The sequence below is a fragment of the Brachyhypopomus gauderio genome, chromosome 11 (assembly GCF_052324685.1).
Source record: "Brachyhypopomus gauderio isolate BG-103 chromosome 11, BGAUD_0.2, whole genome shotgun sequence".
Lineage (NCBI taxonomy): Eukaryota > Metazoa > Chordata > Actinopteri > Gymnotiformes > Hypopomidae > Brachyhypopomus > Brachyhypopomus gauderio.
Window position 1 is genome coordinate 18082312 of NC_135221.1, and position 118264 is coordinate 18200575.

At 39.9% G+C, this 118264-nt stretch overlaps 5 protein-coding genes and 2 long non-coding RNA genes across 17 annotated transcripts; 4 read left to right on the forward strand and 3 right to left on the reverse strand.

Moving 5' to 3' along the window:
* Positions 1-295: 295 nt before the first annotated feature.
* Positions 296-13306, reverse strand: hspa9 (heat shock protein 9). The gene is made up of 17 exons (XM_077022518.1): positions 13029-13306; positions 11467-11525; positions 11278-11365; positions 9629-9810; positions 8134-8258; positions 7674-7747; positions 7326-7432; positions 7057-7219; positions 6073-6165; positions 5495-5704; positions 4917-5144; positions 4217-4321; positions 3600-3717; positions 3417-3511; positions 2780-2872; positions 2556-2696; positions 296-2197 (listed from the first exon to the last, which is right to left on the reverse strand). The coding sequence occupies exons 1-17, from the start codon at positions 13110-13112 to the stop codon at positions 2120-2122; spliced, it is 2043 nt and encodes a 680-aa protein (XP_076878633.1). The 5' UTR covers positions 13113-13306; the 3' UTR covers positions 296-2119.
* On the forward strand, positions 13265-14172 carry LOC143527357 (uncharacterized). The gene is made up of 3 exons (XR_013134088.1): positions 13265-13397; positions 13531-13620; positions 13775-14172. It is a non-coding gene; the product is annotated as an uncharacterized LOC143527357 (long non-coding RNA).
* Positions 14173-16952: 2780 nt separating this feature from the next.
* Positions 16953-30510, forward strand: fbxo38 (F-box protein 38). Of its 2 annotated transcripts, none has more exons than XM_077022520.1 (21): positions 16953-17064; positions 17973-18231; positions 18520-18653; positions 18921-19084; positions 19212-19377; positions 19492-19767; positions 20421-20514; positions 20592-20722; positions 21799-21969; positions 22375-22517; positions 22890-23073; positions 23165-23299; positions 23382-23555; positions 23652-24218; positions 25027-25127; positions 25204-25306; positions 26001-26167; positions 26797-26942; positions 27964-28067; positions 28555-28668; positions 28900-30510. In XM_077022520.1, the coding sequence occupies exons 2-21, from the start codon at positions 18095-18097 to the stop codon at positions 29076-29078; spliced, it is 3390 nt and encodes a 1129-aa protein (XP_076878635.1). In that variant the 5' UTR covers positions 16953-17064; positions 17973-18094; the 3' UTR covers positions 29079-30510. The 2 variants fall into 2 exon arrangements, with proteins under 2 accessions (XP_076878635.1, XP_076878634.1); XM_077022519.1 differs by having other exon boundaries at positions 16977-17064; positions 17988-18231.
* A 7671-nt stretch (positions 30511-38181) lies between these two features.
* LOC143527361 (uncharacterized) lies at positions 38182-45799 on the forward strand. 2 transcript variants are annotated; one of them, XR_013134090.1, is made up of 3 exons: positions 38227-38476; positions 42050-42116; positions 44556-45799. It is a non-coding gene; the product is annotated as an uncharacterized LOC143527361 (long non-coding RNA). The 2 variants fall into 2 exon arrangements; XR_013134089.1 differs by having other exon boundaries at positions 38182-38476; positions 42050-45799.
* A 2467-nt stretch (positions 45800-48266) lies between these two features.
* csnk1a1 (casein kinase 1, alpha 1) lies at positions 48267-80441 on the reverse strand. 8 transcript variants are annotated; one of them, XM_077022526.1, is made up of 11 exons: positions 79700-80440; positions 79186-79292; positions 71262-71388; positions 71054-71152; positions 68738-68821; positions 56715-56854; positions 56389-56467; positions 55516-55590; positions 55185-55291; positions 54844-54956; positions 48267-50054 (listed from the first exon to the last, which is right to left on the reverse strand). In XM_077022526.1, exons 1-11 carry the CDS (start codon positions 79820-79822, stop codon positions 50047-50049), a joined length of 1062 nt encoding a protein of 353 aa, XP_076878641.1. In that variant the 5' UTR covers positions 79823-80440; the 3' UTR covers positions 48267-50046. The 8 variants fall into 8 exon arrangements, with proteins under 8 accessions (XP_076878641.1, XP_076878637.1, XP_076878643.1 ...); XM_077022522.1 differs by having other exon boundaries at positions 54808-54956; XM_077022529.1 differs by lacking the exon at positions 48267-50054 and adding an exon at positions 52849-53617 and having other exon boundaries at positions 54808-54956; positions 80390-80414.
* Positions 80442-87426: 6985 nt separating this feature from the next.
* On the forward strand, positions 87427-88990 carry LOC143527364 (trypsin inhibitor ClTI-1-like). Its single transcript, XM_077022532.1, has 4 exons — positions 87427-87566; positions 88265-88320; positions 88508-88620; positions 88793-88990. Exons 1-4 carry the CDS (start codon positions 87518-87520, stop codon positions 88842-88844), a joined length of 270 nt encoding a protein of 89 aa, XP_076878647.1. The 5' UTR covers positions 87427-87517; the 3' UTR covers positions 88845-88990.
* A 108-nt stretch (positions 88991-89098) lies between these two features.
* LOC143527362 (uncharacterized) lies at positions 89099-108353 on the reverse strand. 2 transcript variants are annotated; one of them, XM_077022531.1, is made up of 2 exons: positions 107104-108353; positions 89099-89541 (listed from the first exon to the last, which is right to left on the reverse strand). In XM_077022531.1, the coding sequence occupies exons 1-2, from the start codon at positions 107669-107671 to the stop codon at positions 89528-89530; spliced, it is 582 nt and encodes a 193-aa protein (XP_076878646.1). In that variant the 5' UTR covers positions 107672-108353; the 3' UTR covers positions 89099-89527. The 2 variants fall into 2 exon arrangements, with proteins under 2 accessions (XP_076878646.1, XP_076878645.1); XM_077022530.1 differs by lacking the exon at positions 89099-89541 and adding an exon at positions 102286-102825.
* Positions 108354-118264: the final 9911 nt, after the last annotated feature.

A 118264-nucleotide genomic window follows, 5' to 3' on the forward strand; every position in this document is an offset into this window, starting at 1 on the left:
AAATTAAGATGTTCGTTGTTAAGCTTTTTATGTAATCTAAACTTGCCATTGAGAGCTCAGTTATATCATTATTTCTCGTTTTGAGTGCTTCATAAGACACATTTTCCACAAGCAAAACCTCCTAGTTAAACACATTTAATTTTCATAAATTTTCAAAAACAGATTTCGTCATTGGCAAGCTGTAATTCTATGTGATGTTATAACACATTAAGAATAAATGCTTATGTATTAATTTTATACTATATTTGGATTGTATTACTTTATTTTGAATTATTTTATGAAAAATTAAAACATTCTACTTTTCTGTGTTACACTCTGGTTGCAAGGCAGGTAAATGTAACCCTATAAGGCAGGAGTTTGTAGCATATGCAACATGGTACAAATCCTGACACAAGCTGGCAGTGGAAATCTTACTGCTGTTAAACTTTACCAGGACTAAAGACTAAAACAAAGTGGACTGGCCTTGCAACCGTGAACATTCAATTCACATGTGCCTAACTATTTATTGAATGGTCTGTTCAAACATATTTACAAATGTTAAAAAAATAAATGTGAAAATGAAACTGAGGTAAAATTATTACAGCTGGCAAAGTAACTCAAAGGCATGACTCCAGCTCACCTTTAACACACTTTACACAAGTAGGACATCATGTTACTGAAATTTGAGTAAAATTTCAGTTCAAACAGTAAGACAATCCACCTTCCTAAATGCGTTGTGGATAGTGCATTGTTCTTGTCCCAGATTGTGAACACCCTGACTTGAACTCATCTGCAAGGTAAGCTATGTGCTAGGTATATGCATGGAACAAACTCCGAAGTGGATAGGCCACTCTTTCGGGCTTTCTGGGTCATTCGTCCTGCAAGATCTCGTTCGGGAAGACCACAGTGCTCAGAATATTTTTGTACATTCTTGTTCTTTTATGCCAATTTGTACCACACCACTGTACAGGTTATGACAAATTTCAAAGTCTAAGATATGACCAACTTTAAAGAAACTCTGTATTATCGCAATTTCTAGTTGGAAAAACATTTAATGTGCATCCTGATCACCTCACTTGGTGTTGACAGAAGTACTGACCTCTCACCTTCTTTATATATAGCTCAAACATTTTTTCAGAGGACTGCTCTTGGTCATTTTAAATACAAATTAAGTGTACAGTACTTGTTTACTTTAAGTAGCTCATTTGGGTCTTTTGTATCAGCAGGAATAGTGAATCCCATCCAGATAAATGAGAAAACAAAAACATGCAATGCTACATTAGATTAATACATCTGATTAAATTTGGAAAGGAATGCAACATGAGTAATATTTTCACATGAAATGTTTGCTGGCTCGTCAACTCTGAGTCACCGGTTTCAAACACTCAAAACAGTGTTGGAAGATAAAGTTTCAGATGCAACGGCTTTTTTTTCCCTGTCCAAACGAAGGGCGTTAATTGCAGACACAAGGAAAAAGCAGTAAGATATTTTCAGTGAACGTTTGGTAACCGCACTCTCACACTCTCGCCAGTCACACTCGTTCAAGACCTTGAAAAAGCTAGAACACAATGTACATTTCTTTACCTCCATCTTAAGAACACATTTCTTGTGAATTCTCTCAAATCCCACAACTAAAAATGTCGAAGTACTCAATCTCCCTTGTCTGAAGTGTAAATAATTTGTTTATGAATAGCGTGTTTTTTCCATTCAGATGTTTTAATTAACAAGGACCCAGGACACCTTTGAGAAGTCTCAAATTCAGTATGATCAGCACATATTACAAATATTCAAAGAAAAAGGAAAAAAAAATGGCCAGCAAGTACCTCTCAAAGGAGCATCCAGTAGATGAAGCCACTCGTAGTTTAGAAGTGTGAATGGACTCATTTACAAATTTAATACAAAGCTAAATGTAAATAGTGAAGGCGTATTGAGACGTACTAAATCACAGACAACACAATTAGTCATTGACAGAAAATGACTTACAATGGATGATTATGAAAACATTGGGGGGATTGCAATAAAATGACAATAGTATACCATACTGCGAAAACACAGTACGTGATAATCACTTGAATGCAACTCTTGCTCAAGTCTACATTCCTAAGCATTTCAGTCCCGTGAGAACCACAACAGTCATTCTCTACTGCTGTCCTTCCTTTTTCTCTCCCGTCTCCGTTTCACTGGAACTGCCACTGCTGCCTTCTCTCTCCGACGCCATCTAGGAACACCACATACATGACGGGGATTAAAAACTTGACTTGAAAAAAGGGGGGAAAAAAAAAACCCCCAAGGTGGATTATGCGATCAGAGTTCCTGTTTTATTTTTTGCAGTGTAACTATTTCTGCATTGCATTTTCCTTATATAACAATATGCTCAACCCTGTGTAACTATATTCTCAATCCACCATGATGGAGATTATATGACAAGTATTAAGTATCATTAACACATTTGAGACATTAATTAACACATGTCTGAAAGTATAATGCATTCCATAGTTCCACGTAAATGTTGCATACATAATCTGTGTGAGTACATAAACTTATAATTTGTTCAGTTTTGCCAATCTGAATATTACCTTCTTGTAAGCCATCTCAAAGAGCTTCAGAGACGCCTGCTGTAGGCTTGAGGAGGCCTGCTTGATGTTTTCACCAGTCTCCGTGTCCTTTCGTGACAGAAGCTCTCGTACTTTGGCGATCTCTTCCTTCAGCTTATTGCACTGGAGTCAGTAAAGCAGAGGAAATGGTGTCTTACATCACTGTGTGATGTGCATGCACTCATTTCATTGCGCGTCCCACCTACCTCCTCTGCTGGTAGCTGATCCTTGAACTCCTCCATTTTTGACTCTGTATCATGGACAATGCCTTCAGCCATATTGACAGCTTCAACACGCTCCTAAAAACATTAAAATTGCATTAAATTTTATTAAAATGTATTTTAAAAAAAAGAAGAAGAAAAAGAAACCCATTGCAGGAGTTGGTGCTTTATTAAGACTCTATGACTAAATCCGTTACATGCTGGAAAGACATGGGAGCAGAAGTTACATTTCTGATCTTTGATTTCATGTTCTGTAAGATTTCTTATGCAGCTTTGAACTTTATTACATATGGCATGGTAACTACACTTAAGGACTCTTGCCAACACCTGGTTGTGATTAATTTTTATTCAGTTTTATTAGCCAATATAATACATTTGCTTTTTAATGTAAAGCACTTTCAAAGATTGGAATGTATGCTGAATTTTCTTAATTATTATACTGGTTTTAGAGCCATACTGGCTCACTCTCCCAAAAAAAAAAATAGGGGGGGGGCAGCACTACATATTTGTGATATTTGTGGTATAACACTGATACAGATAAGCTGAAGTTTTAAACACTAAGTAATGTTATATAATCTCACTAGAATCTGTTTACTGCAGAGTAAAGTGGACGCTGCCCTACCTTCCTCCTCCTGTCCTCTTCTGCGTACTTCTCCGCGTTCTTGATCATGTTCTCAATGTCATCCTTGCTGAGGCCACCAGAAGACTGGATGACAACTGCAGAAAGATTGACAAACAACTGCAATTGTATACTTGATCCGAGGGGAAACCCCTCAAGGAGAATGACAAAGTCCTTCACTCTTACTCTGCTGTTCGCGCCCAGTGCCTTTGTCTTTGGCAGAAACATGCACGATTCCATTGGCGTCGATATCAAAGGTGACCTCAATCTGTGGTACGCCGCGTGGAGCAGGTGGGATGCCAACCTATTAAAAGCTACATATTAGTTCACAAAATAATACCTGTTCGTTTTTAAGATCCAAGGTTCTAAAAAAATAAAAAAAGTCCATTCCCTCTCCCGTAAAAAAGCGTTACCTATTGGACCTTTTTTGTTTAAAGAAAAAAGGCAGCAGAAAGATTTTTTTTTTTGCCTTACAAAAAGATTCTAAACTAGATTTAAACATACCAAAATTAAGCCTAGAGTTTATCTCCATCTTAGGTTTCAGAAGGAGACAGATGCTTCTTGGAAATACCTTATATGGGTCATAATTGAAAACCGCTGATGGTATGAAATAGGAAACTGCACAGTGGGCAATATGAGGAAGAACCACCACAAACAGAAAGACAAACAGTATTTACAAAGTATTTTAAATAAACATGAAAGTGAAGAAATACAACCACACCCTTGCCTAAAAGATGAAAATACTGGCATTCCACAATTTTTATGATTTATTCTGTGTTTAGAATTGAGACACAGTTACTCACCAGAGTAAACTGTCCTAGAATCTTGTTGTCTGTTGCCATTTCACGCTCCCCCTGGCAAACTTTAATTTCTACTTGAGTTTGACCATCAGCAGCTGTGGAGAACACCTAAACAACAAAGTCCAAATGAAACACAATTATGCAGATCAATACCTCAGAGAACTCAATGCAGCATTTATTTCAAGTTGCCAAGAAACTGGATATAACAGATTTCATCTTTAATTGCGGTGGATCAAGCCATCTTCAAAATCACTGTTGTAAATACTAGGCACAACACATATAAAAGAGAAAAGGTGTGGTAGTGATTACTCATTATTTCACACTTTGCGTTACCACTTATGGAAAGTTCATGTTCTTGGCTGTGTATTAGAGGTATGAGTAACCAGTTTGTAACCGTTGTAAATGTTGTACCAGTTAACCTCCAAGTGTCCAACTGGTTAAGTATTTATTCTCTGACAGCAGCCATGGCAAAGCCTTTAAAAGGTTTATGTCTGAAGCACCTTCTTTGGAAATGGCTTATGCTGAACAAATACATGCATATTGGCCATGAGCACTACTAAGTTACTAAGACTTTGTGCTTCTTGATCAAAGCTAAAAGAACACCAATGTCCACAACACAACGGAGGGGAAACCCCTACCCCAGCAATCACTTCACTCTCCAAATCCCTATTAATGTTAAACTAGAAAGGACATCTTCACCCACCTGGCTTTTCTTGGTAGGAATGGTTGTATTCCGGTTAATGAGCTTGGTGAAGACGCCCCCCAGGGTCTCAATGCCCAGAGACAGTGGCGTGACGTCCAGCAGGAGCACGTCGGTCACGTCTCCAGCTAGAACCCCTCCCTGAATGGCTGCCCCAATAGCCACGGCTTCATCTGGATTCACAGACTTGCTGGGTGCACGGCCGAACAGATCCTGCACAGTCTGCTGGACCTAAGTAGTGGGGGTTGAAGAGAGGTCTGTGGTAAGATTAAACCGTATTACAATGATACTGTCAATAAATGTAAAAAGCATTAAATGCTGGTCATTCGTTAGCCAAATGCATAATAGTCTCAATGCAAATGCTACCAGTATTGTAGTTCACAATAAAGTCTGATAGTTATAATGAGAATGGGCTACAGAAATACAACCAAGCTCCAAAATTAATGTATTTAAAAAATGAATTCCATGCAGGGAATTCCATAGACAATTCTGATTCCATGTTCTGTTTACTTTCCCAGTAATGTTTTATGAAGACAAGCAAAGTGGGCTGAAAACGAACGCAGCATCATATCTGACTTTACCTTCGGCATACGAGTCATTCCTCCAACCAGTAGCACTTCTCCAATGTCACTCTTGGAAACCTCAGCATCTTGCATGGCCTTCTGACAAGGGGCTATAGTCCTGCGGATGAGATCGGCCACTATGCCCTCAAACTGGGCACGGGTAAGCTTCATGTTCAAGTGTTTGGGACCAGAGCTGTCCATCGTCAGGTAAGGCAGATTGATGTCGGTCTGTGTGGCAAGAGCAAACAAAATTGCACAACTGATGGAAGGACATCCGTAATAATCTCCTGTTTCTTTTGGAACAGTGTACTACATTGATATCTTTACCTATTCTAGTAAATACATTAATACATTCCAATATTTATTACAAATGTATTATAAAACAGATTATAATGTAAAAACAACATTTGGTATGCTTAATATACTTTTTACTTAAACAGACCTGTTCCATAAATGAGTCACTTTTGGCACATTGAGCTTTATATGCAGTGTCAGCTTTCTGAGGATGGTAATATGTGTCTTATAGATCAGACGTGGTGCAGAGGTGGCAGACACTCTTATAGATCAGACGTGGTGCAGAGGTGGCAGACACGTACCTGCAGAGAGGAGGAAAGCTCACACTTGGCCTTCTCCGCTGCCTCCCTCACTCTTTGCAACGCCATGTTGTCTTTGGTCAGATCGACACCAGACTGGAAGAAAACAGATTGGATTCAGCATTTACTGTGTAGGTGAGGACATAAGCTGAACTCATCACAAAGATGACTTAATCGACAAGGGCAATTCTGGCCAATGGCAGGTGTCAATTCACACACGCAGAATAGAGCAGTGGTTGCAAAGCCACTGTAGATGTGAACATGTCCTTGAAAAGCCAGAAGCATGAAGAATGTTTAAAAAGTCTGTGTCTAACTTATCAGCACAAACACCTACACTGTAATTAAACAAAGTGAATAACCAAGTAAATAATTTAAAAAGAATAATAGAGTGGGGCGGTGTCAACCTAACATTTGACGATATCTACATGGAAACATCACAAGGGAGGCCTATCAGAGCATAGCTGTTTCTACACACTTTAATCCATTTATGACACATTGTTTAATATATATTAATTGACTCCCTTGCAATAGAAATTCTAGGCTAAAGCCATTGCCATCTTCATTTGGCAGCCAATGCAAACCTTTTGGATTTAGGATCACTATCTAAAATGCTAGCTGTTTAAAATCAGGCATCTTATAAGCATGTATATTTGCTCTGGAATCTAGGATGACTTGCAACTGTATAAAAACAAAGCTAAACACCCAAACTGAGCGTTTTCCCATTTAATCTGGGCATTCTTAAATATATCAGGCTCAATGAAGCGAGCGAGAGAATACCCGCAACGATACAGGCACTGCTTTGGGGTGTGTTAACACACTCAAGTCAGCAAACACATTCCAAGTGTTCAGATAACTGCAGATTGATTACATCAATAAAACTACATAATGCACCCATTTTACTCTTACCAAAAGAAATACTTTTCTGCCAAGGTCCAAAGCCTAACAATCATTAATAAAAGTACTTAAGTAAAAAGGATTTACACAAACCTCTCTCTTGAAGTCTTTTACTATATGTGTAAGCAGGTGCTGATCAAAATCTTCTCCCCCCAAGAACGTGTCACCGTTGGTAGATTTCACTTCAAAAACTCCCTTCTGAATCTCCAGGATTGAGATATCAAAAGTGCCACCACCCAGATCATATACTGCAATACTGCAATGTGAGCGGAAAAAGACGTAGATGTTGAAGGGTAACAGAACAGATCGTTACCACAACAGGCATCGTTGCTTGAACTGTAATTGACGAGTCTAGCTCTTACATCTTGTCCTGAGTCTTATCAAGTCCATATGCCAGGGCGGCTGCTGTAGGTTCGTTGATGACTCTGAGCACATTTAAACCTGCAATTTGGCCCGCATCCTTGGTTGCCTGTTACAAATGCATAACTGAATAAATAAACGACCATAACTGCCATCAGTGATTCATTATAATTTCATGTAATATCTTGCTCTCTCTAGCACATTCAGTAGGTCTTACCAATACAAAGTATAGGTACTTATTTGTCCTCAAACTCAGCCACAAGTACCATGTATGACAACTACCCAGTGAAGAAGAATTTTCATAAATTTTCTAAATCTGTGATCAACTTGACGTGGAACTGGGTATTTACCTGTCTCTGAGAATCGTTAAAATAGGCTGGCACCGTTACTACTGCATTCTTGACTGAATGGCCCATGTAGCTCTCTGAAACACAAGGTTAACAAAATAAGAGGATTTAGAGGACGGAGGGAGTGTGTGAGTGAAATAAGTGACCATACTTCAAGCCAATGGTCAAACTCCCTTGTTTTTCTGACTTTGAGTGACTAAAAAGCTGGTTTTCATGTTATTATTTCAATTTCCATGACCTATAACAAATGTTAAATCAAGCTGACTGAACTGGGAATGTAAATATCCCACTAACCACAACCTCCACCACATGTTGACGAATAGCTACTAAATTGTAAAGATGCTAGACATAAACAATTCCCTGAATTTGCATTCCTAGATCAGATTTTTTTTCAATTCCATGATATACCAGAAGGAACCCTAGAATACACAAGATTTGCTCCACGCGCCCAAGCTATTTTTACCTGCGGTCTCTTTCATCTTCATCAGAACAAAGGCACCGGCCTGACTGGGGGAGTAGAGCTTGCCATGGGCTTCGATCCAGGCATCACCGTTGGACGCCCGCACTATCTTGTATGGGACATTCTTCCTGCAAGCAGAGAATCATGCAGCTTACCCTCTGTTTAATGTACACAAGGAGCTTCAGTCATTAGCGCAGACCAGCCTTTCACCCTATATTCCCTCAGTCCTTTTAGTTCAGACTGACAGAGTCAGTCAACTTATGGAAACATGTCTTACTCTCCATAGTTGAGCCAAATGTCCAGTGGCCTCTTTTTCACACACATACACACACACACACAATGTATACGTATACACACACACTCTGAGGAGTGTTCCAAGTACCTTGTTCTGTACCTAATAAAGTGTACCTAAATCTGTACCTCAAAGTGGCCGGTGAATGTAATATATATTAGGGATGTCCCAATCCAGCTTTTTGAACTTCCGATCCGATACCGATACTTATTTACACTTCCGATCCGATACAGATATCTGCAGATACCGATACCGGCCTATCCGAGCATGTATTAAAGTTTAATGTTATTTAGCCAATTTACTTTGTTGTCAAACTCATGTTGAAAAACGTTTTACTTTTGATAACAAGTAGACAGCTGAATTAGGTGTGTTTGAATAATACACAATGGTTGGTAAGGAGAAACTGACCTGTTTATTTAGCAATTAATAAACTCAAAATATACAAAATAATAAATAAACAGAAATGGCATCAGTAAACCAAGGCTTTAAAAGCCATAAGTGCAAATAATATTGTAAATTGTATTTTAAAAAGTGGCAGTTTGTCACACTTCGCAAAAGTTTCTGCCAGTGTTAGTTGTGTAGGACCTTTCTTTTTGTCTTCGGTTTTCTTGATTATGCTTGATTAGATTGGTTGTATTAAAAGTTCTTACAGCTTTACCACAACGCTTGACTTTACTGTGGCATATGTTGCACTCTACCTCTTTGTTGTCCTTTAAGGTAAAATATTCCCACACAACTGACATTTTTACAGATAACTTCAAATTTACATGGCCGTCTTAATGGTTAGGAGATGCCACTGAGCTAAATTGGGGAGATGTTATGCTCGTGTGCTGAAAGTGTGCTGGAAAATGCGGACCGGAATTTTACTCTCACTGGCGAAAACACAGCAAAAACTGGAATGGATTATCTAAATGGGATCCGAAAACCCGGATCGGACTTTTAAGAACTGGATCGGAGTCCGGATCGGCATTTTCTCGTGCCTGCCGATCAGATACACATTTTTTGTAAATATCAGCGGCTGATCTGACCCAAATATCGGATCGGGACAAGCGTGTGTATAATATTATTATATATATATATATATATATATATATATATATATATATATACACACACACACATACATACAACTGACTGTAAACTGGCATTCAAAATGACTCACTCAGTGAAGACCATCTGTATGCACTGTGAAAGTGTTAAACTCACAAGTCCTTCTGAACTTCCGGGTCATCAAAGCGCCTCCCAATCAGTCTCTTGGTGGCGTAGAGCGTGTTGTTGGGGTTAGTGACAGCCTGCCTTTTGGCTGGCATGCCCACCAGCCGCTCACCATCAGCCGTGAAGGCGATAACCGAAGGAGTCGTCCTGGCTCCCTCTGCATTTTCAAGGACCTGTTGGGATTATCAAGCATTACAACATTTTGGACAGTTTTATCAATGTTATTTAAAATTTTCAATAGATGGTATAAACGAATTCATTGTGTGAAGGGATAAGGTTGCATACTTTCTAGCACAAGACCAAAACTGTGTACTGAGAGGATTACAACCACAGACCCACAGTGTCCTTACTGCCACCAAATAAACAAAATGGACGGACATGAACCAACACGGAGCTTTGACTTTCTCAATGGACTACAAATGGAAGCATGGTAGAAGGCAGACAAGTCTGGAGTCTCTGAACAGAAAAATAAAGCAAACAGGGTGCCCTCTATTGGTAGTTAGTTGTATCAAGCTTATCTGGAAATTACTATACTTTGCTGATAAATCTATTTATCTTAATCTGCAGAGCACCAAGTGTAGGGAACACATGGCAGTATAGCACAACTGCATAGGAAAAAACGTGGAGAAAGTGTTATTTAAAAAATCCTAAACAGACTATAGTAATGGAAGAGCCATTTAAAAAAAAAACCACAGGCTGCATCAACCAAGCACTTCTGGGCACGTTCAGATGTTGACATGGATGCTGAAGCATTATTTTTCACACCCGAAATCTGACAAAATCATAGTATGCTAGAATAACAAACAGGTGAAATGTAACAATGGAATTTAAGATGCAATGCAAGTGTGCCACCATCAGTACACAATACCTGTTGAAGGATGCAGTTCTAGCAACATGGTAATGCTAACATTATGGCCAGTTTTGAAATTTGAAATAAAACTGTTAGACATTGAAATGTGCTTTTGAGAATTTACATCAGGAAATTCATGCTGATCATTCATGACCTGTGTGCATGTGTTTGACTTTGGTGATTTGATATCAGATGAAGAAAAGTTGTTTACTACATGGACAGCAAATACTGTCAAATCAAAAGCACATTTCAGTATTTTTCAAGATGACTAAGGATTCAGATAGATTTCCTGTTAACATTTGTACACTTAAATGCTCGACCACTTGTATTCCTACTGAGAGTAAAACCACCTTCACCGTTCTGTATCCCCAGTCCTTCAGACCATGTGCCCCTGGGAGCATGCCACACCCACCTCATTTACCCTGTGCTCTTAGCCTTGTCCCACTTAAGAACAGACACTATGCTCAGTCCAACCAAAATGTCTTTGATACCAGTTTAAATCAAACTACCACTGAATAATCCTGAGGTCTAAGCTCGGCGTTCCAAATAACTCATCTTAATTTCACTGCAATGTCTATAGACACTTAAGCAGCCTACAGCTCCCATTAAGTCAAAATAGTCTCTGAATACATACGAAAATGCTAATTACTCAACAATGACACATTTGTGATAAAACACCACAGGTTATCTAATAGGGTTTTTGTGTAAATGGCAAAAAGCTTTGATTAAATACTGATCTCATTTAACAACACTCAAATCAGCACTAACAAAAAACTGCAGAGCATCTGACCTTTGCCTGTTTGCCCTCCATGACAGCCACACAAGAATTTGTGGTCCCCAGGTCAATGCCAATCACAGCTCCCTTGATCGCCTCTGAACTGCAAGACAAATTCAGCACCACACAGAGTCAGTGAAACCAAGGACAACACACTGTCGCAATTCTAACAGGCATTTTAAATGGCTGATGTATGATACTCACGCATATTCCCGTCTGGCTGCAGTGCGGAGGGCATTATCCATCAACCGATTCCAGCAAGCCTAGAGAAATTTATGAGCATTTCAGTTTTTTGAGGCTTATTTTCTAAGAGGCAGCAAATTAATCAATAGTTTCCCCCTTCTCATAATATCCCATATAAAGACCAATTTAATGAATCTCTTGAGGCTTGATTGTAAAAATATCCCAAAATATTGGTGGTCCAATGGCTATTTAAACCAAGATGCTTTCAGTACTCTGTTATCCTACAAATTAGGAGGCAGCAGTCTGCTGTATATGTGTATATTGTAGATATGGTATATGCATCACATGTGTATATTGTAGATATGGTATATGCATCACATGTGCATATTGTAGATATGGTATATGCATCACATGTGCATGTTGTAGATACGGTATATGCATCACATGTGCATATTGTAGATACGGTATATGCATCACATGTGTATATTGTAGATATGGTATATGCAGCCACCTCCAACAATGACACAACTCAATGTGCAGCAAGGCTGTGAAAGGAGATCTCACGTGGAGTCATGTGACTAATGGAAACAGGATAAGTGAATTATGTAGTACATTTCGTATTTGTTTGCCATGAATTGAAAATCTGGGGAAAAACTTGATATGCCCACTACATGGAGCCACTCAAAACACTGACAAGGGAAGACCTCAGAGAGGGTGAAGAATCACGAAGTACAATGTCAAGATCACTGCTATTTACAGTTTCACAGAATAAACATGGATGGAAAAAAAAACAACACCACAACTATTAGACCTTGTTGCTTAACAAGAAATCTGAATCACTAAACTACAACATTTCGGGACTCACTACTTGTACGTAGTCACGGATGCAGCCAACATGAACTACACTGATGCTTCAACCATTTAAAGCCCCCAATGTCCTAAGTTACCACACACTATTTAATTCATATTTCAACTGACTTACATAATTGTAAAACTAATTACTGACTGGCCAGTGACGGTTTCCAGTTTGATTAAATATTTTCATTTAAAAAAAGAAAACGCCAGTTAACTGACCAGTGCAACTCCAGTACAGCAGCTGCACCAGTACAGATGACCAGTATGATTTAACAGGGAACCTAACCGAGTCACTCGCCACACTCAGAATGAAGGTTGATGGTCAGATGAAGATTTGAGAGCTAAATATTTAAGATATCCGCAGATCTGATCAGATATGCACTAAAATAACGTGTCCGTCTACCGTTATAGAAACAGGTTGGATCCATTAGCACATGTAGCTAGCGGACCTAGCTAACCAACTGGCTAATGAGCGACCCCACCACCCGTTAGTACCGGGACCATCAACACACAACGTGGATGTATTAACAAATTAACCAACTACACGCTACAAAACACCCGTGATAACGCGGGCGGGTGAAGGCCGAGTGTCCGGGGACGTTACCGCCGCGTTAGCTGCCAGCATCGTGACATTGAGCCAACGGAAGCGGCGTTTAGATCCGTAACTACAGAGTTAGAGCCGTACCGGAGCCCCGGTCCAAACACACGTCTCCCCGCTGTAGGTTTACCTGTGTCCGCGAGCAGGAGGCACCTTGACCGCGGCTCAAGGAGCCAGAGATGGTTCTGGAAACTGTCCTCGCCACACTCAACATCTTGGCGCAGTCTGTAGACGGTGTGATGTATAGACTAACGAGATTAACAAACAGAGTTAATCTGGACCCGCTGTGATCTTTTATCTAACCCTGGACCCGCTGTGATCTTTTCTTCAATCCTGGACCCGCTGTGATCTTTTCTTCAATCCTGGACCAGCTGTGATCTCTCCACCGGTCGACTTGGTGCTCCAGAATCTTCTAGAACCGTCCACCACACCACATGGCCTGATGACACCGCGGGGCAACGTTTCTCAGGCCCCGTAGAAGCGAAGAGGAACCGCCTGAGTAAAATCCAAGCTTAAACAAAAAAATAAAAAAATTATAGAAAAAACATTATTACACTAGATATGTAGTTATGTTTAGCGATAAATTGAGACTTATATGCGATGGTAAGTGAGGTACTCAATTTTTGTTTTAGGATTTAATGCCATCAGGCATATCATTAGACTTCAAACATCATGATCGTGTAAGGATGACTTGATGTTGCAAGGCAGGCTGTCTGATAAAGGTCAGATGATAAAGGACAATAGTAGACATTGGAACATTGGGAGATTGGACAGATTTTAAAATGTGTCTTTATCTCCAAGAGACACTTTGCATTGGACACGAACTTAAATCCACACATGTACTGATTGTAGATTGACATATTTTGTCTCCTCTAGGTTGGACCATTGCAATGCCCTCCTCACTGGGATCTCTAGTAAGAATCTACAGAAGTTGAAGCAGATCCAAAACTGTGCTGTAAGGATCCTGATGAAGAGACACAAATATGACCACATCACACCAACCCTGCAAACATTACATTGGCTACCCATCAACTACAAGATTCAATACAAACTCGGTCTGCTCACTCATCACTGTCTTCACCATAACGCCCCACTCTATCATAAAGAGATCCTCATCCCACACAATACACCAAGACTACTCCGTTCAACAAACACACACTGTGTTCAGCAAACTCCACACCATGGGAGACCGGACTCAGGACTTGCATATTTGCTGATAGTGTTTCATTTCTGTTTTATTACTTGACTTTTATTGTTCTAATTTTATTATTTAATTATTGTATTATGTATGTCCTAAATTTTATTTGTAAACTGTAGCACTTTGAGATTTCAATGAAATATAAAGTGCATTGTAAATAAAATTTAATATTATTATTATTATTAATAAAAATGTAACCTAATCTCATATGTATCTTTAACCACACTACTGAAATATGACATAATTAAAAAAATTATATTAATAACTATTATATAATAATCACATATTTGAAAAGTTCCAATCAGGTTTTAGGCCTAATCACAGTACTGAAACAGCATTAGTCAAAGTAACAAATGATCTCCTCCTTGCTTCAGATCAAGGCTATGTATCACTGTTAGTGCTTCTTGATCTTAGTGCAGCTTTTGACACAATTGATCATAGGATCTTGCTAAAGCGGTTAGAATGCTGGGTTGGAATCTCAGGCACAGACCTTTCATGGTTTTACTCTTATTTAACAAATCGCTATCAGTTTGTAGAGCTCAATAATATTCCATCCAAATGTACAAAAGTTAAATATGGGGTCCCGCAAGGCTCCATTTTAGGACCACTATTATTTACATTATATATGCTACCATTGGACACAAACATAGTGTCAATTTTCACTGCTATGCAGATGACACTCAAATTTACATATCAGCCAAACCTGATGACAAACTCAGTTTAGGAAAAATTGAGGCCTGTGTAAGAGATATTAAATGCTGGATGTCTCTAAACTTCCTCCAACTTAATGAGGACAAAACAGAAGTTCTCCTCCTGGGCCCTAAGGCCTCAAGACAGAAAATTCCAGATCTAATGCTTAATCTTGCAGACTACCCCATTACACCTGGCACAGTAGCCAAAAACCTAGGCGTCATACTCGACTCCGACCTATCATTTGATAAATACATAGATAATACTACTAGGATAGCTTTTCTACATCTCCACAACGTTGCCAAGTTAAGAAATGCATTATCACAGCATGATGCAGAAAAATTGGTGCACACCATTCTTAGCTCCAGATTAGACTACTGTAACTCATTACTGTCAGGATGCTCAAATAAGAATCTAAATAAACTTCAAATAGTTCAAAATGCTGCAGCCAGAGTTCTGACCAGAACTAGAAAATTTCAGCATATCAGACCAGTCCTATCAGCCCTGCATTGGCTCCCAGTTAAATTCCGTATTGATTTAAAAATTCTTCTATTAACTTATAAAGCACTGCATGGGCTTGCTCCTGATTACCTCCAGGAACTTATTTCCTATTATGAACCCCCACGTCCACTAAGATCACAGGGTGCTGGCCTCTTATTAGTTCCAAAAATTAATAGGGTAACAGCAGGGGGAAGAGCCTTTTCTTGTAAGGCCCCCCAGCTTTGGAACAACCTTCCAAAATACATCCGGGACTCTGACACAGTCTCAATCTTTAAGTCTAGGTTGAAAACCCACCTATTTGGTTTAGCATTTGATAATTAATATTCCCCCTTAGATAATGGTACAGATCCAGGGGTTCATAGACGAAGGGTTTTATGGTAGACTGGGGCACTGGTGCTGTCATCCTGTCACTGCTCGTGGTCACTCAAGTTTGTTGACAGTGCAGTGGATGAATGCCATTGTCTCAGAATGCCCCCAAGTCTATGTTACCTTCTGGTTCTGGCTTTTTTAGCTAGGCTGTAATAATTTAACTTAATGCCGGAGTTGCTGCCACACTCCAGAAATGTTTATAATTTCACCTGTCCTATATATGTCCTCATACAGGGTTAATTTTCCCTGTTTCATTTCTCCACATGGCTGCCCGCCTGCTTCAGGAATAATGAGATGAGGAGAGACAAGCGATCCATCCTGGGCCGGCCACCTCCTAACCGGATGCCTACACCAAGATGGACATTATTACATCTTTTTCCTTTTCTATATTTCCTTCTGTCTAAATTGTTGTTGTAGTCATGGTGACCGGTGTCGGCCAGAGGAGGATGGGTTCCCCCCCTGAGTCTTGGTTCCTCTCAAGGTTTCTTCCTCATGCAAAAAAACTAGGGAGTTTTTCCTTGCCACTGTCGCCCTTGGCTTGCTCACTGGGGGCTAGGACTCGGCACTTGTAAAGCTGCTTTGTGACAACTGTTGTAAAAAGCACTGTATAAATAAATGTTGATTGATTGATTGATATTTTTTTAGCTGTTTTAGCTGTCATTTTAAAATATTTTAATATTCTTTTCAGTGTCTGTTTACCTTCAAGCCTTTCTGTTTGGGGGTTAAAAAGGATTTTTAACAATAATTGCATCCACTGATCTCTAATAAGGAACACAAGTATGCATTCTGTTATAAAAAGCTAGAAATTGACTAAAGGACATTTAAATTGTTGTCTTCTTTCATAAACTGACGTGTGTAAAAATATTTTGTATTTTGACGAAACCATCCGCCGATCCGCATAAAAAGCGACATCTACTGGCAGTTGCGTGATTATTAAATGACAGCGATTTGGTTGTTTAACCACAGATTGAAATAATTTAATTTAAACAACAATGTGACGACTTCTGATATAAAAACTTCTCATTAATTTTTAATCGCATCTAATGACATATTAGCAATAGTGAGTTAAATTGTGTGTTGTGGCGCAGAAAAAAATTTCAAGGCTGCAGAACTCAGTGAGCAAGGATTCCTAAACACAGCTGATTGTTTGTTTTAAATTTACAATTAAAAACAATGACCCATTACATTGATTACACTATGTAAATATTCAGTTTCATTCAACCTATATTATTATTATTATTATTATTATTATTATTATTATTATTATTATTATTATTGCATTGGAGTGGTTTACACGTTTGGAGTCTTTTATTTTGAAATCAGCCTCCCTGTCTGTGGTGCGATGCTCGCCAGTGCTGCTGTCTTTATACAGCTGACTGAACGGAGGTCTGAGTCTGTCCGAAAACAAGTAAGCTTTTACTGTTCCACACTTGTCCTTAAGGTCCGCATTTCACTGTTTTTGGATAAGGGTTTAGTTTGAATTAAAAGTAAATGTCAACGACTGAAGCGAACTGGCTTGCTTGCTGGCTTAGCTGCCCAAATACTGAAAATCTAGCCAGCTAGCATCCAGAGTGGAACAGCTAGCTGGCTAAGCGTTGTGTCCTAGCTAGCGTTGACTAGCAAACACAACTCAGTGAAGTCTGAACGTTGTGCTATTGTCGTCCATGTTATCAGCAACTAAACGAAGTGACTCAGATAAATTAGTTTAGAACTCTTGGTATACACAACCTGACTATGTGATTAAATGTCTGTTGTTTGTTACTTTTTGCTAGCTAGCAAGCCAGCTAACAAAATAAGTAGCTGCCTGTGTGTATAAAACGTAGGCAGCTTTCTGGCTGGTTGGGTCAGGTTAGTCACCAAGCTGAGGTTAATGATAGCTGATGACAAATATAAGGATTTTGCCATTTGATAATCTACAAGTAATATTTAGCTTTTCCCAGTTGACGTTATCTTTTCAGACACAAAAACGAAACCAGGTTGGTCTTTTGCATAGGTTCTTATGTTGATATTATATGTTTATATAATATTTTATCATTTTGAAGACTTTCCTCATACAGTTTCATTACCGGGCTTTTGGGATATCGGGCTGAGCACATCAAATACTTCTGGATGTTGTGCAGGTTTTGTGATCAGTCATGCTGGCACTACCACTAGGCTGTCTAATTAGGCTGTCTTTGACATTGTGTATGTGTGTGGTTTTTGTGGTAATGACGCTGCTGCAGACCTTTACAGCGTCCAGTCAGCATTGTGTAGATGAATCTGCATCTCTTTGCCTTGTTTAGTTGTTTTGTAGTAATGTGTTTCATTGTCTCATAGAAACTATTTCTTCAGACAGACGTGACACAAGATTGTATGTAGGTCTGGATGTCCGAAAGGGGCCCAGGAGGGAGGGAGTGAGTAACTGGCCTTCCTTGGGTGAATATCCCACTTCCCTGGACATGATGGCCCCTAGACGGAAATCCACCAAGACACGGAGTATGGGAGGGGGAATGGGAAGTTTAAACTCTTTACAAGAAGGGGATCCCAAAGATTACATAAATGAACTTTCACATGAGGTGCTCTGTCACATATTTCGGTGAGTATCGTTTGCAAATTGCAATACATTAGCAGTTGGATATACAGCTTGTTACAGGTTCTATTTAAAGGACATTGGAATTGTAAGGAACTGTATCATGAAATATCTACTGCTAAAGCATTAATGCCAAATGCCATGTTAAAGATATAACTTTTATTTGCAAAACATGTATAGTAAAGTGTTCAGGGATTGAGTGATGTCCTTTTTAGCACTTTTATGATGTTAAGATAACAGAACTAGGATATTTGTGGATTCTAGTCTACTGTCTAAAGGTTCTGCTCACTACAGGTACCTGCCTATGCAGGACATTATGTGCATGGAGTGTCTGTCACGGAAGCTACAGGAAGCAGTTACTCTCTACTTGAGGGTGGTGAAAGTGGTGGACTTGTGTGCAAGTCGGTGGTGGGAATACATGCCTTCAGGTTGGTGGACTATAGCATATATGTGCTTTCTAATGCACACTTACAGTTAAGGTAGTTATTATGATATGCTGTCAGTGCTACAAGAGATTGCCTCAAAATACATCATTGAATATCACAGTGCAGCAATATGTGCATTGGTGTAAACCAGTGTTTTGCTAAATGCTAGTGCAACATCTGGACATGTGCAAGACCACATTGTCCTACCCTGTCACGTTGTCATTAAAGGGTGGCAGACTGTTGTTTTAATTGCATCTTCTTTCAATGTAGGATTCACAGACTCAAGTTTCCTCACACTCCTGAAGAAGATGCCTGATTTAGAGCAGTTGTATGGTTTGCATCCACGTTACTTAGAGCGCAGAAGGGTGAGGGGATATGAAGCTTTCAGTATTCCTGGTGTTCTGGAGGCTCTTCAGGCCTGCCCCAACCTTCTGGTGAGTGCAGGATGTACAAGGGAAGAAGTTGTTGGAGTAGCTAGCCTGGTGTCCTGGATTTCAAATAGCATTTAGGTATGTGTTTTGTTGGATGCATGTATTAACTCATTTATTTGTTCATTCAAAGGGTGTGGAAACATCTCATTTAGAGCTTGTGGAAGCAATTTGGAACTACATGCCTCAGGTTCACATCCTTGGAAAGTTCAGGAACCGCAATGGAGCCTTTCCTATCCCCCCTGAGAACAAACTCACTATTCCAGCTGCAGCTAAAATCCAGACCCTCCACCTTGTTGGTAGGCTTAAAGCTGTTGCAGTTTGGCTATTTAAGATTTTTGTGGTTTTGTATCATTGATGTTTTGGTCTATGTGATGTTCTGTAAATTCTGTCTAAAATTCTCCATTCCTCAGGAGTCAATGTACCAGAAATCCCTTGTGTGTCTATGCTTAGACATTTGTATATGAAGTGGGTGCGCCTTACAAAGCCTCAGCCCTTCAAAGACTTTCTGTGTGTGAGCCTGCGTACGTTTGTCATGAGAAACTGTGCCGGTCCCACTAACTCCTTGAAGTATGTGCCACTGGTGACGGGCTTGGCCTCCGCACGCAACCTGGAGCAGCTGGAGCTCGTGAGGGTCCCTTTTTTAGGGGGACTGATACAGCATGTAGTGGAGGACAGCTGGAGGTCAGGTGAGGGCAAACCGCTGATTTAATCCACTCTGTTTAAAGTAATATAAAGTGATATTATCCACAACTTGGGGCAGTGAAGGCTATTTTTAAAAAGGCACAAGTGCACCTGTGGCACCAGCATCACAGTCTGCCCTATATGTGCATGTCTATTGGATATATATATTTTTTATAATCTTTGAAAAAAGCTTGCCACACCGGGCATCACCACAGAGAATATGCCACATTTCTCTGAAAAGAAGCTTGTTTCGTGTTGCATGTGTTGAACTGGACTTGAACTATGCACTTATTTAGTCTGTTATTTAGTCTGTCTTTGTACTGACAAAAACATTCCCACAAGAGTGCATGTTTTCTGATTTATCATTGGCTAATATAGTTTTGTGGCTGATTCTTGACATGACATGCTATTATTCAGGATGTGATTACATTTCACCAATACATTTGGATTTCTCAATACATTGCTAATGGCTTAATTTATGATAGCCATATTTGATTAGATGCATAATTTGCTTATCAAAATGTCATTTTTTACATTTACTTACATATAAATGTAATTTCTACATTTGTTATATAATAATATAGAATATAAGTAACATACTGGCATGACAAAGGCATTGTGAACTTTCTGCCATTTTGACAATATTTTTATGTCCTAGGGGGGTTTCGAAATTTGCACACTATTGTATTTGGTGCATGTAAGAATGCACTTGAAGTTGACTTGGGCTACCTCATCATTACTGCTGCACGCAGGTGAGGGAGGACTTTTTGTCTTGAAAATACTGTTTTTGAGATTTATTTTAAGTTAATATAATTTCAATGCATCACAGGCTGCACGAAGTTCGAATCCAGCCTTCCTTAACCAAAGATGGCGTGTTCTCAGCACTAAAGATGGCTGAACTTGAGTTTCCTCAGTTCGAGACTTTGCACCTTGGATATGTTGATGAGTTCTTACTACAGTGTGAGTATATTACAGTCAAACCATGTTCTGAAAATTAACACCAGTTCTAGGCCCGTGGATGTTTGGCCCTGATATTTTTTAGCTTGGCTTCCTAATGTAAAGGAGCAAATGAGTTTTCTTTTTCCTTTTCTTTCTCTTCTTTCTGTATAAATTGTTGTTGTTGTCATGGTGACCGGTGTCGGCCAGAGGAGGATGGGTTCCCCCCCTGAGTCTTGGTTCCTCTCAAGGTTTCTTCCTCATGCAAAAAACTAGGGAGTTTTTCCTTGCCACTGTCGCCCTTGGCTTGCTCACTGGGGGCTAGGACTCGGCACTTGTAAAGCTGCTTTGTGACAACAACTGTTGTAAAAAGCACTGTATAAATAAAATGTGATTGATTGATTGATTGATTGATTGATTGAGCAAATACATTACATAATTCTGATTCTGAAATGCTTGTGAAAGTACTTCTAAAACTTTGCTGTTATTAATTTAATTAATTTGACAAATTACGGTATGATTTGTTTTGGTAAAGAAATAATTTGGCTTTAGATAATTTAGCAGTTTTCACTATGGAAAGGCAACAATTTTAGTGATTTTGTTATTCATAAAAAATAATGTATTTTTGTTAAAGGTAGCATCTATGGTCAAAATAGTGTGTGATATATAGACATACAAAGTTTAAAAGCAAAGCCTGGAAACCAACAGTTTCGGTGGTTCAATTGATTTAGACTTGAATCTAAGGTTTTAGTTGTATTTTTATATCCTATACCAGGCTACTTTTTTCTAGCTATTGGCCTGGCCTGGGAAATGTACTAAACTAAAGTAACATAGATGAATGATGACCAGAAATTGTACTTTTTTATAACAAGAAAGTATGCTAATAAGAGCACAGGCACTTAAGGCAACAGACGCGTAACCAATTTGCCACTTGTTAATTATTTTATTCACCCAGTTTTCTTTGACTTGAAGGCATTTTGCTGTATGGTCCGTGCTCCATTAAACCTCATATGCTGATTCATGTGTTGGCAGTATTTCGAATTGTGAGTGCTTAGTGAGTTGCTCTTTATTTTTGCCTGTTTGTATTATTTCTGTTCTAGGTAAATTGAGTCATACAGAGTTAGTGAAATATGGCCTTGCTGATGTCATAGAGAATCCAGGGATCATCACCGATATCGGAATGAAAGCTGTTAATGAAGTGTTTGCCTCAATCAAATATTTAGTCATTTACAACTGCCCACATCTTCACAACCCACATAACTGGATCACAGGTATTTATAACCATTTCTTGTTTCTCTCTGACCTGAAGATTTATAGCTTTAATCTAAGCGTTTTTTAAATGGCATTACGTATAAACATCCGGAGGAATCACTGTGTAATCGAGGCTGTTTAATCTTATGGCCGTAAACTGTACTTTTGTTACATCTAAAATTAAAAGGCTGGAGTGAAAAAGCAAAAGAAACAAAACCAAACAAAGGTGACATTGTGCTCTATATATTTAGTTATTGTTCATTTCAGATCCAGTGTGGAGTGCTGAGCTAAAGTGCCAATTTGATCCCATATAAATTGTGTAAAATCTGAACCACATCTCCTTTTAATTTAAAGTGGTAAACAGTCGTGTCTGCCATATCTAATTTATATCTAATGTATGCATGCTGTCTGAACTTCTCTATTAGATCATTCTCGTTGGAGCCGATTGGTGGATCTCACTCTAGTGCGCTGCCATGCCATTAAGCTTGAATCTTTTAGTCAGTTTATCGAAATGCTGCCCAATCTGGAGTTCATCTCCCTAGACCAGATGTTTCGTGAGCCCCCCAAGGTGAGCATGGCATGGTCAACACACATTGAACAGACTCATTCAAATATTGGCACAGTTCTTGCTTAGATGAAGCCAAGAATAATGGAAAACACTTCTATTAAACATAGACCTGTTCTGTGCTAAGAGGCTGATTCCTCCTCATGTTCTCCTAAATTGTTGTGCATGGACGTTTTTGAAGTTGTGCCAGAATGTTGTGTGTGTATATTTGGATATAAAGAAGCAATTGTAAATGGTCTGTTTTGAAATGCTGTGATTTAACAAACTACAAAGAAGATAAAGTTTTATTTTCTGAGACTAACTGTAATGGGGGAACCACCCAGTCATGCCTCAGTAGGTGTGGGATCCCAACACTGTTGCTGTGTCTTTTTCGAGGGTTGTGCTCGGGTCGGTTTGAGTGCAGGCACGGGTATTGGTGTATCCTCCGCTCTGGTTAGTAACCAGAACCCCAACAACGGCAACGACAACAACAACAATCACCAGAACAACAACGCTGCCAACATTCCTCCGCGTAATCGTGACAACCATGCTGTTGACATGCCACCACACAGAGTTGAAGGTATGGTGTCCTTGTACTAGAGGGAATAAAAACCCATTTATTTACTTATTTATTTTTGTTAGTGTTGAACTGGTGTACTCTTTTTGTGCAGAGATCCCTGATGTAGAGGGCATGGTGGTGGAGAACATTGAGGCAGAGCCTCAGGCTACAGCTGCCAGTCAAGGGGAAGCTCCTCAAGGTCTGTGTCCAGCACAAAACCCTGCACTAGAAGATGAAGAGCAAGCAGGTATAAGGTGCCTCACAACCACATCATGGTTAAAATCATAGTTAAATGTGCCGCCGATGTAGTTGCTGTTTCTTTCCTTTAGGGCCCAGTGGTGTGCAGCCTGCCATGAAGAAGATTCCAGTTGTGGTGTCTGATTCTGACAGTGAGGACGAGGAGGGTCCAGTCAAGACCCAGGACAACTTTCACTCGCAGCAGCCGTACGACGAGGCAGATACGCAGAAGAAGCCCGGGGCTGCAGAAGATCCAGCTTCGAGAGGTTTGTCATATAGGTTCATATCTCCATGAATGACGGTTCAAACGTGGAGCCGGAGGTGTTCTAAACGCCGCTGTATTTTTTATTTTTTTTTGACAGGAAAAGGGAAAACCCCGCTGCGCCGACGTGGTTCGCAGTGTCCCAGCTGCGAGAAGGGCTGTCAGGTGACCAGCGAGCAGATCAAAGCAGACATGAAGGCAGCCAGCGAATCGACGGAGGACGGCTCCCGAGACCGAACTGGTGGGGCCGCTGGCCACAACACCGGCGGGTGTGTCTGCTCCATCCGCTGGAGGGAGGAGTCCGCGAACCCCGAGGGACGAGGAAGGGCGGGCGCCAGGGAGGAAGGCCCCATGAGAACACGCTGCTCTTGCGTCCGGGCTCACGCCGGCGCCGAGACCGGCGCTCGCACCACCCTCAGCCAGCCAGCAGGGGGAGAGAGCAGAGCGGGTCACCACGGCCCTGAGCAGACGGTCAAGGCAGAGCAGTCTGAGGCCAGGCACAGAAATGCCCCTCCCAGGACTCCGAGCTCTGCCGAGGGTCACGGTGCGGCAGGGCTCCAAGGAGAGGCTGGTCCTCCACATAGAACTTCCAGAGACATGTTTTCCAGGCGGCCAGTCACGCGTGCATGCAGCAGGCTGTGCTCCGTCCCCCTAGTGTCGGAGTCGGGTAAGTGCAGGAGAATCGCAGGGTGTGAGAGGAAGTGGGCCGAGTCACCAGTTTATTATCTACACTTATAAACTGAACCATGTCCTGTGTCAAGGGCCTGCAGTGTGTGGTAGACTAGAATCACGGGTCTGCCTGGTTTCTATGTTGGTGTGTAACTGAGCTTGGAATGGCCAGAATGACCAGCATTTGGCATGTGAATTATAATAAGTCTGTGGCGTCATCCTGTTGGGTGTAAACAGTAATGTGATGTTTTCCTGCCATATTTTGAAACCTATGATATCCACCGAAGACCGACAGCGTGGCATATCTAACCATAGTTGTCGTCCAAGTGTATCCATTTATGACAATCCCAGTATGATGCACCATATTGCAAGACACATTTGAAAACATTCTTGAAAAATGATTCATTGCTTACGTGGCCTGCCCAGTTCTCAGAGCTCTAACCCATATTCAGCATGTTTAAACAGGGCTAAAGGGCTGTTTGAAGCAAGACTGCAAACAGCTCACAGCAGCTGTGCCACTCGGTTATATCCGCACGGTACACCACACACATTGCATTCAAAGGACATTTGCCCAGGCAAATCTCTGCCGCGTGACAGGTGTATCTAATAAACTGGTAGCTATACTTTTACTTCATTATTGGGTAGTAAGATTTTATTTGCAAGCCTGGGAGTAATGAATTGGCCACCCCTAAGACAGTATGAGTAAACACTGCATAAATCTAGATGTAAACATTCAAAGTTTAAGAAAGTGTAAATGTTGCATGGTTTTAAAAATATGACCGGACTGTTCACAACCGTTCATGTAGAACTCTCCAAGACCAAACCTCGCGTTACAGTGAAAAGGAAACGCACAGCAGACAAGTCCACCAGCACTAGTGACCCAGTGACCGAGGACGACCACATACAGGTGGGTATGGACAGTCCTACAGGAACAGACATTTACTGTATTTACTGTTAAATGTATGTTTATTTTTTCTTCCTAGGTGCTCTCACTAAAATCGAAAAACCTAGTGGGAATTACTCTCACTAATTGTGGCATTACAGACCTGGTGCTGAAACACTGCCCTAAAATGATGTTTATTCACGGTGAGTCCATTTAGGCTGTGGAGAATAGTACAATGACTATAAACGATCAGGACGCAGTAGAGGCTATAGCTAGTTACTCCAGCAATGCTAACGTTTTCTGTAGAGTGTATTAAAAAAGCTGTATATAGTTAATAATGGAAGGAAATGCGTAACAAATCGGGTAAAGCACAAGACAGGTGGGTGTGTGATGCATGCCCACTTTGTGACAATAAAAAATGTAGTATAAAAAGTGTAGTATGTGTTTTATGTTTTGCCTTAAAGACAAAGGATGGGAGCTCTAATGCTTAGCAGCAGGCGTTTCACAACCTCAGCTACTGCAAAGGAGTGCTCACCCTTTAGCTTAGTGGAGTGAGAGGGAGTGCTCACTTTGTGAGGAACCCTGAGGCTTGGAGAAGAGGCAGGGCAGATTATTAACATCAATCCACTCAGCCAATCCAAAAACGCTTTAAATGGTTTAGCAAAAACCCACAATTTGAGTTCACAAGTTTTTACCATAATAGTGGAACATAATGTAATGCCTGTAAATGTCAATTGTAGTTGTATATTTACAACACAGTTTATAAATGTTTGATTTTTACCCCCCCCCCCCCCCCCCCCAGTTATGGCAAAATCGTTTGCATCCACCCACACACACACATTTCCCCCCACACAAGCGACAGTAGCCGCTAACTGACCCGCTGCTCCGTGTGTTCAGCCACTCGCTGCAGGGTGCTGAAGCACCTGAAGGTGGAGAGTGCCCCCATAGTGAACCGCTTTGATTACGCCCAGTGCAAGAAGCTGGACCTCGAGCAGGTCCTGGACCAGGTCTTGCGCATCCCGCCGGAGAGGAACCGCATCGTCTACATGCGTCCGATGCAGCAGGTCAGGGTTTACAGATCAGGATAGAATTAGTCAAACCCCAAATATTTTTATTACGACACCCTGGTCATCACAAGCCTTTTATAACCAATACAGATTTCAGTGGTATAGGAAGTCATGATTTACTGGTCATTTTAGAAATTTCTTTTGCAGTTCTTTCTCATGGTGTCCACTGTGTCTGTGAGGAAGTTATCATTAAAAACTATTTTTGTGCTTTCTCTAGTTTTGTGATGACACCCTGGTCATCACAAGCCTTTTATAACCAATACAGATAACCAATACAGATTTCAGTGGTATAGGAAGTCATGATTTACTGGTCATTTTAGAAATTTCTTTTGCAGTTCTTTCTCATGGTGTCCACTGTGTCTGTGAGGAAGTTATCATTAAAAACTATTTTTGTGCTTTCTCTAGTTTTGCTGAGAATGGTCCTACAGAGTTTCATAGCTCATACAGTGCTTCAACAGTGTTGGTTTAAATGCGTGCTCCAGCAGTGTTGTAAAGTGTTGGTTTAAATGCGTGCTCCAGCAGTGTTGTAAAGTGTTGGTTTAAATGCGTGCTCCAGCAGTGTTGTAAAGTGTTGGATTTGTTTGATCGTAATTTGGCTCTACAGTAGTGTGGCTTGTTCCCTCCAGATTGACTCGTTGGCCTTAGAGAAGAAGCTGTTCAGTGGACCCTACCCATACCACATAGCAGTTATCCACGAGTTCAGCAACCCCCCCAACGTCAGGAACAAGGTGCGCGTTCGAAGTTGGATGGATACTGTCGCCAACATCAGTCAGTATGTATATCTGTTTACACTTTTAAGCATAGTGTTACTGAATTGATGGACACACTGAAGAGTCTTGCATTGTTTATTTCTTTGTACTATTCAGTAATGATTCAGTTTGAAAAGCAGTATTGTTTTGGTGGAAATGATTCAGACTGGTTTCATTTAACATTGTTTATGTGCATACTGTAGTATGCACAGTGCGCACACAGTCTAACGCCTATCCTCACATGCTTTCTGCTGCACTAAGAGAGCCCGAATTATCAATTGTACTGCACCTATGTATGTATGAAATGTTTGTGGATGAGTCACCTAGCACACTTATACACACAGGAAACGTGTGTGGACGAGTCACCTAGCACACTTACACACACAGGAAACGTGTGTGGACGAGTCACCTAGCACACTTACACACACAGGAAACGTGTGTGGACGAGTCACCTAGCACACTTACACACACAGGGATGTCCACTAGAGGGCAGCATCCAAACCAGAATGGACAAAAACAAGAACAATTGCTTTGTAAAGAATGACTGAGAAAGTATATCAAGCCTCTTTTGTATAATAATGTTAAGAGTAAGGAGAGTGGGGTAAGGCGAGCCTGCCCTTTTTTTGTATACTTATTAATCTAGACTTTATGTAAATGTAAAAATCATTCACACGTGGACATTTTTACATGTCTGTGCGATTCTCTCCCAACAAGCAAAAACATCTCAGCACTGCAATGTCGATCTTTTCACCTAAGCATGTAATTCAGCCTTCATTAAGAGGAGGCTAGCAGGCAGCGGGTGATGTTAACATGTTTGTACAGTGACTGGTTTACTTATTTGCAATGTTAGCCTCACACTGTCAATGTGCTTCTAAAACAAAAGAAGCAAAGTAAAAATCCCAGTAATCCATTGCTGGCCAATCCCCTAAATATGGACTAAAATAAGTTATAAAAATTTGATTTAAAAAATTTTGCTGGTGTGTGCTTTTATTGTTCTGCCGTTTTCTCCCATTTCACCCATTATTTTTTCCACCTGTCCAACAGGGAACTAATCAAGTACGAATTCTTCCCGGAGGCAACAAGAACAGAGGAGGATGTAAAAAAGTATCCCAACTACCCCTGGGGCCGAGACATCTATACCTTAGAGGGTGAGAGGGAGCTTAATACCATCACTGTGTCAGCAGTGGTGGCAGATTAAAGCCTGATGTGTTTCCTGCTTAGATTGACCACAACCTCATTAGCTGAGCTGAGTAGTATTTGATTAAGTCTAGTTCAAGGCCTTTTGTTTATCTGAGTCTTTCAGTATAAAACAAAACTCACTTTCTTTGTTGTGCCACTAAAATGTTTACATTCTGTTTACATTCGAAAGGTACAAGATGGCTTATAAATGAACTGGAGTGGAATTTTCTAACCTCAGCCCAGCACGCCTGAGCACTGTTTTCGTTGTTTACTACTGCATGGCATGTGTCCTGGGTTAGAGTGAAAACAGGGTCTGGCGTAGGGTCCCTGTGATGGGAAGGATGTGGAGGCTACATCTACGCTGTATCATCTTGTTGTGCCTTTTCTCCCCCTTATTCTTATCGTCTTGCGTCAGTCAGTTTCTTGCGCTCATGCCCACCGTCTTCTCTGCTGCAGGAGTGGTAGATGGAGCCCCGTACTCGATGGTCTCTGATTTCCCATGGCTACGCTCACTGCGCACCGCAGTACCCAACAGTTACGCTCGTTATGACTTTGAGGATGATGAAAGCAGTAAGTTTTTGCACAGAGCACTGTGGTGTTACCAATACTGAATTGGTGAAACCTGCTCCAATAGTATTCTGTATAATCGTTGTGTTTGCATTGCCTGAGTAGTGATCAGCTTTTTGAACGCATCTGCCAAATGAATGAACATAACTGATGAGTGAGTGTATGACAGGTAGAAGGGCTTACAACTGCATTTCTTTGGTCCAAACGTTTGAATTTTACCTTCCTTTCTCTCAGCCACCATCTACGCACCCCGGCGTAAGGGCCAACTTTCTGCTGACATCTGCATGGAGACCATCGGTGAGGAGATCTCGGAGAGGCGGCAGATGCGTCTGGGTGTGTTCCAGCGCGTGGTTGTCGTCTTTATCCACTACTGTGATATGCACGGAGAACCTGTAGATGATGACTACATTTAATGGCGGAGTGCAGGACAATCCAAGATGCACAAATTTAATGTAGAAGACTTCTTTCCTTCATCGTTTTGGATGACCATCATTCTTACATTCTGGGCCCAATGATGCCTGTTGGGAAGAGATGAAATGGCTTTTTCAGTTGCTTTTATTTCAGAACCGTTGAGGTGATCTTATGGAAAGTGACTGCTTTGGGCATGCTGTTGTGCGGTATTCATCCTCCAATAAGAAATCGGCTGACAGTTCCCTCAGGCTGTTTCCGCTTGTGTGATCCACATGGCTAGAGGATGTTGGTCTGTCGGTGACATCGCTTACCTGGAAAGGTGCATGCAAGGATTGGCAGAGTTAACTGCACTTGTGAGGGTTTTGGGAAAAGAGAAACAAACCCGCACTTGTGAGGGTTTTGTGGGTTTAGAGAAACAAATGAAAAAGCTTTGCCAACTTTCCCCATTGTGCTATTTCAAACGTCATTCCTCAGCAAGTCACTGCGTCCGGTTTGTCAGAGTTGAAGCAGCGGTGTGTCAAAGCTCTCGGCTACACCGCCCACATCTGGTGTTGAGAAAGATGCGAGATTTGCTAGGCATCCATCTGCACACTAGAGGTGCATTCCTAAAAAAATATCACGTTTCTCATTTTGCTTAAGGCGTTTCTTTTTAATTTATTATTATTTTTTAGTACTCCCTGTGTTTTAATGTCTTTCCTCTCATCTATCCTCATCTTGGTTATTAGCATTGAGAATGTATATGCCCTTTTGCACATATTTAAAGAAATCACATTATAAGACGTTTTTGAGTGTCGTCTTTCCCCCCCTAGATATGAAGCACTGTAATGGTTAAAAAAAAAAAAAATCATAAAGTTTTTTCTCAATCATACCAACTTTTTTTAATAGTTGGTGTTACAAAAACTGTTCCTGTTTATTTGTAGGTGAAAATATGTACTGTAAGAAAAAGGTGAAACCATCCAGAACAGGTTGATGGTCATACATACAGAGGATGAGATACAGTAATTGTTAGTAAACTCCCAGTATTGTGTGTCTTTATGGGGGGAATTCCCCTTGTGTCATTTTTTTTCCCCACATCTAGTTTTGGCTCTTGCGTAGAAGATGGAACGATACTACAGCCGCTGCTATGTGGAGCAAAGGAAAACACGTCATAATCTATGATGTGATGCTGAGCAGATAAACATATGAACAAACCATTTTTGTGTCTAGTCTTAAGAAGGTACCTTATAGAGCCGAAAAGCCATTTCAGGTCTGGTTCTATGACTTTGTTCGGTGGCACCCTTTACTAATGTTTCTGGGTTGAATCTAAACCCACGCTAAACACTGCAGGAACCTGTGTATGAAGTTTATGTACAGAAAAACACCTTTATTAAAAATCCGAGATTTGTTTTATATGTTTATATAAAATAATTTCACATAATAAAAAGGGATAACTTCTGGTTTGTGCTTTTTTTTTTTTTTGAGGTAATATTTTAGCTTTACAGAAAGCTAAGTCAGTGCTAGACTGATGTCTTTAAGTGCTGAACCTTATACTAAAGTACCCTTAGGCACACTTGGCATTGCAGAGAGCATCTTCTAAATTACAGTTCACGTGTTATGGCACATCCATAGCTACGTCTCGAAACTCCATTCTACACTCTGAAACATACTGAATAATCCCAGAAGGAAAAAGAACTTGAGCTTGAGTAAATCTTGTCACATCGTTTACAATGCTTCACAGACACTAATTTGTGTTTAAAGTTTCAGGTCACTTGTAGCTTAACACTGTGTAAGCAGGAAGAGAAGAGATTTGTGACTGAAGCAGAATTCTCAGTGTTTGGTTCCTCTCACTGTCCAAACCTGCAACATGTCAGGATGACGGCTAAACCTGCCAATTTCACTAACACGGTAAGAGCAATTAGTCTGACATGCAATGGTTTCTTCTTAGGACAATGTGTTGAGGTACTATTCCTCAGTCAGACCTACTACTGTTGAGTAAATGAATATGGTACGTATACACTGTACAAAGATCTGTGCATGGCTCAAAAGGAGGAAGCCATTATCAGTTTGCATAGTTTTTTTTTTATTTACATTATTTGTAAGAACATTGACACGTTTCTCATATTGTACAGTGTCAAATGAAAACAAAATGTTCACAGCATTCTAAATGTGTATGTGAACTCATTTTGTGATTAGAGGGATCTTTATTCACCGTAACCATAACCAAGCACTTCCTGTAGCTGTACCGTTATCCTTTCCTTTGTACAAAATTTTGAATCCATGTTTATTTTCGGGAATGTCTTGCCCATCCGTAGGCTTGCCTTGAGTTACTCCTGTTTTGGATTGTTGTTGCATGTCCCAACCTCTTCCTGAATTTTAGATCACAGACACCCTGATATTTTGCTGTACAAATTCCTACAGCAACTGTGGAGTTCATTGGTCCCTGAATAAGATCTAGCTGCCTGAGCCATGATAGCCTGATGCCATAATAGTGCCTCCAACATGCTACACAACTGGGATGAAGTTTAGGTGCATCATACAGTGTCCACTTTCATTGCTGTGACGCAGGCTGTAATGTGACTTTTTTTTCTCATGAGTGGATGTTTTCTTTGGTGATCTCCCATGAATACCATTCTTGTTCAGTTTTCTTATGGGTGACTCAGGAACACAAACCTGAAATGCGAACGATGCCTGCCCCTGTCACCATGGCTCTCGTGCTTGTTTAAGGATACTACACGATGATCTCGCACTGAACTTTCTCGGACGCTCACACCTAGGGAGAGTAGCCATGGTGCTGAAATTCTTCCGTTTGTTAACTAAACTTCCTGACTGTAGACTGATGGAGGCCGAGATGTTTAGAAATTCTTTTGTCCCATGCTTCACCAGAGGAACAAGGAACATTTTTAACGGTTGGGCAGGTCTGTTTAAACCACGTTATTCAGTGAAGGTATGGTAATATAAACTGTTGTGACTTAAACGAAGATCAGATCACATTTTAGAAGACATTCGTGCAGAAATGAAAATAATTCAAAAGGGTTTACAATTGTTTTCATGCAACTGCACACTCGTGCGCTGGAACTCACAGACTTCACGCTCATTGTCTTTTATATGTTTTGTAACAAATTGCTTTCCACAGTTTGTCTTCATTAAAGCCAGATAGCATCCATGCAATACGCTTCCTGAATATATGGTCACAGGGCAGAACTAAGCACAGCTGCTGAGATAGAAGGGGAGGCTCACCTTACCCCAGTCTCCCTACTCTTTACATTATTATACAAAAGAGGTATTTGCTCAATATAAACACACCTGTGTTTACATAAATGATGTCACTGGATAAATACAATGCTTAAACTAATACAATAAACTACTGCAAGATGTACTCGGGTTAGTTTTTTCAGTTAAGTTCTAGCGCTTAATATGTACTAGGTGTACTAAGGCAAAATAAATTCTTGTGAGATATTGTTTGTGTCAGATGGTCTAAATTAGGCAAAGATTATCGTGAAGTAACCTTGTTCACTGACAAATCCTGCAATATTTTAAATTATTAACAGTCATCAAGCACAAGATATTGGACTTTGCACTGATTAAGAACATTTACTCTCAATAATGTCTTCCAGAAAAACAGGTACTGAGAATGACTGATATGTTTGCAGTGGAAAAGCCCATGGGCAGATAAATGGACTGCGTTCACAATGACCAGGGAAAGGGCAGTCCTGAACATTCAGAACAGAAATCAGTATGTCTGGGCATCTGGGGGTTGAAAGGAGGAGGTAGTGTGAGAGATGTTCTGGAATATTCTCCACTGTGGTCTCACATGGGAAGGATGATTCTTTCTGACGGGTGTGGAGTCGGGTGGGGTTGTGATGCTCCACCCTCCCTCCATGTTTTCTGTCACACTAGTGCTGACACTGACCTGCTGTTGGCCTCTCTTCAGGTGTGTCCCCCCCACCACCATCTATCGAAAGCAACAATCTCACTGCAACAATGAGACCATTATACATAAAATTGGGAGAGACTGCAGTGTTGTGCTGTGTGGTGAGAACTTAAGCGATGCCTGATCTCCAATGGGAAACCATGGAAGCACCAGTAAGTTATTTCTTGGTTATCCAAAGGGGCATCTGGTTAGGTAAGTACTGGACGTTCTGCACCAGCCACTATATTGCTCAGACCTCCAGGTGAAAGTGTGGCTCATAGTAAGAACACGATGTTCTTTGCCTACTCCGTTATGGAAGGCTTCACCTCCCAGCACCAGATTGGATCTGGCCTCACAGAGGAGCAGTAGTGCTCCGTCACGGGGCTTCCAGAGAGCACTAATGCCTCCAGCCTGGCTGGGTTGGGTGAGTCTAGGCAGACGCTGTCTCCTCTCCTCCTCCTGCTCCTGTTCAAACACTGTTACTGCTAGCAGCTGACTTCACTTGCTATAACGCTGTCAAAGGTAGTAAAAATGTCAGTGTTTCAGTGTACTACACAAGGTTTCCAGCATAACATAACAGGACATACTTTTTATTACACAATGTTATCTGTGATATATATTAGTAAAGGTTTCAGTGTACTACAGAAAGACACAGGATGTTTCAGGCACACATCTTTCATCCACAGTAAAGTGCTATTTGTAACGCTGATAACTTAGAAAAACAAACATAAGATTTTCAAAAATATCATGAACCATGATTTACACAATTTTATATGTGAATATTCATAATATATATATATATATATATATATATATATATATATATATATATATATATATATATATATATATAAATGCTGTAAGTGATTACATTTTCTAAAAGACTTCTAGTGATCACCAAAGCAACGTAACTATTCTTTTACTTTATTTTAGGAATAAAGTTGTTAATTAAAATATATTTATTGTAAAATAAATGAGCATGTTCTTATTGCAGTATATGATACATTACAGCAAGTTTCATAGACATGACAAAAATATATATAAAACATTTTGAAAGGAAAAGATGGGATTCTTTAAACATTGCCATATTAGACAAAACCCACATAAGTCTAAGGGAAATGTATCACCTAAGTTAGAGCACTGAGCTACCAAGTTGTGGAGAACTGGTTGTCTGCCATCTTTACCATCTTTAACAGCCTCACTATCCATAGATGTAAACACAGAGTCTTCCCCAAACATTGCCTTTTTAAGGCTTCTGAGGGAAGGCTGGAGGACAACTCATTTTACAGCCTGCCACAAAGTGCCCACCTAACAATGACATACACCAACATTCCCTCATTTGTTTTACTATTAAGCTTTCATTTTGTTCCACTTCACTTTGCCCTTCCTTCACCTCGGGTCTAAATTTAGTCTTTCTAAGCTATATGTCTAGCAGCCCATCTCAGAAGGACGTGGTTGCATATCAAGCTGTGTGAGCCCAGTAAGGGGGGAGGGATAAAGAGCTAACCCTGATGTTTCACAGAGTGACCATGACACCCCCCCCAACTCTTTAACTGTATCCAGTCTGTGTCTCTTACTCCCACAGTTCAACATGTCCAGCAACTATATTTGTCTGACAGAAAGCACAGCATGAGGTCAAGGTTTTGTTTCACTTTCCACTGTAATTAAGCTTATCTGATTGCTTCATAAATGGTAACAGTTTTTGCTAAATGTAAGGCTAAAACACACGATGGATTATGATGTATGTTAACTCTGTGATATCTGTTGAAGGAGTTAACGTCCGAAAGAAATAAAAACTTTGTCCTTATCAAATAAATAAACCCATTTTTCTAAGATGTATACATGCATGGCCCTTTGGACTCTGGTGCTGACTATAACCAATGAATATGTGATGTCCACTGAGTATTCAAATTATTAGGAACCTTCTCAGTAACCTTTCAGCGAAGACAGACACAGTTCTTCAGGTGACCAAAATATCATGAGAACTATTCATGCCACTGGGCTCCACCATCACTGACTCCAGAGAAGCTCCTGTATGTGAGATCCACAGTAAGACAGCAGGTGTGATGCTCGTTTGGGGCACACACATCCTTCTTCACATGTACATGTCCAATGGCTGTAGCCACAGTGGTCCATGTCAGTATGTCCTGAGTACAGTAGGCCTGGCTGCTACCAGTCACTTAAATTTGCTTAACCCAAATATTATGAACTTTATCCCCTTGGGAAGCTTTTCAAAGTCAAAGTCAAATTTATTTATATAGCGCTTTTTACAACACATGTTGTCACAAAACAGCTTTACAATCGTATGGGTCCAGACCCCTAATGAGCAACCAAAGGCGACAGTGGCAAGAAAAAACTCCCCATGTCCATCCCTTTATGACCACAGTGTACCAATCTTCTGATGGTTACTTCCAGCAGGATATCACGCCATGTCATAAAGCGTGAATCATCTCAGACAGCTCTCGAATGGCCTCCACAGCCACCAGATCTCAATCCAATAAAGCACCTTTGGGATGTGGTGGAACGGGAGATTCACATCATGGATGTGCAGCCAACAAATCTGCAGCAACTGCCTGATGCTATCATGTCAATATGGACCAGACTGAGGAATGTTTCCAGTACCTTGTTGAATCAATGTACTGGGGCAGTCATGGCCTGGTGGTAGGCAACTGGTCTTGTGACCGGAGGCCATAACTGAGGTGTCCTTGAGCAAGGCACCTAACCCCAACTGCTCCCTGGGTGCCGGGCTAGGGCTGCCCACCGCTCTGGGCACGTGTGCACCACATTCCTCTAGTAATCACTAGTGTGTGTGTGTGTGTGTGTGTGTGTGTGTGTGTGTGTTCTAACTGCACAGATGGGTAAAGAGCAGAGGACAAATTTCAATTGTGGTGAAAAATCACAATTGACAAAATATGGCTAATTTACATTTTTTTTTACATTTATGAATCTATGCCAAGAAGGATTAAGGCAGTTCTAAAGGCAAAAGTGGGTCCAACCCGGTACTAGCAAGGTGTACCTAATAAAGTGGCCGGTGAGAGTAGGTGGACTGGTCCAACTGGAGGTGTGACAATCATCTGGCTCAGTATATATTTTTTCTTCCACAGCCACAAATCCAAAATGGTATTTTCCCACTAAGTCTTAAAAGTCCTGTTCCACTTCATATAACCCAGTCTTTTAGATTTACATTTTAATATCACTTCTCCTCAACACTAATGAAACTGACTGAATTTGCAATTTAATAGGCTGTTGAATCATTACATCCAGATCATCATAGACAGAATCAATAGATCTGACATGCAAAAATGTTAATTTAAATGAAAATCTGTGTTAAAACCATCACAGAGACTAAGAAATAGCCAATAGCTGGTGCTCTCTCACCCACATGCAGGATGACCCAGAAGGGCATTTGCAGACAAAAATGCATTTATCTTAAAGGGAATTAAAGGAGTTGATTGAATTTGGATTTTGCAGCAACACATCTAAAAGCACCAAATGATGTATTATTTTAACCCAGACCTCTTTCTTTCCTTCTTTCTGTCTTTGCTGCTATTTGCCGTGTTCGCCCCGGTACTGATGGCACTGAAAATGACCAGCTTGATCAGCACTAGCCACATGCCACCACTGCAATCACAACTCTGTAATCGTGCACCTTACTTTTGTGTTTACAAAAACAATGGTCACATTCATCTTTTATCACCAGTATCGTATTCATCTTCCTTATCTCCATGATAGCATTTATGTCCCTAAATGTGAATACTGAATATTTAAGGTATTTTTCTCAAGAATAATGATCAACAGTTGTTAATATTCTTTCTGTTATGTTTTTAACTTTCCCCAAACTGAGGAAGAGGGAATGTATTTTGTAACATATCATGTTATGCACATAACATGTTAAACACATAATACAATGACTAAAATCAACATAAATATAACTTTTTCACGTTTGTTTTACTGTAAGTGATCAATAATTCTATAATAGTTTCTACAATTCTATAATAGTTTAATTGTGGATTTATTGTACATTACAAAGTTTTGTTAAAATTTTCATTTAGTAATATCTTTGGTATATTCTGAACTAGTTGATTATATATATAAATATTTATAATTTAGATACCTGAAACATACCAATGTTGATGAAGGTTCACATGACAACAAGTATATAAATTGTGAGACAAAGATCACAAGGTAGTTCTCAAGCTTATAACATATTTAACTCATGACTTTTTGTTTAAACAGCGATCTTGGCAACATAAAAGGATATACATTTTTAGAGTAATCCTTTACCTTTCAGTATGTGATGAACATTCAGTTTTACTATAAAATGTGATGTGTTTATTAGCAGCCACAGTGGTCGCTGACCCTAGTTTTTCTTTTTGTTTATTTCATCTTACACACCATAGACAACTCATAAAGTACCTGAAACTTACGTGATGATTTGAAGAGACATTGGAACTGTTAAAACACCAGCCTCAGAAATGTACAGCATCCACAAGATTAGGATTGAATCATGTGAACTTTTATAAGTAAAGTATATGGGATAAGTGGTCAGTAACTTGTCTTTGTATTTAATTATTTATGATACTTTTACAGTGATTTTAAAATAAAATCAAATGTGTTGCCCTTTGTTCTGCCATTTAAAATTTCAGCACAACAAAATTCTAAATCAAAATTTTAGTTCTAGGTCTCTCATCTCCTCATTTTGATGCAACACAGCTCATCCAAAAAGTAGCAGAATCACTATTTTATATTCTAAATTCACACCGTGCACGTTTAATTATAGTTTGAGATAAGCATTCATGGCATTTCCAAGATCCATTTGGTCCCTGAAAAAATACCACCTCCTCTATATACATCTTAGCCTGATTTACGTTATTGCTTTCCCATATGTGGAGGAATCGTTTTTTGAGAAGAAGTTAATTACTCTAAATATCTGTGCCTCTGCGCAGCCCCCCTATTCCCAGGCTCCATCTGTTGTTAATGGTTTCCACATGGGCTCACGGTCCCGGCCGCCAGACTCCCGCATGGGCAGAAATGTCCAAATTTAGAAGAAATATGAAAATTGTCAAATGTGCCTTCCTTAGTTGGGAGGACAGGTCCACACCCCTAGCTTGAGCCCTCCCCCTGTTCAAGCCTTCCTCCCCAGATCCTCTCCTCCTCACTCACTGCGGGTCACAGCCTGGGGTCATGGGGGCTCACAGAACAGCCAATCACACGAGGTCTGGAGGATTTCCCTTACATGCTTTTCTTACAGGCCAGCCTCTCGCCTCATATAAGGTAAAAGAAAAGTCTTCTGTCTCCAAGCTATGCGTGCTTCAAAAGAGTGGCTTTCGCTGAGAACCTCCTCCAGACTGTAAGATTCACAGGGTCCAGACCGTGCACGTGCACCTCAATCTACCCTCCTGACCATCTGCATCCTAGACACAATAACTCCAGGCAGCAGCAAGATCTATCCCAGAGTGTGGCGAGGACAGACCGCCAGACATTTCCATTTGCGCTGTGGACAAACCTGAAGTAAGTGTGTCTCCTCTATCAGTCAATGACTAGTTGACATAGTTTGATATATTTGTTTTAGACTTCTATTTTCAATTACCAAAACTGAACGAAAAGTTACAACACATGACGCAGACAGTCTAACACAGTTATGGCTGTGAGGTAGCACATGGACCATATGCCAGTACCAATCCTTTCTGATTTATCATTTTTGATGTCATGACTGCAGATTGACCTTGCTTATATTTTATAGACTGCATATGAACTGCATATGAAAATGTGAAATGATGTAGTGAAGTCAAGTACAGACTCGACTTCCTTGGGCAGCACCTCAGAGTGGGAGTCTGACACTTTCCATAACCTTTGACATTTGACTTTTAGCTCTTTTTATCACAGTATATAAACTAGGCCATCCACAGTCTTCTTGGACATAAAAGTCCTCTTTCTCATTGTTTTAAGGAGGACAAAGTAACATTTTCTACTGGTTTAGCTCATTCAGACGCAGGGGAGTTGTTATTAGGCACAGGGGAGTAGACTGGTATAATAGATAATGGTTTTTAAGACAAATTACCTGATGAAATATGTAATACCGTCATATGCACGTCTCAGCATTATTGTCCCTTTAAAATGTGGTGGAGATTTAAATAAAAGTATAGAGATGATGAACAGGGAGTTCTCTAATCTATCACGTCCAGTTCTTTGTTTCTAGAAGGGGATTGAAGGAGAGAGGTCAGCTGGTCTTGTTTGCTATTTATGTGATTGCAAATAGCTTTCAACAGTGCTAGCCCCCAAGTCCCGCTCCAACCTATTCTATCGCATGTTGCAACCTCTTTAATCTGATCTTTCCATAATCACTTCATAATGTGGAATGGAAGCACACCCTCTAATAATTTCTGGATACAATGTCCTTTTGCAGTTAACACAACACAGATGGGGCCAGACATAAAAATGAATATATGAATGAATATTATGAGTTTGCCCTTGTCAGACAGAAATTTGGAAGGAGCCTTCAATAAATACGTAGTTCCTCACTGTTACGCATTTTTTTTTTTCTTTTTTGTTGTTCCGTGCTTATGAGGGAATGAACATATGTGTGCCGATTTGACAGATGGACAGATTAGATAGAGGGATGGAGGGAGTCCATGAACTCGGCTCTGTGAGGGAGGGAGAGGAAACGCATTATTTATTTTCCTAGGAGTCAAAAGTCTGGGATCCATCAGGGCCAAGTGCTTTCACATGACCCAAATGGCCCTGGTTCTCTGGCCTGTCCCCCGTGTCACTCGGTCCCCTTCTCAAGCCCCCGGGGGACCCCTGGTCTCAGGGTCACTTTCACATGAACAGTAAGGGGGTGGAGCGTTCACAAGGAAATGACCCAAGCCCTTCAACACCAACCCCTGAAAGACACGCCCAGTGGTTTCACACACACAGGAGCTAGATTTAAACATGGACCCTTGTTGCCTTGGTTTCCAGTTATATGTTGCCAGTTACAGGCTTTTGGGCTTGGACTTTTTCAAATTCTGAAATGCTTCTGTTGTGAAATTCACTAGTATGAACAGACAACTATGGAGGGCCTTATATGTTTGATATTCACCAGATTCCTAACAATTTCTTCTGCATCTGCTCTGTGCATGTGTCTGCATCTGTGAATGTGGCTTCTCTTCTAACAAAATGCTGTCACAATGTCACCAGGTGGCTCCAGTTTCCCTCGTCTGGACATCCGTCTCAAATCCTTCAAACACTTTGTGACTTGGTGTTCGAGATGTTTTACAGGCCACTGGTCTCTCTGCTTAAACCAATGAAAGCTAAAGATCTCTTAAATGCGGATCTCAAGGCAGAGATATTTGTGACTAGATTTCATAAAGATACCTTTGTCTGGCTTACGTCTGAAGTACACAGTAGCTGACTAAGTGAACTGTCTGAGATCAACACGAGAACATGTGGCTACAGTATGCTTTAAAGCATATATTAGACTCTGACAGAGCCGAGGGGGGGGGGGGGGGGGGGATGTTACTAGCAAGAGCCAACCCCCCCAACCCCCAACCCCCAACCCTCTTCCTGTCGAGATTATTTAAGGAGATGAGGAGAAATGAAAGGGGACCTTAAAAGGCAATGTTTGGGAGTGCAGAAACGCTTGCTCTCCATTATCAGAACAGTGTCTGGGTCTGTGTAAACACTGTTTCTGCCTTGTCTTTGGAGGTGATCACTTTGGCTCGAGTCTTGACTGTCAGGCTTAAACAGTAATATGACTCTTTCTCCATCACTCTCTGTCCCTCTGACTCACACACAACCCTACGCAATAATATACACATTTAAAGATATCTTAAGTGTGTGGCTTTTTTTTTTTTCATTGACCATAAGACTCTGATGTGATAATTTCCTGACCATGTCAAGAGTGCTTACCTCATACAAGAAGTTCTGTGAAGACCCTTATGTCTTTGGTGGTTATGACACAATCTTTAAGGTGGAGAGGGCCCGAGTGAACACAGCTGGTGTTGAGAGAGGTGTGCAAAGCTGGTAACACTTAAGATTGTCTACCCATCCGTTTACTTTTTGCCAGTGTATGTGTGGACTGGCCCAGAAGTTTGAATGGAGGTGTGGCAAACATTAGAACTACTTTAGGCAACCCATCTTACACTACAAAGTTCCCTCTTTGTAATGCATGAAGATCCAGACATTTTTTCCGTTTGAATAATTTTGAATAGGCTTAAATAATAGATTTAAAAGAATCAAACATTTTTGTTCAGCAATTTGTAATTCCACAAGTATTCTGATCTAAATTCTTCATAGACTGTCTATAATGTAGGAAGCAGGATGCTGTGTTTATAATAGAACTGGTTTGGTATCTTCAAATACATAAAGTTTGGAGATTGTTGGGTGTGCATTAGACAAACATTTGTCTTCAGATTTACAATTAAGACACTAAGGGCTTTCTCAGAGTTCCACATACCAGAGAAGTGATCTTTACAACAAACTGTATGCCGCGCTAGAAGTCCATTGTGTGGAAGATGAAACGAGGGTCTGACGTTGCTCGGTAATCCGGGTTACCATGGCTGCTACTGCCTTTTCCTCTCCTCTTCCTCACCTTCTCAACGTTTTTTCGCCTTTTATGTCGGGCTGCAGTAGGCTGTGTCTAGAAAAGGGAATGTATGCAGACGGAGCCATGCGGGCGAGCGGGGGAGGGGGAGGCCACACAGAGCAGTGACAAACTATCTGCTTCCACAATCACCAGGCCTAAGAGGCCGAATGAGTGTTTATCAAAACCACAGCTTCATTTTCCATTATCCCAAAATAAAATCCCTTCAGAATTCCTTATATGGAGTCAGGGAGATTCCAGATGAGGTATTTGAGAAAATCTAAAGCTCTCACTTCTTGGAAAAGGCTCAAAAGGGTTTAGGAATTTTTTTGCTGTTTCTTTTTTCCCCCCCTCTCCTCAACGGGTTTCCTTTCTGGGGTAAAGCAAATACTCCACAAATTAAATCGATAGCCGTGTTGCTTTTTATAGGGCCTATCAATGATGGTTTTTTATGTTAGAATATTACAATATTGACGGGTTCTTCTTAAATGTCGGTATGTTTTTTTTTCTTCCACTCTTAGAATAAGGTGTGGAATGACAAGGAAATACGGCGGACCAATCAGATGGAGGCTCTACATGCCAGGCAAGGTGAGACCCAGCTGTCAGTCTTATTCAGTGACAAGTCTTTCAACCCCACTGAGACACATAGAGACACACACTTGCTCCCAGGGAGTAGAAGAGTTTATGACGGAGACAGGCTTTCTCTAACCAGACAGCAGGATGGTGTGAACATGCTACCGTATGGATCTTCTGTCTGTTCTACTTATGATCTTCATCCCCATTCTTGCTGCATGGAAGAGTTGAAAGATAACTCCCATATTTACAGCAAGCAAAAAGAGTTTTTGGTGTTTTTCTTCTTGGAAGTCATGCATGGAAAACAATATACCAGAAAAATACACCCCATAAGGGTGAGAACATTCAAAACTAGTTCAATGTCAATATTTGACAGTAGTTGCATGTAGCAATTTTAAACTACTGCTAATGCAGTGAATGTTTTGCATTGTGATGCCTCACCACTCTTCACATGGTTCTCTCATAACCTGGAGGTGTAGGTTTGTAGATGGCTGGTTTGAACCTCTTACACAGCACCCCCACCCCCTGGTTCAGAAACACAGCTGAACTTTTACTGAACCTAGCAGGGCCAGATATTTAGCTCTCAAGATCATAAGTAAACCATATTAAAAACATAAAATACTAATTCAGAATTCACACAATAACCTGAGTATATGATGTTGAGTTGCTTTTTTCATTTTCATGTTTAAATGTGTAACACTGAAGATTTCATTAACAAACACATTATGAAAAAAAAGTCCATTGTATACCTATTTTCACTGGCCACTTTATAAGATATCTTTAATTTTATAGCAGAATAATTAACAGACTGTAATGTAATAATTGGCATGCACAACTCATCAGGCACACCCTTGTCAGAAGATAAGGAAATGGTCCTATAATCAAGAGTTCATCAGCATCCACCAGACAGTCTACTTTATTCTACTCTGTTCTAGCTCCAAACATGCCTGAGCTAAGCAATTAAAGACAATAAATTTTTATAGATGGATAGAGCAAAAAAATGTGGACAAATCAGGTGGCTATGACTAGGACTGGGAGCCCTGCTTTTACATATCAGCAACAGTGTAGGGAAGCTTCCTGTATTGCAGATACTATCTATATAACTGTCTATATAACTATCCACTATTATTATCTATCTCTATATACAGCTGATTGACTATTCCTGAATTGGTATTTGCATTTGTGGGAAGAGTAGGGTTTAAATACATCATTTGTTCTTCTCATTGAATAAGCAATGACTGTACAGCAATGTGCTGTACAGAACTGCTGATTCCATTCAGGTCTAGTGTAGGTACCACAATCACTGCTGATAAGGTGTGGAATGAGGACTAAACGTGGTGTGTATCTACTCAGAGCCAAGCACTGCTTTTAATATAAAGCATACCAGACCATACGAGACACTAAATACAGATGTAGTGCAGTATGCAAATGTTTGGCTGTTGGGTGGTTTGGTGAGATGCAGCTTGGACGTTTTTGATTGGCTATGGTGCTGCAGGTGAGACTCAGTATCTCACTGTTGAACCTGCGCTCAGATTTTGATAACCTTTCGCATACACTTCCCTTCATAATGAAGAGCCTCATCAGTTCATAACGGAACGCAGAGGGAACGTGAGGCAACAAGTGTTTGGACAGGGGAAGGGGCAGTGTGCGGAAGACAGGGGGAGGCAGTTTGAGAAATCAAAGGAAAGGAATGTTTGTAGGGAGCTCGTGGCACAGGGACAGGAAAAACAGTTAAAACACATACAAGCAAGGGTCAAAACTATTTCCTGTTCACTCACAAGATGTTTACAGGCCCCTCCCCCACCCGCTTTCAAGTCATTCCTTTAGTGCTCTGGGCTTTTGCACAGGAATGGCTTTTAGCAAAGAAATACGAGAGTATATTTCATATACAGAAAGCAGAACCCACTTTATAATTCAGCTTAATGTTTTTTTTTTTTCTCAAAAACAACAAAAATATTGCAAACATATCAAGCAACCTCAGAAATTTGCCTTTTCAAGCTGAATTTGCAAGGTACAAAAGGTTAAGACACTGATTCATACTTTCAGTTTGTCATAACTATACTGTAATACGTTTTTTAAAAGACTGCCAACAGACTGCAATAGAATACTGCACCCTGAGTCTTAACACGTACGAGAGAGCGAGCACATCACACCTGTTTAAGCATCACCGACATGCCTACCAGTTCCTATTAGAAGAATAGTTTAGAAATTTTTCTACGTTTCTATAGCCCTTAATGGCATAGTGCCATCAGAGATTTTAGAATGCTTGACAATGTTGCAAATTAATTTAAGCTGTCCAATTGCTGGATTGTTATGTAAATCTAGAATGAGGTACATTGCTTTTATGCATATTTAGCTTGAGTGTAGCACTTTACTAGTCCATATGTACGAAAGATGCACAAAAACTTGCACGAAAGTACACAATAACTAAAAATATTAGCTTTTTTCCAGCAGATAAAGAAGCAAAGGTGCATCTGGATGAATCAGACGAATCTCAGGATCTTGAAGTCCAATCTAATTCAACACATCTGCTCATAGGTCTGCTTCACTACACTTCAGGAAACAGCACCTGAGGCAGCGGTAAGGGGAGCAGGTGTGCATGGCCGGTCCAGAAAGGTCTTGGGCCCGGTCCTCGGGCCCACGGTGCAGTGCTGCATCTCTGGTCATTTGGGAGTCTGAGATGAAGCACTGTAGCTCGGGAACGGGGGTGCTGCCACTGCAAACAACAATCGGCAACATTTACATCTAAACAGCCATCTTTCATCGTTTATAACGCATTCGGGATTTACGGTTCTGGAACTGTTTCTGCAGCCAAATGTTACAGAGCTAAATATAAATAAAAATTGTTCAGTTGTTTATTTATTAATGAAAGTAGTTTTGATTTAAGGTGGGATTTTAGCATAGGATCTCCTAAGGTTGCCTGGTTGGCCGTGGTCTCTGGTTTACTTTTATGGAGGTCTTGTTGGTTTACTTTTAAGTGGTCTCTTCTGTGTAAGACAGCCTCTCTTCCCTGTCCCCGTCTCCTGCGTAAGACAGCCCCTCTTCCCTGTCCCCGTCTCCTGCGTAAGACAGCCTCTCTTCCCTGTCCCCATCTCCTGTGTAAGACAGCTCTCTTCCCTGTCCCCATCTCCTGTGTAATACAGCATCTTCCCTGTCCCCGTCTCCTGCGTAAGACAGCCTCTCTTCCCTGTCCCCATCTCCTGTGTAAGACAGCTCTCTTCCCTGTCCCCATCTCCTGTGTAATACAGCATCTTCCCTGTCCCCGTCTCCTGCGTAAGACAGCCTCTCTTCCCTGTCCCCGGGGTCCAGTTTTCCCAGGAATCCCTTGGACACTCACAAGGGGGATTCCTGGAAATACTGTTCTTGGGGGTGGGGTTAGACGACAAGACAACAACTGACAGACTCAAGTTTAATATGAAGTATTGCATAATTAAAGGTATTGTTGAACCATAATTAAATTTGTTGTAGCACAACATGTTCTTGCTTCTGTAAATCCTCATCTCAACCATCCTGCAACACCACTAAAATGTCAACTTTTAATAAATGTGTGATTCATACAAATCATGTGTGGAAAAAAATGCATCTTCACCTTGTCTTGAACTTGATGAAAATGGAGTGCGAAGAACGAAATATTGCAGAAAAAAAAAAAAAGATTTGTTTCATATAACTTTCACTAGAAGGTGCCATTGAGCTGGAGACGTGAACATTTGAGGAAAAACTCCTCACATGCTCCCTTCTGTTTAGCAATTTAAACACCATATTAATATATTTTACATTAAAAAATATGGTTATTCCAGAATTCCTACACATGAACAGCTCCACAGTAAATTACAGCGGTATGTGTAAGCACACTACAGGTTTGACCACTAGAAATATGGTAGAAATGACATACCATCTACATGTACACCACTGTGTAAAAGGGAACAGGAGACTCATTATAGAATGTTACGCAAAACCTTAGAAGTAACAGAAGTGCATGAAAAACACAGCCAGTACATTAAATATGAAAACAGTGCAGAAATTTAGAAGTGCTGTGCAGTATATCAGTGCACACAGTAACACATTGTAAACCACACGTAGTCCAACAGAAGGAACAAAAAAGACTCAGTAGGTATAATTGGAGTATTCTTATGAGATGATATTTGATCACCATACTGCTTTAGCAAACAAAGACAGCAGAGAAAGACATTTTGGCAAGTCCCTGATTGGTTGTTACTGCTTGGGAAGTAATATTGTATCCACTTCAGTTTTGCAGCTGTGCTGCCACTACCATGTGATTAGCAATGCTGTTTTAACACCCAGATATTATCTGTCCTTGTGGTCATGTGACCAGTGATGACGAGTGTAGACGTAGGACTAGGTGTAATTGTATATAGATAAAATACACCGTTAAATAGGTGTATCTCAGGAAGAGGGCAGTAAAAAGCAGTCACATAGTAGTTGTTTTGAATGGATTTGGTAAATCATTGCAAATCTAATGAACTGTAAAATCATTGCTAGTTCTCATGTACATTTCTTATGCTAACTTAAAATAAAGCACTTTTAACTATAAATGTTGAAGCATGTATATTTTCTTATTCAATCAACTGAGCTAAATTTGAAAAATCTATATTATGGCAACATTTAAAATTCAGAAATGTATTTCAAACTCACTTTTCTAAGGAACCATAGCTTATTCCAAAGTTCTCAGTCTGCTTGACCAGGGTCCACCAGATATGGAGCATCAGAAAAACGTGACTTCACTTGGACCTTTTAGAGTGCCACACAGCATACTGGTCCTTCTCAGCTTACAAAATAGAGACAACGGTTGAATACAGATCTATATTTCTAGTAGCATGTAAATAAAAGTACTTGCATCAACTGCTTTCTAATTGACTGGTTTGAATTTATCGTGTCACTAGGAATTTTACAATATTTTAACTATTTGTACACAATCAAACCTTTTTGTAAAATTCACATCTCAAGATTCAGACCAAGAAGCTAGTGAGTGTGAGATTGTATTTTCTTTAAAGTGTTTAGATTAGAGATCATGTTACAGCACACTGTGCAAAGCACCAACGAGAAAACAAACAGGATGGTTTTCTTACAGCCTCTAACGAGAAGTGATTCTGCACATATGAGACTACCTGTCTGACTCAACAGCACCCAACATGTCAGGGGAATTCAGGTTCATGTTAATTTACTTGTCATAGCAAACAAACACATTAAATGAAATGAGGATCAGCAGCAGTTGGTATTAGTGTAAAAAATGGCAGCAAATAATCCTTGATAGACCAGTAATTCTCTTCACTCCAGGATCAGTTTTACAATTTACGCAAATTAGCAGTACACATTCAGTACTCTTTATATTAAACATAACTGCATATAAATCAGAGCATAATCGTATGAGAGCTTGTACCAACATCTAGACGGGAAAATCTCTTTTCAACACGCTGAAAAACAGCATGGGCTAAACCCTCAGTGGATCCCTCCCCACCAGTCCAGATTGGCAAAACTGTTCCTGCCTAAGACATGTCAGAACCTATCATAATACAAGGAGAGGCCTATCCATATTAACGTCATGTAAAACGTGAGCAACAAAAACCAGTGACTTTAGACTCAAGGGTGTGCCAAATTACATGGGAGAAGTATAACCCTGGTATGCAATAAAATAAGTTATAAAAAATTGTCAAATTTTCTTTAAAACGGTCACTGATCACTTTCATCAATTCTGAAACAAGCTGAAGTCAGGCTGAAACAAAGGAAGCTTGCGAAACAAAGGGTGTGTGTCAGGATGTTTGAGTAGACTCAGAACTTTCGGTGTTCAACTGGGTGTGCCTAGGTATTTGAAGGTACCTTGAGCTTGTTTGTCATAGGAGTTTCCCACTACGGATCAAGGAAAATAGTGGTGTAGAAAACAGCTTCTTGAGAAACAGGTGGTTTCAGTCGCCTAGTCAGGGCAACCTACAGGTCTGTACAGAATACTCCAGCTCCGCTTACTACCCCCGCCCCCACACAGGTTATGCTGAGCTCAGAAAACCTGATGCAACAACTTAGAAGTCAGTGCAGCACCTTAAGTACAAAGATTTCCACAATGGTGGGGGTGCATTTTGTGTGCATATGAAATGAAAGAAAGTCAACATTCCTCATGTATGGTGTTGATGAACATTGAACAATTTCCACAACTGACATTTCAAGTCATTTTAATATTTACAAATATATATTTGGGAGAAGTTCAACACCATCACAAGCATTTGTAACTACTCACCAGCCCCCATATCATCAGTTTGTAGGAACTGTTCGCCTAGATTACAGCAATACCTTTAAGACCACTTCCAAAAATGCCAACACGTCTGTATTATTCAAAACAAATTAACTTGAATCCTGCAATTTTTCTCTGAAACATTAGTTCTTAGTCAAATTTCTTACTCATTCTGAAGGACAAGAGTTGTAGAACAATTAAATGACTGCAGACACCAAGAAAGGGGCAGGACAAGGGAAGCAACTAGCTGTCTGGGCCCAAGCCAGTGTTTTAAGGGGCTTTTAAAATTACAGACTGGGTCAGTGGTTCTAAGAAGTCATTTTTAATTTATTCTGACATGCTAAAAGGGAATAAGTTACACTTTTCAGAACATCCAGCAGTAAAATACTTTAAGCTGGGTTAGAGAACAGAGGAAAGGGCTTGGTGGGTTGTTGGGGGAAAAATAAGTGACCCCCCCACCACTTAGGACAGGCAGGGGTGGAGTTGGGGGAAAATAAAAATAAATAAAATGCACTAGTGCCTTCTGGCCAAAAACTGGAAACTTGAAAAAATTAAAACTGTTCATTCCCAAATCCCCAAAACATACAAAAGAACCCCTAAATAAGCAACAAAGAAGCAAAAGAAATATGGCAAAAGAGAAGGGTGGCAAAAAGAAGCTGCAGAGAACATCCCAGAGATGTAACAAAAAGACCCTTGCCCTAGTTTACTCAAAACAGGAAAACTATTAAAAACAATCCTAATAAAAAAAAAAGTATACAAAAATTGTAAAGGGAAGGGTGGAGACAATTTTCCCCTCTTACAAACAAAAGACCATGGCTATTTATGAATAGATTTGCCCAACAATGTCTCTTAATAGAAAAGAAACCCAGATCATTCACGCATACAATTTCAACTAAGCAAATAATATACAAGTTTACTGAAGTGATGCCTAATTTGTAATGAATATGCTCTTGTGAAGTTCAATCTTTTATTCATTTTTTTAGACTTCAGAATATCAAGTACAATAACAGTTAATGCAGCGTTCTAAAGAGAAATCTAGTAGTCACTAGAATTTTTCATCTTCACATTAGAAGCTCTTCTAGCACATATCAGCAGGCAGAACCTTAATTACCTTTTCAGAGGAAAAAGAAAACAATAAATGTCTGCTTAGTAATAGCCAGGATTCTCTTAACAATTAAAACAGATTTAGTCTTACATCTTTTTAGCCTTGCTTAATGAGGAAAAAAAAATTTAGGAGGAAATCGTTTCCAATCTGATGTGTTTCAGACTTCATGACACAACCAGTGACAAGACAAGAATGAGGGAACCCAAGCCATTTTCCTGAAGGAGAACTCTAGGAAAATATTGGCATGCGCACAATTATATCCTCAGAGTCAACCATTTTCTAGAGTCTTTGAAGAAAAAAGAAGAGGGAGTGTCTTCAGGGACAGGATAGAAAAGGCTACAGCTTCAAATTCCATAACAAGCCTGCTCTCTTTGTGGATATAGTATATACATACCAATATATAGATAAATGCAGAGCATATCATCTATATATACCGATTACATACGTAGTTTATGAAACACAAGTTCTTTAACAGGAAAAGGGTTGCCCACAGTGCGCCTGGCAAGTTCTGGTGAATTTGATCCTAAACGCCGAGGTGTGATTGGAAGGCAAGTCCTGCTACCACCACTCTGTTCTGCTTCATTAAACTGCCTTAATGCTTAGAAACCTGCAAAAGAAAAACGGAGAGATGGAGGTTACACCTCAGTTCAACAGAGTTCTACTGTGCTGCCCTAACTGTGCTGTAAACCCCCAGCACTGATACTGCAAAAAAGAAAGAGTTACTTTGAACACCATGTCAAATATCTATAGACGTTCCTCACTTAAAAGCCATGTTCTTTAAAGCAGTCTGAAAGAAACTACGTTAATACAAAGCTTTTAAGATGTGTTAGGGGCATACTTATTTAACCAGACATTTAGCGCAATCTCTACACTAGACATACGCATAAATGGCAAGTGCTTCAAAGGCACACTGTAGAGCTCAATATTTGGTGCAGACAGAGTGCGCACTCAAAACAGGTTATGCAAGTTATACACCAAAAGTAAGTCTGAGCTGCTTTCTTGGAATGTCCATGACATGCAAAGAAACTTTTTAGTGATTGTCTTGCTGTTCCAGTCACCGTATTGCTCACTGCAACAAACCTGTGTAAAACAAAATGCATAGACTCAAATGACGCCATCTTGCATCTCTACTACGAATCAAACTGCTGATGTGTAATGAGTGTAATGCTTATTTTATCTGTTGTACAAATACAGAAAAACCAATAACCTTAAAAACAAAAAGCAGTAGCAAGAGTTTAGATCACAAAAAGTTCATGATTTAACGGTGCGCAACTCTAAGGTAATACGGAAAACATGAACCCAAAGGAACACTGACTTGGGGAAACATTCACAGAACTGAAATTCAGAATTAATGGCATTTAAAAACTGTATATCATAAACCAAGGCTTAATATTTTAAAACTTTTTTTTAACGCTTTTGAGCATGGACTGCTGATTTTTACTATTAAAAAATACTGATTTCAATAGGCTTTTACTCTGACTAGGCCACTTTTAAACACCACTGTGAGAGACTGTGAGAGACTCAGCTTCAACTCAGCAACATGATCCGAGATTCATAGTTCTCACGTAGCAAGGCTTCTGGGTCCTGATGCAGGAAAACATTTCTAGTATGAGGTTCTTACTTTGACAAGCAATGTTAGGAGTTTGACAGATATGAAGGAGCTCATGTTTGCCAAAAGTTTGCCATGTTATAATTATCTATCCATAATGCATTGTTCCAGAACTCTGGATGGTGTTGCTTCGCAAACATGAGACAAGCATTTACATTTTTCTTGGTTAGCAATGGTTTCAGCCACAGATACTATTCTTGTACAGCTTTCTGGATTTTTCCCCCCTTAATGGCCATGAAGGTTGAGGCCTGCAGTTCTTTAGGTTCTTGTCACTTTCTGGGCACTTTCTCGGAGTAATTTTGGGACGGCACCCACTTCTGAAAACACATACTACTGACAGATTGCATAGCTGATACCTTGCACAGCAAAGACATTACAGTCCAAACTGGCCCATTTTCCTGCCAGACTATGTAGCACCACATTCCACTATAAAATCTGACTAAATATAATGTGAAAAACAAGCATTGGTTCAGGAATTCAGACAGAGGTTATTTTTTCAGACACCGAATGCAGCTAAATGCATGAATTTTTAAGACCATCAAATGTTGAGTACAAGTCTGAATTTCTTCCGGCTGTTCCATGCTGGATATTTTGATGCAAATGTAGCCTGTCGTGTGTCGCTTTATATTTGACCATTACATCGATGAGATTCTCATAGCCTGTTAAATATACCGCAGAAACAGCACTCTCAACAAAGGCAAATTCCTCTGTCCATTCGTGCTGAAATGTATGATACTTCTCATTTTTTTTCTTTTCGTTGTGTTTAGTCAAAAGGCTTTGTTCTGAAAAAAATTAGCTAGCTGATTACGACTCTATTCGTGTGGGCTACTGCATTATCCAATAAAATTTGTGTTATGTCAAACTATCCCGTACCCCGAAGGACAGCTGGGATTGGCTCCAGCCACCCGCAACCATGAACAGGCGTGGTAGAAAATACATGCATGGATTAAAATGCATGAGAGTGTTTTATATTTTGAACTTTATTTTTTAACATTGTGATTTCTGTAATGTTTTTCCTTTAAAATGTCAGCGGAATTACTAATTACTTATTGCGTTAGGAAACATCGTATCAGCCAAGATGTATCTGTGAGCTAGATGCAGTCATTAAAGAAGCACATCTGGCTCATGAGCTATAGGTTCCTGACCACTGGTTTAAAGGCAAAAGTGTTAATCAGTTGGTCAATAGCTGTAGTGTCTCCATTATTTTGACTAGTTTAAGACATTTTTCCCCAGATGAGAGATTGTTTTATTTGTTATCACAAATAAGATCTACTGTTTAGCAAACACTGAGCTCCTCAAACTCAACTCGGACACTTAAAATCCATTTTTAATTAAACTTTTCCATTTGTTAACAACTCTACGTTTGTACAAAAATTTACAAAAGTTGGAAACATCTTGGTCATTCATCATGCTCATCCCAGGACTAGTTTTGAAAACAATCAATTTTAATATTTAAAACATGCATCATAGCTATTGCCGACCTGTAATTAACGAAGTACATAACAGTTATTGGGCCGAAGTTTGGATTTAGAAATCCCATATTGGTCAATGCTAATGCAGCAGAACTTACCAACATCTGTTGCTGATCTGGAGCACATTCATTCTTTGTGAGCAATGTTTATTAGCATATTAATTTCCATCTACATAGAAATTAAGCAACCGAAGCAAATTACCACAAATGGTGGTTATAGGCAATGGGTTTAAAGCATTTTAATCCAACTTGCACCTCAACATAGCCAAAAAGCTCAAACTAAAAAAAAAAAAAAAAAAAAAAAAACACTAAAAAATAAAAATAAAAAAAACCCCTCTAATTCCAATAGACAATTCTGGTAATTTTTGGTGGTTGTGTTTTAATATGTAAACCTTTCATTATATCTATACACACACATTCCATCTTTTTAACCTGCATTTTAAACCTGTTCCAAAGACAAGACTATTGTGTTATATTTATCAAATGCTATATGTGCACTTACCTTCAAAACAAAAGCTTTTGCAATTTTACTACATGCAACATTTACTGAAATAACCTGGAATTCAATAATATTCACATTTTGAAGATGACTACAAAATTGTTTGTACATGTAGGATTAGAAAAATATCACAATGTGGCTTAATCAATTGAGTCATGAACCAGGAAGCCAGAGCACGTTGGGATTAATACAATATGCTCTTTAAAATATTAGAACTTTGACAAGATTTGATTACAACCCCTGGCCCTGTTTAAATAAAATAAATAGTCAAATTACTAACTACATCAAATTATTCAGCATTAATTCCTGTTTTTGGACTTTTTATTTAGAACAGATACTGGTGATTTTTTTGTATTTTTTAGGCACTACTAAATATCCCCAAACAAAGACAAAATGGTATAGTTATGTTTGTAGCACTAGACCGATAGTTTCTTGGGCCCACAGACAGGTGACTACTAAATACCACCATGTGGTGCTGACCAAGCAGGTTACACAAAAGGATTAAAGGCAGTGACGCCATGTCAACTGCAAACAGTATTTATAGCTCAGCCACATTTCCAGCACTTGCGTTCTCCTATCACTCAAGAGGAACTGCAAAAGAGGAAAGAGGAAATCTTTGAGGGATCCTGCTCTACAGGACATTTTGAAACCGTCAAAAGAAGGACCTATCCTTGCATGACCAGATGATGTTAAACTGATCACAGATAAAACAAAGAAAATATCTTAAGGGTACAAAAATCTATAGTATATAGATAATGTGTATTATATACACACGTTCAATCATACTTTGACAGAATTTGGAAAAAAGACTGATTAAGCACTATAACCTAATTAGCAGAACCAATCCAATTGATAATGGATGTCCAGACAAATGACGATGTGTGTCTAAAAACCATCCTACAGCACTACAATTAAAAAGCAGTGTAGTTTATAGCACAAGATGTATTTAACATAGAAACCAGTTATGACCAGTTATGACGTACCAGTTACCTAGTAGTGGAACACATCTTTAAAACATTCTAGATATCATATTAAACATGTATGGTTATCCAAGCAGAAATCTCATTATACGTTGATGGAATGAGTCACTCTGTAAAACTTGCTTAGACTGTGTCCATAGCTTGCATTTACAGTTTTTCCAAACAGGAATGAACAATTAACTATGACTCATGCCAAGTTAATCATCAACGGCAAGACAATATAACAGATTTATAGAGCCCCCCCCAATCACGCACACAAAAATCACATCATTCTAAAATCCAAATACAATCTTAAATATAACAAGTAGCACTGTTAGTTACAAAACCACTCCCACTTAATCATCATAGGGATGGTACTGAAGACCACTGGAAAAAAGTGTCAGATCTAAGGAACAGTGATTGGGGAAAAATAATGTCAAAATCATATGTCCTATTTGGAAAGGGGTTAAATCAGAGAGAGAGAGAAAGAAAGGATGGTTATGATCTAACATTCAGAAAAAGGTTATGAAGCCACCCTTTAATCCCAGAGAGGAATAGACACTTTGACAAAGTTAGTAGTCAAATTTCCCAAGGACGTCTTTGCATCTGCAAGACAGACCAATTGAAATTTCTCTACTTTTTTTTTGGGTGTCTTCTTGAACTATTAATTATTTGGCCATATTATAAAATTTTTGGGTGGGCTAAGATTCTTCCAAATTAATTATTGAAGTTCATCTCTGTTTTCACCTCTTTTTACAAAAAATGAAAGTAATTGGTGTCTTATTTTGCACTGAAAACGTCACTTGGCTGTTTGCTACTAACCTTTCATGTTACTCTTGGGTTTGTCAGTTTGCTTGCCTGTGGGGGTTTGTGCCTGTTGCCCCTGTCCCCCTGAGGATGCCGCCTGTTGTGCTGCTTTCTGCTTCAGCATGGTCCAATCAAAAGTGTAGTCATACTGATGGTTCAGAGTTCTAGGGGAGATTCAGCGTTCGTGAGCAGTGGGGGGAAGGGACACACCACATGATCATATACTAAAAGGTACGAACAAACATGATCGAATAACGAGCACCTTAACACAAAGATTAAGAAGAAATTCCTTTGGGAAAAACACTACATGAAATTACATGTTGAAATAACACTGTAATAAAGTTACCAATTTATCTTGACAATTTTTGATTGAAGTGAAGACTGACAAGTACCTGAAAAGAATCCGAAACAACTGACGCAGATACATGTAGTCAGGGGCTTCTTCAAAACGCAACCCACGACAGTAATTCAGGTACATGGCAAACTCAGCTGGGAAACCCTACAAAAAGAAGAGACTTCTAATGCTCTGATGCCTCGATGTCTCAACCAATAAACAAGTGACCACATTTACCAAAGACTTGAAGTATCTCTACAGGAAAAAGAACAAAATAGTTTTTCCTTTTGTGAGGAAAAAAAAAGAACTAAAAATATATAATCAAATTACTATACAGGTGAAACTGTAGCATTTTCCAAATGCACTCGTCTCAAATCTCAAATGCATACCTTACACAACACTTCAACAGGAGTTGACATCTTTTTCTCACTGATCTTCTCATATTTCTGTTTCTTTGTGGCTGCCTATGGAGCAAACGTGGACAGTTAAGTTGCTTTACAGTGCGTTACTGACAGGCCGATAACTGCAGAGAGCAGCTTTATAAATGCCAGATCTTACACATAACTTTCTTTAAAGTTTGCAAAGTTTGTCACCCACCATCTTTTCTGTAACATTTAGTATAAAGAAAAGACTATTACTAGCGACCTAGGCATTTGGCTACAATTTAAACACTGGACACTGACGACTTAAGACACCCAACACGATTTTTTTATCATAAAACCTCAAGGAAGATCAAAGCATGGCATTTGTAAAAGTCACTGCAACTTGTGTACACAAGCAGATGTGACATGTGCATGTTATCATATGCAGATTGCAGCAGGCTGTAGTGGGAGACACTGGGTGGCTCAGCTCCTAATGACAAATGCCCACTCCACAGTGCAACAGTGGTCTTCATAACTGCTGGGTTCAATGAGCAATTGTGGCACGCGTGACATACTTGTCTATATAACAGAAGATGCTGATGAGCTGATGACTTTGCGCATCCATGGTATACAGCGAAAGGTATTTATACTAGGCCAAGACAGCATTGGGCTGCTGATGAATGTTAAGACACCCGTGCATACACCATCACAGGAGACCAAATAGACAGATGTGAAGCCCTGGTGTCCTTTATGAACACTGCCATGACATGTGGCAGCTGTCATCAGAGGCAAAGGTTGAACAACAATTCTCAATCCAAATGTTTTTTTTTTTCTTTCATATCCTAAATTCAGTTTGAATCCTAGGTGGACTGAAAGCTCTCAAGAACCTTGCCAGCTTACCTTTAACCCTTGCCAGGGGAGGCTGGTTCTGTTGAAATACATCAGCACATAGCCTAGTGATTCCATGTCATCTCGACGACTGTTGAAAAAGTTTTTAAAAGTTTAAGTATACTTAAAGTTTAAGAATTCTAAAAAATGTTATAGTATTTCTTTATGAAGTATCCTTCTATATCAGGAAGCTTTTAGGGACTGCTAAGGAGGCATGGCACACAATTAAAGAATATCATTGGAAGATGCAACACAAAACATCACAAAAACTGCACCTAAATGTAACTGCAGTGCCGGAAACTGAGTAGAAGTAAAAGGACACTAAAAGGTGCTCGTACCTCTGCTCTATGCCCAGATGTGCATTGATGCTGGCATAGCGAGCTGTGCCCGTGAGGTTCTTGTCTTCTCTGTAAGGGATGTGCTGCCGCGTTCTGTTGTCTCTGTATTTCTTGGCCAAACCAAAGTCAATGAGGAACAACTGCAAAGATAAGAAACAACACACTGGGTGTGTCACACAATGACCTCTAGTTACATTTGAAGTTCATTATTGTCTATGAAATGAGTGCAGGTTTGCATGATATGAAGAAAACATGCAATGTGTAATAAAGGTCAGCACAAGGAGGAGTTTTGATAAATGAACAAATATTTAAGCGTGCATATTACTTATACACTTCCTGTCTTTCTGCTTTGACAGGCATACTGCTGACATGCCCACAGAATAAACTGAATAAAGAAAAAACAGTAAGTTGTTCTTGTCCCCTTTAAAATATTTTCTTATAAAAAATGTCATACACTGGTAAATTTTGAGATTTGGAGCCCATTTTGCTTCTATAAAATTAAGCACAACATTGGCTGGTGTCAATTTCTGACAACTTGGCACGTGACACTTCCTGGTTTAGCTTCGTTGGGAACATTGGGGCACTCCCCAGGGATGAAGCATGTAGCATATAATTAAACTATAAAACTAATATAAATATAATAAAGTGCCAATTCATTCTGTATTTTATGATTTGTCAAATTTTACTTTCCTTTTTCTTTTAGTGACATGAGTAGAAAATATTAAAATAATGCATCTCAGCAAAAACAAAAATGAAGGTAGCCAAAATTTTTTTATGTTGGTTACGTTTAACTATTTTATGGGATTGCATGGCACACACCACAGGGACAAAGTACATATGTGCAAACACTTCTTTTCAGTTGAGGGCCATAAATTAGGTAATTTTTATAATTTTTTAATTGGAGATGTTCTCTTATAGTTAATTCTAATAGAAAACATGAAATATTTAGAACACATCTTTCGAGGTCGCTTGATCAAAATAAGTTTCAAGTTTTGAGCAATAAATAACCACTTCGGTAGTATTTTCATGTGCATTTTATGCATATGTATATTCAGAAATGTTTTACAGAAGGGCCTGTTCATATTAAATCGTAGCATAAATTATACAACATTTTATGACTAAAAATGTATTCTATGATTTTAATGTTAAATGAATCAAGACTATACACAAATTGGTGTAGATTTAACCAGATAATGGCTCATTTGCACATTCAAACATACAATTTCAGAAAACTTAATACAAAAACTGTCTAAACAACCAGGAAACTAAAAGGTGAAATCTATTACATAAAATTTTTCCTTACTCACGTGTCATCTTAATTAAACAAAAGTGCACAAATGAGAAGAGAACGCCAACGCAACATTCAGTGACCAACAAAACTAAAAAGACTTAGAATAGAACAATCTGAGGACAGCTAACGGCTAGATGGAGCTTAGTATGATTGACCAAGAATGGTGTGACATCTGCATAGTTAAAAAAAACAAATACATAGTAAATAAAAAATAAATACAAAAATAGGTACGTGATGCATTTTCATGCAGTATGAACATGTGTAATACATACAACTCATCATGATTGTCTTTGAGAAAGACATGTGTAACAAGCCAAATGGGTTATAAATATGCTAACATAAGCTAAGCCCTCCTGGACACATGCGATTGACTAAGTTTGGCGAAAACAAAGCAGTCACGGATTTTGTTAGTTGATATTTTGATTGCAATGAATAACCTAGATCAGTTAGTGTACATTCATGCTCAAACATTTTAGTAGCATCACAGAACACCGTTGAAGAATGCCAGTCCTAGGACGATCAATTAAGACACCTGTACACTATAGAAAATAGCTGAATCTCCAAATCTCTTACAAGAGTCCTATGTCATAGAAAACAAAATAAAGCTACTAATATTTTACTATGCTATTTAAAAATGCTATATAAAAGTTATGGATTACACCCACTGCTAGCAGGTGTATAAACTCAAGCACACTCCGTTATACAACACAATACAAGAGCTAGTACTGAAGAACACATCTAGCACAACTAGGGTTATAAAATGCCAGTGGGTTTGTGAAGTTTTGACCTTTTAGATCTGCTCTGGTCAACTGCAAGCACCATTACTGTAAAACAGAAGAAGTGTGTGGGAGCAACCACAGGTCATGGATCAAATGGTAGACCAAGAGTGGGGTTGCTCGATCCTGAAGTGATCCTCTGATACAGGATGCCTGACTAAAATGCTCTTTTCACTGAACAGGCACAAATTCCCACAGATGTAATCCAAATACTTTTGGAAAGCCTTCTTAGAAGAGTGGAAGTGTGGAGCACAAGTGTTTGCATCAAAACATTTCATCTCTTAGAAATGCCGTTCATGTACTTCCCACTTCCTACTTTGTAACAAAATGGTGACCAACAAATATTTTCAATTGCTCAGCAGTGTGCACACATGAGGATACAAAATGTTTTAGACATCAGGCCATTTTCCCTTTTTAAACAGCACCTGCTTGAAAAAAAAGAAAAAGAAAAAAAGAAGATGTAGTTCTTGCTCAAGAGGCATTGCTTAGACAAAATGAAAGCTTTTGATAATGTACTGTAGCAGACACTCACGAGCTGTATTAAGGTTACCTTACAATTACAGACCAATGGCATTTTGCTTTAAACACTCAATTTGCGTCACAAAAATACGGACAAGTAAAATAACTGACTCATTTTGCCTTTTTTGACTTGCACAAATCACCTGGGTAACCCAATCAGAATAGAATTACCATTTTAAGTAAAAAAGCCAGGGTATCTGCACATTTTATAATCTCAAATTCAATGACTTAAGACCTTTTTAATACCGCTCACAAGAAAAAAATAATACTATTAATGTGGTAAAAAATGACAAACTAGGTAAGTGTACAAAACGTTTTACTGTACGGAAATAAATAATACCGTCCACCTTAGGGAACAAAAAAATAATTTAAAATAATTATCAAATAAATATAAAAGTGCACTGTTAAGATAACTCAGCAAAACAGCCTTTAAGCCTAAAAACAACTAAAATATCCAAGTTTCAATTTCAACTTGTTCTGCACCGTTCAGCACCATACTGGACTGGGGGGAGGGGGGGGGGGGGGGGGCGTGTTGCATGTTGCGTACTGACAGTCACGCTGTCTACATCATCATTCAGAACAGGGCTGCCCTCACTGAAGGCTGAATTATTACAGTTACAAAAAACTCAAAGTAAAAAAATCGGAGGGGTGCACGACCTCGCGCAGGGGCGGAGCCACCGCGATTAAGTCATTGTCAGCACGCGGAACCTCGCGCCGGTCGTGACGCGTCAATTATGAACCAAGCTTGACGCGGCTCAGGGATTACGGCACATGCAACGCCGTGCGCAGTGCCCTAGTGCCTGTAAATTTACATTGTAATGGTCCAATTAAAGTAATTTAAAAACCAGGACATTTCCTCATAAAAAAAAAAAAAAAAAAAAAAACCCAGGACAGGACGTGAAATACGTCCTGGGAAATAGACATTTGGTCGCCCTACACAGTAGACAAATCATTTTTGGCACGTACAGTTAAACTGCAGTTACAGCGAATGACTCGATATGCATATTACTATTACGAGTGCCATCATATCGCTTGTGTTTTTCAGATTTCATATGAGAATCCAGTGCTTTACAGCCCATTGTACCAAGTTTGAATGTTTTTCGGAAAGTTCACATCGTGCCTCATACAAATCACTGGAAGGTTTCAGCTAGCCACAATATTTTCCATCCTCCAGCCACTTGTCATTGAATCGACATTTACCCATGTCTGCATCGAAGCCTTGTATTGTTGTTCCCGCTGCAGCCCTCAAATAAGAAAAGCAGCTTGTTAGGCAGTCTGATGTTTCCACCTGTTAGGTGACGTACTACTGCCATCTACCATGCAGAGTATACGGCTGTTGCGGAAATGATCATTATTGTGGGATATACATAGGTAAAATAAAACAGAAAAATGAGCAACACTTATTTAATGCCTCCCTTCCTAAAATTCCAGACACATTTTAAGACATTTTTAGGCCTTGAATATGTAAAACTAAATTTAAGACTTTAAGGACCCGCAGGTACCCTGAAAAAGGCAATCAAAAGTAAGCTCTGAACACTTAAAAAGTCACAGGATTGTGAAATGTGGACTCATACTGTGCATCTCCTTAAATGTTCACAGTTGAAATGGTTAAAACATCCAAATTTACCAAGGTCAGCAAGTTATTCCAAAATTATTTGGCTTGCATGATCCTACTTCAGTGGTTCCATTGTCACATATCCCTTTAAATCATTTGCGCACATCTCAAATTAAGTTACTTTGGGTAAGACTTATTTCTTTTTAAAAGGTGTAATTTCAGTTTTCACCCTCATACATTTGGGTATCTAGACTGTCTACCAATCCACAAACAAATTATATAGGACAATTTTTGTTGGCTGTCCATCAGAAAACACTGCACTCAAAAAGCCATTCAGACTTGATGTCAATTTCAGGATAATTTACTTCATATCCAGACATCTCACTTGCTGAGCCGCTTGTTGAACTGTACAAACCGGATTCCAAAGTTGGGACACTAAACAAATTGTGAATAAAAACTAAATGCAATGATGTGGATGTGCCAACATCTAATATTTTATTCAGAATAAAACAAATCACAGATCAAAAGTTTAAACTGAGAGAATGTATTTTAAGGGGAAAATGTGTTTCAAAATTTCATGGTGTCAACAAATCCCAAAAAAGCTGGGACAAGGCCATTTTTACCACGGTGGCATCCCCCCTTCTTCTTACAACACTCAACAGACGCCTGGGGACAGAGGAGACCAGTTTCTCAAGTTTAGAAATATGAATGCTCTCCCATTCATGTCTAATACAGGCCTCTAACTGTTCAATCATCTTGGGCCTTCTTTGTCACACCTTCCTCTTTATGATGCACCAAATGTTTTCTATAGGTGAAAGATCTGGACTGCAGGCTGACAGTTTCAGTACCCGGATCCTTCTCCTACGTAGCCATGATGTGATTGCTGCAGAATGTGGTCTGGCATTATCTTGTTGAAAAATGCAGGGTCTTCCCTGAGAGATGACGTCTAGATTGGACGTCTAGATCTAGAACATATGTTGTTCTAGAACCTGAACATAGTTCACTGCATTAATGGTGTCTTTCCAGACATGCAAGCTGCCCATGCCACAAGCACTCATGCAACCCCATACCATCAGTGATGCAGGCTTCTGAATGGAGCGTCGATAACTTGGGTTATCCATGACCTCTCTGGTCCGGATGACATGGCGTCCCAGTGTTGAATAAAGAACTTCAAATCGTGACTCATCTGACCACAGAACAGTCTTCCATTTTGCTACACCATTTTAAATGACCCCTGGCCCAGTGCAAACGTCTGAGCTTGACGAGCTTGCTTAGAAATGGCTTCCTCTTTGCACTGTAGAGTTTCAGCTGGAAACAGCAGATGGCATGGTGAATTGTGTTCACTGAATGCTTTCTGGAAGTATTCCTAGGCCCATTCTCTGTTATTTCCTTGACAGTGGCATTCCTGTTTGAGGTGACGTTTAAGAGCGCGGAGATCATGAGCATCCAGTAGTTTTACAGCCTTGACATTTATGCACAGCGATTGTTCCAGATTCTCTGAATCTTTTGATGATGTTATGCACGGTTGATGATAAGTCTTTGCCATTTTACGCTGGTTAACACCATTCTGGTATTGCTGCACTATCTTTCTGCGCAACAATGGTGGAAGTGGTTATCCTATTACCATCTTGGCTTCAGAGAGACACTGACACTCTGAGAAGCTTTTTTTTAATACCCAATCATGCTGTCAATTGACCTAATTAGTGTTAATTGGTCTTGCAGCTCTTCATTTATATGCTCAATTTCCTTTTTCAGCCACTTATTGCTACTTGTCCCAACTTTTTTGGGATTTGTTGACACTTTGTACAGGCAAGCTTAGTGCAGGAAGATCGGCAAATCTTAAAATGCAGTTCTGTCATTAACATCATGAAGACTATTTTTTGCTTTGCAAAGTTCACTGTTCACTTGTAAAGTGCTAGGTCATGGTTATGAATGTGCGAGCCATTGATTTTTATTAAGAGAAAAACTGATATGGACTAAGCAACACCCAGTTAAGTGAAAAGCTTGCAGTGGCTCAATAAAACTGTAAAAACTAATACTCATTAATATTTATTGCTTTGTATGACATTCATGGGACAAACCCCAGCCCCAAATGCATATATTAAACCATGCGTCTCCCAGAGTTCACGCTCAACAATTGCTACAGTTGATTGATTGATTGATTTATTTATTTATATAGCGCTTTACAACAACCAACTAAGGTGACCAAAGCACTTTACAATAAAATGAAATTACATTAATATACAGTAAAAACATCAGGAATGCATACATCGGAAGTATTGTCAGAATACTTCTCAAAATCAGTCCACTACATGGTATTAAAAGCCTGTTCAAACAGAAAAGTCTTAAGCTTAGATTTAAAAGGTTTCAGATCAGAAATTAACCGAAGATCTAAGGCAGGGGTCGGCAACTGGCGGACCGCGGTCCGTATCCGGACCCGAACGCAGTCCTGTCCGGACCCAATCTCATTCCTGATTAACTGGATACGGACCCAAAAAAACCATATTTATTCATTTTGACGGGAGAATTAATTTTAAACCGGAGTATTTATTTCGGGGCTATTGAAAAAAACACTCCGTCACGAGTGTTACGTTCACCACCCCAGCTCAACAACTTGCGTTCGCCACCCCCCGGACCTCAGGTGACAGCTATCTGCCAAAATTGGACCGCGGACAAATTTAGTTGAGTACCCCTGATCTAAGGGAAGATTATTCCAAAGTCGGGGTGCAGCTACAGAGAAAGCCCGATCACCCCAACGCTTAGATCTAGTTCTCGGAACGTCTAATAAAAGACGATTCGATGACCTCAAGGATCTCTCGTGTGCGGGAAAACTTAAGAGATCAGTTAAGTACAATGGTGCCAATCCCTTCAATGCTTTAAAAACAAACATCAAGATTTTAAAATTAATTCTATATTGAACAGGAAGCCAGTGCAAATTAAACAAAACAGGTGTAATATGTTCGCGTCTGGAGGTGTTAGTTAAGAGACGAGCAGCTGCGTTCTGGACGAGCTGAAGTTGTCTCAGAGAAGATTGACGAACACCAGTATATAGGCCGTTACAATAGTCAAGTCTGGAGCTAATGAAAGCATGGATTGCCTTCTCTAAATCAGTATGATCTACAAAAGATTTGACTTTGGCCAGCAGACGCAAATGATAAAAACTGGATTTAACTACAGAATTAATTTGTTTATCGAAGTTGAGTTCCTGATCGAATAATACCCCAAGATTTCTGACAGTAGTATTTAGCTTAAAAGGTAAACCACTGAGGTCCATGGCAGTAGCATCACCGAATAAAATACATTCAGTTTTCTGTTGGTTCAGGAACAGAAAATTATGATTTAGCCACTGTTTAACATCAATTACACAATTGATAAAAGATAGCATCGGATTTATCACGTGTGGTTGCAAAACGCTTTACTTAAATCGACATGTCTTGCAGAAAATAGGGGTGGGGTGAGCAGTACCTCATCATTCAATGATCACTCAACCTGCTCATTCTGTACATGGCTGTTTAGATCAGTTGTAGTGCTTGATCCTTGTGGTATTTTGACATGTCATTAAGAGCCAAGGAACAAAAAAAGCATCAGTATCACACTTTAAAACAGTAGAGAGAATGTTGGTAAATACCTTCATTTGCTTGCTCACTACATCGCAAAAAAAAATAAAAAAAATTATACAATCCTTTTCTTTGCTGAGAACAGTTTTCAACCCATCAGCGACCACGCAGTGTTGTTTTAAGCAATCTGTTCTTGAATTGCAAAGCTACATCCATCTACTCGATTTCCATCGTTTTTATTGGACTGGAGCACGCTGGTGGTTTTGATTGCCAGCTTTTCACACCTCTGCTTGGCGAAATGTGAATTGGGGGAGGGGTAGTGGCTAAGTCAAGTAATTGCAAAAGCGACAAACTTGACGCCTTTGAGGTGATGATAACCGTTCTAACCAATAGTTCATTTGAATCTGAAAAGACTACCACTTCACTTGCCATGATTCGTGATTGAGAAACATGCACAACCCAATAAGCCAGCTGGGTTGTAAACATGCCAACCTACAATAAGCCAAGTTCTCCAGAACACACGTAACTGACTGGTGAAACAGAGTTATTTTGTTAGTTGATATTTTGATTGCATATACTTTGACATCATAGAAAAGAGGAGTGTCAAGTTGCTTGGGTAGAAAGCTGAACCGGAAGTTGAAAGGGACAACAACTACGAAGGTCTAAGATGGACTCTGTATTTGTGAGTATGAACAATTGTGCATAAGAGAATTCATTCTAAATATCAAATATTAGATTATAAACAGTATTAGAGCATTTAAGTACTGTAGTACTTCCTCAGCATTGCTTAGGCTCTTAGCTAGCACGGTTAGCTTAGCTAGCCTCTTAATCTCTTGGTTATTAGTTACTTATAACTTGGAATTATCTGGTCTTTCTGCAAGATATTCAACATTGTTTTGTTTTATATATATATATATATATATATATATATATATATATATATATATATATATATATATATATATATATATATATATTATTGCATTCTCTTGATGTATATGGGCCTCCATCTTGGATCAGGGTGTGCCACATTTGGACTAGGGCGTGGCACTATATACATTCCTTGGGACATTTTTTAAAAAGATATTTCTATGCATGTCCGCAATATTTATTTCGTCAGATGAGACCTTATTAAATCCGAGAAGGAATAATACATTTACACTGCATACCGCCAAAATCAAAACTGCTTTTAGTTTTTTTTTGTTTTGTTTTTTTTTTTTTTTTTTTTTTTACATTTTCTTCTGTACTAGAGGCTCTCAAATGGAACCAAGAATATGGAAAAATAAGCCTGAGGTGAATAAATATTTTGGCCCAACGGTCTACTTCAGTTTGAATCCTGACTGATCATTTTGCAATATGTACACCTTGAGATAACTAGTGTTCGTGTACTAGTGCAAATGGCTCAAAAAATGTCTCAATATGGGCTCAAAATGGCCTCTTCACAAAGGGGTTAAAATGATATAATGTGACCTTTAAAACAGCTAGACATGAAAAGCATAATCCATAAAATAAATGCATCAAGCTGCAAGCAGAGAGGGTTGACAACTACAGACATTCAGGACCAGTTACAGCACAAACACGAGGCAGCAAGAAAGCCTCATTTTAACTCTTCGATGTAAACATTCACACATAAGTATACAAAGTTTACTGTCATGTGGAACGAGAGGATTTAGAAGTTTGCACCAACTGGCAATAGATTTACAACCTGGCTAACGGGAGACCTTTGACTAAACTAGGGCTGTGAGTCTTTGGGAATCCCACGATTCGATTCAGAATCGATTCTTGGGGTCACGATTCGATTTTTTCCCCGATTCTTTCAGATCACAACGATTCGATTCAAAAACGATTATTTTCCAATTCAAAAACGATTCTCAATTCAAAACGAGCTACTTCGGTCTGCTGGCATGAAAGCAGAGTACATTTATAAAGATATTATAATTGTAAAGGTTTTATCAAACATATTGCAATAATTTAAACACACAAAGGTAAATCCAAGACAACATGTCTGTTTGAGGCTGACACTCGGAACACTACATTAAACTAATAAAACTGTAGTAAAATAAATAAAATTGGTAGGCTTAGGCTAGCTGCCAGAACTGGTCACTACTCAATTTTATTATACAAAAATAACAAAAAACAAATTGCTTCGTACAAGAATTAGGCTTAGACTAGCTGCCTATTTCTGAGAACAAAATTACACATTTTTCCTTAACAAATCACAAAAATAAAAAATATATGAAAGTGCTTCCACAAATAAGTGCTGTTACATTTATAAAATGGGTAGGCTTACGTTAGCTGCCAGAACTTCCACTTCACAGATGATATGTGTATATGTATATATATATACACACACACACACACACACACACACACACACACACACACACACACACACACACACACACACACACACACACAGAGTATTTTCTAAAAGCCGCATAAATCTACTGAACTGAACACGTTTAACTGAACTGATCCGTTTCTGACGCTACAGATTATGTTATGGATTTACATTTCTATGCATAAATAAGAGCTAGACTTTAATTATCCATCACAGCAAACGGCATTATCTATGTTCAAAGACACACTGGCTCAAGAGTGTTAATTATTTTAAATAAAATACACACTGTCCTCAGTATTACAGCAGTATTATGTCTAAATATCTAGTTAGGATAAAACTAGAGTGCTCAATGAACCAAGTTATTTTTTATTTTAACTTTATTTTACCAGGAGTTATAATCATTGTAACTCCCGAATATCATCTGTAGCGTCTTTATGCGTGTGCAAACTATCAAGCTCATTCTAACCCAGGCCGGGTTGACGGTAAAATCTAAAGCCTGCATACTCAAATAGCGGCCTGTGGGCCATCTATTTCTGGCCCGCGAGCTGTTTTGAAAAGTGTTTTTTTTTCCGAAGGAATTTTTTCAATCGCGCTATCCGCTCTTATTTTGAAATCGCGCACCGCGATCTCAAGATGATGCTGGGGATTGCCTCTATGACAACAGGTAGCAGATGCCCAAATGCGTTCGCCATCCCCTCCCCCGTAACTGGCCCCTTCAGTGATTGAAAAAATAAAATGTGGCCCGTCAACATTTCTATTTGAGTACCCCTGATCTAAAGTGTTTCCAAATGGTTGCTTTCAAAGACCGCGGAGCCATTTGGACTTCACACTCTAGCGGCGCAACAACAAATACCGAACACTACACAACCCGATGTAGCTATACTAGCATGCCTGCACATAGTCAAAGCGGTTTTCTTGTTTTGCCTAGCACTACGGTGGCTGAGAAGGCACACACGCACCCGGGGAAAAAAAATCTATTTAAAAAAAAATGAGAATCGATTCTGAATCGTTCAATGTTAGAAACGCGATTCGAGCTCAAATCTATTTTTTCCTGCACCCCTAGACTAAACCATGCAAAATGATCTTATTGGGAAAAATAACCCTGGTACAAGTGAAATGTGTGGAGACTGGGCCCCAAGTGGTTCAACTGAACTATGGTGGGTCCTAATTAGGACACAGTACATTGTTACAAAGGCAATATTTAAGGTTCAGCCCATTAGAGTAGGGGGGGGGAAATTATTATTATTATTATTATTAATAATAATAAAGTTTCCCACTCTAGGGTTTCAACGAATAAATATGTCCTGCGGACAGATGGGTCAAGCACCGCATTGCACGCTGAGGATGTCAGATTAGTAGCAGCATTGCAGAACATTAGATCAGAGAAAATGCTAGCAAAATGTTAGTGTTTCATGGAGTCCTCCACGGGAGAAAAAGGGTTGTGCACCTTCACTTTTCAGGTAATGCACAAGCTCACATATCAAGTGCAAGCAGCTGTTGCTGACAAAAGTCCCACAATCTAAAAAACTGAACCAGAGGACTTGGATGAAAAACTCTGCCTGAGTGAAAAAAGAAGCCTTTGTAGGCTTCAATAAATACAAGGCCTTGCCACTCAATAGGTCCCTATCCAACAGGCACAATGCCATTATACTTCAGTAACAGAGGTCCTTTGCTACAAGCTGTTCAGTCTGCAAATTCTAAACATTTATTAAAATTCAGTGGCATTTGAGAAAGTAAAAAGCTCATGAAAAAACGCAAACCACTACGCATGACAAACCTGTAGTCATTCCAAGACCTACTCCCCTAAAACCGAAACCTGCCTTCTAGTCGACTGCACAAAAGATCACTGCAATCTGGATATGGTATCTCTGTTTAACATGTGTGTCTGGTTTAATGCCAACAGGTGTTAAAGGCTATTCATTAAAAACAAAGCTAGCATGGGGGAAAAACTGGGCAGTATTATTAGGCGATTGTGGTTTCAGACCTGGTTTAATCCTGAGAAAGATGGGTCCTGAGAAGAACTAACAGCCAAGCTTCTTTTCCTCTTCCCCACTGGAGATTCTAAACACTAAACAGACAATAGAGGGTGCAGTGCATCAAACAGTATTGCTGACAACCCCACATGGCCAGCGCAGACAGGCAACACAAAGGCTCAGAAAAAGAACAGGAAGAGAAGGAGCAGAATGAGGGGGAAAAGAAAGCCTAGTGCCATCCTTCACACCAGCAAGCTTCCTAAATTAAGTTGAAGAACTTTACTAATAGTGGGACTTTTGGGACTGTCTGGAAATTTGGGCACATATCCAACACTTGAGCAAGACAGCAAGATGGCTCAAGTGTTTATGAAAGATAATAGATGGTAGCATTAGCCTGATAAAAGTTCAATTACAAAAAAAGTTGTTTAAGCAAGGTTGTCTTTTTTGACCTTGTTGAAGCATTATTTCCTATAATCCTCAACATTTCTGTAATATTTAACACTAGCTGTGTCAAATGTAATACGAGGAATAATGTCTAAATGACTGTGTGAAGCCCTTGTGTTAGGTAGGGCAAAACAAAAGCTTTTGCTACAGGGGGTGTGTGTCACAACTAAGCACGAGCATTACAACAGAAATTCTGCCAAAAAACCTAAACCCAACAAGTAGACCCCACCCATTTACCTCATTTGTACATCCAAATGGAGTACTACTGCTGTACATCTAAAAACTAATAATACTCAGTGGCTATACAGCAACTTGGGACCTTCAGTAAGGAAGAGGGTAGAATACATTGGCATTTGCAGAATTTAAATTAAAAAAGGGAAACTCTGGATGGGGTCTAAAAGTGTGCACTATAAGAATATGAATTTATCTGAACGTACCAAAGAAATATAGTGACTTAGTTCAAATGTAAATTACCAGAATTACCTAGCTATAACTTCAAACATTTTAATTAAAAAGCATACCAAAATATGCAACAAACAAGCTCACAAAACCATGATGAGCAATCCTTTCCATGATAAGAATGGATGGGAGACAAAATACTCCAAGTAAAAAAATAAAAAAGTCAGTATTTACATTTAAAATTCAATTTCTTTAGCCATCTTAATTCTCAAAGGAGAAAGTTCAAACCAGATGAGGCAATTTTCTCCAAAAAAATAGGGGAAGGAGATACTTGCCTACTTTCTTATATCAGACATGAAAACTGGACCTAATCTCAACTGTCACTACTTAATTAAGACCATACAGGAGATCCTAGACAACACATTTGCCACACTAACTGTAAACTTTTCATCTCGTCCTCCATAAAAAATAAATAAATCCTCTTACAAAGAAAAGTCTAATTTGGGCAAAATCTATATTGCAGATTGGAAGCAGTGTTTATCAGGAGACAGGAAAAGCATTTGACTCAGCAGAGTATAGTGGGGTTTGCACCTCTTCATGAGATTCTCCCGTCTGTTCAGCTGACTGCAATTTTTCCATCAAACACTTACAAAAATGCCAAACTGGAGGTCAGTAGTTTTATCTAAAAGCAGGGCTGGTTCAGTATAAATGTTAAGAAAAAATTGTGTAAAAATGCAACGCGCATGTATGAACAAAATAAAAGCTTGAAGCTGGCATTCACAGACACACAATGGTAAACATTTATTCCAAAGAGCACTGTCAAATTTTTTAATACAGGCTTCAGTAAATTAGTATTATTGAAGACCACTATTCTGTTTTCATACATCCAGAATTGGTAAATCAGACCTTGTGCTGGCAGGTCTCGGTTTAATTCACACAATGCTTTAACTTTGCCAAATGTTGCCTGTCTGCAAGGGCTCAAAACAATTAATTTCAAGCAATAAATGAATAAAACAAAAACAAATGGTCAGGCAACTTCAGGTACAATTTGTATACAGAAAGCTGATCGCTCAGACTGCTTCGAAAACTTGAGCAAAAAGGACAAGACATGAAATTCATACATCATGCAAAACTGGTCTGATCCAAAAGCAATACTTCATCAAACAGCTTGTCTCACCACATGATGCTCCCAAAATAACATCCTTAAACAGATACTAAGCATTAGAAGGCATGTTCCTTTAGGCACTTAAAACATGGGCTCTACAGGATTCATAGGACTTCGGGTAAATAAATTTACATTGCACCAAGTGCCACCAGAATCAGCACACATGCTCTTAACTATTAAGAGCAAGTTTGTCAGCTTGAACGCACAAACACAAAAACCCAACCAACATCCAGGAGATTATTAGTTTGTGCGCTTGACAAACTAATAAACCCCAACAGTTCAGCGGTGTCTGCTAAAGAACAGGTGGTTAAAGGCTTACCTTATTACAATGACGGCCAATACCCATTAAAAAGTTGTCTGGCTTTATATCTCTGTGGATGAAATTTTTCGTGTGCACATATTCGATTCTGCTGATCATCTATGGAGAAGACGAAAGGAAATTTTTTTTTTTGAAGTCCTTCCATAAAACACAAAGATTATGGTTTTTTAATGTGCGAGTACACTCCAGCCCCCCACATTAGCCTTACCTGATCTGCAAGCATAAGAACAGTTTTCATCGTGAATCTGCGAGAGCAAAAGTTGAAGAGATCCTCTAAACTGGGTCCCAGGAGATCCATCACTAGGACATTGTAGTCCTTTTCTTGACCATACCACCTATAAAACAGCAAAATCAAAAATGTATAAAAATCAAGCTGAGAATTGACATTATCGACTGTTAACTGGGGCAGAAAAACTGAAAAAAATTTCTTTGGTTGATTTTTTTGTTGACATTTAAAGAGATTTCAGGCTTAATCTGAATGATTATTTAGGAGCATTTTATTTAATAGAGCAAATACATTTCAGTTAGGTAAAAATAAGTTGGCTGTCCACAAAAGTATGATGTTCATGGTGGAGCACCTGAAAAGGAAATATTCTGGTGTTGACTTTCCAACATGTTTTGACAGATTAACAACACACACACATACGCTAATGTTAATCTACTCTTTCCAACCTATCAGCACTGAAGAGTAGCAATTGGAATATTCAAACACAAATACATTTACGTTTCCAATGCATTTGGCATGTTTTGGAAATCTACTGAACATGTGGCAGATTGAGGTTTATTAACTAGGCTAACTATTAGGGATGCACTGATTCATGTTTTTCACTTCCTATACAGATTCAGATATCTGAGGCTTAGATCAGCCAATACCGATCCAATAACAATCTATACACTAGTTTGTTTGCGCAGACATGACGCAGAGCACAAAGCATGTAATGGGCAGAAATATGTGTACTGTCTCTTTAAAGGGAGCAAGTTGAGTGCGCAGGCGCAAGCTGTAGCACATAGAATATTGTAGACTGACTCAGACCACTGGACCCCGCTCTATTTTATCTTTATTTTATTTCTGTAAGTAATGCATTCAATGAGCTTTGGACAACTCACCAGTATAAACGGACTAAGTGTAATACCACCAGTGCGAGTACGAGTCAGTGATTCACCTCTCCTCTGTGTGCTTCGTGTTTCACTCTCCTGTTAACTGTCCAAGTTGACTTCTAGTCGGGTTGGAGTGGATATTTAAGGTTGAACTAACTCCAAAGATCTTTACAAGCATAGAATTAGACTGAATAGATCTGTCTTTATGGATCGGTCACATTGTCACCGATACCCGATCTAGAATTGTTTTCCAATTTCGGGACCGATACAGATATTAATATCGGATCGGTGCATTCCTACTAACTATGCTATTCTGATCAATCTGCAAATGTGTTTTACAACAGCTTGTCAACAAAATGCAGTAAATTTCAGCCTACCGCTGCCAGGTGATATTTAGGCTAATGCATTATGTTGACTTGTACAGGTGTAAGACAGTTGAATCTAACCTAGTCTTGGTCTTAAAAACCTATTCATGTGCATTAATGTAATTTAAATATGTTAGAAATTGTTTCTTAGTAGACATCCATACAATGTTATTTTTCTCTGAAACAGAGCTCATTTATGTACAGTAAACAATCAAATTATACATTGGTTACAAAATCAGCTATACTCTCTCATCTAGCTACAATTTGAACTTTTGGGGAAATGGTTGAGGTTTCGTAGGCAAATGAGTAGTCAAAAATACAGCGCCAACCATAGAGGTAACCGGTAGACAAACATCTTATAAACCAACCAGATAGCCTATGCATTCTTCAAAAAGGGCAAAGCCTAGACTTATTTACAGGGTTAACAGGAAGATGTGAACCCAATCTCCTGGTCAAACGAGATCTAATGTTAACACCACAGCTTTTCTTAAATTGCTATATCTATTGCTGTATTTCTCCTGTGTGAAATCTGTAACCATTTAATGCTCCAATTAAGCATTAGCTAGCTAGCATGCTGTCAGTTAACGTCTTCCTGACCAAAAACTCCATTTACACAATGCAGGTAAAATAGAAAAATAAAAGGAACGTTATATAATAAACTGCCTCAGAGTTATGGGGTACACCAGCAATGAGACGCATTTCTTCAAAAAACCTCAAAATAATTGTATGAAAGATTAAAATCCCGCCATTTATGATTTGCCAAAAATTGTATGAGGCGTCATCCCACCGTGTACAAAAAAAAGTCCATGTTGTCAAGTTGAGTCTTGTGAGCTTGAAGACATTAAACAAGTCAACAAATGTATGACTTGTGTCTGACGCAAGTAAAGTGATTTCAGTGCCCTACCTCTGTGACTCACAATCAACATTAAATTGCATATACACTACCTACTGGTTGTATGGAAACTCACATTGCTCCATATGGCAAAAACTAACTGTATGCCAACAACCAATAAGTGTCCGGTATGGTTCCCAGAATGCAAAGCCTCACGCATTCATCCAACAGCATGAAAGATTAAACAAAAAAAATTGAACATGTGGCTGTGGGTATTTGTTAGCTGTAAGAGAGATGAGTTACTTCTCTAGTAACTGAAATAGTTAATTATTTCTCTTTTCTACTCAGGGCCTGAAATTCATTTTTCAAAATGAGTGGGAATTCCCCCCTTAAATGTGTCACATAAGGGGGATTTCTACATTTTGGGGCGATACTACAGGTCTTGCTGTGCTTCAACAAGATATACATTGAACTATATACATTGTAACCCGTCTCTTGGTTCTTCTCTACCCTGATCTGTCCTCTCCTTGGTCTTTCTTTTGTTGTTTTCTTTTTTCCTGTACTCCATCTCAAATGAGAAGCTCTGAAATGAGCATAGATTGTTTAGGCTTGTTATAACTTAATTTTACCGTCACCTGTCTGTGAATCCTGAGGATTATGCCTGGTTTATACTTGACGCGGCGCAAGGGTTTGCGCGGCGAATCGTGGTGGCTCCGCCCGTGCGCGAGGACTTCGCGGAGGACCTCCGCCTCAGCGCAATGAACAAAGTCGTGTTTGCAGGGTTCATACACCTCTACAAGGTGGAATTAAAGCACTTGTACGTCACTTTCAAGGTCAATTTCAATATTTCCCAGCACGTAAAACTGAAGTTAAATATTTATACATATACTCGAAATGATTCGAAATAATTCGCTTTTTATCACATTATTTAATGGTTGTTTATTTTTAAAACGCCCAATCTTAACGTCTTCACGTTCTCTCATGTTTCGTCCTTGGATTACAAGAGGCTCATATTTGTTAATGAAATACAAGAGAACTGTTCAGTTAGATAGCTATTTGTTGTGAAACGAAGAAGTTACAAATTCAAGCATTTTCAAGTACTTTAGCCTAAATTCCAGCACTTTTCAAACCTGAAACACAAAGCAACATTGGTCAGGTAAATGTTCATTCTCCTGTTTTTGAGGGGTGTTTCTTTATACTACCACATATTGATACGGAGAACACTGCAAAGAATGTGATGCGGCAAGTATGAACACTTCCGCCGTTTGTGTAGGTTCGCGCTACGATCACTCGCGAAAGTATAAACCAGGCTTAAAGCAGAAGGTTCTCGTAGCTCTGTAGAGAGGAAGAGTGAGCGCACCGAGTGCAGCGTCCAGTACAGAAGTCGGTCTGTCCGACTATCTGTCCGTCTCACAATACAAACCGAGCTATTGTTTTGCTGAACGTTTTCGCTGTAATTGTGTGTGGGAGTTTCCTGCATTATTAAGGCTAAAATTGCAGGAATCGAAGAAATAGTGCGCAATTCCTGCACTGAAATTCAGGCCCTGCTACTGCAAATTACGGTATACAAAACAGATCATAAACGCACAGAAGTATATACAAAATGAACATCACATGACCAAATGAGGAACCACAGACAAGGGTTAAGATCCAATAATCAACTAATTTCATTTGAGATCTGTTAAATAAAACCTGACAGATATGCAAATACATCCAAAAACTCATTAAGTCGGAGGGTCTTGACTGAGGGTCTTGACACCATGTTACAACACATGGTGTTAAGAATCTAGCCAGACATATTTCAATGAAACTAACATTAACTAGCAAGCAGTAAATTATGGCAGTATATATTCACAAAAATGGACACAAATTAATTATTAACAGTGGTTGTCACCAGAGCGAACTATTAACTCATTGAATCATAGATATGGATCAGAGGTAAATAAACTAGATTTTTTTTCGGCGTGAGAAATTGAATATGTGGCGTGTGAAGACAGTCAAATGCGTGTGTCTCACGCTCAATGCGTGAGAGTTGGCAACCCTGGTATGGTTGTGCTTACATATAGGCCACAACTTGACAAGAATGCTTTTCACTTAGCTACAAGCTAATATTCCCTTAGCTTGCTAGGTAGCCATCTTGCCACATTTCAATCAAGCTAACATTAACAAACAAGCTAACAAACAAATAGCCTCAATTGGTGATATGCACATATGTGCTATGCTTGTTCACAAAATGGCCAACAACCTGGCTCACTGGCCCATTTGTTGAACTATGCATGCAAGACGAGTCTCCACTCATCTGTACAATAGTTAGGTACATAGCCATCTTAGTGGCACAACAAGGTAAGCATTGAAGGCAACAATAAATGTATTATTGACTATGAAGAATGATGCTCCTGTTAATTACTTGGGCACGCACACACGGACTATATTTCAAAACAATCATTTTCGTTAACAGTGCAGTTTAGCTAGCTTGCTGTCTTGTAATGTGAGGTATTTATAATTACATTAGAGTTCACGACTTACTACACTAATGATTATTAATCTAGCATAAAAAACACTGCCCCCCTCCTAAAACCCACAAAATGTTTTACAAATAGGGCTGCCATGATTAGTCGACTATTAAAATAGTTGATGCTTAATTTAATAGTCGATGCATCTGGTTTTTTTTTTTTTACTTTTTTCTCTCCAAACTGCTGCGGCAATTCCCACTGCTGAGTCTGCGTTTCTGTCCTTGACGCACAAGCGCAGTAGTGGAAACCGGGGTAGGCAGTGGACGACATCCCAGGACGTTATACAGACAGGCTCTGGTATCGTGGCTACCCAGCTACGGAATTCAAAAGTGTGGGATAATTTTAAGAAAATGAAAGAAATGCGTGCAATGCAATATCTGCAAGGCAGAACTTTCCTTCTACGGCAGCACAGCCGTGATGTTAGTTAGCTGCTAAAATTAGCATAAAGAGTGTTAGCTTAGTACTTACTCATCTGGATAGCTGTAAACGTTAACATTAGCGATGGCGAATTGTTTCATTAGCATGCATTCATGTGTTTTTTGTAATGTCAGTGAGACCAAAACTTTATTTTTGTGAATTCCTTAGTTTCAGGTACCTACGTAATTTGATTTAAATGAAGCCAAGTTTGATGCCAGAGACAAAGGAAAAAGAAAATCCTAAAAATATATAAATTCTTTATTAATATATTTATTTTGTGTTGTTTAAGCCAGTGCCTTGTACTTATTTTAATAATTGTTGCAACAAGCTGAATATTTCATTAAAGGTCTAATGAACTATGATACAGATTGTTTTTATTTTTAGTTAGCATATAGCTGAAATCGAATGATGGCTATATAATAGCAGCTGCATTCTAGTGTGATGATCTGTATGTTTCATATTTAAATAACACATGATCCGATTAGTCGACTAACCACAAAAATTTATCTGTGATTAGTCGACTGTAAAAATAATCCTTTGTGGCATCCCTAGCAAATGCTTGTCGCTATTAATGTATTGAAAATAACATCAGGTTTCAGTCCAATTCTCACAAAAGGTAAGATTAGGGTCTTTATGAGTGACTAACACATTATTAAATATAACCAAGAGAGCCAAAGGACGTCACATTAAGCATTTTTGTTTTGTTAATGGTGATTAACACATAAAATGAACTATTATTATTTCTGTCTATTCCTTAGCACATTAAAATAACAGTGCTCATAATTATCTTAGCTTCAAAATATTTCTCAACAGTAAGATATATTATGATCTCCAGTTCATATTCTTCCTGCGATTTCTAAGTATTTAGATATACTGGTGATGCTTTCATGAAAGATGCTTCACATTATTACAAAAATAGGCTCTCTTAGCAATTTACTAAAGTGAGGACAGTTTGTTTGAAACCATGTTACCAAACTGTTAATAGAGCTTTGACAGCAGACATCATAAATTAACAATACAGAACCAGGGACTCTTACAACTCTTTCAAAATAGTGATACAAGGCAAAGGAGGGGCCAATATTTAAGCTTTCATATTTCTGTAGCTATTTCAGCCACCCTCCCCCAGCACAGCTGTGCTGTTGACTATCCTGTTTCCTAGCATTGCTCAGCTCCTGTTGCTACTGAACACATCATAAATAAATTGTAAATTATTGCAGTTGCATTTGTAATTATTTTTGATGCTCAGAAAACAAATTTGTATACTAACAACTGGTAAAGTAATTCTATTCCATGTCTATTTTCGGTAGTGTGTTGTCAAACTAGCTAAATCAAAATCTTGCACTCTGTACACTACACATCCTGTTGAACGAAACTTACAGCAAAGTAGGGCTCATTACATGAGCTCCACTCATTTTAATCTTACACCTAAAAGCTAATATAGGCTGTGCTTAAGTAAAATCTAATGTCTGCCTAACATCAGAAACACTGGCCCTGAAAAGAAGGGGAGCAGGACCACATATACAGAAAGATTCATTTAGCAAGATTTATAGCAATAAAATCAAGACAGATTTGTATATGTAAATACATATGCTTACATTATGCATAAACAGTAAGGCACATGTTTGACTTCTGCTTAACCGAAAATGTTGGTGTGCTTGGTGGGGTATATATGTGTGTATATCATATCACACACACTTTTTTACATGCCAAAACTGTAAAAGCTCTTAACCTAGAAGATTTTTCAACACTGACTGAAATACAAGACATCACTACAGCAGTTTATCTGAAAACCTGAACCAACTCCACACGTTTTCTCAAGTAATCATTTTGATCCCAGTAGTCTCAAATCGCATATTAACTAATTCCATCAAATGCTCATCAAACCCCAATCACACTAACTTGATGGCTGAAAATGATCATTGTGCATTTTTGTTTCAAGCAAGAATGGAGCTTTAACAGGACTGTCTGTGGTATTAGTACAAACAACCTACTTATCGCTAAGGTTAACTTGCAGAATACTTAATTAGCCACCACAACATGTGATGCTCTCAGTAGCTAACTCCAGATTTAAGCAACCAATCCCTATATATACATTTTCTCCAGGAACACACAATATCGAGAGAGAATAGTATATAGTAATTATACACAACATTCAGAGCAAAATAATTTTCTCTGCACTAGATTACTTCACTTTGATATGTACTTTCCCCTACTGCTCACTTTATCAGAAATGAATATTTAGTAAATCAACTAGAGTCTGCTTTAACAGAGGACCCAAATACACCAGTTTCCATTTAAGGGGCTATTTATTCCAGACTTTGTTGAGAAAAGCGTCAAAATACTCTTGTTAAAACTCCATATCACACTTACATTTATAAGTATATAAATATTTATATATATATTCCTTCGTGTTCAATCTACATGTACGACCAGTCGTCAAGTATAACTCAAAATTTTGCTAGCTCTAGATCCCGACCTGAAACCTGGATTGAACGATTTTCTCGCCGACATAGGCTATAGTTAGCCTGACGAATATATGCTTCTATGAAAGGGGTTGATACGTAAATAATACGAAAAAGTGAAATTCGCAAAGTGTAGTGTCTTGAAGATTAAATGTCCGATTCAGCTTTCGTACGAGTGTGCAGAAAATGTGTTAATCCGCGAAACAGAGCTAACCGTTGGGTAAAAATACCAGTCACCTTGATAACGCTCACCACTACGTCCGGAAACTTGTTTTCGACGTCACCCAGCCGCCATTTTCTCGGCGAGAAGGAAGACATGTTGAACAAACACAACAAAAGAGGAGCGGCCATTTGCAACTAGTAGCCACTGGTGTTGGCGAGCCGTCTCGTCACTAAAACCCACTCGCCCACTATTTTGTGGTAAAAAAAAAAAAGTTAATCTTACCTTATGTGCGGAATTCCGACTCCCCCCTGAAGAATTTTATACAGCTTGCTTTCGTACAAGAGCTGTGGGTGTCTGGCTTTCTGCGACTCCAATTTGACAGCGACCTCCTAAATTACAAAAAAACAAAGTATTACTGACAATGATTAAACGGTAAAGATTTCATACGGGTCAATGTAACGCGATGTTATCTAACCGGAACCACTTAGCTAACCCAACTAGCTAAACTGACGTTCATTGGCAAGTAGGCCAAGCTAACTAGCTTTCACAGCACAAGAACATTTGAGATGAGCGTGATTAACAAAATGGTTTAATTAAAAGGTTGAGCGAACAGCCAGCTAGCAGTCGGAACAGCTCGCCTGTGTGACAGCTAACGTTTAGCGACCGAAAGAAACGTCTGAGTTTATCCTCCACGACCAAAGCCTGGCTAACCGAGTACTTGGCCCTATTCCATATTGATATTAACACGTTAAAATGAACACCGACGCCAACTTCAACGAATTTAAATCGTCGTTACCTCTCCGTTTGTGATGTTGATTGCCAAGTAAATGTCACCAAATGATCCAGATCCAATTTTCCGGACAAGCTTGTATTTCCCACCGACTATAAACTCGGCTTTAGAGCCACTGCTACTAGCCATCTTTTAACTCCTCGGAAACACTCAATCGACAGATGACGGCGTTTTTAATCGAATATGTGAGTCCTTTTAACGCGTTGGTAGCTACCGCTGCGAGTAAGATTACATATAGCTCTCCTCTCGTCCGATTCCGTTCCGTTGAAACAATGCTAGCTGGACAGCTAGCTCGCTCAAATCTCTCGTTGGCTACCAAAGGCCCTCGATTAATCACGAAGACGAAAATATAAAAGTCATTTGTGTCGAATGCAGGTTCTCGCCGTCCCCAAAAGTGTATTTCGGCGATTATTTCCTCGAAATCCGATGGGTTTTACTTGGCCAGTTTTCCAGTAACGTCGGCTACTAGCGCACCAGCAGCTAGTCTCGTAGAAAGGAAGGACACAGCAACGTTATTAGCACAGCCCTGTGTTCGACGTTTTCTATAAACCACCTCAAACACAGGGGCGATTTTACTCCGCGATGAAAGTTATAATCCGGTGATTTAAGCATACACCAACGAATTCTCTTTATCCGTTGTAATATTAAAGAAATAAAAGGAGTCGCTACTTTCTTTCCTAAGCGCAACCCACTCACGCCGCCATCTTGTCGTCCTGCCGCTCGTCTCGAGGTGATTAACTGGGTTTCTTTTCTAAGAACGGTCGCCTATCGCTGCAGGCAGGGGAGAGGTGTCACGGACACGAGCATACTCAACGCGAGAACGCGCACGAGGGGATTTTTTTTTTGCTTTTTTTTTGTACTCTGAAAACGTTTTCTACACCGATTTATAAAGTAGTATGAAATAGTAATCGTGTGATTTTATCATTTATTATTGCATCATTCAATAAAGGGAGTCATTTTACACTGAATAGTCATTTTCATATTCATATTCAGGTTAGACTGTTAATATATATTATATATGTTTGACTCATTATCAAAGTCTTAATTATCTGATATTTTAATACTATTTTTGGTATAATTCCAGTATCTACTCTCAAATATATGCTCATACATTGTGCATATTATTATTAAAGCTGTTCTAATGGCAATATATAAAATTTTTGTGTGATAAAATTATTTACCATTTTACCATTATTTTATTACAAATATTTTTGCAACAGGGTTGCAAATTGAGTGATTGGTGACTGATGTGATGTATAACTCTTGTGTTTAATAGACCCTGTGTCTGTGCAATTCTTAATTTCATTATCTATATTATCTATATGACCTCACTGTAACCTAAGCCTAACTTCTCCTCTGACCTCGAGGTCCCAGGTGGAGAGGTGTTTAATCCCTGATATGTGTTTTTTCTTGCCTTTACTCCTCTTATGAGCCTCTCTCCACTTCTTCCTCTGGGCATGCTGTCCTTTAGTACTGCGATCGCTCTGCCTTTTCTTCCCTGTTTCTATATCTTTCCTCCACTTTTCTCTCTGCTTTTGTAGAGACTTCTGTCCTGTTCTCATCATGTCTGGCACAGTAGAGCCTATGCTTCTCTGCAGCACTAGGTGCAATGCCAGAACTCTGTAGAAATCTATTCTGATATTAGCCCTATCTATTGCAGATTATCACAACAATCTAACCTAAATGTATTTATTTTAGCTGCTATTGAATCTCAACATGTATTGTGGCACACTATGCAACACTGATGCTATACTAACAGAAGAAATATGTAGGCAATTTATTTAGAATAGGTAAATTATGTTAAATTCTACAAATAAATACATTTTTAGAATTTAACGGAACAATTTTAACCACAAAAAATAAATGTAAATGTTCCACACATTTAACACATTAAAAACATTATTCTTAATATATGAGTAAAAAGGTTGTGTGGTTTAGCTTTATGCACTCAATTATCCCATAAAGGTAAAAAAATCTAGTAAAAAGTAACACTCACTTTTGGTCTACCCATGTTTTTTAAATGGTTGGAAGATATTTCCTGTTTGTTATATGACATAATATTTGAGGCAAAAATGTTTGTTAACAGGGTGTGTGAACTTTCAATAAACCTTATTCAAAATATGTTCAATCAAATAAATAAATTATTTTTACAGATACAGTAGATACATGTAATTGAAATACTGCAAAAGACAGTCAATTTAAGACTAAGATGTTAAAATAGACTTGCCACCAGGAGGCAATGACAGGAGAAAAAAGTTTTTAGGCATTTCCAAAAACTGTTCAGTATTTATTAATCCTGTAAAGGAATGTTTTTTTTCCCCAGCAAATTATTATATTTTGTTTAATTGGCAGGTAATGTGAACAAATTTGCTATTTTGGATTTAAGTATTTTAAATATTGGCAGGGGGTTTGGGGGATAGCAAATGTCTTCTAATTCTGGAATAGGCTATCCCACCAAGCAAAACAACAAAATTATCACAGGATTTTACGTCTTATTCAAACAGTAGTGAGAGTCTGAAGTCTGAAGTGCATCAGACAGCTGGTCAGTCACAAAAATGTCAAATGTCAAAATGCATTTCTAATGACAAAAATAAAGCTTAATGTTGATACAATTAAAGGAAAATATAAGAACCCAGGTGTAGTAATGTCAGGAACACATATAATAATATCAGGGGAAAAAACTCAGGAATTAATTAACCTTGCAAATGCACTGTCCTTCTTATAATAGATTCACACTAGAAAATGTAAAGTTCTCTAACTGCAGACTGCTCTGCTTACTTTGTGTACAGTAAAGTTGGGCTTAGCATCATTCAGGAACTTATATATCTTTATTTCAGCTGTGATTAAAATCAATAGCCAAATCTTGAAAGGTGAGAGGTCTGACTAGAGGTTAATGTCAAGGTCAATTTTATTTATGTAACGATTTTTACATCATATATTGTCACAAAGCAGTTTTACAAACACAGGGGTCCAAACCCTAATGAGTAAGCCAGGGGCGACAGTAGGAAGGAAAAACTCCCTAAGCCAGAATCCTTGAGAGGAAGAAGACTCAAAGGCAACCCATCCTCCGTTGTGCAGCAGCTAGTAACAATTTTTAGCATATTTTACATCCAGGCCAAGTATTCCCTCCAATGTGGATGTTGTGCGTCAAGTAGGAGACAGCATTGGTGCGTAAATAGCAACTCTAAAGAGGGTAAAGAAAGGAGCAAATTCACTGGGAGTGGTGAAGGGATACTGACTGGTATTTGTTCTAATTTGGCATAATCTGTGGATAGAGTTGGGAGAGCGAACCTTGAGTTGGGAATTACTTCTTGTCACAGTGGCATACTGTAGTTAATTTTTAAAAGTTGTTTCTGACAACAGTAAATAGACTTTTTCACAAAAGCAAAGTACACTTTTGGCAGTGTAAGAAACATAATGAAAGTGTACATCAATATCTTTAAACAGACTTCCTTAACATATAGAAACTTTAGAGGAAACTTGCAAGACTCAATTCTGAAATATTGTTTAGATGGTACCTTATTGAAGAAGTTTCTAAAATGTTTTGACAGCTTTACAGTTAAAGGACACTAATGTTGTACTAAAAGTTGCAGAATTGGTGGAATATTGAGATACTGGGGGTTATCAGGAGAAATTTGACAACCCCGACATTGCAATTATTACAAGTCAAATCAAAGTTTAGCCATTATTAGCCATGATTCAGAATTTTGATTTAGTGGACAAATGAAGGCAATGATTTTTTTCTTTGCATTAATTTGATTCATGGTCTTAATAGCAAGATTGTATAAGCCTGGAATATCCTGGATAAATGTTTCCTCAGGTGCTCTCCATTTTCGTTACATTGATACATCTTATTAAATAAATTTCTCTTTCAATCCAAATTCTTAAAATAATCTTTAATTTGCCTCATTTTTAATTATATTTGTACATATAATTTTCAGTCTCTTGAATGCCAAGATATTTCTCAATTTATTTAACTGGAATACCATGGATATCCACTAGAGGGTAGTCATGAATTGCTAGGAGTTCACATTTCTTTAAATTTAATCTCAATCAGGGTGCTACAGAAAAATATTTTTTCCTTTTTTGTATAAATTGTATCAGCAAATGAACTAATTGTGAAATGTTTGAGAAATATATTTAACATGTTCAAAATCAGAGTTTTTGTGGCGCCTGGGGGCATTATTCATTGCTTTACTTTTAACATAGGTTAGGTATTCAGTTATTTGAATCATACAATGTAACTGAACTGATCTTCTGTACCTGCACATTCAAAGTGAACTGCTCCACTCTAAAGGTGTCTTGTACTATCTGCAAAAAAGACATTAGAAACATTGGAAACAGAACCTAGCCACTAGGGTGCATACACCAGTGTATTTTTGTGCCGGTCCCAAGCCCGGATAAATAGGGAGGGTTGCGTCAGGAAGGGCATCCGGTGTAAAAACTGCGCCAAATCAAATGATGCGGATCAAAAACAGAAATTCCATACCGGATTGGTCGAGGCCCGGGTTAACAACGACCGCCACTGTTGCTGTTGTCCAACAGGGCATTAGTGGAAATTGGACTACTGTTGGGACAAGGAGGAGGAGGAGAGGGGGGGGGAAGAGGGTTCTGAAGATGAAGGAGAGGAGGCAGAGCAGGAGGGTGGAGGTTAGAGTTGGTACGTTGAATGTGGGCTCTATGACAGGTAAAGGGAGAGAGTTAGCTGATGCGATGGAGAGGAGGAAGATAGATATACTGTGTGTACAGGAGACCAAGTGGAAGGGGAGCAAGGCCAGGAGCATTGGTGGTGTTTGATCCGCTGTGGCGACACCTAAACAGGAATTGCCGAAAGAAGAAGAAGAAGAAACATTGGAAACAGCTTTAAGTCCTGTAAGTTGACTTATGTTTCTGGCATATCCAACAGGTGCCCAGTTAGATTAAGATCTGTCAAAGTCACATTTATTTATACAGCACTTTTTACAACAGACATTGTCACAAAGCAGTTGTATTGGTCAGGATCCCTAATGAGCAAGGCAAAGCTAACATTAGCAAATGTTACGTCCAGCTCCGCCCTCCTTCCCAGTCCCATGTAGTCTGCCCTAGCCCAGCCTTGTTTCCCATTTCCTTGGTTTCCCTTCTGTCTGTCAGGAAGACTTTTGGAGGGGCCATGTCCTGACACATCAGACTCGCGGGACCCAACAGGCCGACCCTATTGGCCATATGGGAAGGATGGGTGTCTCAGGGACGAGTTCCCCCATGGGAACCTGCATCACCCAGGACTCCATGCCCACCGGTGTCACCCTGGTCTCCACGCCAGATGACGTCAGCTTGGCGTTCCCGCCTCCAAATGACATCAGTTCGGTGGCTCCGCCTCCCGATGACATCTGCTCTACGGGTCACCTGCAGCTCCTGCCCCCTCAACCTGAAGGGGTTCACCAGCGACGCCTGTCCTAGCGGCCCAAAGAGGGTCACCACCTGTTCCCGCGACCCTGAAGAGGTCGTCACCCAGTCCCACAACCCAGAAGAGGTCACCGCTCATTCCTGCGGCCTAGAGGGGGTTATTGCCTGTTCCCGCTGCCCACCACTGGACTTCTCCAGCCCACCAGCCGGTCCCGCCAGTCCCCACGGCATGCCCGCCAGTCCCTTGGCCCGTTGGCCGGACCCGCAGGTCCCCTCGGATTGTCGGCCGGACCCGCCAGTTCCCTCGGACCGTCTTCAGACTGTACCAGTTCCCACAGAGGCCGCTTTGATAAATGTCGTGTTTTTAGATGTCAGCCCCCCTTCTCCTCTCGCGTTCCTGGTTGCCATGTTCAGTTCCAGTTCTTTTGGTCCCAGTTCCAGTTTGTATTTCCATCCGTGTCAGTGTGTCTGTTCCCATGTCTGTCTCTGGTGTGGTGGTCTCTGTTCCTGTCCCTATGTCAGTTCCTCAAGTTGTTACTCATTTTGTTCCTGTGCCAGTCTCTGTTGTCCAACACATACTTACCTCTGTGTTCTCGTCGTCTCCTGTTTCTAGGACTGCTTCCATCTCCGTACCCGGTCCTGTCCCGTCTTGTCCCTTCCCCGTGTCTTCGCATACCCCAAGTTTGGCGGACCCTGCCCCTGTGGCCCCTGGACCTGTCCATCATGGACTTCCCCAACGTCCCCTGTCCTGTCCTTCTGTCCCATTTGGTGGTGTCATGTCCTCCCCTGCCTCTGTGGCCGCCTGTGTCTCTCCCCTCAGTTGCACCTTTGTGCCTGGTCTTTCCTGTCCTACTGTGGCGTCCCCTGTCCTGGCTTCCCCTCTGGTTGGCTGTAGCATGCCCCAGAGTGTAGAGGAGGGGTTATGTTACGTTCAGCTCTGCCCTCTTTCCCAGTCCTGTGTCGTCTGCCCTAGTCCTGCCTTGTTTCTCCTCATCTTGTTGAATTTATATACCTTTATTTCAGCTATGATTAAAATCAATAGCCAAATCTGGAAAGGTGAGAAGTCTGACTAGAGGCTAACGTCAAGGTCAATTTTATTTATATAACGCATGCATTCACTTTTGCATTCCTATGTTCGCGTGTCAAATATCCTGTCTAAATGTTTGTTCTGTTCTACTGTCCTGTTTAAGTTGTATTTGTGTAATGCTTTCGTGGTTGTTAGTATGTCTGTCATCGTAAGTAAAGTGTAGTATTTCTAGTAGCGTGTTTAAAGTAGTATTTCATTTAGAGTGTTGCTTGGTTGCCGTGTTGTCACTCCTATGTTCACTTTAGTGTGTTTTCCCTTTTCCCTAGTTGTCCTCCTTTGTTCCATTTGGTGTTTGTTTCATTTAATAAATTATATTGATACTTGCGTTTGCGTCACTCCCTTTATTCGTTACAGCAAGGAACAACTCCCATGTTCCTTAAACCATTCCGGAATCATTTTTACAGCATGCCGGCTATTGCCATTTTGGAATACCATTGCCATGAAGGGGGGTAATTTTCTGCAGCAATGTTTAGTGGGTGGTACATGACAAGCTCACACCCATATGCCAGAACCCAACGTTTCCCAGCAGAATACTCCCCAGGTTGCTAGATAGCTTCTTCTACATTGCCTTTGCCCTAAAGAGCATTACCAACAGCCTCACTTGGCAATGTGTGGTATATTATGGCATTATGCCACCCTGACATACCCAAATTTTATTATAATAAAATGACAAATTAAACAAATACCTTCATACTATGAAGATATCTCACATTGCAGATTCTTGGTCACTGATTTATTCATTTATTTATTTTGAAAATCTTGCTTCAGTTAAAACATTAGCACAGATCTTTGTGAGACTGTTTCAGAGTGGAAATATAATTATCAGAATTATTGTGTCTAACAATAAAGAATGCATGTAATTTGTGTTTCCTAAAGGTGAAAGCTGTCCACCTAAAATAATAAATACAAAATTTTCGAATGCATAGTCTGTACTGCTACAATAAGGGCCCACTCAGGAGTTCCACAGCTGTATTTCTTTACAATTCTGGTGATAAGAATCAGTATCACGATTCCTACAACACAAATCTAGAAGTATTTGTTGTATGCAAATGTCAAATAAAGTTACATTAAGTAACAATATATTGTGGATTTATTTATTTATTAAATATAAATATTAGTAATGTTTACTCATTAGCACTATTAATACAATATGGCATTATTAACATATTATGAATGCAAGTTTGAATGATTTGTGAGAGCAAAAGTTTAGGTAAAAATTATCTGAGCTATTCACACAGTGACACGTAAGAAAAGGCAAGGGAGGTGTCTCCAACCAGGTATTTAAGTACGCAGGTCAGTCTAGCCAGGCATATCTCCTGATTCTTGTGTGCTCAGTTTGAACACTCTCAATCACCATGAAGCTGGCAATTGTGCTTTGTGCATCAGTTCTGGTTTATTTTGCTGGTGAGTAGAATTACAGCATTTATATTTCAGTATGTTGAAAACTAAAATTACAATCCTAACATCAGAAATGGAGTTTCAAATTATTGTCTTGACTCTTTATTTGTATAGCTTAATTTTCCAAATTGTGTCGACAATTTTGTGTTATTTCATTATTCATGTGTACATGGTAATCAGTAACTAAATGAACTCTAAATACATTTCACTTCCAATCAACCTCTAAAGACCTGTAAATTGTCTAGTCTCTTAAGATATGGGGAAATTATTTGTAATAATAATGTGAGTTTGAATATTAATGAAATTCTAATATTTCTAATGAAGGTTCAACAAAGTTTACATTTTACAAAAGACATATATATATATATATATATATATATATATATATATATATATATATATATATATATATATATATATATATATATATCTTTGTATTATATGAATAATGGTGAAAAGTAGAAGGACCAAGGGTTGTTTTTTAGTTTTACATACCTTTAAAATATTACAGTGCTAAAGAACTTCAAAGTATATGTATGCATATCCAAATATACATATACATGATAACAATATAAACGATAACAGATGCATACACAATAATATCCAAGAAGATAAGGAATGCCTGCTCATTCTGTATCTACTTACTTGAAAGGACAAAACATTTCCCATCATTGTTTCTCATAAACACTATTCCTTCTATTTAGGTGTCACAGTGACACTGGATTGCCCTGGTTCTGAACGTCCTGCCGCAGAAGTACAGGTAAATAAATACAACGTGATCTACCTTTCTGAAGTGTCATTGTTTCACTTTTCATATAGTAATATGCAAATGTATTCAAATTCCCTTCTGCCTAATATGTGAAGGTGTCACATGAATCTAAATACAGACAAAAGAATGGATTTATTTGGAAAACTAATAAAGGATTCTTTTATCCGATTTATTGTAGCCGGACTGTACCCCATATGACAATGTGAAGGATTGTCCAACAGACTTTGTACCATGTTGTGGTACATGTGGCAATACACACGCAAACCTGTGTGTTTTCTGTAAATACATCAAGTAAGTAAAACAAATGCATGTGTTTTCAACATTAATAAAGGAGGAAATGTGAAACATTTAAATGTTTATTTCTTCAACATGTGTAATTTGGATGCAGAACCTTGCAAACATATAAGATTTGAGGCATCTCATGTGATATTTTATGAATGGGCATTCTTTTTCTTTGATGTAGGCAAGTCCCAGACATCAAGTTTGCGAAAAATGGAACATGCCAATCTTCCTAAGCCCTTCACAAAGAGGAACTACACAATGCAACTTTATCTTTCCATACAAATGTTCTAGTCTTAAAAGCATATTATGGGATGAATTCTAAGGACACCTGTCTCTCAAACTGTCAATAATTTTAATAAACAAATTGAATTAAGCAGCAGCCAACATGTTCTGTTTCTTCAGAAAAATGTTCTCTGTTATCTATTTTTTTAATTGATTGTATTTTTCTACCTTATAAATAATAAATCAGCAACAGAATATTACATGGAAAAAATTGATACATTTGTTCATTGTTATTATATAATAGTATTATATTAAACCAATGAGCAATTAATTGATCTAGCAAAGAACAGCTGAACCTGCAAGAAAAATCGATCAATCAATCAATCAAATTTTATTTATATAGCGCTTTTTACAGTTGTTGTCACAAAGTAGCTTTACAAGTGTCTGAGTCCAAGCCCTCAGTGAACAAGCCAAGGGCGACTCCCTAAGGGCATGAGGAAGAAACCTTGAGAGGAACCAAGACTCAGGGGGGGAGCCCATGCCTCCTCGTAGAATTCAGAGCGGTGAGAGGGCCCAGGGTAGTGGGTTTATCCTTCATCCACACTGGTTAGTCAGGGCAGTGGGTTGATCCTCCATCATATCTGGTTAAGCAGCAGGTGGCTGGCGATGGATCTCTGGAAAGGCTCGTCTCTATTCATCTCAGTGTTCCTAGAGTAGGCGGGCAGCCATGTGGAGAAGATAAAACAGGGAAAATTAGCTCTGTATGAGGACATATACAAGACAGATGAAATTATAAACATTTCTGGAGTGTGGCAGCAACTCCGGCATTAAATTAAATTATTACAGCCTAGCTAAAAAAGGCAGAAGGTAACATAGACTTGGGAGCATCCTGAGACAATGGCATTCATCCACTGCACTGTCAACAAACTTGAGTGACCACGAGCAGTGACAGGATGACAGCACCAGCTCTCCAGTTTACCATAAAACCCTTCGCCTGTGAACCCCTGGAACCAGGGCCGGAGTGGGACACATTTTCAGCCCGGAAGTTTCATGTCTTAGAACTGGCACTCTGTAAGAACACATGCCTGGAACTGTACCTTTATCTAAGGGGGAATATTAATTATCAAACGCTAAACCAAATAAGTGGGTTTTCAACCTAGACCTAAAGATTGAGACTGTGTCAGCGTCCCGGACTCATTCTGGAAGGTTATTCCAAAGCTGGGGGGCCTTATAAGAAAAGGCTCTTCCCCCTGCTGTTACATTAATAATTGTTGGAACTAATAAGAGGCCAGCACCCTGTGATCTTAGTGGACGTGGGGGTTCATAATAGGAAATAAGTTCCTGGAGGTAATCAGGAGCAAGCCCCTGCAGTGCTTTATAAGTCAATAGAAGAATTTTTAAATCAATACGGAATTTAACTGGGAGCCAAAGCAGGGCTGATGGGACTGGTCTGATATGATTGCATTTTCTAGTTCTAGTCAGAACTCTGGCTGCGGCATTTTGACCTATTTGAAGTTTATTTAGATTCTTATTTGAGCATCCTGACAGTAATGAGTTACAGTAGTCTAATCTGGAGCTATCAAAGGCGTGTACAATTTTTTCTGCATCATGCTATGATAATGCATTTCTTAACTTGACAATGTTGTGGAGATGTAGAAAAGCTATCCTAGTAGTATTATCTATGTATGTATCTAATGATAGGTCAGAGTCGAGTATGACGCCTAGATTTTTGGCTACTGCGCCAGGTGTAATGGGGTAGTCTGCGAGATTAAGCATTAGATCTGGTATTTTCTGTCTTGAGGCCTTTGGGCCCAGAAGGAGAACTTCTGTTTTGCACTAACAGAGATACATAGCCTTGATCTGAGGCAAGGAGGAGATCATTTGTTACTTTGACCTGTGCTGTTAATCTGCCATAATACGTTCAAATCTCAGTTAAGACAATTTGAGTATTAATTCTTTTTTGCACTTTTAGGTTTAAAATACACAAAAAACCATACGTATTTAGACAAGCCTCCTAATTATTCATTGACATATTTTAGTTTTAAATGTGGCACAGGATGCCACCTTAGCCACAAGTAGGTTCATGAAATTTCTGCTCTGTCAACTGTAAGTGCTATTATTGTGAAATGGAAACTAGAAGCACCAACTGTTCAAGCACAAAGCATAAGATCATGCAAACTTAAAATGCATGGCTCCCAAGTACTGAACAGTGTAAAAATCCTCTGTTGCATCAGTCATTGCACAGTTCCTGAGTGTCATGAGAATTATAAATTGCTTTCCATGTACTGCACAGAAGCACAGAAGACCAGTGTCTGCTATGGTACTAGTGCAACTGCAGTGGTATAAAGTATGTATCTTCTATACTCTGGAACAGTGCAAACGTGTCCTCTGGAGTGATGAATCACACAAACAAATCAGTGCTATTTGCCAGAATGCCGAGTGACACCAGTAAAGTGGAATATGGAATATGGATCGTGGTCTGTGGGTGGTTTTCATTGTTTGTCCCTTAGGTCCAAAGGCTGAACAACTTTGTGGCAGCAGTTTGGGGAATACCCATCCCTGTTCCACATGACTGTGCCCTGTGTAAAAGTCTGAACAGACATGGTTTGATCAATTTGTGTGGAGTTTAGGTTGGTGAACCGTGCCCTGATATGAACCCTATGAAAAGGAATTTTGATTGCAGGACACATTTGTGTCAGATCCCCCAAATCTTCTTTTGAATGGACAGATATGAATTACACCAAAGACACTTCACACTGCACAGTGAGTGGGTGCAAATCTGCATTAATGCCCATGGTTTACAATAGATTTCATGGAATATCTTAATTGTAATATTGCAATTGTTACATTCCTGCATGAGTTTTCTAAAGGTTCCTCCTGTGTTTGGATTTGTAGAATAATGTTTTTGGCAACCAAAGTGTGTCTGCATTTTACAAACTTAATTTAGTATTAATGGGGTTAGAAAAAGCATGAAGATTGCTTTAATGCTCAGTATTTTTTGCCAAGTTTAGACATCATTAAATATTAATAAACACAAGAAACACAGGCATGCAGTAACAAACACTGTATTTTAAACAGGGCATATAACTATTGAAATGTAAAAACATTACTAATTAGCAATGGGGGCAGCACGGTGGTATGGTGGTTAGCACTGTCGCCTCACAGCAAGGCAGTCTGGGTTCGATTCTCGGTCTGGGCTACTCTGTGTGGAGTTTGCATGTTCTCCCTGTGCCTGCGTGGGTTTCCTCCGGGTACTCCGGTTTCCTCCCACAGTCCAAAGACATGTGTGTTAGGTTGATTGATCATGCTAAATTGCCCGTAGGTGTGCGTGTGTGTTGGCCATGCGGTGGACTGGCGACCTGCCCATGGTGTACCCTGCCTTCGCCTGGAGATGTTGGGATTGGCTCCAGCCCCCCTGTGACCCCGACTAGCGGGATTAAGCGGTTCAGATAATGGATGGATGGAATTAGCAATGGCAATGTGACCTCATTCTCAGTCATTTCCAGCATGATTGTTTAAGACTTCATTTAGACTTTTTCTGTGTACAATATATCTTGCAACAAAATTTATTTTGCACTACGTAGCCTAGAAAAAAAAAGCCTAGACTTATTTTTAATCTTTTCTTGAATAATAGCTATTACACATAACAATAAGGATGCTATGTGTTCCCATTATTGACCTTTTCAAATGCACCAGCTCCCTGTTGCCACACCGGCTGTGTCAGTCTGGCTGACTCACCCAGCACGTTTCCTGTAGCCAGCCCAGACACCTAAAGCTTTCGCATAACTTTGATCTAAAACTATGTGCACTTTTTTGTGCATACTCATGAGGTCATGTGTGTTGCCGGGAAAAATGCAGTTTCAATATCTTTTGCAGTTTCAAAGAAATGGTCTCAGAGACAACAAGAAGAGAAAAAGCAAGATAAGAATTACTTTTATAGCCTAGTGTGAGAGCAGAGCAAAATGAAATTGACAGAAAAGAAGTGATACACGTGCTTCTACATTTACTGGCTACAATATTTGACCTAAAACTTGGATACTTCATTATGTAAATATATTGTATAGGTATATTTTTGCAAATGCACAATTACAATGTGTATATAAACCTTTCCGTTTGTCTACGTCCTTGCCAGACCACTGGTGTACATCTGAGTGGTCTGTCTGTTGGACAGGAGAGAGGCTGCCTGCAATGGCAGAAGTAATGGCAGAAATTATGATTTTGTGATAGATACGAGTACCACCTCCTCCCTCAGACATTTATTCAACCACAAGTATTTACCTTTTTTTCTCAACTTGCATGCACAGTTGTCCAACCTGCCGGTATACAAAGAGTGTGTCTTCCCATCAGGACTAACTATACTGGTTATTTGTCATTCTTTGAGATATATGAGGCTCTATAAGGGAAATGGTGATTGTATTGAAGAGCAGAGTGTTTTTTTAATTTTAATCGTTTCCTCATTTGTGCAGACAGAGCCTCCAGTGAAACTTCATTTTATTTATTTTAAATTTACATCTAATTTATATCTACATTTTGCAATAACTTTCACATGTGAATTAGCTTTGCTGTAGGTTAATATTGGATATTACATAAAATATTGATATGATCTTTGCCAAGTGTGAAAAAAGTTCCTCAGTGGGCTTGAGGAAAGGCGAGTAGGGACGTCACTCTTGGAAGGTCTATAAACCAGTCTGTGATGACATGAGAGTGGTGGAAGGCTACATTGTCCCATCACAAATATATTTCCTTCCACCAGTTTCCAAACCAGCACTTGAGATTGCAGGACAAATTGTTATATTTGTCCTCTATGACCTGGTAGATTACTGGACTGCATTTTATCTCAATGATCTATATGCAAAAATGTCTATTATAGTAATAGCTTTTCATCTGCCTTTTATACGATAACCCTAATCCTAACCCTATGTTTTGAACCTTAGGTTTTCATTTTTGACATGCTGTGTGCAAGCATTTGTAAATACAGTTTTTCTCAGTCAATCTGGTTCATTTCTCAGATCAGAATTGAAATTCTCAAAATTGTTCATTCAGTCTCTACATCTCCTTGTCCCTTGTGCACATCATAATTGCAAGTTTAAATTTTGCAAATGCTTTTGTACATATTGCAAATGGACATGGACAGTTGTCTGTTGTTTTTTACATTATCAGTTGCTTATGTCATGTTTATCAAAATGTGTTGTACGGATTGTCTGTTGAATTGTCTTACCCTCCCAAACATTTAGTCTTTAGGTCATCGCCTAGGTCATTATATGCAAAAGTGCTGAACATGTTGTCATAATCTCTAAGGCATAATTTTACATTTATTTATTTAGTTTATTTTTTTGTTACATTTTGGTAATTTATCCTAATTTGATTAAATTGTTTGCAAGTGAACAGTTACAGTAAGAAAGGGAATTGGTGAAGGCTTAGATCAACCAATGGTCTCAACCACAGGTCAGAGGTGCGTCTCACGAACCTTTACTGTAATTGGCAAACAGACGCTAAACACTGCAGTATCACAAAGTCTCATAATGGAAAGACAAGGCCATGTATAAGGTGAACAGCCAATAAGAGGAGTAAGACTGTGTGGTGTAGAGGGGTAAGACTGTGTGGTGTAGAGGGTAAGACTGTGTGGTGTAGAGGGGTAAGACTGTGTGGTGTAGAGGGGTAAGACTGGTGTAGAGGGGTAAGACTGTGTGGTGTAAGGCTGAGGGGACAAAACAATGAATTAAGGGCAACAATTGTGGACCATATTTTACATGTAAATCATGGTCCTACAATGGCTGAAGCTAGTCGTTGGGTGCAGCTGAATATTGGAAGAACAACTGTGTCTTCAGTCGTTTAAACATTTCATAGGGAAAACATGTATGCACTGTAATTCATAAATGTGCTCTCTGCTGTAATGCTGCACATTGACATAAATTCTGATGTTATTCAATTTTTTGTTTTGTATTTTTGCATTCTTATACCATATAGGATATCATAGGAGTAGCAGAGGTTCTATTTTCACACAACAAGAGGAGGCTGTATATGCTTACTGTAGGTTGCTTTGAATGTGTAGAATAAGTTTTTTATTTTGCAGTTTTTCCAGTCAGTCTTTTCTGAATTTCAATCAGATTTGTTTTTGTCAACAAATTGCAGTGCGAACAATACAGTCAAACAATATTGCTGTACAAATTTGCTATCAGTCCACATACAGTCATGTGTAACTTTGTGTTCCATGTAAGTTTGTATGTTTGTAACATGTATTTGATATACCACGGAATGTGCAGCGTTCTTGAAATCAAAAGCTTAGCTAGTTTCCATCAGAATATACAGTCTGCACTGACTGTGACTTATAGTTGCACTGACAACAGGACTAAGTATTTTGACTGCCTTGTTCATAGGCAATGGCACACAGACTAGATACTCTGATGGCACTGAAAAATTGACTGACCTAAATATTTGCTTTTGAGGCAAAACCAAAGAATTTTGAGTGAAGTATCTGCTTTTGCAGGTGCACTAGTTGTGATGCCAATGTAAACCATGATGTGAGAAACGAACCAGATCGACTGAGAACTGTAAATCAAATATCAAATCAAATCAAATATATTTATATAGCGCTTTTCACAACACATGTTGTCACAAAGCACTTTACAGGATTTACAAGGTTAACAATACTATGGGTCCAAATGCCTAATGAGCAAGCCAAATGCGACAGTGGCAAGGAAAAACTCCCTATGATGGTGGGGAATAGGAAGAAACCTTGGGAGGACCAAGACTCAAAAGGGAACCCATCCTCCATTGGGTGGAAGACAAGAATGATCCAGAATTTTGTTACTGGGTAACCTTGTGTGTATAGAAAATGTAAGCATTGTAGAAACATGTTAAATTACTGCATTTTGTGCAAAAATAACACAAATTGTACTAATTGTACTAAGCGTTTTGCAAATGTGACTACAGATTGGACAAAAGGATGTTAGCAGTCGTAAAAAACTAACATCAAACGCCTTTGTGGCTTTCTGCACTCGTACCTGCATCTTGTACTTTTGTTCACATGCCACTCTTTGTCACAACAAAATATGTAAACACCTACTCTGGACACGCCTACTCTGATTATTTGTATTATTGTCGACATAAAAAACAGGGAAGATGCCAAAGTAACTATCCTATATTTTGATGACTGCTTTGCACTCTCTTGGTGTTCTGTTAACCAGCTTCATGAATCAGCTACCCATGATGCTTTTCCATCAGTCCTGAAAACATTCTTACATATGCAGAGCATTTGTAGAACTAAAGTTCTGAAATAAAACTGAGGGTGCAATTAAAATTGTGAATGAATTCATATATAAAATGACACCTTTCCCAAATTATATTTATCTCATTAACAAATGTAATCATAATCCATAACATTAAATGCCTTTTTTTTTCTAGTGTGTTAAGAACATGGATTTAGTGAGGTATGTCCAAACTTTTGACTTGTAGTGTATGTAAAACATTTCCTTATAAATAAGTCTATAATGAGTGTTTCTAATGACCTAGAACGATACAGTCCCATGTCTATTTGAGCAAGGTTCTGCTCATATCATCTGCTGTCTGTACATTTACTCACACCCAGAAGTGTCAGCCTTGTACCCAGCTCATGAGACAAAGCATACCTAAGACTTCAAAGAAAAAGTATTTTACTTTTGCCCGGTAAAGACGTATGAACTTCAGAACAGGCACATCCCTGTCACTCTTGTGACTAACCTAATGGCCATAAATGTGACTTTTATACAAACAAGAATCTCTATATGCTGTAATGATGCTCTTTTTTAAATTAAAAGATCATATTTAATTTTTATTTTATTTAAAATATGTAAATGATTGCATACAAATTGCCATGCTTCACTTCAACACACTTCTATAGTAAGGAAACATGGTATGGGGTGACATTTCCTGCATATTAGATTTTATACAGATCATGCAACTATTGAAATGGAAAAGAGGCCAATGATTTGGTATCAATGGCAATCCTGTATTTGACCAGAATTATTAGTGTTTAGACCATTTTTAAATAGATGTTTTTCTTGTGTGTATGTATAATGAGTATTTGAAATCAATAAATGTGCACATCAGCAATTTTTTTTACTCTTTATTAACACAAGTATTAAGTAGCGTCTGATCAGACTTATTTTATGGCTCAGGCCTTGAATGTCTAAAACAGAGGTAATGAATGAAACGTTTTATAAAACTAGCCTACTGCAAGGTTATTTTTATCAGCTTCTAATTGTCCTATAGAGGACCTTAAAGGACCTTAAAGGATGCTGGGTACACCCATTGGAATCTTCCAGTGGTGCATACAAATACATAGAGGCTTGTTCTTGCCAGACTGGTTGTGTCTGACAAGCTGGTTCATCCAGTGTGTTTCCTGTAGCTCTCAGAGAGAGAGAGAGAGAGAGAGAGAGAGAGAGAGAGAGAGAGAGAGAGAGAGAGAGAGAGAGAGAGAGAGAGAGAGAGAGAGAGAGAGAGAGCACAAGGTCGCAAGGTCCCGCTCATATCTCTTGCTTAAATCTGAGAAGCAAAGCATACATTAACAAATTGCATTTACTCAAACCTACTAGAGACAGACTTGCACCAAGCTCTCATGAGACAAAGCATACCTGGAAGACTTCAAGAAAAAATGTTATTTCCCCATTGCCAGGTACTGACGTGTGAACTTCAGAACAGAATGTCCCTGTCAGTCATACATGACCCAATTTGAATATGTCGTTTATACAAACAAATGCTGCACATCCTAATGCCTCCAAAATTCTGCATTCGTGCTCTAAATAAACAAACATTAGATTTGTCACAAAGTTGATCATGTGAATGATCTTAAAGGAACAACCATTTCACCACATCCCCTAATTGAAAAAAAAAAATGTTTGTGATATTAAAATAGTCAAAAAGGAGGTCAAAAAGTATAAAATGCCATGTACTATGTATCATTTCAAAACAATAATCAATTTTCAATCAATTTCATTTTGTTTAGCAGTGAAGAAAGTCTCACATGAACGTGAGTAGATTACAGTAAAGATATGGGAAGATATTTAAGATAATAGAAATAAAATGAGTGTATGCTAAATGTGATCTCAAGATCAATCCACTTTTTCTTGTCCTGGATGTCCCTAGTATATATTACTGAAGTACTTAGGAGTAAGTACTTAGGAGTAAGATCTATACTATTTGACCACTTTTACAGGATTTCACATAAAGCTCCTGCAAGTTTGGGATGACGTGGACTAATAACAGTCTGCAGGTTCATGTTCTTGCTTTTCCTGCTTTTCTGGAAAAAAACTACATAAATTCTACGTGCATTTCTGCATGTTTGTGGGCTGAGCTGCTGTCCATGACAAAACCAAATGTTTATGATCCTGTGACCACTGAGAAGTGGTCGAAGAGCAGAGCCGGAGTGGTTAATCGGGAGATTCGGGAGGATTCCCGATGGGCCGGCTCATACCAATCTCTAGTTTGGGCCGATTGGGAGGGAAAAATTATTTTGGGTCGGATTTGGGCATGAAACTCCCGGGCTGAAAAAGGAGCCCACTCCAGCCCTGTCGAAGAGTGTTCCCAATACTAAGAGAAGATCTTGATTTTAGTTTATGTGAATAACATTAGGGTTGGCCTTAAACTATTACTAACTATTATTTTCTAGATCCTCACAATAATCTTCATATAGGCTAGATTTGATGTGGCCTGAAAACAAAAGTCCAGTGGGTGCAATAAACTTTGGGTACCATTTGAGAAATTAGTGTTCTGTAATAGTTCTTCTACAAATATAAAATAAGAACTATTAAGCTCATTTGTTATTGAATATGTCTTATACCTTTCTGTTGAGAATAACTGCAGTTGATATGGCCTATATACATATAAAAACTCTAGTGACGCAGCTGGGTAAATTAAAGAAGTGTCATTGAAGCGGGTGGTGAAGATACAGTAAATTATTATATTATAAACCTACCCTTATATTATTCACTAGCCCCAACTAGTGGTTCAACTGGATTTTTCAATCCACAGAGTGGTTAATGGATGCAAGCACACTATATTGCCAAAAGTATTCGCTCATCTTCCTTGACTCACACATGAGCTTAGGCGGAGATGTATTAGTAACGAAATAGAACTACTTCACTACTGTACTTAAGTACTAAAATGCTGTATCTGTACTTTACTGTAGTATTATTTTTTTCTCCTACTTCCACTTTTACTTCACTACATATTTTCCATCAGTTTAATACTTTTACTCTGATACATTTTTTACATGCTGTATAGTTACTCCTTACAATTATAAACATGTTAGCTGGTGCTGTCACCTGGTGAAGCGATCAGGCTGTCTTATGAGAAATAAGTAAAGAGAAAGCATAACAGAGAGAGGTGGCGAGACACCATTAAACGATAAGCAATCACAGAGAAAGCAGAGACTGGCTGAGAACGTACGGTTACGCCGGTTTAGTCTGGGACTGACTCTGGTGCCCCTAGCAACAGTTGGGGGAACTGCATCCGAGCCAGCCCTGACAGCTCGCAAAATGAAGCTCAAGAATTTTGGTAACAACAAAAACTATTTTATTTTACCAAAGCACTTAATTTTTGTTAATTAAATGTGAGAGACTTAATTTTCTCTATTTGTCGTTCTGTCTTGCAAAGCAGACTGTAGTAGATCATGCAGATTTTATAGAATGAAGCAGCCATTTTTATAAATCAAATCGTTTTTTGAATCGAAAATCGTTTTGAATCGAAAATCGATTTTTGAATGGAATCGTGGCCCCCAAAATCTGAATCGAATCGTGAGATAGTAAATGATTCCCACCCCTAGTGTTTATTGGGATTTTTGCCCATTCTTCCAGAAGTGCATTTGTGAGGTCACATACTGATGTTGGACGAGAAGGCCTGGCTCTCAGTCTTCACTCTAATTCATCCCAAAAGTGTTCTATTGGGTTGAGGTCAGGACTCACAGGCAAGTCAAGTTCATACAAATCAGACTCTGCCATCCATGTATTTATGGACCTTGCTTTGTGCACAGTTATGTTAGTGCCAGCCAGTGATAATTTCGTTGACGATTAATTTTCCTCATAGTTTTCATCAACGAACCTTTTTTCACGACGAAAACGAGACGATAACTAAATAAAAACTATACGAAGGGATAAAAACGATGACGAAATTAATGGACATTATCGTCAACGAATAAAAACGAGACGAAAATATTGGCCAGCGACGACATGCAATTAATAGTTTAGTGAAAGGTGGGAATGAGTTAAGAAGAGATCCAACCGTAACTACTTTAGCGCACACGAAGAGGCGGGACAAACTGGTAACCGTCCAATCAGCACTAACGTCTTCACATCGCACACAACCCGGGAAGACCAAACCAGCCTGTGAACTGTGGCCACTCATGAAATTCAACTGAGTCAGCAGTGGAGAAAGATGAGCGGCGATGGACACATCTCTCCTTTGACTTTGAGAAAAAGCAGACGGTGTGTAAACCATGTGGGACGATGATGTCGGGAAAAATACGACAAATGAAACGACATCTGCGGTCTATGACATTGCTGTTTTTACGGCACCCAGTTTTATATACAATGTAATATGCATTGTTCATAAACTAGATATGCTTTTCAGGTAGAGCGGGTCTACTGGTCATCAATGGTTTATTATTGTTATGCTTAATAACTATAAGTTTAGGTCAACAAAGTTGTTTGGAAATTTATTTTTGTATATATTGCACATACAAACAATAATATTCTGTGTAACTGGTTAATAAATGTTTCATTTTGTGCAATAGTATATAATGACTATTACATATATATTTAGTCAACTAAATTCTTTGAATAATTAGTCGACTAAATTCTAATGATAATTAGTCGACTAAAACTAGACTAAGACTAAAACAAATCCAAAGACTAAATTATGACTAAAACTAAATGACATTTTAGTCAAAAGTCTAAGACTAAAACTAAATTAAAAATTGCTGTCAAAATTAACACTGGTGCCAGCTCCAAACTGTTCCCACAAAGGAATTGGAATTGTCCAAAATGTCTTGGTATGCTGAAGCATTCAGAGTTTCTTTAACTGGAACTAAGGCTCCAAACCCAACTCCTGAAAAACAACCCCACATCATAATCCACACCATAAATCCCCCTCCACCAAACTTTACAATTGGTACAATGCAGTCAGACAAGAACAGTTCTCCTGGCAACTGCCAAACCCAGACTTGTACATCAATTTAGCAGATGGAGTCTCCAGAGAACGCACCTCCACTGCTCTAAGGTTGGCGACCTCTTCGCTTCAGCATCCACAGAGTTGCTGTCATTCCCAAGCACCTCCCATTGTCTTATAATACAGCTAAAATAATAACAATAAATCGCTGAACAGTGAGAATGGCAGAAGAACACCAGAAAAGAAAAGAAAAGTGGCAACTTATCAAACAGAAAAGACCCAGAATACTCAGCGTAGAAAAAAGAAACGAAAAGCCCATAAACTACAAAATACGCCAAGGGAAGTAACTGACTGGCTGGCAAATGCAAGCACAGAACAAAAAACTCTTAGGAATATAATAGCAGGAGGAGAACTTGAGGGAGGCCAGGAAGCGGTGCAGGAGGTAAGTAGCCTGCTTGAATAAGTAAAGGCTCTGAGAGAGAGAGAGAGAAAGAGAGAGAGAGAGAGAGGGGGGGGGGAACGAGAGTGAGTGAGTGAGTGAGTGAGTGGTGGCGAGACACCAATAACGCAATTCGAGACCAACAAAGAGAACTGGCTGACAAACACATGGCACGGAGAACAAGTGATTCAGCAGTGAGTTACCACAGCTATCCTCTTAAAGTAGCAAGAACAGCTGTGGCTCATCACTGCTGATTATGGGAGCTCTGCCTGGAACTGGCTCGTGAGCTCCTCCCTGTGGTGGCGGGAGGATCCGCACTGGAGCCAGCCCTGACATGTGGCCATGGAAGCGATTGGAACACCTGATTTCATTTGGTAGGGTGATCCAATTTTTTTGGCAATGTAGTGTATACTTAGTCCTCTCTAAGGATGAAAATACAGTATATGCACTCAATTTAGAGATTGTAAACATATAAAAAGCATATGATAGAAGAAGGCACTCAAGGAGTGCCTTATCCAAGTAGGTTAATGAAATCCAAATATCAACATTGTCTTTGGACTATTTTGTATGAGTACAGTGAACATTTCCATATATATATATATATATATATATATATATATATATATATATATATATATATATATATATATATATATATATATACATACACACACACACAACCGTTTAAAAAGTTTAGGGTCAACTAGACAATTTTGTGTTTTCCCTGAAATCTCATACTTTTTATCAAATGAGTTGCAAAATGAATAGAAATATAGTCCAGACATTTGTTACGGCCTGTCTAGGCGTGAGGACCGTAACAGTGGTGTATGCGAACAGCAGTGCGAATGTAAGTGATGATGGGACAACAGGAGTGGGTGGTTAAAGGTGTATTATACAGAAATTGTAATTTACAAGATATATACATACACGTAACTGGTCTCAGCTTCAGGAGTGGCCCAGGCCAACATAAACAGAACTGAACTATAAAATAAACCAAACACTAATTACTCTAACAGAAAACAAACATACAATACTACCCTAACTCCCTAACAAAAAAACCATACAAACAAACCCAAATCCCAAAACAAAATGGCAGCCACTCCCTACTTACCAGAACACCAACAACACATAGAATATTTACAAAATGTACAACCGGCAGACAATCCAAGAGGGGCAAAGGCAAAAAGCATAAACAAGTTCAAAGCAGTCAAAAAACCAGAGTTCTAAGATGAGGTACAAATGCAGAATACTAATAACTAACACCAACACCACCAAGGAGCAAAAATGTCTCGCTGGGAGGCACCGGGAAGGGCCTTATATAGTGCAGGGTGAAATGGAGTCTGGAGCGGAGTCTGGAGCGGAGTCTGGAGCGGAGTCTGGAGCGGAGTCTGGAGCGGAGTCTGGAGCGGAGTCTGGAGCGGAGTAGACAGCAAACACAATACAACACTATCATAGGACATAACACCCCCCCCATAAGTGTGAGACCTCCCACCAAATCACGGATAACCCAACACATTCCAATTAACACCTAGAGAGGGTATCTGCCACAACATTCTCAGAGCCCCGTTTGTGTTTAATACAAATGTTAAAACCTTGGATAATAAGGGACCAGCGCATAAGGCGTTGGTTCAGATTGGACATTCGATGCAAGAAAGTCAAAGGATTGTGATCCGTGAACACAAAAATAGGTTCAGAACTACTACCTAAGTAAACCTCAAAATGTTGTAAGGCCAAAAGGAGAGCTAATGCTTCCTTCTCTATGGTGCTATAGGCCAATTGGTGTCTAGCAAACTTCTTTGAGAAGTAACACACTGGGTGGTCTATTCCACATGAGTCCTCCTGTAGGAGCACTGCGCCGGCCCCGGTACAGCTGGCATCAACCTCTAGCTTAAATGGCTTAGCAAAATCTGGTGCAGCAAGCACAGGTGAACTACACAGTAGACTCTTTACAGACACAAAAGCAGACTGACAAGCAGAAGACCACAAAAACGGAACATTGTTACGCAAGAGAGAGGTAAGCGGCAGAACAACATCTGAAAAGTTTCTACAAAAACAACGGTAATAACCAGCCAGTCCGAGGAAACGCCTAAGCTCACGTTTAGACCGGGGAGGAGGGAAGGCGTTTATCGCTTGGACTTTGGCATCAAGGGGACGTACCTGACCACGTCCTACTAACTTGCCAAGGTAAGAAATTGTGCTTTTCCCAAAGTCGCACTTTTCCAGATTAAGCACCAATGATGCACCATGCAGTCTAGAAAACACCGTTTCTAAGGACTTCATGTGTTCCTCCCAAGTGTCAGAGTACACAACCAAATCATCCAGATAGGCCTCACAGTTCGACACACCTTTTAGCACAATGTTCATGATCCGTTGAAATGTAGCAGGAGCATTTCGCAACCCAAAAGCCATCACTGTATATTGTAGGAAGTTGTCTGGCGTAGCGAAGGCAGAAATCTCAGCAGCACGAGCAGTCAGGGGAACTTGCCAATAACCTTTTAGAAGGTCTAGTTTGCTAACAAACTTTGCAGACCCCACACGGTCTACACAATCTTCCATTCGGGGAAGAGGAAACGAGTCTGGTATGGTGACTGCATTCACTTTTCTGTAGTCAGTACAGAAGCGATAAGTACCATCAGGCTTTGGTACTAAAAGACAGGGTGAGCACCATGAACTACTGCTAGGGATTGCAAGATTGTTATTAAGCATGTAATCCGTCTCTTTCATCAGAAGGGAGCGTTTGTGAGGGTTTACACGATAAGGATGTTGTTTAATAGGTGGGTGACCTTGGACATCAATGTCGTGTTCTAGTACGGAGGTACACGTAGGGACATCAACAAAAAGAGAAGGAAACCTAGCAATCAAAGATCTAAGATCAGACTGAGCAGCCAAAGGTAAATAAGACAGCTTCTCAGACAGGTGCTTTAATGCCTCAGAGTTAGCAAGTCTAGCACTCGGAACACAGCTCCTACCCAAGTGAAGGTCATCCTGTTCAGGGGCATACTCAAGTGATGCAGATGCTACTGGCACAGGGACTGACAACTGAGCAACAGCTGTAGCACTTACAGTTGTGGGGCGATCAACATATGGCTTGAGCATGTTAATATGACAAAGACGTGACTTACGCCGATGATCAGGGGTTGTCAACACATAGTTTGTTGAGGACAGTTTCTGCTGGACCACATAGGGTCCCGAAAAGCGAGTCTGTAGGGTAGAACCTGACATGGGTAACAGAACCAGGACCTTGTCACCAACATTAAATGAACGAGCAACAGCGTGTCTGTCAAATTTCTTCTTCATAGCTTGCTGAGCTACACACAAATTCTGCTTAGCTGTTTCACGAGCTACCTTAAGGTGTTCACGTAACTTACTGACATAGTGGTCTACAGTTTCAAAGGAACGAGTTGTAGGGGAAGCTAACCACTGCTCATAAAGCAATTTGAGTGGGCCACGGACTGAGCGTCCGAATACCAAGGCATTGGGACTGAAACCAGTGGACTCTTGCGCTGTATCACGGATGGCAAACAACAGTAATGGGACACCTTCATCCCAATCGTTTCCTACTTCCAAGCAATATGATCGCAACATAGTCTTAAACGTCTGATGGAAGCGTTCGAGAGCTCCCTGGGACTCAGGATGATAAGCACTCGACACTTGGTGCTGTATATGCAGATCTGACATAACTTGAGCAAAGAGTTTTGACATGAAATTGGACCCTTGGTCCGATTGTACACATTTTGGCAAACCGAAGGTAGTACAAAATTTTACAAGGGCTTTTATTACAGATCTTGACTTCAACGAGCGTAATGGAATGGCCTCAGGAAACCTTGTAGCAGCACACATTATGGTCAGAAGGTAAGTATTTCCTGAACGAGACTTCGGTAAAGGTCCAACACAGTCTATCAACAACCGTTCAAATGGATCTCCTACCACAGGTATGGGACAGAGAGGAGCAGAAGGAATGGCCTGATTTGGCTTCCCAACAAGTTGACAGGTATGGCAAGACCGACAATGACTAACAACATCAGATTTCATTGCTGGCCAAAAGAAATGCTGCAATAGGCGCTGAACTGTTTTTCGAATGCCTAAATGACCCGACAAGGGGTGGTCATGGGCTAAGGACAAAACATGCGTTCTAAATGGTTGGGGAACTACTATTTGGTGCACATCATCCCACACACCACTGGCATTTGCTGGAGACCATTTTCTCATCAGGACTCCATCTGTATAAAAATATGTCACACGAGTGTCTAGTGAGAGAGGGTTTTCCGTAACTGCATTAAAGAAAGGGACCAGGCTTGGATCAGCCCTTTGTGCTCTGATTAATGCTGTTCTAGTAACAGGAGGAGGAACACTGGACTCCTCTACTTGTGATCCCAACTCACGTTTGCTAATATCCCTTGTCACATCAGGAACAGGGCTAGGGGGCACAACAGGGTTAGGATTCATAAATGTCTCTGCCAAATCTATGTCACCGAATTTACGTGCCTGTGCACGAGTCAACACACATGTAGGAAACACTGCATCAAGGTCTTTATCGAGTGAAACATCCACAGGTTCATCTACCACTTCTGGTAGAGTGAACAGTGTACCACCAGCAAGATCATTGCCCAGAATAAACGACACACCTGTGACAGGCAGTTTAGAACTGACCGCAACTTTTACATAGCCAGTAAGCGCCTCAGTACATAGATATACACGATGCAGAGGAACCCTAAGTACTCCAAGTTCTATTCCTTGGACAAGCACATCACTACCACAATAAGACTCTGCAGAGAATGGCAACACACTCTCCAAAATAAATGACTGAGCAGCCCCAGTGTCCCGTAGGATGGATATGGGCTGTTTATGTGTACAATCCTCAGTTAGTGAGGTAGTCCCAGAAAACACAAATGGTTTAAACACAGGGTCTACTGTGGCTGAAACAGTGGCTCGACATCCTAGTGTCTCCTCTGTAGTGCTGGAACTAAAAGCATTGACTTTCTTCACAGTAGGGTTTTGACGATCATTTTTACGCTTCAAAGTAGGACATGCAGCAATGAGATGGCCTTGCATATGACAATAAAAACATTCCCGTTTGTCTGTGGCTGAAGTGTTTTCCCGAGACTCTGAAGAAGCAACAGGTCTGGACATAACAGGTCGACTAGGGTTTACACTTCGGGGAGTCAAATGAAATACAGTTTTGTGTGTCAGCACAAATTCGTCTGCCAATGTAGCAGCAGAAGACAAAGTAACTACCTTCTGTTCATTAAGGTAGACCACCATTTTCTCAGGAAGGCAATTCTTAAACTCTTCTAGCAACACAAGCTCTCTGAGTTGATCAAGAGTTGTTACACTGCAGGCTGCACACCACTTATCAAATAGGAGAGATTTCTCTCTAGCAAACTCAACAAAGGTCTGGCTCTGGGTTTTAGCCAGACGTTCTGTCGATAGGCTTCAGGTACTAACTCGTATGCTTTCAATATAGTGGATTTTACAATGTCATAATCTAAGCTCTGTTCAAGAGACAGAGAGGAACACACTTCCTGCGCTTTTCCTACAAGTTTACACTGTAGCAGCAGCGACCAAAGACTCTGTGGCCAACTAAGTGTGGTGGCTATGCGCTCAAAAATGGGGAAATAGGCATCTACCTCATTTTCCCTGAACACAGGAACTAGGCCAATATGTCTACTGACATCAAAAGCAGTACTCACGGTTGGGCTTGCTGGACTTGTAGATGTACGTGAGGAACGAGGCATAGGGACTGGTGAACTCACGTGAGAAAGGGGAGCTGGTGCTGGTGAGGTTACCTTCCGAGGATAAGGTATAGGTTTCTCCAAGCCCATACTCAACCTCTTCAGGGTAATCTCTGTCAGCCTCCACTTGCAACCCCCTGACTCTGAGTAGCTCTGCCTCGCGTTCCTGTATCTTAATTTCCAGCTCTAGCTCCTTCAGTTTCACTGCTAGCACAGGATCCACCTCATAAGAACGGTAAACACCAGGTTCCATGCTGGGCCTAGCCATGAAGTCGGTTACAGCCTCCGCTGCTTCCAGCCCCTGGGCCAAACTCGGTGCAACACCAGGCGATTTGTCTCGGTCTGGCAAGATCCCGTCCTTAACCAACTGTGCCTCCAAAATCCTCTTAATCTCTCTCTTGGGAGCCAAACGAGGCACATCCACACTAAAGAAATCAGCCACCAACAATAAGTCAACCTTGCGGCAATCATCAAACTGTTCAAGAGTCGGATAAACAGTGAACTGGGTAAGGTCAAAGTCCGGCATTTTACATACACACACACACCCCCACCCACAAAGAACAAAACCCACCAGCCAAAACCAAAAGAAGCAGCAAACAAAGAGCCAAAAGAAAGGAGGACGAGCCCCCAATTCTGTTACGGCCTGTCTAGGCGTGAGGACCGTAACAGTGGTGTATGCGAACAGCAGTGCGAATGTAAGTGATGATGGGACAACAGGAGTGGGTGGTTAAAGGTGTATTATACAGAAATTGTAATTTACAAGATATATACATACACGTAACTGGTCTCAGCTTCAGGAGTGGCCCAGGCCAACATAACAAACAGAACTGAACTATAAAATAAACCAAACACTAATTACTCTAACAGAAAACAAACATACAATACTACCCTAACCCCCTAACAAAAAAACCATACAAACAAACCCAAATCCCAAAACAAAATGGCAGCCACTCCCTACTTACCAGAACACCAACAACACATAGAATATTTACAAAATGTACAACCGGCAGACAATCCAAGAGGGGCAAAGGCAAAAAGCATAAACAAGTTCAAAGCAGTCAAAAAACCAGAGTTCTAAGATGAGGTACAAATGCAGAATACTAATAACTAACACCAACACCACCAAGGAGCAAAAATGTCTCGCTGGGAGGCACCGGGAAGGGCCTTATATAGTGCAGGGTGAAATGGAGTCTGGAGCGGAGTCTGGAGCGGAGTAGACAGCAAACACAATACAACACTATCATAGGACATAACACATTGACAAGGTAGAAATAATGTTTTTGGTTTAAAAAAAAAATAATTTTCTACTTTAAACTTTGCTTTCGTCAAAGAATGCTCCCTTAGCAGCAATTACAGCATTGCAGACCTTTGGCATTCTAGCTGTTAATTTGCTGAGGTAATGTGGAGAAATTTCACCCCATGCTTCCAGAAGCCGCTCCCACAAGTTTGATTGGGTTAATGGCCACTTTTTTCGTACCATACGGTCAAGCTGCTCCCACAACAGCTCAATGGGGTTGAGATCTGGTGACAGCGCTGGCCACTCCATTACCGATAAAACACCAGCTGCCTGCTTCTTCTCTAAATAGTTTGTGCATAATTTGGAGGTGTGCTTTGGATTATTGTCCTGTTGCAGGATGAAATTGGCTCCAATCAAGCGCTGTCCACAGGGTATGGCATGGTGTTGCAAAATGGAGTGATAGCCTTCCTTATTCAAAATCTTTTACCTTGTTCAAATCTCCCACTTTACCAGCACCAAAGCAACCCCAGACCATCACATTACCTCCACCATGTTTGACAGATGGTGTCAGGCACTCATCCAGCATCTTTTCAGTTGTTCTGCGTCTCACAAATGTTCGTCTGCGTGATCCAAACACCTCAAACTTTGATTCGTCTGTCCATAACACTTTTTTCCAATCTTCCTCTGTCCAATGTCTGTGTTCTTTTGCCCATATTAATCTTTTTTTTTTATTAGCCAGTCTCAGATATGGCTTTTTCTTTGACACTCTGCCCTAAAGGCCAGCATCCCGGAGTCGCCTCTTCACTGTAAACGTTGACACTGGCGTTTTGCGGGTACTATTTAATGAAGCTGCCAGTTGAGGACCTGTGAGGCATCGATTTCTCAAACTGGAGACTCTAATGTACTTGTCTTCTTGCTCAGTTGTGCAGCGGGGCCTTCCACTTCTCCTTCTACTCTGGTTAGAGCCTGTCTGTGCTCTCCTCTGAAGGGAGTAGTACACACCATTGTAGGAAATCTTCAGTTTCTTGGCAATGTCTCGCATGGAATAGCCTTCATTTCTCAGAACAAGAATAGACTGTCGAGTTTCAATTGAAAGTTGTCTTTTTCTGGCCATTTCATGAGTTTAATCAAACCAACAATTATAATGCTGCAGATTCTCAACTAGCACAGTTTTCAGCTGTGCTAACTGTTGGAAAAAAGAAAATTAAAGGCTAATAACTTGATGTGTCAATTTAGTGTTTTCCAGGAAGACTGTGGGAAAGCAGGAGTAAGGAGGCCTCAGTGGCCTTGAGGAGAACAGAAGGGGCCTATTCAGTGCAGGATGTGTAGCAAGCAGTTTTTAGATAACCAGGCACACAGGCTGGGAGAAGAGGAGCAGGTGATTTTCCATGGAGAGCAGCCAGGATTGGGGAGTTATCGAAACTTAACAAATCGAAACTTATGGACAGAGAGTATGAAAGAAAGGACATCGCCCAGCACGAGGGGCTTTTCGCTTGGACACTGCTGAGATCCACTTGGGTTAGGTAGATTCCTAGGCAACTAGCACCAGTGCACTGAAGAGTTTGTACCACGAATACTTCTATTATATTGCATTCATTAATATTCTATATAAATCATTTTAAAAGAACTTTTGTTGTCAAGACTTTGCTTGGACCACTCAGTCAAAAACCAGTCGGTTCATCGGGGCGGTGTTGGGGCCCGTCTGGGTCGGAGAAGAAAATTCCCAACAAATTGGTAGCAGAGGATGGTTTTTTGACTGGAGTCGAATTCTGCAATTAGGACTAGAGAGGAGGTCAATCCGTCCGTGAGGTGACTGAACTAAACCGCGCGGTCTGAAAAAAGGTAAGGAGCCATTCTCTCCTATTGGCTGATGTTACTACGTCATAGGCTAAATTAAAGTTCAGTCACTAAATGGTCGAGGCGAAATACTCTCTGTAAATTTAGTATTGAAATTGTATACGTGTTACAAACTCGATATATAGACAGGAGGATTGCCCTACGACTCATAAAGTCGGGAGGAGGACGCCCTGTAAACTGCAGTAAACGGTTGAAGAGTAGGCAGCCCACGTTCTAAAAAGAACCTTGGTTCTAAAAGAGAACGGTGGAGGACGTGCCCAGAGAAAGAGCAGGTAGCCCACGTTCTTAAAAAGAACTTTGGTTCTAAAAAAGAACGGTGGAGGACGCGCTCAGGTGACGAGTAGGTAGCCCACGTTCAAAAAAAAAAAAAAAAAAAAAAAGGGGGAACTATTGTTCTAAAAAAAAAAAAAAAAAAGAGAGAACGGTGGAGGACGCGCTCGGTCACGGTTAAATGAATGAGTAGAATGAGTAGGTAGCCTGGGATTCCAAGAATAATATATTCAAAGAAATTCCGGAGGACGCGCTCAGCCGGTTTTGGGGGGCCCCCGTGTGTTTTGTTGAAATTGCGTGCGTGATTGGTGAAACTACAGCTGTATCTGTGTATGCGTGTTTGCAAAATTGCAGTGTTGGGTTGGTTTTCATGTATCGTGTGGTTTTATGTTGAATAAAGACCTGTATAAATTGTTTGAGCATACGTGCTATAATAAAACTTGAGAGCCTTTCATTGGGGGACTTACAAACCCACGCCCATAAATCCATGAGCCTCTTATGAGAGGACATTTGAACCCCTGAGTAAGTTGCATGAGCCCCCAAGAAAGACGTTCATCATTGTGTACACAAGCACAAGAGAAACATTTCATAAGAGGTTAAAGTGTAAAACAAAAATTATTATATATTTTTTTCATGCATGAAATTATAATTTGGTTTATGACGCTCCGTAGACGTACGATTTAAGTGCTGGAAGTGAAACTCGCGCGAGCTGTGTTGAGCCGGAGTTGTTTGGAGTGTGGAGATATTAACTTGTGTCTGTCCGCCCTTGGGGTGCGCGCTGGCGAATTAAAGCGCTTGCGAACACGACGATAAAGTGTTAAAGTTTACTGAATTAATTTGGGGGTATTAAAGTGCTAGTGAGTACAACGAAAAAGTTTTAAAATTTACTGAATCGAAGCAAAAGTAATTTGGAAGTAGTTTAAAAATCAGAGTTATATCATGGATAACATTAAGGGTTTGGAGGATTATTTGGTTGATACTATGGAGAAACGTGCTGTGCCGAGAATGAGGTCTGACACAGTGATGTATGTGAAAAAATGTTTTGAGAAGATGCGATCCGAAGGGTTGTGGCCAGACCCGGACGACTGTGGTGTGTCTCAGGTTGATTGGGAGCAGATCGAGAAGCATTGGGTCACACAGGTTAATAAAGAGAAAAAAAGATTAGAGGCTAGCGGAGCCCTAACTAAGCAAAAGCGTAAAATCCAGCTGGAAGAAGCTGAAACTTATTTGTCGTACGTGAGAACATTTCGGAAAATTTGTCAGAAGATTAATGATAAAGAACGAGTTGAAACCAAAAATACAGAACTCCCTGTGCCCCCTCCCTATGCAGAAAAAGCGTGTGAACCCAGTGCTCCTCAATGTCCGCGTGCAGCGCTGATGGCGCCTGTGTCTGTGTCTGTGAGTGAAATGAGTGACGTTGATGTGGACGGGGCTTCTGCACGTCCAAAATCAGTGAGAGAGCGTGAATGTGATGAGGGGAGACAAGTGGTAATGGAGGTTGTCAGTGATGTGGCTATGGACAAAATAGAGAGTAGACTAGCGAGGCTCGAAGACTGTGCGCGCGAGAAAGCTGGAGAAACAGAGATAAATAATGCATTGCAAAGAATTGAACAGCGAATGGATGAGAGTTTGAGTCTGAGTGCCCCCACCCATTTGAACAGACGTTGAACAGAGCAGAGAAAGTGGTCTGTGACGTGGAGAAAGCCATCAGGCAGGAAGAGGCTAAGTTGGAAAAGAGCGTGCGAGACAGCAAAAGAAATGCGCTGCGGATGATAATAGAGGCGCACCTGACTGTAGAGATACATTGATTGTGACTGGTGAAAATTTAGAATGGGAAGCGGAGAATGACGAGGGTGGGGCGAGCAGACGAGTGAAAACTCCCTCTTCAGAGGAGAGCGAGGTGGTAGATGAATGTATAAACCTGACTGAATCCGAGCAATGGGTGAGAGTGCCCGCCTACTATGACAGGCACGGTGTAGTCACGCGATCAAAAGCCAAGAACACGTCGACCCCTGGTGGTCATTATCCGATAATGGCAGTACCAGGGAGCAGTTACTACATCATCCAATTGCACACCCGGAGAGCCAACCGCAGTTTTAGACCTGCAGTTTTAGACCTGCAGTTCTAGACGTGCCGTAGTTTTAGATGTATGTAACGTAATATCCAGATAGTGTTTTAGTATGTCGCGGGAGCAGATGGAAGAATGATATTTATAAGCAACAATAATATATGATAGATATATGATAATGTCTGAAGGTCATTTTTGGGTTATCGTAATGTTTACGTCATGAAGGATGAATCTGGCAAGCGTTAGTGTGTCTTGGTTCGTTAGTTCTGGCTACCTTTATGGCTACTTAGTAGCTACTTTGATTAAATTTGAAACAACTTAAAGGAAGGAAATTAGCACTTACTACGCTACTATTAATACTAAAAGTAGTAAGCAAGCTAAAGTAGCATTTCCCCATCATTATTAACCCATAAGAACCCAGACTATGTTCTGAATATTGATACAATTGAGCATATTAATATATGATAGACATATATTTAGTCTGCTAAATGCCATAAATGTAAATGTAAATATGATCGGTCTGAAGGTCATTTTTGTGTTATCGTAATGTTTATGTCATGAAGGATGAATCTGGCTAGCGTTAGTGTGTCTTAGTTCGTTAGTTCTGGCTACCTTTATGGCTACTTTGTAGCTACTACGACTTTGAGAGAAATGCTAGTGGCGAACGTAAAATGGACAAAAATTAAGTATTATATTGCGATCGATCGATCGCCAGTGTTTGCGCCAGAGCGAACTGGTAACTCATTGAATCATAGATATGGATCAGAGGTAAATAAACTAGATTTTTTTTCGGCGTGAGAAATCGGGGTGAGAAAACCCCAAGTATCACATAATATTTGCTAGTTGCATGCCAATGAAGGTATACGAGTAAAATAAATCACTCCTAACATTCTGGAAACGTATGCTTACTCACTGAAAGCATCCGGACATTATGCAATTTTTGCTGATTTTTAATACAAAATAGCCTATGCCAGTAATCCAGTAGTTTAATTAAAAATAAAATATCTTCAGGAGACAAGCTGTGTGTGTAAATGACAAAATTAATCAAAACTCCCTAAAAGAACAGGAAAAATAAGGCGTACTACTTCTATTTAAATACAACATGTGGTGTACATTATCGTTTAAAACTTGTCAAATGTTAGAGATTTGGCTAAAACAATTGAGAATCAATGGGCATATTTAACAAATAAACTCTTTATACAATGGATTATTACAATATACAAGCCCCTGAGCCTACGGCATGCATTGGAACTGCTGGTCTAGAACTGCAGTTGGCTGTCGTTAGCTACATTCCGAGCCGCTAGGTGGCGCATGTCTAAAACTACAGCACGTCTAGAACTGCAGGTCTAAAACTGCAGGTCTAGAACTGCAGTTGGCTCTCCGGCTGTGCAATTGGATGCATCTCAGCAGTTACGCACACACATACGCTCCGTGGACACACAGAGATTTGCACACTATGATAGATAAATTACCCAATCCTAAAAAGGGTATTCAGTATTTCTTGTCTAACAGTGCCCAATTAATTTGTTAGGTAGAGATTTGTTGTGTCAATTTTCAGCTATTATTGAATGCACACCGAGTGAAGGTAAATTAGCTGTCTCTGTCACCAACCACGATGAGCGCCTCAGAATACTTAATCAACAAGCAGCGGACGGCCCAGCTCACATTTACTGGGCCACATTACAACATCCTGAGGAACAAGCAACTGCTAAAAATTTGCTTTACACGTTTAATTTATGGAAACCATGGTTCCTGTCACTTCAGAGTATGACCCCACCAATAGACAGCACACACTGCACTTTTAATTACATCAGAGGGGAGGATGGGGTTTACGGACAGCTGTGGAATAACATTGAAGGTCAATTACAAAATATAATTTGTGAATCAATGATTGTTGGACCTGAAGGTGTGGCTGCACTAGTTGTGTTAACAGGAGAACAGATGACGTACTGGAGAAACCCGGACCAGCAGGATTCACTACCACATGTCTCGCTGTTGGTCTCGGCTGGACACGAACCTCGTGAGCTGGGCCCCATGCTGGCCACTGCCATGAAGGAACAGTTTCGCCCAACCTGTCTGCCAGGGGTAGAGGGTACGTCGGATGGTAAGTACTGGAGAGTCGCATGTGACACCAGTGACTTGGCGTACTTCTGTAACCAGCCCCTGACAGCCACACACGGCAGAGCACTGTTGGATCACCCCCAGGCCAAAGAACAACTAGAGACGGTCCCAGCCAACTTGTGGACCACGACAAAGGTAGATGTAGGATGTGCATCACACCACATGGCTCCTATTAGGTTAAAGCCAGGAGAAACAGTCGTTCATCAGCCACAGTACCGAATCAAGCCAGAGGCCATGGCAGGTATTACAGACACCATTGCAGATTTAATCAAAGTTGGAGTTCTGAAACCCACGACGTCACCGTGGAACACGCCCATACTACCTGTTAAAAAACCTGGAAAAGATGAGTATCGTATGGTGCATGATTTGAGGCGCATTAATGATGTCACTGTAACTGAGAACATACCAGTACCTGACCCCTATCGATCTTTGCAGAACCTGACGACTGAACACTGCAGCTTTTCATGCATAGATTTAGCTAATGCTTTCTTTTCTATACCAATTGATGAGAATGTGAAAGACATTTTTGCGTTTACCTTTAAAGGTCAACAGTACACATACAACAGGCTACCTCAAGGCTACAAAGACTCACCAGGCATCTTCAATCAATGTCTGTTGAAAGATCTGTCTAGATTAACTGACAATGATTTGATTGACTCTAACACCGTACTAATACAGTTTGTGGACGATTTGTTAATAGCTAGTACTTCACCTGATAAGTGCCTTAGAGACACCATAACCATTCTAACCTTGTTAGCTGAATTAGGTTACAAAGTGAACAAGTCAAAACTCCAGGTGGCCAGGCCGATGGTCACCTTTCTGGGGAGAAACATCTCACACAAAGGTCACACCCTGACTCCAAATCAGAGACAGTCAACACTGTCATTTCCAAAGCCCACTACAGTGTCCCAAATGATGTCATTTTTAGGCCTGACAGGCTACTGCCGCAACTACATACCTAACTACAGTGATTTAGCTCACAGCCTCAGAAAACTCGCAGTGTCAAAAGGTCTGAGTAACGGGAAGGTGGAGCTTGACTGGACGGTTGAGGCAGAGAGGGATTTTATAACTCTAAAACAAGCACTTGCTAGCGCTACTGAATTAGCAGCACCAGACTACACACAACCTTTTCATTTAAATGTTTCTGTAAGAGACAATCATGTTCATGCTTGTCTCTTTCAGAAGGGGGAGAGTGAAGGAAGGAACATTTTATTTTTTCACAGTTCCAAATTAGATCAACCAGTGATAGGAACAGGACCATGCACAACATACATGGCAGGACTCACCACAGCGATAGAGAAGACAGCACACTTGGTAATGTGTCACCCACTAATAGTCAGCACCAATCACGGAGTAATGGCGTTCATAAACTCACAAGCCTTTTCTTTGTCAAGAGCACGACAGAACAAGATAAAAGCCATACTCACACAGCCACACATCACGTACAACACTGCGTCAAAACTTGTGAATCTGACTGATAACATTGAAGTAGCCGAAGATGCGACACCACATGACTGCGCTGACGCCACAGAAAGATACATTCAGCTCAGACCAGAACTGCACAAGGTCAGAATTACTAAACCAGGAGCATGGGAACTCTGTTCAGATGGGAGTTGTTGGAGACAAGGTAACGAACTGAAGGCCTCTTACGCTGTGGTACAAGCGTGTGGGGAAGAGTGGGAGGAGGTGGAATCAGGAGTGGTTCCACAACCAGCTTCAGCTCAGCTGGCAGAAATGGTCGCACTCACTAGAGCACTGGAACACGCGTCAGGTCAGATTGTGAACATTTACACAGATTCAGCATACGTGCACGGGGTCATCCACCATGAACTAGTCAGGTGGATGGATAATGGGTACACTAACGCCACAGGACAGCCAATCAAACATTTGAGAGCAGTACATGAGTTGAGTGAAGCTATCATGTTACCCAAAGAAGTGGCTGTGATAAAGGTAAGAGGACATCAGGGTAATGACAGTTTTGTTTCTAGAGGTAATGAAGCTGCTGACAGAGCAGCCAAAGCTGCTGGAGGGTACAACCCACAGAGCTTGTTGTTGCTGGAAACTCATAACATGCCTGAGTTGACAGAGAGCCACCTGGCACAGATCCAAGAACAGGCCACAGTCTATGAGAAGCAATTGTGGATAGACCGGGGAGCCACTGTCACTAAAGGACTCTGGAGGAGTCCAGAAGGGAGGGTAGTTCTGCCCTTAGAGAAGATGAAATTGATACTATGCGAAGCACATGGGCCTACTCACTCCGGAGTGTCGGCCATGGTGACCAAATTAGAATGTTTATGGTGGCATCCATACCTCAGAGACCATGTGAAGCAATACGTGAGCGAATGTGATATCTGTCAGTCATACAATGTGAAGAAACCATACCGGGTGAGAATTGGAGGATACCCAGTGCCCGCGGGGCCATTTGAGGAGATTGTGATCGATTACACAGACATGGGGCCAGACAACAGGGTAAGGGGGTACAGGTACCTGCTGGTCATGGTAGACAGATTCACCAAGTGGGTAGAAGCTATACCCACCAAAAAGGAAGATTCAAAATCAGTCATAAAATGGTTGCAAAATGAGTTGATTCCCAGGTACGGCCTACCAAAAGTGATTAGGAGTGACAATGGGTCCCACTTTGATAACAAACACTTGGCAGAAGTAGAACAAAAGCTGGGCCTAACCCACAAGTTTGGCACTGTCTACCACCCACAGTCACAGGGGTTGGTGGAAAGAGCCAACCAGACCATTAAGACTAAACTGGCCAAGGTGTGCGCAGCAGGAGACATGGACTGGGTTCAGGCGCTGCCACTAGTGTTGATGTCCATGAGAGCAACCCCCACGGGAGAATACAATCTCTCACCACACCAGCTCATGACAGGAAGACCCATGCCAGGGTGCCCTCGACCGAGGATTGAGGGACCAGCTTTAGAAATCCAGGAACAGGAGATGTCAGAGTACATGAGAGAATTAACCAAGTTGCTTTGTGAAATAAGTCTGTTCAACAGGAAAAAGGAAAAGAAGACCTGGAATCACCCAAGGTAAAGGTGAAGCCAGGGGATTGGGTAAGGATCAAGGTGCACAAGAGGAAGTGGAACGAGCCACGGTGGACAGGCCCGTGGGAGGTCGAAGGTGCCAACGAGCACTCAGTGAAAGTGAGGAAAGACAAAGGTAAGACTTGGTACCACATTTCACACTGTGTTGCAGCAAAAGAACCAACAAGAACCACAGGAGAGATCAAGACACACCTGGAGGAGACAGGAGAAGCCCCAGGGAAGGAGTTAGTGGTAAGTACCGACCCCAGTGTAGCTTTTTACAGAGAATACATCACAGCCGAGGACTGGTGGGAGGAAGGTGAAGGAGACCTGTTGGAGACTGACTGTGAGGCTATAGCACACTGTGTGAGTGCAGACCTGAACCTGGGAGCTGGAGTGGCTCTGCAGATCAGACAAGCGTTTGGCACTACAGGTATAGCCAAGGTGCCCATAGGCAAGTGTGCCACACAGACACACATCATATTCCATTTAGTGACCAAAAGATACTACAGGGAGAAGCCAGAATTAGGA

Excerpts from the sequence above, each read along its gene's own strand:
- hspa9 (XM_077022518.1), bottom strand. The coding sequence starts at position 13,112 with ATGTTGAGTGTGGCGAGGACAGTTTCCAGAACCATCTCTGGCTCCTTG. Across the intron at positions 6,166-7,056 it reads TAAAAGACTTCAAGAGAGAG|TCTGGTGTCGATCTGACCAA; the intron begins GTTTGTGTAAAT and ends GTTTTCTTCCAG. Across the intron at positions 2,697-2,779 it reads ATCAGCTACCAGCAGAGGAG|TGCAATAAGCTGAAGGAAGA; the intron begins GTAGGTGGGACG and ends TACTGACTCCAG.
- fbxo38 (XM_077022520.1), top strand. The coding sequence starts at position 18,095 with ATGATGGCCCCTAGACGGAAATCCACCAAGACACGGAGTATGGGAGGG. Across the intron at positions 20,515-20,591 it reads ATCATTACTGCTGCACGCAG|GCTGCACGAAGTTCGAATCC; the intron begins GTGAGGGAGGAC and ends AATGCATCACAG. Across the intron at positions 28,669-28,899 it reads CTTTGAGGATGATGAAAGCA|CCACCATCTACGCACCCCGG; the intron begins GTAAGTTTTTGC and ends CCTTTCTCTCAG.
- csnk1a1 (XM_077022521.1), bottom strand. The coding sequence starts at position 79,822 with ATGGCTAGTAGCAGTGGCTCTAAAGCCGAGTTTATAGTCGGTGGGAAA. Across the intron at positions 79,293-79,699 it reads TCAACATCACAAACGGAGAG|GAGGTCGCTGTCAAATTGGA; the intron begins GTAACGACGATT and ends TTTGTAATTTAG. Across the intron at positions 71,153-71,261 it reads TTCTTATGCTTGCAGATCAG|ATGATCAGCAGAATCGAATA; the intron begins GTAAGGCTAATG and ends TCTTCTCCATAG.
- LOC143527364 (XM_077022532.1), top strand. The coding sequence starts at position 87,518 with ATGAAGCTGGCAATTGTGCTTTGTGCATCAGTTCTGGTTTATTTTGCT. Across the intron at positions 87,567-88,264 it reads AGTTCTGGTTTATTTTGCTG|GTGTCACAGTGACACTGGAT; the intron begins GTGAGTAGAATT and ends CCTTCTATTTAG. Across the intron at positions 88,321-88,507 it reads GTCCTGCCGCAGAAGTACAG|CCGGACTGTACCCCATATGA; the intron begins GTAAATAAATAC and ends GATTTATTGTAG.
- LOC143527362 (XM_077022530.1), bottom strand. The coding sequence starts at position 107,671 with ATGCCGGACTTTGACCTTACCCAGTTCACTGTTTATCCGACTCTTGAA. Across the intron at positions 102,826-107,103 it reads CAAGTCCAGCAAGCCCAACC|ACTCCGCTCCAGACTCCGCT; the intron begins GTGAGTACTGCT and ends ACTCCGCTCCAG.